Here is a 139,910-nt window from a genome sequence, read left to right as displayed (position 1 = left end):
TAAATCTCAATTCGCACTATAGACATGCAACTACACGTACAACCAATGTACTTTTAAAGGGTGCATTTCCATCACACCAGGAACCTAACTTTTGATACTTTCCCTTTTCCATTGACTTCTGGTTGATTATCAGTACCAAAACGTGCGATATCAGAACTACCAGACGAGCTGCGGTGCGCTTTTTTTTGGTACTTAAGTACTTTGGAGTGGGACTTGTAAACATGTTCACTGTCGACTGGTTATGCAAATAGCCTGGCGCTGAAACACAATACAACTGCCTTCTCACAACAAGCTAAGAACTCAGAACACCACAAAAAACAGAGACCCAAGTTTTAATTGCAATCTGTTTGGAAGAACAAGAACTTTTTATGGCATGAAAGAAACGAAAAGTAGTATTTGCCATAATATACTAGGACTGCATGATATTGGGGGAAAAAAAGTACTATGATGTAATTTTATTGTAATAAATACTGGGATATTTACGAAGCAAAAAAAAATAAAAAATCAAAAAACATACATTTCTCACAGACCTGTCTATAAGTGACTGAGAAAATTGCAGGGATGAAAATGACCGGAAAGTACATGCAGAGCTCATGGAAATTTTTTAAACGTATATTAGATAATCCAGAAAAGGAACAATTATTAAATTTGCAATGCTTACTAAGTTTTATTTCCTACGAGAAAGTAAAATTTTTTCAGTAAAAGAAATCCCCCTGTGCTATAATGTCTGTACAGTATGAAGGTATGTAAAGCCTGATCTCGAATAAGTTGACTCTCTCGGTCCTTGAGATGCGAGTTGTATGTATACAACACGCAATGTGGCAATCAATTGCCCAGCCCTATAATATACTTCAGCCAATTTTCGATTGTGATGTCATTCAGCACCAGTACCAGTTTTTACACCAGTGGAAAACTAAAATTTTGAAGTACTGTATTTCTGGTACTTTTCTGAAGTACCTAAATCATGGTACCTAATGCAGTGGAAAACCGTGACTTAAAAGTAGCAATGTGGTCAAGCACATCACTGGTACATATTTTAACTCTAATAAGTGCTTACAAGCTTTCTTTTAGAGTTCAGGTAAAAAATATTTCTAAGATGGCAAAATGTTCCAAGAGTTCAGTCAGATGGTAGAAGCGCTAGTTTTCAACAACCGTCAGGGGTTGTTCATCCACAATAATGAATTCAAGGATGTTTTCTATTTTGTAGCTTTAACTGTATTACTGGAAAGTCTCTTGCATCTTTGCAAGGCATCATACAAAGTTAACTGCTTCTTCAAATTGTTCCTTTTTTATTTGCTTGAACTCATTGTGTTCTTCGGCATGATGCTTCCGGAGGTGAAGTTAATTCTGTTATAATTCACAGTGCTACCGCATCCCTCGAAACACTAACTGTGCAGATATTGCAAGTAGCCGGAGAACCTGTTAGCATAGTAACTTCAAATGTGAAATACCTCCAAACTGATGATCTTTTTTTAGCTCCCACCATGCTATGTTTCCTCTCTTTCTAGCAAGTCGGCAGAGTGCTGGCACGTGGCAGCACGTGCTATGGACATAATCATACCTGAATTGATCAGTCCCATAGTCCGGCCCCATTTTCATCATCAATATGGCACCAATATCCGATATCAGTCTGTACATTTACATGCATTGTTAAGTTGAGCTAAGGGTCCCAGGATACATGCATAAGAGGGAAATCGATTTATTGTCCGAAGTATGTTTCCAGCTGACCTATTACATCAGACGTTAAAAAATAGTAAAATTAATAATAACGGATGCAAGGACAAATAAAGTGACAAAGTATAAATTGTCATCTGGCAGGAAGAACAGATACAACAAGATCAGGATACCATAACAAGAAATAAAAGTATTTTGTATATCATACTATGACAGCATGGTATTAGAAATTTTTTTAATATTGCAATGTGATTTTTTGTAATAAATACTGAGGCATTTATGAAACGAAAAAAGCAGTTCAACAAATTTCTCACAAACCCATCTACGACTGATTTAAACAGCAATGAAAATGATTATGATTACCTCAGAGAACTCATGCAGCTCTCATGCAAAAGCAGCGGAGGTAAACTTAACTGATTTTTAAACATATACTACATGATCTTTAAAATGAATAATTAAACATTAAAATCATTAAAACTCGTCGTTTTTTTCCCTATGTCAGAGTAAAAATGTTTCAGCAAGACTTAAACTCCCTGCGGTATAATATCCGCACTAACTGAGGGTAAGAAAAAGCCTTAACCTAGCTGTCCTATTATAGGCATTTCTGAAATTCAGTACTAAATACCCGCCTCGCGTTGTGATGTTATTTGGTGCAGACACCCTGAAGTACCGCACTTTTTGTGCCTTCTTGAAGTACCGCACTTTTTGTGCCTTCTTGAAGTACCGCACTTTTTGTGCCTTCTTGAAGTACCGCACTTTTTGTGCCTTCTTGAAGTACCGCACTTTTTGTGCCTTCTTGAAGTACCGCACTTTTTGTGCCTTCTTGAAGTACAGTACCTGGTGCGGTGGAAAAGCGCCCTTTAGTTTTAGCGGTCAATTGGACAGCTTTACAGCGCTGTACATTTTGTACGTCCTCTGCTATGCTCCAAGCTTCTTCTGTGTATAAGCTTCTGTTACTTCTGGGTCAAAGTCAGCAGGAGAAACTGTGGAGTATACGCAGAGCACCTAGGCCAGTTTGAATCCAACTGAAAGTATACATGCAGGAGTAAATCGGCTCCAGAACGCACTATCCGGGTGTCTTGGTCCAACTAAAAGAAATTTGATTTAGTGCGATTTCAGTCAGACTAACATGTTTACATGTACTTTAAAAGTCTGGTTTTAGTGGGACTAACACAATAATGCGATTTCCTTAGTGTGCGTGTAAACATACTGAGTACGAATCCCTATTAAATTAAATTTCATTGTTCAAACTGTCGATTTTCCTCTGGGATAGTAATAAACAGAAGCGTTTAGTCGAACCCATGGCAAGAGTTACAGGGATAAAAAAGGACTAAACTAACCAAGACTTGAGGAAAAATATACACGTTTTTATACTAATTAATTATTTATTGTGGGTCACATGCAATAAAGTTGAAAGATTTAAAAATATTTCTAGTTTTGTGTTCTTGATTTTTGGTTAATTATCTAGGGAAAAATATTTAAGAATCATCAACTCAGAGCAACAAATGGCAATTTTAATATATCTAAAAAGTTCAGGCAATGACAGTTGCTCTAGACAAAAAATTCTATATTTTTTTTTGTTTTAAATTGTCAAGTTCGACAATGACCCTTATTTTAATATTTGTAATACAAGTACAAGCTGAATTTCAATGCTCCAAGATGCACGGTTGGCAATAAGACCAGAGGGGGCATAGTATAAGTATCCCTAGTTAGACGATTTTCTGACCACATGATAGATCTAAAATCTAAAACCTATTTGGCAAACAGCCTGAACACACCTGAAAGGGCACTTAATAACATGAAAGATCTTAAGATTTTAAGGTATGAGCCTACAATAAAAAAAACTGCACATTATTATATTTTTATCCTATTTATGTTTCCATCTAGAAATATTTTAAAAGCTAAATTAACCAGGTAACATCAACTTCTCCAAAGGATGTTTTGATTTTAGCTCTGAATTCTGAGATTCTGTGCAGCATCATGACCTAAACTCTCGCACTACATGATCACCACAAGGCGTTCCTTTACGTCGTCAGTTCATGTCCAGGCTCAGGGTCCATTTCATTTCATCTGACCGACCAGCTGGACCTGAAACCTTAGCCTTCACATGGACCCTCTGTTCCTCCAGCCAAGTCTACTCGTACATACAGTATCCATGGCCATCGCTCACCAAGAAGCACAAGCAAATACATTCTGATGACAAGAAGACGTCTTGCCATTTTCCTGATAGTAACAGCTATTAATAGTAATGGCTGAAATTTTATACCCAGCAACATCAACTTGAAATTCAAGTTTGATAAAATGCCAGTTTTTGCTGGTGAATCACAGGACAAACTATGTGAGCATAAAGATTCCTTAAACCAGAAAAAGCTGAAAGGCAGCAGTGTTCATTTTGTTGATAAAAACTAAGATGAAAATACTCAATGACATTTTTTCTGTGATGAAAACGGAACAAAAACTAAATAATTAATTACCTTTAATTAAAAAAACTAAGGAATGCTTTCTTTTAAAATCATTGATGACCAAAAATAAACAAAATGAAAATGTTAGACAACTGGACAATGAGTGATATGACACGACGCAGTAATTTACAAACCCTTCAGTCTATTTATAAGGTAATACAACTGTAACATACATGTAATGTATGTGCAGATTTATCTTGAATTAAAAATCTCATTTCACCCAGTTCACCAAATTTGACAACTGTGCCGTGATACTGTTTCTTTCTGTTTTGGACTATTAGTCGAATAAAACCCCATTCGTTTCTGCTCCCATGTCCTTAAAAGCGGCATGTTCAAACCTAATGGCATGCTTTAATGACAGCTTTACAGATGTTTCCTTCAGCAATCTTCAGTGGATAGAGGTACACTAATCTGTGGACGCGCATGTGTATATGCATTTTATGCTGCATTCCATTTGAACTTGTAACTCGGAAACTCAACTGGAACGCCTCCTCAAGTTGAAATTCTGACTCGTGAACACATAGGAATCGACACAAACCTGATCTCAGAATCCAAGATGGCAGTGCCCTTTATCAACAGAAGTTAAAGTTGTTCGTTAATACTGTTTATTAGTGCTTACATCTTATTTGTGGTTCATTAAATCGGTCGTACACACAATACTGTCCAAACACTATCTGTGGACATGATACTACGGTGTTTTTTGCACAAAATATCACGTAATGTGTTACTATCCACTGATATTGCTAACAATGGCTAACAATTAACTGGGCTAGAACCGGGTTCACTTTCATTAAACAGGATTTCTTGCTTAAACAGACAACTTGTTGGATTTAAGGTAGTCTGGGCTAAATGTAATTGGACAAAGATAAAGGCCATTTAAACTGGGATAAATTAAATCTGAAGTTATCCGTGTAAGCAAGAAATCTGGCTTTTTAAAACAGATCCCTGGTATTGTTAAATGGCTTTCCAACTTGTTGTAGTTGAATGCTGTTAACTCGGGAGTGACATCATTCCCAGTTCCAAGTTCTGACCCCAAAGATAAATGGAATGCAGCAATAGACTACGACTAAACCTGTTATTTTCATTTGACTGCATACACTATCTACTTTAGATTTAATCAACTAAATATCCTTTAATTTGTTGACTAAAACTAGACTAAAAAATAAATAAATAAATAAATAAATAAAAAAAATCAGATGACAAACTATGCTGCATTTTCGTCAAAGGACTAAGACTAAAACTAAATCAAAATATACTGTCAAAGCTAACAATGATAGGCACGGTAAAACTGCTTTAATACAACGGTTAAGGAGAAAAACATTTTCTCGCAAAAGTTTTAAACATCTTACACCGCAATTGCTGCAAACCTAAAGTACGTCACAATAATTTGAAGGTGGCTGATCGGAAACCGAGGGAAACCACAGTAAGTAAGGGAATATCTACTGCCTTATCCAGGGTAAAGGGGTGTAGGACAGGTGGACTACAAAAGTATCACTGTACGCTAACTGCAACCTAATCAGTCTGGTATGGAATGGCAACCCATAACTCTAACCAAGAAAGCAAAATCGAGAACTCCACTCAGTCATTGAGAAGAACCAATTGAGTTTGAAACAATTTGGTGTCCGGCCACAAACTTATGGCGTTATACTGTCTGCAGGTAAAGCTATTCCTGTCAGAAGTCCCTATCCCTAAAACCTATCTACAGCCTGACCAGACAAAGTCATCAAATCCCAAAGACAGCTGCGGGGCCGGCCAGAACCAGGGCCTGAAACAGACAGAAGACCAAGGTGCTCAGAACTAAGGTTCTAGCCATCAGAAGTACGAGTAACTAAATCCTTGCCTTTACAACAAAATACACTCTTTGAAAGAACCAACCAAAAACACAAGGCTGGATTCCAGAAGTCCAGTGTGAGAAAAACTTACAAATGTTAAACTGCAGAACCCACAGAGCTTTCAATTTGTGAAGTCTGCAGAATGTTAATCCAAATGCCTCAAGGGAGAATATTTAGTCATTTTACTATATACCTTTTATGAATTTCTATACTCAAATATGTACCTAATCGTGTACAACTGTGGCATCCTAATCTGCAGTAATTTTCGAAAAACACCAAATAATTTATTCAGTGCAGTCATTTATTTAAAACTCAACGCTGCCATAGAAATGGAAAACCGTAACAATCAGACTGAGCAGGTTAATTTATACAACCATCTAAAAGCAGCCCCAGTCAGTACTAGTTTGTAATAAAACCCAGGCATGCTGATGCAGGAAAGCAGTTGTGTCCCTTTCTCTTAATCTCCCAGTGTGATCATGATCCATAACCCCGGTTCAAGATCCGTGGGCTCGGAAGTGTTGCGCTAATGGAAGAACTGACAGACGGATGGAAGTTTCCGCTCACGCCGGTTTAGCGGGCGACATTTTCGCCGCTCGTCGCAGCGGTGTCAGGAAGGACAGCGCGCCCGTACTATTCTCAGCACAGCAGGATTAAGGGCTGCCCTGCACTTTCTAAATACAGCCACGGCACTGGACTCCGCAGGCAAAGTGTCCGTAATATCGCTTGACGAAAGTATAACCCCCCCCCGCAAAACAAAAGTTAATTTAGTGTTTTGACTAGAGCTGGTCGTAAGCCGGGAACCGCCGCAGACTGTATAAGTGGCCCAGATCGGCAGCTCGCTTACCTGGCAGCCCGTAGTCGGACTGCATGTGCTCGGCGCTGACGCCCGGCTTCTCCAACACCAAGCATAGGAGTGCGATCCAGAAAATCACGGCGCTGCCCAGATCCATGCTGCGATCTCAAGCCTAAATGGGTAAATGCAGGGACGCGGAGTGGGATAAACAGCGGCTCATTCAGCCCATTGCTGACCACTTCCCGGGGACTATCTGCTGGGCCGAGGAGCACAAGTCCCGTGTAATCAGAGTCATGATGTAACTGGTTTGCAATTCCAAAACATTTTTAAACGCTAAAGCTATTAAGATAACGTGCATATACCACCTTAAAATTGAGAAATCAGGTGGGATTACTACATTACACGTTCTTATGGGTATCCCAGTAGATGGTGCGGGAAATTTTTGAAATATCGTGTAGATTTTGCAGCAATTGCTCTATTTTTCCCATTATAAAGTAATTGTTGTTTTTGGATGGTCAAAATCAAACCAAAGGACGGTTATTTGAGAATATGATCGCGATTTTAAGACTCCAACGCATGGATGTCGGGTCCAGTCATTTTAAACACGGAGGTGAGCATTACTTTCTGTCAGATACAGGTGAAGATCATGGGAAACTACTCACAGAGCAAAGCTATGCGAGGCCGGCGGCCGACGACATTCGCGCCTGTTTATTTACCTCCGGTGGGGGTCTTGGTGCATGGGATGAGCTTCAAACTTCTCCCGGCCGCCTTTATCTAGTCTTTATAGCTCATCAGACACGGCTTCCGCTCGACCAGACTCTTTACAAAAATGTCTACAATCCATCTGAAATAAAGAAACAAAAAATAAGCAAGAACCAGAAAAGGATAAGTTAGCTCCCTGTGAAGAGGCTTCGGCAGACGTGGGCAGTAATAATGAAGAGGACGAAGAGTGTCCACGCCGAAACGCGTCCCGCAGCTGATCGAATCGCCGCTTTGTGCAACTGAGGCCGCCTGCCCTGACTAGTTTAGCGGCATCGGCGTCTGAATCAGGAGATCAGCCCCCAGCAATTAGCTAGTCACCGATACACCTACACCCAAATACTGATCTATAACCGAAATTGAATACGCACATAAATACGGAAGTCCCCAGGTTATCTACAAATCCAGACTGCTTTCAAGAGACCTAGACCGACTTCTTACGTTATATTTCGTCCACTGTCCCCATTGCTCCTGGTGAAATTGCCGAAACTCCCGAAAGGACTGCGCCGCAACCCGGCGCGCTGGACGTATTGTATGTGTGCTGCAAAACCGCAGAGCTCCGGGCTACTTTCTGTCCTAACAGCGCCGCCTATCGGAGCGGAAGAATTTACTTTATTATACAGTTAATTAATTTATTATTATCCGGCGAGCCTGAGGAGGATACGCGGTTTTAAAACAGATGGATGAATTTGTATTATCATTCAGTGTTTTTTTATTGTTTTTCTTACGAGGTAAAGGAGCTGTCCATAAAATAATGTCATGAAAGAAAAAGAAAAGAAAAAAGATCATATATCCATACAACAAATTGAGTATTCACTCAGTATTATTTAACAGTCATTTATATATGAGAATAACATCCCTCATAACTTCTCAGCATTAAGATTTTAAGATATTACGTTTTTTGAAGTAATATCATAAAGATGTTTTATCTGTTTTTATTTTCAGATAATGTGGTTGGGCAGTCATAAACCATAGAAACCATAGAATTATGTATTTGGAATTTCCGAGAAGGAGTTAAAATCTTTATAGCATTAACTGAGGGCAAGCCAGTGCCACAAATGAAGAACGAGACTGTTTGAATTAATCCGTGGAAATCTGAAAGTTTGTGAAGACCATCCAGCTTGAAAGGAAGCTTATTACACTGCAAGGAAAATGTCTACCACACCCCCAGGATTGTTCATGTGGCTGGTAAAAAAAATCAGGAAGTAAGCAGGTGGAGTTAACTGATCTCTACTGGCACTCGTTTTAGACTGCTAGACTTGAAGATCAATCGTTTAAAACACTATTTTGCCCCTTTCGCTATTAAGCTAAAGTTTTGTACTTAGGTAAGGCTTAGTATTAGGAATTTTAGTTTTTATTCATATATTTCTATGTATTGTATCTCGTACTGTTGCTGTAACCAAGTTGCCTTCGGGAAATGAATAAACTTGAACTACGGATATAAAGTCAATTCAGGATGTGTTCATTCAAAACAATTCAAATGATAATAGGAACCAGACTCGTTCTTCATAAACACACACGCACGATCTGCTAGGTGACCAGTTATAAAAAAGTATGATCTGCTTATTATTTTAGCACTTGTCACTGCGTCACTCGAAAACGAAATGAGCGCGCCTTTGCTGCTAGCAGGAAGGAAACAGAGCGTCACTCTCACTACTGATGTGCAATGAACGAATGAACAAATTCTTTAGTACTTCTCGTGATCTCTGAACGAACGTACTGATACAATGACATTGGAGAACGAATGTATTTCGACGAATGCCTGCTTCGTGGCGGATTGCATTCCGCGACAGTCCAGAAATGTTATCTTCACTTTAATGACTTGTTCACTCTGACTTTGACAGTCTCAGTACACTGACGGATTGAACGTAACAGTAGGCCCCTGTTGATCTTAAGTACCACTACAAGTTCGCTCACTGAACAAACGAATGAACTGCACACACACCAGAACAATACACTGAACTGGTCCACCAAAGGCATCAGTGCATTCACTGAACGAATGAATGAGCTGCAGACATAATACATTGGATCTCACTTCACTTTATGGAGCGTGCATTAGAGCGCCATCTACTGGAATTTGTATTTTTACGTAGCGATATTTGTAAACGTACAAATATAAGACGAACAATACAACTTTCTCAATCTACATTTTAACTCAAGCGTATAGAAACAGTGTTGTTGCGTGCTTTTTATATAGTTTATATTGTTTGCTGGCTAAAGTTGTTACAGTGTTAGGAGACTATTCTAGTTTTTTTAACTGGTAGCTTATAACTTGTAAATTCTCGGTAACGGTAGTTCTTCTGTGTGCACGAAACCATGCCATTGTTCCAAAATGCTTCAAAATAAATTAATTTTCCGAAGGTGATATGCCTACTTCTTGACTTCAGAAAAAAATTTAATTTAATTTTAGTGAGATCAAATATTGTGTTTCACAAAAGCTAAAGTACTAACAGATACTGTGGTACGACTTTTATAATGTGATGTTCTCATATGCAGTTAATTATGCAAAGAATTTTTCCTTTCTCCTCTGTTTATCGGTTATTCCAGAGGTGATTAGTCTTATCCACAAAAGCCCAGTGTGTTTGCAGGTTATTGGGGTGATCTTTAGGTCAGCTGTTCAGATCCAAGTGTGAGGACTCTTCAGCCAATCAGTCCTCTAATTAGCAATTGACACACTGTAATCAAGGAGTTGCAGTGAAAACCCGCATAAACAAGAGCCCTTTTTGGATATGATTGGCCACCCCAGGGGTTAATCCATGATCCTTGCTTGGGTTGCTCTACAGTTATATCAACACAAGAGGTGGAAGTTATTTTTTGCTGTTCCTGTTACAGAAGAACTGAGCATTCGTGTTTGAAATAAGTCCATGACCATTGTGAACATAATTTAATCCATCCATCCATCCATCCATCCATTTTCCAAACCGCTTATGGGGGGTCCTACTGGGTCGCGGGGGATCCGGAGCCTATCCCGGAATCAATGGGCACGAGGCAGGGAACAACCCAGGATGGGGGGCCAGCCCATCGCAGGGCACACTCACACACCATTCACTCACGCATGCACACCTACGGGCAATTTAGCAACTCCAATTAGCCTCAGCATGTTTTGGGACCGTGGGGGGAAACCGGAGTACCCGGAGAAAACCCCACGACGACATGGGGAGAACATGCAAACTCCGTACACATGTGACCCAGGTGGAGACTCAAACCCAGGTCCCAGAGGTGTGAGGCAACAGTGCTAACCACTGCACCACCATGCCGCCCCATCATAATTTAATCCATTTTTATTATTTATTTAACTGTTCTTTTTCATTTTAGAGGAGTTTGATAACACTGTAGGGCATTACCTTCCTCCTCCGAGATCCTGTCTGTGTTTTTGCCAGACGTTACAATAAGGAATGTGCCTTGCACTGTTGGGAATGTTATTTTGTGTCACTGTATCCAGTGTACTGCATATGGGTGGTGTAACAGTAAAACAAAACTTGACTTGTTTTATGTAGTATTATGTTGGGATTTTCTCCCGTTTAAGAGTTAAGAATGATGATTTATTATTTTGCACTTCTTTATAAATAAAAATGAAAAAATGAAAGTTACTCAATTGCGCATTTATACACTATCCTGTTTTGTAACTGTAAATTTCCCATAAGTATATCCACTTAGACACAGCTATCAGTAGTGTGTCTGTCTGTGGGGAGAATGTTGACCTCGTCAAGAAGCTCACTGACCTCGGCAGCATCATTCATGTCTCTGGTGACTCTTGGTATCAAGTCAGCAGATGGATTGGAAGAGCATGGGGGTCATGAGGTTGCTGGAAAGGGGTGTGTGGCGCTCCTGATATCTTTGCAAGAGGAAAGAAGTCCAAGTCTTTAGAGTCCTGCTGCTCCCTGTCTTGCTGTATGGCTGTGAGACTTGGACACTATCCAGTGAGCTGAGACGAAGATTGGACTCCTTCGGTACTGTGTCTCTTCGGCGAATCCTTGGGTACCACTGGATTGACTTTGTGTTGAATGAGCGGTTGCTAGAGGAGTCCCGAATGAGTCACATTACCTGCATTGTTAGGGAGCGTCAGTTACGGCACTACGGCCATGTGACGCATTTCTGTGAGGGTGATCCGGCTTGCAGGATCCTCATTGCTGAGGACCCAAGTGGCTAGATCATGCCGAGAGGACGCCCACATAACACCTGGCTGCAGCAGACGGATGGTCATTTCCAGAGGGTGAGACTGGACCCTGTGTCTGCCTGAGGGGTTGCCAGCCAGGATCCCGAGGTGTTTCGTCATGTGAAGGGAGCAGCAACGCACTACATCAGTGCATGCTTCCAACCTGACCTGACTTTATCCAATTAGCCCCGTAGAAGCACCAGGACAAAACTGCTCATCCTGCAGAACATCTATATCCAGCAATGCAGCTCCAAGGCATTAAGCATTAACAGACACTCACCACCCATGCTGTAAACTGTTCCAGTGCCTGTGCTCATGTAGGTGCCTCCTGAGCCTTATGGGCGAGACTGAGAGGCTGAGCAGAAGCTTCTACTCCCAGGCCATTAGCATCATCTAAACCACCAATTAAAAGCTAAAATAAGCCATAACTGCAACATGTACTTCAAAGATTTACTCACACATTTTCTTATAACTTTTTATCTTTACTTTTTCTATGCTTCGTGAATGTTTCTAGTTTTAGCACTTTTGTTTATTTATTATATTCTTAAGTAGCAACAATTTCATTTCACTTCAACTTCATTTCACTTGTATACTGAACAAAAATATAAACGCAACACTCTTGTTTCTGCTCCCATTTTTCATGAGATGGACTTAAAGATCTACAATTCATTCCAGATACACAATATTACCATTTCTCTCAAACATTTCTCACAAATCAGTCTAAATGTGTGATAGTGAGCACTTCTGCTTTGCTGAGATAATCCATCCCACCTCACAGGTGTGCCACATCAAGATGCTGATCTGACATCATGGGTAGTGCACAGGTGTACCTTATACTGCCCACAATAAAAGGCCACCCTGGAATGTGCAGTTTTTTGCTTTATTGGGGGTCTGGGGACTCAGAACCGGTCAGTATCTGGTGTGACCACCATTTGCCTCATGCAATGCAACACATCTTCTTCGCATAGAGTTTATCAGATTGTCAATTGTGGCCTGTGGAATGTTGGTCCACTCCTCTTCAATGGCTGTGCGAAGTTGTTGGATATTAGTGGGAACTGGTACACGCTGTCGTATACGCCGGTCAAGCACATCCCAAACATGCTCAACGGGTGACATGTCCGGTGAGTATGCTGGCCATGCAAGAACTGGGACATTTTCAGCTTCCAAGAACTGTGTACAGATCCTTGCAACATGGGGCCGTGCATTATCTGTCTGAGTGGCTGGTCTCAGACGATCTTGGAGGTGAACCTGCTGGATGTGGAGGTCCTGGGCTGGTGTGGTTACACGTGGTCTGCGGTTGTGAGGCCGGTTGGATGTACTGCCATATTCTCTGAAACGCCTTTAGAGACGGCTTATGGTTGAGAAATGAACATTCAATGCACGAGCAACAGATCTGGTTGACATTCCTGCTGTCCGCATGCCAATTGCACGCTCCCTCAATGCTTGTGGCATCTGTGGCATTTTGCTGTGAGACAAAACTGCACATTCCAGGGTGGTCTTTTATTGTGGGCAGTATAAGGTACACCTGTGCACTACCCATGATGTCAGATCAGCATCTTGATGTGGCACACCTGTGAGGTGGGATGGATTATCTCAGCAAAGCAGAAGTGCTCACTATCACACATTTAGACTGATTTGTGAGAAATGTTTGAGAGAAATGGTAATATTGTGTATCTGGAATGAATTGTAGATCTTTAAGTCCATCTCATGAAAAATGGGAGCAAAAACAAAAGTGTTGCGTTTATATTTTTGTTCAGTGTATGTGCACATTTGTGCACATGAAAAGGATAATCTTGAATCCATTAGAAACTATTTTTAATGTCTATCTATCTATCTATCTATCTATCTATCTATCTATCTAAATGGGTCATTAAAAAGCAAATGAAAGCAGTGAGATGAGAGGGATAAGCTGTTTTTATTTATCTTAGAATCTTAAGAGAGTCTTAAATCTCTCGCAGTGTGCATTAACCCTAACATTTGAATAGATTAAGGTTAATACAAATTACAAAGAACATCTGTTAAACTGGTGGCCGAGATTAACGTTCTGAAAAACATAAAGGTCAGTCACAACCGTGAGACGTCATATTTAGTAATAATAACCTATATACATCCTTTTAAAACTTGCGAAGTGTCAAATATATTTATAATACGGGCATTAAAAAGGAATTCACTCTTAGAGTCAAAGAACGTTAAATTCATAAAACTTATCTGGTAGTTCTCAAACCTTTAGAAAACCATACATTTTCCGATTCACTTTTGGAACCGTGTTTGGCAGTAAGGACCGGTAATTAACGTAAGCATATACGCATGCGCGTGTAAATGGTACGCATGCGCAATGCAAATCTGTCTGTGGACTAGGGGAGGTAGTTCTGTGACACTCCATACCACGAAGAATAGCTTTACGGAAGTTATCCGTGGCCAGGGTCGGATTAACGAGCTTTAAGCCCCGAATATTTCCATGAAACATCAAATTCAGAGCCGCGATGGACATGGAACCTATTTTGAAAGGAATAGACGGACCGAAAAATTTTTTCCTGCCCGAATGAAAATCGACGGGATACTGGGCAGGACTTCCCCTTACCAGTAACAATTGTTCTGCAAAGCAGAGATGCATTTTTGGCAGTTTGTTTATAAATGATTAAAATGTAAAATTTACTAAAATGAGGGTTATTTATGAAAATTTAATTTGCCTTTCTCACAAAGGCTCTTTTGGTTTTATCGAAACTTAGTTGGTGTGGTATATTACCGCCCTTTTCCGGGACCATTGGTTCTCAGGAAATCTGTTTGTGGAGCTGTAGGTGGCACCATTGCTCTATCGAAACCAATCTTTACCAATCATTTCCCTATAAGAACAACTTCTGTGCGTGACATGTTAGGAACGTTATATACAGGATGGAGTGAATCACGCTTTCAGGAAAAAGCATGGAAAGTGGGCATCACATAAGCGGGTGGCGTGTGACTCACTGGGTTAGGATTCCGTGCCTGTATGTGGAAGGTTCATATCCCAGGGTCCGCAGAGCGATGTCACTGTTGGACCCTTGAGTAAAGCCCTTAACCCTCAGTTGCTCCAAGGATCGTCTGACCCTCCTTTCTTAAAAATTTATGTCACTTTAGATAAAAGCCTCTGCTAAATAAAATGTAAAAATATTGTATTGATAGGTCTGTGTGTTTGATTGCTATATTTAGCACCTCAACTGCTAAATGCAAGAGACATCTCCATGGCAGGAATTTTGACCTTGCCAAGTTAGATGTTTAATCAGGAAATCAGCAGTGATCTAAAAAATCTATGATTTGTTTCTAAGAATGACGTGTTAAAACTTTCTCGTTGCTCAAACCTTTTGTAAAAGTGCAAGACCACTGCCACTGCATGAAGACGCATATATGTCCCAGATCCCAGAGAATATGCAAAAGAAAGTATTACTTCTTACATTTGAATCTGTTTTACAATAAAGATGTAACATTTCTGTCATACTCTGTTTGCTAAGTTGTGCTTCCAGTACTAGTCCATTCAGTACGAGTTTTTGCATTGCTTGAAGTGGGCCAAATAAGTGTCAGTACTCTGCCAGTTATTCAGTACCAGCAGAGAATTCCCGTTACTGTGCAGAGCACAATGAAGAGGTGCCAATACTGTGTGCTGTTGAGTACTGGCCCATTTCAAACACTGTTTGAAATAATAGTTATATAGCAGCCTAACTCAGGACACAGAGTGTACAGACAGGATACACCCTAGACCGGATATCAGTTTGCAAAAAGCCTTACGTATTTACTAACTAAAATGGGAAATCAGAGTAAGGAGCAGAAAAGCCATGTTTGCAAAATGTGTAAATCCTGTGTAATACTGTGGTAGTAGCATGCATGGTATTTGTTTGTACCTGGTTAAGAAAATAATCCATAACAATAGTGTGTTTTTAAACATAGTATGAAGAAAAACTCAAAAACTGAACTGATTATGTATTAACTGAAGATGGTAGTTGAGACAAGGGAATTGGCTTGTTGGTCGCACTGTTTCCCCCAAGGCTCTGTCATAGAGGCAAAAGTATGACAAACACAGATGTGAGATATGACCTTTATCAAAATGAGTCAAGAAACAAATCCGTGTCATCTGGATATGTCTACATAGTGGTCACTCTTAAATTAGCAGGTGTGTGGAGGAGGTGTCACTTTGCATTGGACCATGCTAAAATACACACTTAGAAGGAACTCCTCCATGCCACAATTGTTGCGTGTGAGGGGTAGGAGACGTTACATAAGAGCATAAGAGCTCATACCTCACTTTTTCAGGGAGTCAAAGCTGATCCTGAGTCCTGAGCCAACCTTTCTGAACAGTTTCTTCAGTCTCTTGGCATTCCCAGCTTTTGTACTGCTGCCCCAATAATCATCTGGATGTCTTCTAAAGTGTTATCTGATCTTTGTGAATCTTATTTAAAAAAAAAAAAAAACAAACACAGCATTTCGTATTTGTCGTATCTTAATTTAGCAAATGGTTTAAAGTTTAAACCTTAAACAATCCTTGATGACGTCTTGATGGAAAAAGTATGCAAAGCATTATATTTAGTAAGTAGTGAAATTCCTTTTATTGATAATAACATCAAGTTGTTATCTTTCTTTCTGTAGCTGTTGATAAGACCTATACAGCAGTTACGAGGTATTTTTGCCCATTCATCCGTACAAAGCTTTCATTTCATGGGACGTCTTGCTTGAACTGGCTCAGATCACACCGCAGCATTTCAGTGGGATTGAGGTTGGGACTCTGCCAATCTGTAATACACAGTTCCAAAGGGTTCACAACCTTTAATCTGTGCTGCAGATGGAAAAATAAAAAAAAATAACCTTTTGTAGGACTAATGGGTGGTGTATTGCTGCAGTCACATGGCCTTAATGTGAAGGGGGGGGGGGGGAGGCGGGTGCCAAGCAACATTGTCATATATACCAACTGTTTCAGATCAGTTGATGTACTAATGTAAGCCATTCAGAAGCTGTCTTCTTTCTGACTCTCTCCAAATGTACAGGAAGCTACATACATTATACTGCACTTTTGTTTCAAAGATCAGTATGCCAGCCTTCAGGTGTTATCATTGCAGAAGATTCAGAAAGTTCAGTTTATTCTAAATTTGCACCACACAGGCCATTAAACGCCCCAACTGCGTGAAGGCTCATTTCTCTAAAAATGCATGAGTATTTTTGGACCACAAGGCGGACTGGGCTTGACACCTCTTCACATTTGTCACGGCTGCTGTAGAGCTGTTCGGGTTTATGTGCAACTTATGCGATGTGTAGACTGTGGGAGAGGAGATATTTTAGAAGATAACACACTCGCAGCATGCTGAACAGTAGTTGCAAAGTCCAACACGACACATCTCATGGTAGCAATATACCCCAAAACATTATAATTTCTTTATTTGCTTATTTCAAAATTTTATTTACTTAATCATAAATTTCTGTTTTATTCATTAAGTTTTGGTCTATGCCCATTGTATTTTTGAATCTATTAACCTACTGTTAATGGCTTGTTTTTTTTTTGTTTTTTTTTTAAATAACAGCATATTGTTATTCTTCTGGGGGCGGCATGGTGGTGCAGTGGTTAGCACTGTTGCCTCCCAGTGGACCCAGTTTCGAGTTTCCGCCTGGGTCACATGTGTGCGGAGTTTGCATGTTCTCCCCATGTCGTCGTGGGGTTTCCTCCGGGTACTCCGGTTTCCCCCCATAGTCCAAAGATTGGACTTACTAAATTGCCCGTAGGTGTGCATGTGTGAGTGACTGGTGTGTATGTGTGCTCTGCAATGGGCTGGCCCTCCATCCTGGGTTGTTCCCTGCCTCGTGCCCAGGCTCTGGACCCCCCGCGACCCAGTAGGATAAGTGGTTTGGAAAATGGATGGATGGATGTTATTCTTCTTCATAGACCTGGAGAAGTTCCTGCAAAAAAAAACCCCAACATAGACCAGCATAGCTGGTTCCCAGCATGACCAGCAAAATGTATGCTGGTTATACTAGCGTATGTTGTGTTTTGGTGTTGGTGGACCAGCTTCATGTGCAGGTAGACCAGCACATGCAGCTCTGCTGGTCCACCAGCATCAAAACACAATCCTGTCAGGGCTGTTTTTCCAGCTAGTGTACTTCTGTATTCCTATAAGTATTATTTTTATTTTACTGTTGTATTTCTGTATTTGTAATACATATCACAAACTTAGATAAGTTTGCTATAAATGTAAGCCCATAATATTAGCAGGTCATCTAATTTAAAATCAAGCCATGGGCATTTTCTGGTGAGGAGCGGTCACCGGCTAGATGCCTTGCAAATTAACTTCCTCTTACAGCAATTACTTTTTGTGCGTTAGACTTCCTCTTCGAGAATTACATTTCACTTCCTTCACGGTACAACTGCCGCTGGTGAATTGTCGTAAGGCACTTGGAGGGATCTTTAGTCCGTGATCCGAAGGAGAGAAGGAGACTTCTCGCAGGAGAAGTATTATGTTTGGTGAGATTTTCTCTGTTTCTTCTTTCTTACTGACAGAAGTGGTTAAAACTGCTGTCCCGTAACGATTTTATTTGCATCGTATTTCTAGTGACGTAGTAAGAAGTTTTGAACTGCTCCTAGTTTGTGAGTAACGGGTTTCTTTTTATCCATGTATGATTAATAGTAGTGGGAGATAATCTGGACAAGTCCAAGATCCAGTTTTTTGCGAGTCTTATGTTAGTTATTTATACTTGTCGGCATTTAAGATCATTTTCGGAGCAGGTCTTGATGTTCACTTTTAAATTGGAGAAATAGATTTGGGGTCACTCCCAAAATGTACAGGATTTCACTATAGAAATTTACGAAGAACTTAAGTCTTTGCGTTACGTTGACATTACTTAACCAGTTAATCTACATTGATCACAGTGATGCTAACGGGTCTATATGGATTGATGCGAAATGTGTTCATAATCAGGCGAAATAAGTACTGTCGATTTCTGGGCTGTGAGAACTTGACGGTGCAAATTGTTAGTCACTGGACCCTTTGGATGTGTCCGGCCAGGCTCAGTCGCACACAAAGCATCTATATCATTAGATCGTGTCGCTATTTTAACTCACGTTCATTTCAAACCCCGATGAATGAGTGTAATCGGTTGTCATCTTGGGCTCGCAAAATGAAAATGCAGCCGTAGCAAATAGTTCAGCAATCAAACAGTTATAACAAACATTTAAATGTTATAGCCGAAATGTTTCCAATAGGTTCTGTATAATTCTTTTCATCTAATGAATGTTTTTCACATTTAATTATTTAGCACTGTGTATAATTCCATGGAAGTTGAAATAAGTGTTAACGGCCCCGTTTTTATGAACCAGAAATATGTGCTTAAATGAAGGTCCTGTGGATTTGCAATGATTGTTAATGGAGCGAGCCCTGCGAGACATGTCTTTTGGCACAGTACTTAGATATGAATTGTTAATTTCAGAACAACTGCGTGAAGTTACGCCTGGCAGTAATGAAAAAAATCTGATTTTACTAAAAAAAAATTGAAAAAGTTTAACCTTAGAATATTCAGGGAGTTAACAGTGATCACTTTTGTGAAGGGGGTATTTCGTATCTAAGATGAAATTACTACCATCCCAAAGGGAAGCAACTGGTCTGCAAATCTGTTACTGCCAGACTGTACACAGTTAATTACGATCACAAATGCTACCTGATTCCTAAATTTTACGGAATGCTAAGATTGGATTTTATGATTTGTATATAGAGTGTGGATGTCTGATTAAAAGACGATAAATGAATCAAGATTTGTTCATACTGAACCTATGTGTTGATTTATTTTAAACATTTGCGAATACAAGGCAGTTCATTTCACTGAGATTGTAACATAGAGTATTAGTTAGTTAAAGCTTTAAATGGGATATCTGTGATATTAAATAATTATATGGTGTAATACTATTAATCTCGTATTTGAGCTCTATAGAAAAACAACGTTCCATGAGTCTGAAAAGTGTCACAGATTCTTATAAAACGGTCTCTGATTGAAGTAGCTGGCAAAACCATGTAACACTGGGACTGGGCAAGGAAGAGGATTTTCATCTGGGGAAGCAGCGTTATTTTCAGGGGGAACAGGGTGGGGTAGGATTGGGCCTAACGGCACACACTAAGGAAATACTGAAAGAAAGCTGGTGGGGGGGTTCAAGTGAAAACAAAACAGACAAACTGGGAGGGGAATGGCTCAGGCTTGCCATTTGATGCAGACCAGGGTTGGGACGTCTTCCTGGTAGCTAAGAGCAAAAGTGCAGTTTATACAGGTGTGACAGGTGGAATTAATCAGTGCACCAAGCCTGGTCAGCTGCCCCCCCCCCCAAAAAAAATAAAAAAATAAAATGAAATGTCTATCCTGACATCACCAAATGTTATAGTAACATGAATCACACACACTTGGCCAGAGCCATTGAAGCAGTTGTTTTACTCATTCTCTGCAGCCTCTAAAGTTTCTTTTGCAGTAGCAATCGAAAAGTTCAAAGCAAGAGACTCGGCTTGCTTGCTGTGGTGAAACTCAGCTTAAATAAACCGACCTGTATGCATAGTAGTGACTATAGATACCCTAGCGGGCCAATGCTTACTTCTTAGGTGGTTACTGCCAATGACAGCTGCTGTTCAGCTATGGGGGATGTTCAGAAACTTCTGCTTTCACCACTTGTAAGAGAAAGATAGAGAAAACTCCTATGTGTCATAAAAGTGCTATCATGCATTTATGCTTCGAAAACTATTTGCTTACAAGTTTTAGTTCCTTTTGTGGTCCTTTGTGGTTTCAGACTAAGCAATTCGAGTCAGAGCATGTCCATGCTAGAGAGTGTCCAATGCTTTGGATGGCATTGATGATGGCTTGGCTCACTAAGTCTTGACTTAATGTGGAAGACATCTGGCTTATGGATTGGTAACTAATGCTACAGAAACTGTGGGCCTAAGGTTCATGTGCAGGGCAGTCCATGTGCAGGGCAGTCCATGTGCAGGGCAGTCCATGTGCAGGTCAGGCCATGAGCAGAGCAATCCATGTGCAGGGCAGGCCATGTGCAGGGCAGGCCATGTGCAGGGCAGTCCATGTGCAGGGCAGGCAATGTGCAGAGCAGTCCATGTGCAGGGCAGTCCATGTGCAGCCTTTTGCAATATGTCCAAGTGATCCAGGCCACTCAGTTTGTGTGGCTCATTACACACATGAAGGCTGCTTAGCTGTGCTGTGGAGCTGAGCTTGGACGGACTTGGGTTTATGTGTCACTGGAGACTGGGCTGAGCTGGGTAGCCTATGACTCCAGTAATCAAACATCTGCTCTAGACAGATGACTGGGGCAGGTCCAGTGATTCTCTTTTACTCTTAATTTTTTCAGAATTTATTCTCTCCCTCCACCCACGTAGTGAAGGACAGCCGGAGCCCAGTCAGGGTGTAGTGTGAGGAGCTAAAACAGATTCTGTGTGGTTTTATATGTGTTAAACACTCATGTAAAGCAGCTAGTTCAAACTGAGACAGCAACACGCTCAGCACTGAGTTTCCATGCATAGAGCTGCAACAGACTTAATCTGCATTTCAGTGTCATTGTCTAAACTGCTTTGTTTTATGGGAAATGTCAAACAAGAAGTAAAATCAGCGCAGCGGAAGGAGAAGCATCAGAAAACGGAACAGTTGTGAATGTAATTTCCACGGCGTTCTAAAGTGGAGTTACAACTACAGTGACAGCCGTTAAATGTGCAAGCTTTATTTGTAAAGTTGCATTTAGCTACTTTTGTGCAATGCATCAATCTCGCTATATGTTGACTTTTGGTTTATAGCTCAGGAGAAATTTGCACGACTACATTTTTATTTATATGCTATGGCAGTTAGCTATGACTGCTCTGTTGTCAGAGGAAGTTTGACCTGAAATGTTTATCTGCTTGTTAAATTTTTCTAAGGATGGTGTAGCTGTACATGTACAAGGCCTATTGAGCGGTATTTTATGGGCATAGTGTATATAGGTATAAAAATAACATGTCTTGTTTATTTCAGATTGTTGAGGACGCAAAGAGGTCAGGATGCAGAGCATTAAGTGTGTGGTGGTGGGAGACGGTGCTGTAGGGAAGACCTGCCTGCTCATCTCATACACTACAAACGCATTCCCCAGGGAGTACATCCCCACAGTCTTTGACAACTACAGTTCCCAGGTGACTGTGGATGGCCGGACTATCAGCCTGAACTTGTGGGACACGGCAGGGCAGGAGGAGTACGATCGCCTGCGCACGCTGTCCTACCCACAGACCAATGTCTTTGTCATCTGCTTCTCCATCGCCAGCCCACCCTCCTACGAGAATGTCAAGCACAAATGGCACCCCGAAGTGACCCATCACTGCCCCAGCGTCCCCATTCTGCTGGTGGGCACCAAGAGCGATTTACGCTCGGATCCCGACGTTCTGCAAAAGCTGAAGGAGCAGAACCAGACCACCATCACCCACCAGCAGGGCCAGGCCCTGGCACGGCAGATCCGTGCCATTAAGTATCTCGAGTGCTCTGCCCTCCACCAGGACGGCATCAGGGAGGTCTTTGCTGAGGCAGTGAGGGCTTTCCTTAACCCTCAACCCACCACAACCAAAAAGCCGTGCGTGCTCCTGTAAAACCTCACCATCAGGTAGCAGGGTGGTTAGGGCTGTGGGCTTCTAATGTAAAGCTTACAGCCTTTAGTCCCAGATAGACCCACCTCTTTGTACCTTCGTGGATGGACTTGATTTGATCCAATGAAAACATAACGATGTATGAATGGTTATTTTTTATTGCTTTGCATAAAATGCCAACTATGCAACATAATAATAATTATTGCTATGGTGGGAAAATAAAAAAATGAAATTAATTAATTTACTAAATGAAAATAGGGAGATTTATTTTTGTAGTCATGCCTTTTGGTGGCCTATTACACATTTATATTATCATTCTTACACTCTTTGTTACTGCAAGAGTCCAAAGCTAAATTGGTAGTAAATAGATGGGGCACTATCAGGAAAAGGCCCTGGCAGGCAAAGTAATGAATGTAGACGTTGAATAAAAATGCAATTTGTTGCAGTTTTCTTAGATCCACCAACCGTACTGTTCTGTGTTCCAGCTACTTGTTTGCGCTGCATTTAGGGTAGTGTCGACACTGAAAGCTGTTCCTCCATCTGTCCTTGAGTTGTTGACCGCTTCCGCCAGTCTAGTGCTGTGTTGTAATATATGTTGATTTGACGAATGCACCTGCACATTCTCAATAGAATTTTTGCAGTCAAAATCGATTGCTTTTGTTTGGCTGTTATCAGGAACACAGATTTTCTGCTGCTTCACTGTTAATCTGAATCAGCCTTGGCTCGGATCGCGTTTCATTAATGTGGTATTCATTCGTTTGCTGCTTCGTCATTAGACGAGCTTGCAGTGCTTGAAGGGTGGGAGTGGAAGGAGTGTAGTGACAGAAGAGAGATGCCAGAAGAAGCAGCTGTTGTTAGCCTTGCACCTTGTCAATAAGGGCATTGATTCTGATGAGCAGTGAGATATACCATCTATGGATAATGCTTGAGAAAGATTAGGCAAGGACAATGTAATGGCTGCGTCCAGCATCAGAGAATAACCGAGGATTCTGTATCATAGTATATGGATCAGACATGGTTTACATGCTGGATTCCTAATAGCAATCCTGCGATTGTTTACATGTTTTAAGTCAGGCTGATATCCCAGGCTCTGGTTCTGATTATTTGGGACTGTGATGTAATGTTATTTGCTGTTCCTTCATTTGTTCCAAGAAATGTTTTTTGTTCCCCTTTCACATTATGTGCAAGTGGTTAAATGTTTTGTTTGTTTAATATAAAGTGGCAATCACTGTTTAATATATTTCCATCTCCATCATGCTTTTCATGTTATTGGTCAGTGTTTAATGGTAGGATATTGTGGATTGATAGGTACTGGACACACATGGGGGGGGTGACCTTTGGGGTTTATGGCCCACATTCTCCAGCAACCTAGACTAAACTCTTATCAAATTCAAGTGATGCATTGGTGAATTTTCCCAGGAAAGGCCTCCCAGTTGGTGGATTTGATTTGTCAGGATTTCAAAACCTTGCTTCAGCTCCAAACACTGTTGGAAAGCTGTAGCGTGGCGGAATACTGTAGCTGCAGTGTTTATTTCTCTTAGATTTTCTTTCTCCCAGTGCCAGTGAGCAAGCAACCTTCTTCTTAAGGGAAACTTATTTGCTCTGGGTTTGACTGTTTTAGATGTATTTGCTTAACATATTTTCAAATGTGGTTATACCGTTAGTGGGAGGACCCAGAGAACAGCATTTTTTTTTCACACCAGTGGAGAGGAAGGAACAAGAGTGACTGAAATGTTAGAGAATCCTTAGCTAAAAACCTTGTTGGTGCTCACCGCAACATCTGAAAAGAAGGGAAGGAATTTGACCCACTCAGAAACTCAAGATGAAGGTCTCTGTGGTGTTTTTTTCCAGAAATGTTGCCGGGTTCTATCTTTACAACAGATTATGATGGAAAAAATGTGGGAGAGAATACAATCCTGAGAAATATTTGTAATGTCTTATCTCTAATTGACAAGTATTTGGACTGAACTGATACTTCTACAAGATGTGTTAGGAAAAATCCAACATGTTGTTGACTGGCAATATAATATTTGGCAATGCAATAAAATATAGTTATTTTTAAACTGCTGCCTCTCTTTACAGAAGTTATCATAATGTATTCTTCTTAAACCATTTATTGAACGAATACCTAGTTCCTATCAATATATTATTTTATCAGCCTATTAACTTTGTTTAATGCTGTTTGTAATGTAATTCCTGTTAAAACAAGTTAAGATATATAAATTGTGTTAAGATATATAAATTATGTAGTTTAAGTGACATCTATGCTTACATTCTGACTTGAATTAATCTTTTATGACATTTGAACGTTTTTCATAAACATTCAAATTGCAATCTTTGTCTGTGAAGTGAATTTACATTAACATGCTTTTGTTGTCTATATAAAAAAATATGTACGTCATGTTGTGAAAACACATCATCCCGTTTAAAATAACAATGCATGACACAATAAATTTTATTTTGCTATCACCATGCACTGCAGGGTTTTATGCACCACTCATTATAAATTGCTGTGACTTATTTTAAATAATTATAAATATATTTATCCTTGTGACCCTGTGATGGATAATTGGTTGAAAAATGAAACATTAACATGACCCTGGATGACACTTTTGACTGTTTTACAGCTGCAGTCCAGTCATGTTTATCTTTATTTGAGGTGATAACAGAGGCCAGCAAATGAAAAACCACTAGATCAGCAAAAGATCTCTGTCTTGCTCCTTTTGCATGAAATTTCTCTTTTTACAGGACCATTTGCCTAATTTCCCACTATTGGATGTACTCTGTGTACAGATACAGTATGTAATTCTGCCAGTACAGTGCGCACACATGGTGTGATGGAGGAACATGTGGCAATTTCTGAAGCAGTCAATGGTCACGGTTCTTGTTTCCCCTGTTTGACTCTGTCAGCACCTGGCTGTGCTGCTGATGGACACTTTGTAGCATAAAGTGAAAGAGGAAACAGGGAGCATCAGTTTATATAGGAAAGTCAGTCAGCGTGTGAGTCATCAGCGCCATTAGATATTTGCTGAATTAACAGAGAAAGAGGGATAACAGAAAGGGGAAGCTAGTTTCTCTTCCTTCTGACAACCGCACAGCGCGGATTATCGTTTCTCCGTAGCTGTCTTCTTGCCCTTGGCCTTTAATTCTTCTTCACTGTGGAATTTTGCTGAGATGTTTGACTAAGGAATATCCAAAAGGAGGACCACCAGCATTCAAGCAACAGAATGTTGTTAGAAACTTATTGTTTCCTGGGTAATTTTTTTTAACTGACCATCTTATGTTGAAATACCCAGTTGTTCAAATAGTCAAGGGCTTCAGACTGAAAAGATTGTCTATGGTTGTGCAGAAATTAGAAAGGCTGCCCTGCTGTGGCACTGCATCATTGCAGGGAGCTGAATATATGACAATGTGGGACCGGCTGCCATTTCCACTCCCCATACACACCTTTCTCAAATATTCCAAACCTTGAATGTATTTTGGTTCTGTACCTACTCTCAAAATGTTCAGACAAACACATCCTAAGAGTTAAACTACCTGTAAAATTGACTTAAGTTACATTAGAGAAGTTGGTAATACTTTACTTGAGGGCAGAAATAATGTATTAGTACATTCTTACTTAATGTATTAATTAATCAGACACTAAGTGTTAGTTATGTACTAATCCCACATTCATTCATCATTAATCAATCATTAGAGTTCATATATTTCATGCAGTTACTGTATTTGTTTATGTTTGTACTTGAGTTGTAACCGAGTTACTAAATTACTTGTGTGTTACCAAATCCTAAGTTTTCAAACAGGTTTCTCTGGGAACATAAAAGAACCCACACCAATGCAAACATCTAAATCAATGTAGCGTTAATAGAATAGAATGATACTTTATTGATCCCCAAGGGAGAGATATCTTTTTGCCTACCTGATCCTGCTCTCCTACAGTACACAGATGAGACATACACAGATGAGAGCAAGCTGGGGGATTATGGGGAAGGGCAGCCACGTATGGTGCCTGCAGAGCTGGGGCGCAAGGGTCCTCCTCAAGAGCCCATGACATGTGGCTGTTCTGCTGAGGCTGGCCTTCTGAACACAGGCCCCCCCCCCCCCAACCACAGTAAAATGATACATGGAGTCGATTTGTCTATATGAAACAAACAGCTGTGGTTGAATTTTCATTATGTGGGATACCTTCCTTGGTTAGGATTAAAAGTCCTTTTTGTACTTCTTCTCGTTAGTGTTTGTCATTTCTATGTTAAATGTACATAAATAGGGGTGGCATGGTGGTGCAGTGGTTAGCACTGTTGCCTCACGCCTCTGGGACCCAGGTTCGAGTCGCTGCCTGGGTCACATGTGTGTGGAGTTTGCATGTTCTCCCCATGTTGTCGTGGGGTTTCCTTCGGGTACTCCGGTTTCCCCCCACAGTCCAAAAACATGCTGAGGCTGATTGGACTTGCTAAATTGCCCGTAGGAGTGTCTGTGTGTGTGAATGGTGTGTGAGTGTGCCCTGCGATGGGCTGGCCCCCCATCCTGGGTTGTTTCCTGCCTCATGCTCATTGCTTCCGGGATAGGCTCCGGACCCCCCATGACTCAGTAGGATAAGCGGTTTGGAAAATGGATGGATGGATGTACCTAAATATCCAGTACATTATTAATTTATTACTGACTAAGCTGATTGTGGTCATTTTTTGTGTGTGATAGATTATGCATGTTTCTATAGGTCATTAATTCACTGGTTATCTAATAAATTTAAACACCTTTTTAGGGACACCTTTTTTCACCAGTGTGTTAATTTTACAACCAGTGGTGATTCTAGACCATTTCGTCTGGGGGGAGGCGGGGGGGGGGGGGTAGACTGGGGCCACTTGTTCTGTTGGTGGAGGCAGATGATTTTTACCATAATGTCCAAATATGACTTACAATAGATTGCCAGCATTAAAAGGTAAAAGACAATTTTGAAACCTAATAAGCTATTTATTCAACGCTTTGCAGTCATTTATCCTTATATTCTGACTTGTAGTCATCCTATTAACACATTCGCATTAAGAGTCAGGAAAATATGCTTACATTTGTGTTTCTCCTGTTCCCAGCACACAAAATTTTAGGTCACATATATAAATGTAAATAATAATAATAGTAATAATAATAATATTACATTTATTTCAGACCCAAGTAGCATACATATTTAGGGGAGTCACAGGGGGGCCCATGCATTTTGTCACAGGGGCTCTGGCTGACACTGCCCCCTCCCAGAACCGCCCCTGAGAACAATGGTAATGTGCTGACGCAAACTGTGAAAAGACTTGGTGTGTGCAACACCTCAGTTCATCAGATGTGGCTGGAAACTGAGAAAAGCATGGTCCTGTAATTAAGCATTGAAACAAATGATTTGAATGGCCCCACTTGTCAGCAATCCCCCACCAACCTGAGGGTAGATTAATGACAAACATGCTTTTCGCCCCCCCCCCCCCCCCCCAATTTGCCTATAAGTGATTTGGCAGTGAAATGATGTGACGCGGTGGCATCATTCAATTAACTCCTGTTATGTAGATAAAGTTCCACTCCATTCCAAACGCCACAGTGTTCTCACCCGTCAGACCATGAGGGCATTTGACTGTAAAATGTGGCATCAGCACCATGGCTTACCGGAAAAACTGTAAAATAACAGATGCCTCTTTGTCATAGCTGAAAGGAGGAACTTACAGTGTGTGTGTACTCATTCATATGGTTTAAGTACGTGGAATCTGAAGTGTAATTTTTCACAGAAATATGTGAATGTCCCTCAATGGCACCCATTTGTGGGTCCTTATATAGAAGTTTGGGTAATGCTCTACATTAATACATTTATAATGCATTCATAATGCATTCAATATGCATTCATAGAACATTCATAAGAAGCATGTATTTATATCATAATATGTCTTAAAGCATTGCATTTATAATACTTTTAATGAACAAGATATGACAGCTGTAACACATATTAATAACAAACATTATTATTGTATAATGATATAATGTTTGTTGGTCAGTGTATACTGTTATTGTATATTAAAGCTATTAAGATGTGTTAGGATGGTATACTTACATGCTACTTATGAATGTTCAACGAATGCATTACAAAGATGCAGTTAATGTAAAGCATTACCAACATTTGACGTCTTACTGATTGACATGTAGGTGGAATCCTCTGTTTCTCTTCACACTCAGCATTAAGTGGCAGAACACTCCATTTTTTTTTCTGCACTCTCAGAGTACCAGAAACCACCCGATGGTGAACTGTCCAACTATAACCTACCCCTTAGTCAACATGAATACATGTAATAGCATTATTCATTCACCCATTTTTCAGAACGACTTATCAAATGCAGGGCTGTATTGAATCTAGAGCCAGTCCCAGGAAGTATATCATTACTGTGTTCACAAAATCAAGTGTCTTCCCCAGGTCCCCTTTCCTTCCTTCGTTGTACCTAGCACTTCTTCTTCAATTTTGGGGCAATTTGTCTCAAAATTAAATCAAGTGTAGATCTTTCATCCATATAATTTTTTTGTGAAGTAGTAATAAGAGCCATTGAATAGTTTTTCACTTTACAAGGTCAAATGCTGTCTGCTTTCTCCCTTCCCTATGATGCCACTAAGCTGTGTTGCTTCAATTTTGGGGCAATTTGTCTCAAAATTTGATGAGTTCTAGTTCATCCCTATACAAAGTGTCTGCAAAGTTTGAGATCCTTCAAATACTTTTTGAGTTATTGCACTAAACATACCAATTGTCTGAAAATGCCTTTTTATTGCTATTACTACGTGGTGTTTCTTCAGTTTTGGTGCAATCTCTTTCAAAATTTGATCCGTTCATACACTGCCTGGCCAAAAAAGTGTTGCAAACTTTAATATTTTGTTGGACTGTCTTTAGCTTTGATGATGGTGCACATTCATCAGTGCATTGTTTCCATGTGCTTGTACAACATCCCAGCATTTTATTGGTCCAGATTTGCATCCATTTCTCATCAAGATCTTCTACTTCTACGTCAAGACTCTGTGGAGGCCAAATCATGTGTGAAAATGATTCCTCATGCTCACTGAACCACTCTTTGACAATTCGAACCCCGTGAGTCTTGGTATTATCATCCTAGAATATACCCATGCCATTAGGACACATAAGGTGCATTGATGGGATTACATGGTCATTCAGTAGATTCAGGTACTCTGGTGACTTCAATTTATTGCTACATAACATTGCCTAGCTGTAATAATAATCCAATCATTGGCTTTTAGGTACTTGCTGATTTAAATTCAAAACTTTTTTGACCAGGCAGCATACAATGTATCTGCAAAGTTTGAAAAAGATCTGTCAAATACTTTTTGAGCTATCATACTAATGAGAAGTTGCCCGCAGTGGTGGTGAACTGGTCCCAAAATTATATGTATTCACAATCAAATATACATAGACCTGTATCTGAGAGTGACAGGCATCATATCCAAGTACTTTGTACAACTTCCCTTTGCCAGTATAACGGCACAGAGTTTTCTCCTATAACATTTTATAAGGTTGGACAATACCAAGCCAGGCATCTTAGTCCATTGCTCTTTATAGAATCCCTCCAGATCACCCAGGGTCCTAGATCCTCTCTTGTGCCCTCTTCAGCTCAGCCCACAGGTTTTCAATGGGGTCCCAGTCAGGGAACTGAGATGGCTATGGCAGAAGCTTGATTCTGTGATCAGCTAGCCATTTTGTAAAAAGAGCTCCACAACATCACAGAACCTCCACCATATTTTACAGTTGGGATAAGGTTCTTTTCATTATAGTCATCCTTCTTGTTATGCCAAACCCACCTTGAATGTTTATTGCCAAAAAGCTCCATTCTTGTCTTATCCTCCCCATGTTGATGGATGGCTAAGGGAATTTGTGGTCTGTCACCTAATATTTGTATGCTGCCTGGTCAAAAAATGTGAAGTTCGGCATCAGTGATCACCCAATCCCAACGGTGTCTGAGCAACCTGTAAAAAGCCTGGGCAGATGGTACAATTCAAGTTTCGGGGACAAAGACCAAGTGCAACAGTTAAGGCAGGACATGACCAACGGTCTAGAAAACATCAGCAAGACCCTACTGCCAGGTAAGCTCAAGCATTGGTGCCTACAGTTGAGTCTTCCCTCGGGTAATGTGGCCACTTACTATCTACAAGATCCCAATAACAACTGTGGAGAAGATGGAGCGAACCATAACTTCATACGTGAAGAAATGGCTCGGTGTCCCATGCTGTCTGACCAACATCAGCCTTTATGGCAAAGGGGTCCTTGAACAACCCATCACAAGCCTCACCAAAGAGTACTGTACAAGTGTTCTAGTGACTCCAGATGACTCTGAAGGACTCTAGAAATTAGACCATCAGCAATCCTTCACCACTCCTGTTAAATGGATGGAAATGGACACCATCCGACATGGTGCTGCTTGCTATGTCAATTCTGAGGCATAATGACATCGTAGGGCATGTCCAGCGGGGAGGTGGAGTAAGGCCTCAACATCAGAGAGAAGGAAAATGGTGGTCGAGGAGGTACGCCAACAGAAGGAAGCAGAACGATGTGCAAAGGGTGTTGCTCTTGTCAAGCAGGGATGATGGATGAAGTCGGAAGTCCTGAAGAGGAGAAAGCTCAGTTGAGGGAGTTCTGGGAAATGGAGGCAAGCAACATCAGCTTCATCATCAGGGCTACTTATAATGTGCTCCCATCTCCAAAAAATCTCTACCAATGGTATGGAGATCCAACCTGTGCCATCTGCCCAACTCCAGCGACTCTTAAGCATATGTTGACCAGTTGTAAGTCCAGCCTCACACATAGCCGTTACAGCTGGAGGTACAACCAGGTCCTCAAGTGTCTGGCATCAGCTCTTGAGAGCAAGAGAAAACTCTTCGCCTCCGAGAGCAACTAATTCCATCACGGCACCAACATTCATCCGAGAGGGACAAAAAAAATCATCCTCTTACCAAACCAGAGACTGAACAGCTAGCCATGGCCCAGGGCTGGAGGATGTTAGCTGATATTGGACAGCAACTAATCGTTCCACCTGAGATTGCAATAACCACCCTTAGGCCAGACTTGGTACTCTGGTCCCCTTCAATGAAGTCTGTTTACATCACACAACTGAAGTCCCGTGGAAAAATTCAGTTGAAGAGGCTTATGAGCGAAAGAAACAGCCAGTGGATATAGTTCAAGAGGAAGCACCCTTGCTAGGCTCACAGAACATCAACCTGACCCGCTCACTAATCTCCACCCACTTCACCCCCCAGTCGAGAACCCAGATAAGAACCCTCCAGTAGGAGGGGAACAAGGTATGTGGTTAGCTCGAGGCTTGATTCAGGGAAGATGACCCCCCTGCCTTGCATAGTCTGGTGAACTGTGCCGGATAAACAACAAGGCATATTTCATGACTGGGCACAGGACACAAGCTCAGGCCTGATCACCCTGTAGCTGGCCTCCTTTGATGAGGGTGTCTAGTGTTGAAAGGCCGAAACACCCTATGACTCAAAGCCACACTACTGATGATATGTCCCAAAATTTACATCTTCCCCATGTCTGAGATACAGCTCCCATTCCTCTCAACATCAAGGGAGACCTCATGTGTGTACTATCCATTGGTAGTTTAACATCACGCCCCATGTTTCATGATTCTGCACCCCAGTTAATCAGGAAGTCATGGATTACAGCTTGAAGGTTCTTATTCACTCTAATCCACTCAAAGATATACAATTTACAGGGGAAACATGCTTCAGTTACATCGTGTTCACTTGTGCCAATAATTGTGGCATATGTGTTTTTGTTAAAAATAACTATTTCTAGAAGAAGGATTTGTTTTAATAAATAATAAATAATAAAATTATTTCAATGAAAGGTTGGATTTTTCTCATTTTTATCAGTGTGAGATGAAGCTACTTCACTGAAAGGTAGATTTTTTTCTCTTTTTACAGATCTTTACAAGGGGTGCCAATAATTGTGCAGGACACTGTCACTGTATAGTACCATACTTCCCTGAATCAGAGATCCTACCATCATAACCATGTTAGATGGGGTCCATGTCACCACTGTAGGCCATTTTCCATCAATTCTTTCAGGAAGATCAGCTGCTTGGGGTGGATGACTTTTGCTTGTCCCAAATACCTCCCATTACTTGTTATATAGCAGATGTGAATGAATGATTGCTCCCAGTTTCCCATGGGACTCTGTACATAGTTCAATAAAATGACTCTCACGCTAACTCTTGATCCAGGAAGCTGATTGTTTATTATTGAATGCTGACTCACCTAAATGTCTAAAAATGGTATTTCAGAGGATATGGAGACTTAAATTCAAGAAGTGGTAACGCAGAAGGGGGAGGTTAGCAAAATTCCATGTAGACATTGCATCTTCTCTTAGCGCTTTCATTAATACAGCTTCCTGGCATACTGACTTGGCGAGAGCCGCATGGTTTGTGCAGACTGTTACCCATCTTGCATGCAAAGACACAGTAACTCACAAAGAAACACTTGAGGGTTTAAAAAGCATGTTTATTTGTATACAGTGGAACCTTGGAACTCGAAAGCATATCAATTCGACAAACTCGAACATCGAACGGGTCGACTTGTACCTCGACCTAAATCTCGGAACTCGACCATTTCTATTAAAACTTGTACGAATCGAGATGCGCCTCTTATGGGCTGACATAAAAGCAAACGGACCTACTGGGACGCTTACACCTATGAATCGCTCTCAATCGACCCCTCGACCGAGCTCCTGTGTTCGGTGTGAATTTTTTGTGCTTTGTCGACAGTTCATTTAGTGATACAGTCATCATGCCCCTTAAGAAAGTGAGCAGTGATAGCAGCAAACCAAAGAGGAGAGTGGTGAGAGTAACTATAGAACTTAAGAAGGAAATTATAGCAAGGCTTGAAGGTGGTGCACGTGTGGCTGCTCTCGCTACAGGATATGGGATTGTCATTTACTTCATGTTTATTGCTTTTGCATGTGTGCTTTTTCATGAGTGTATTAGTTTTGTATTGATGGTTAATGTTTTTTATCATGAGTTAAGCAGATAAGTTTAAATATGCAATCATTTGGGGGGTCTGGAAAGGATTAAATTCATTTATATTATTTCTTATGGGGAAATTTGACTTGGACCTCAACCAAATTGCAACTCAACCGGCCTTCTGGGAGGAATTAAGTTCGTGTTCCGAGGTACTACTGTAGTGTCATGTGTGTTGACATCTGCAGCCCCTTTCCAAATATCCAGTGGAGCATCCTCAACCCCAATGTTAATGTTTTCTTAAATATCACTCAGATCAAAATTAATAATTCAGAATTTCACCCTGGGATCAATAAAGTTAATCTTAAATGCAAGACCCATGTTTTCATTTTATAAAATTACTTTAACATTGTCAATAATAAAAAAAACCATAAAATTTAAACCATGGGCTTCTGGAATTTTTATGCAGCCATGCGCAATATTTGCTAGAATATTTAATATCAATTCTTTGAAATAGTTCATAGTGACAGCTATTTGAATTTAGCTGGGAAAACTCATCTGTAAACCATGGCTGGTAGCTTTTATTTTATAAAAATGGCGGGAAGTTTTAAACCGTCTCAATTGCACAAGCAGGAAATTGTATGCCACTGCTGCACTAAACCACAGCGTAATTTCCACACGGGTTTCTCAAAGTGATGCAATTCACTTGTTTAGTAAATTTGGAAGAATATTTAAAAAAAAATAATAATCACTTCTCCGTGTATGCAGCCTGTAGAAATAGCAAATAAAGGCTTTGGGTGCTCTTTTATACTGAAGATGTATTAAATCTTCTTTAAATGTCTTTTGGTTTTTTGTAAGTAGGGAAGTCATGAACTCGAGTTCAGTCACGGTAAACTTCTGCTATGGAAGAATTCCTGCCGTTCGCAGGAGGCTGCTCTGCAAAGACCATGTTGATTGCAAAACAGAGCAAAGCAGGTAAGATGGAAAGATGCCTGACTAAAGTAAAGCTTTATCCTTGATAAAGCTCAATGGGAATAAATACTGGCAAATACATACAAAACACAGATAGCCTGTCACTCTATTTTCCTCTCTTTTTATCAGATGCAATTTACCTCTTCAAAATGGCAGGGTATTGTTAAGCAGTGTGACTGTGAAGCACAAACAGATTGTCTTGTGGGCGGCTGCGATGGTTGTCATGCCGCATTAACGCTCTGACTGTATCTGCTAAACAAGTGTCGACTGATTCACAAAACATTTCCATGTGTTTTATTTCAGGAAAAGTGCAAAATCTTGATGAGAAATGTTTATCATTGAAGCAAAATGGGTAATATAATGCTTATTGTAAGCATTATAAGATAAATGCATAAAAATTCACACAATTTTTCTGTTTTTGTCACAGTCTGTAATTTGTACATGGGGGTCTGGCCAAGGTTTCCTACATGGCTGTGGTGTATCTCCAGTGGATCTTAAATATACTGGCAATATAGCAACACAACAATAATAATACTACTACTATTACTAATACTACTGTTACTAATAATAATATATATTTTTTGCCAATTATTTTGTCATTGCATTTATTCCCTGTCTAAATAAAACCCTATGCATACATGCATACATATTCAATACTATATAACAGGGAAATTGATACAGCTGTGCTGCATTGGTACTGCATAGCAGATCTGTCCTTATGTGTTGTGTGCAGATTTCAACATGTGGAAGAGGCTCATTGTAAGTTACATGCATCACAAAAGCGTCTATGTCACATTTATGTCTTTAATTACATATTATACAGAGGCCTTTGCCAGAAATACTGTATTTCACAGGACAGTGCAAATATCTGAAACTGACAAGCATGTTTTTAAAGGGGGGAAAGTCCAACAGTGTGCCAATTAGTTTAAAACGTTACCCAATACTGGAATTTTGCAGTTTCTAAAAAAGATCCAGGATTCAGAGAACACTGTTCCTTCTATTACCTTTAAGAAATGTGTGGTTAGAGTTTTTTGTCAGTTGGTTGGGGCACGTTGCCAGTTAAGTCTGGGAATCACTGGGAAGTAGCTGATTATGAAACAATTAAGTGGACTTGTGCTATTGAACACAGATTAATGCCAGGGCAAAAGAACTCAGCTTATATCTTTATTGTGTGAGGCTGCATTTTGTATAAATGTACTCTGAAGTAGGAATTAGATTCTTGCATATCTTTATAGGCTACAGTCAGTTGTAGAAGTGAGGTTCCTATTCATATATATGAGGTTTGGCACATCCAGCATCCCAAGCCCCACAATCATCAGGCTTTCCATAAAGACCAATCTATCCACCAAAACCCGTTTACCACCACTAATCTGGACCTCAATGAAGACGCTTGCATTGTACCTGCCATTGACACTGTTGTAAAGTGTCATACTTTTTGAGGACTGTGGTGGAAATGTTTGTGTGTTTCTATGAACCCTAGAGTGGTGCCGTCTTCAGCTATAGCTCCCGGTAGGCCCATTCTTGGTGGTAAGGTCTTGGGGGACGTACCAGACTAAGTACGACCGAATCAGTGTGTTGTGGATACATGTAAGGCCTTCAACATCTGAAAAACAGGGAACCCCTCTGCAAACACTCTCTCCTAACAGTATTCTTCAGTCAAAATACTGGAACATGGTGTGTTTCGGCTTTCCATACACTGTTAAACCGGTGGTGTAGTACTTTTAACGCACTTCCAGACCAATATCTCATTTAATTCCATGAACAAAAATAGTCACAGAGTATACTTGGAAATAAAATTTATAAAGTGTACAACCATATCTATCCATTTTATGTAACTGCTCATCCTTTTCAGGGTCAAGTGGTGCCTGGAACCTATCCTAGAGGCTACGGGCACAAGGCCGGAAACAAGCCAGGGTGGGGTGTCAACCCATCACAGGACACAGTCACACCTATGGGTTAATTTAATAACTTCAATTAAGCTCAGCACGTTTTTGGACTGTGTAGGGAAACCGGAGTGCCTGGAAGAAACCCCAAGGACAACACAGGGTCATCCACACACATGGAGGCATGGCGGAGACTGAAACCCTGGTCCCTGAGCTGTAAGGCAACAATGCTAAGCACCGTGCTACCCCATAATAGAACTTGTGCAAAACATGAACATTTCAAGTTAAATAGCATTTGGTATATTCATTTTATACACATTTCATATATTTGATATTCAAATTATATAGAATAAAAAATTATATAAAAATCCATATCTATATTATGCCTACAACATGATGGGTGTGGCCAAGTCTGTGGGGGACGGATACCATACTTCACTGACTTAAAAACGCTAATTTAATTAAGTGAGCTGGAGGTGAAATTTATCAAATACCCTCGAGGTGAGGTTTAGGAACTAAAGCGATGTTCTTTTAGCCTGCCAACTAGACATCCGATCCTAGACATTTCATTTGACTGCCAAAGTCTTCTGCACAGTACTGTAGATGGGGGAGGCATGATCCAGAGGCAGCATTGGGCTGGACTGGCAGGTGTTTTATTGGAGTGGGACATAACAACCACGGGAGTGCAACCCGTACACTTAGGAGTGCAACCACGGGGGTCTAAAATGGTACAGGAAGGACTGAGGCTGGAGTAGAGTGAACAGGAACACAGGGAGCACTACAGGGAAGGGGGACAGTGGAGACACCAAACAACAATGACCTAGGGGAGGAACATAGTGAGCCCAGCACCCTCTGCTGGCCAAAAAGGGACATGACAGTACTCCCTTCCAAAGGCGGGCACTCCGGGCACATGAGGTAATGCCATGACAGGAGCAGCACAAAGAGCTTAGAATCCAGAAAAACAAGACAGACTGGACCGTGTATGTAAGAGTAGGGACCAGGGAGACAGGACACCAGACTGGACCGGGTATGTAAGAGTGGGGACCAGGGAGACAGGACACCAGACTGGACCGGGTATGTAAGAGTGGGGACCAGGGAGACAGGACACCAGACTGGACCGGGTATGTAAGAGTGGGGACCAGGGAGGCAGGACACCAAACTGGACCGGGTATGTAAGAGTGGGGACCAGGGAGGCAGGACACCAGACTGGACTGGGTATGTAAGAGTGGGGACCAGGGAGACAGGACACCAGACTGGACCAGGTATGTAAGAGTGGGGACCAGGGAGGCAGGACACCAGACTGGACTGGGTATGTAAGAGTGGGGACCAGGGAGGCAGGACACCAGACTGGACCGGGTATGTAAGAGTGGGGACCAGGGAGGCAGGACACCAGACCGGACCGGTAAACAGGACTAGAAGGACTCGACCAAAGGCACAGAATGTAGGCCAGAAGTAAGTACTTAGGACATACACCAAATAACGGGCAAAACCTGGTACATGGAACAAAGGACCCTGAAGACAAGACACCGGACTAGACCGTGTGCACAGGACTAGGGGAACAGAAAGGACAAAGACAGAGATTAGGATCAGAAGAGGAACAATACAAACAGGAAAGAAGCAAAACAGAACAAAGCCGACGATACAGGGAACAACAAGAGGAATAGAGCTGTGGGACCAGCACAAAATGAGCTGACAGGACGGGGCACATGAGGGTGGATCACAGAAAAAGTTCTGTAGCCAGACATTAGAGTTGGGGACTGGCTGAGGAAGGGGAAAGCCTGGAATCCAGAGCGAAGGGCTGGCAGGCAAGACGAACATGGGTGAGGGCACTGACAAGATAACAACCAATGAGATATACATTTACACAGATATACACACAACCATCAAGGGACTAACAAAGGCAAGAGTGGGTGATTATCACATTAGACTGAGAATAATTAGGTGGTTACGAGATAACAAGAATCATCCACTGGCCAAACGGGAACATGACAGAGGCGGATCATGACAAAAATTGAATTTCAAATTATTTATTTGTAATCAATGTTATTGATTACATTTTATAATATTAATGCAATATAAATGTATATATTAATATCATTCACAGACAAGCATATGGTATATTCTGTATAACTAACACTAGATGGAGCCAAAAATCAAAGAGGTGTTGACTCTGACTTCCTGTTTAGCTCCTCAACTTTGAAACTTCCTCCCCAGTGACATTCATCTGTCTCAGATTTCAAACATGAGTTAAAAAACTTTTTGTTTGCTCCAGTCTATGACATTCGTTATCCATAATGTGCTTTGTTGTGTTGTTATCTGTTTACTTTATTCTATGTAAGCTTCTTTGAGATTCTGAAAAACATTATATAAATAAAATGTATTATTATTATTATTATTATTATTATTGACTCACACACCTGTGACTCTAAAAACATTCCTAAGGCCCCCCGAGTCCATAGTGTATGTCTGTTGTCTGTATGTGGCTGTAGCATGTCCCAGTCACTTTCATTTAAAATCATATCCTTCCAGATCCTCCTCATGTCTGCCATGTCAGCAATTATCAATTTGCATGCATAAGCCATAAGGGGTTTCTGTGCAAGACATCTGGTAAAAAAATAAGTACAGTGCAGAATACAAATATTGCAAATCCTCAATTGTGGTGGTTCGCTCCACATCTGGAAAGGAAACATAAGACAAGCACATAATGCTGCCAAACCTCAAAATTTTTCAAGAGTCAATGACTGACTGTGTCCAGGCAAATTTGTTTTACAATCTAGTAATAGTTATTCATATAGCTAGCTTAAAGGTATCGCTCAAAGGCCTAATTGTGGTGTGATTTATCTGGATTGGGAATCAAACTAGCAATTTTTCAGACACAAGTAGTCATCTAAATAAATGATTTAAATGTAAAAATTGTAGGTATTTAGTTACCCTTTACTTATAGATTTTGAATACAGATTTATGGTTTAGATTTGAATTTGCTTTTTCCCGGATATGCACTCGGCTACCGACCTCTGATAATGGACTCGGTCTCATCTTGGACTGGATTTGTTAATGGTATGATCTGGACTCGGACTTGGCTTAGGTGGACTAAAACACAACACTGCAATTTTCCTCTTCCCACCTCAGAAGTTTTTAACAGGTTTATAACATTACAAACTGTGAGAGCAGGGACACCCAGGCCTTCACTTTTGGTGATTATAGTTTTTCTCAGTCTCAGAGCCCTTTTGACTTGACCACTGTCATAAAGGAACAGGGAATGAGAGTGAACAGTTTTCCAGTTACACATGCCCCTCAAATGTATACTATATGGCCAAAAATATGCAGATACTCCAATGAATCAGAGTAATTTCCTATTTAATTCACACCCACTGCTGACACAGATGTACAAATAAGCAGACATCACTCATTAATTATCAGCAGAATGGGTGGTTGTTTTACAGGAAAGGTCATTGACTTGCCACTTGGCACCATCACAGGAAGCCATATTTCCAACAAGTCGGTTTGCCACATTTCTGCCCTGCATAGGCTGCCCTGGTCAAACACAAGTAACAAGATCGTGAAGGACAAAAATTGTGGAAAAAAGTTCAGTTGTGAGCTGGTCGGCCACACAAGGTTACAAAAAGAGACCTGATCATCCATCATCAATACCCAACCAGAACGGCAGCAAATCCATCAATGTTCCAACATCTAATGGGAAGCTTTGCCCGAGAAATAGAGTATAGTAAAGCAATAATGGACTGACCAACTACATATTAATACCCTTGGTTTTGTAATGAAATATTATACAAGCTGGTGTCCGCATACTTTTGGCCATATATTATATGTTCCCTTTATTCACTTTTCCCACAAGATATTGAATGTTATATGCCAAAAAACAAGGGTGCCACTACTGTTGACCAGGACTTGTATACACACAGTATTGTGTGTGTATATATATATATATATATATATATATGGAGAAAAAATAACTAAGAACTAGAAGGGTTAATGTAACCTGGATGTCCTGAAACAGTTCATAAACTGTATCTTCATATACAGCAGGGACTGCACCACCAGCAAAGGAGTTACAGCACAATGAATGACCAGACAAAAATTAAATTAGGCCTGGTCCAGCTGGCCTCCCTCCCCAGGGATGGTGATCACAGCCCCCTGGTGCTTTTTGTCCCAGCAGCTGCAGCCTGCCTTACCTTCACTGGACACGGTATCGGTGTGCATGCCTCTCCCTGTGGGGGACAAAGGACTAACCTGCCTCTGCACAGGCCTCTCTATGCCGATTTGAGGTTGAACTACAAAAATACAGGGCTGGAAATTGCATCATGTTGCATTAAAATTAAATATATCCAAAAGATTATCACATACAGGAAATAATACTAGAGTAATACTGAGTAATACACTGCAGTAATCATAATATCTTTTAAGGGATAAGAATGATGATGCAACATAATCTATATCTGCTATATTTAGACAGTTTTACTGGCCCTCCATGGAGACTGACACTCAAGGTGCAGCTATGTTGTTGTTTGTTGTCCTGTGTATTTAACAAGAGAGCAAAATATACCAAAATATAGCAGGTTGTGCTTAACCTCATTAACAATACATATTTGTTTTTTGCAACTTGGAGGAGAAAAGAAAATATTATTAAATATGCTCAGATAAAAAATGCATCTGGAATTTGAAAAAAACAAACAAGTATGCCAATATTTAGTTTTGATAAATATCTGGAAACTATGCAACAATGATGCAACACTGAGGACTAGCCAGAGACATCATTAATGGCATGCTTCATTAGTGAATAGTGAGCAACTTAATAAACAGGAATTGGCTGGTGGCACCCTCAGCCTCAGTGGGTTAATTACAACATGACAATGACAATCATCTATCATTAAAAACCACCCACTTAGGAGTGCATTAACAAGAAGGCACTAGTAACAAGCTGCAAATAATGTAATATGATGCCTGAAAGACTTTCCCAGTAGACTGTTGCCAAAGTATCGGTGAGGTGGCTAACAAAGGCAGCACAGAAAATTAGTGTTTTAATAAACATTAGTTTGGTCACCATTAAGATTATGTTCAGACAGGGCCTACTTGAACAGCACCAATCTTTAAATTCATATTAAGGATACATAATCCTTTGTTATTTAGAGCAAAGATTTTTTAAGGATTTTTATTATTGAGCATATATGGTCACACAACTACAACAAAATAGGCTATTGAGATCTCATTGTGTATGTATTATGTTGATAACCATTACTGGATGGATGGATTGGTTCAATTAACTGAACCACATTCCATAATAAATCAATTTCTATAGAAGCCTCTCAATTCCGTAGTTTAAAAGTGTGTACTACTATGTTTACCTTTATTTTCTACCTTAATGTCTACACAGGGTGAAAACTTTCTTGAAAGTAAACAGAATTTTCAGCACCAACAAACCCATAGTACTTTGAAAAATAATAATAATTCTTTGCACTCTTTTTTTATCTATAGAATCTGCAACATTCAATATTACAACCAAAACATTGTGAGAGTGGAGGGGGCCTCCTTTACTGTGCCTGGAAGGGCTAAGCTTCTGGTCCTGTGGCCAGAAGGTCACTGGGTAAAGCCTGACCTAAGAAGAACAGCCAGATGTCCATGGGCCCTGGAGCACGGTCCTTAAGCCCCGGCATCTATACCAAGAGCAAGATGGGGCAAAGAGAATTTACCCACAGCAATTAATAAAGTATCGCAGTTCTATTTGACACTTCTAAAACTTTTGACAATTCATACATCTCCCACCTGCTCATTCTGGCCAGGCTTCCAGAAGGAGCCATAGATAAGATGCAAATCAATCACATATCACATACACATATACAGTACTGACATACACAAAGTCATGTGTTTTTGGTAATTTAGAGACACCAGTTATCCTAACTGCATGTCTTTGGCTGCACGGCCAGAGGTGGAGGTTTCAGGTCCAGAGAGTACAAATCCAGACCAAGATTTTGTTTCAACCAACCAGTTGAGTATAAAGAGTCATAGTCACAGAGTACTCAACTGGTTGGTTGAAACAAAATCTTGGTCTGGATTTGTACTCTCTGGACCTGAAACTTCCACCTCTGGTAGCAACAGACAATACAACCCCAAAGGTGATGAAGCTTTCCTATCAGAAATATTTCACAGATAATGTAAATGAGAGCTTTGCCTGCTTTTTCATCAGTTAGTGGAGCCAGATGGGTTTGGGTAACAGGTATCTGTAAGCATTATTTATCAGTTGACCCCTAAGATATACTTTCAGTGGGTGCAGTAAACTATGAACTATTAGAAATGCACAAAGCCTGCCTTCCTCACACCTTCATGAGCATAATGCAGAGATGAGTTTCATAACAAACTGGAAAAAGGCACATTTTATACAAAGAATACAAACTCAGTACTGATGAATTGTCCATGTCTCAAAACACCGCCAAGAAAACACTGACATGGAGGCCATTTAAATAAATATGGTGCCAGTGAAAAATTGTTGCTTTTGGAAATGTCATATATACTATATGGACCAGGTGCATGGCCAGAATTTTGTACCTGGGGAGGGGGGCATCTAGGTCCAGGAGTTTTATTGGGGGTGGTACTTGGTAGATTATGATAAAACTGTTTACAGTCTTTCCAGTTTTACAGTAGCCAGTTTAATCAATAATATTGTGTTACTATGTAGGTCATTTAACCTTGTTGGAGTGGGTGCCCTGACTCTAGTGTGTGAGCTAGACAGGCTGCCACTCAGAAGTACAAAATGGGAAGGGGGGCGGGGGTGGGTTGACCTCAGGTCACACCACTGGAAGCCCGAGGTAAAGGGAGCAAGGGAATCTGTCGAACAGCACACCTCTAATCTTGTGTAGTAGCAATGTTTCTGTTTGTCATTGTTACTTCTTTTTGATATTTATGATAACATGTCCCATAGCAATGTGATAAAGATCATAAAGAGAAACAAATTGGCTCTCAGATGGGAGCCATCTCCCATTCTCATGTAAAGGAGCCAGCTCACTGAGCCGACCAGTGCACCACCAACACATCACTGGCAATGTCCTCTGCACCAGGGACTGGTGCTGTAGGCTTCTCTGTACGAGGAACTAGAGATACAGGTTTCTTCAGTCTCCAGGGTTTGGCAGGAGCCAAGGGTGTGGTACCCCCAGACACTCTCTGGGGGTGAGGGACATACCCTGGCAGATGCCTTTGCCAAACCTCACTTCCAGCGGAACACCCCTTGTTTTGTTGACAAGGGGAGCAGGGGCTGGCGATTATAAGATTTGTTGAGTGAGATAGGGGGTGTGGGGCCCCTTCCAGTAATTTTATATGCCTGTGGCAGTGGGTCTGAACCAAAAGAAAATGTTAGGTGGGGGATTGGTCCAATTAGCCTCAGCATGTTTTTTTGACTGTGGGGGGAAACCAGAGTACCCGGAGGAAACCCCATGACAACATGAGGAGAACATGCAAACTCCACACACATGTAACTCAGGCGGAGACTCAAACCCGGGTCCCAGAGGTGTGAGGCAACAGTGCTAACCACTGCACCACCATGCCGCCCCCCTTGCCACTATCCTTTCCAAAAAATGTCATTCCTATCTTCATGTCAAATGATTGCATTTGCCAACCAGGCCAGAACAAATCTTCCAGATATCTCTAAGGTGCTTGTGATGTACCTCAGGATTGGTATTTTTTTGTATGAAGCTGCCTAGAGACCTACACCTGTTCAGCACTATGTGCAGCCTGACAAACACATTTTGGGGTGAGGTAACTGGCTATACACTAACATTTTTAAACTAGTTTAAGACTACAGAGTCTTTTAAGGGAAAGAATAAACTAATTATTGTATCCTAAACAAGGTACTAATCCTAAATTGGTGCAAAAATATGTTTAATAACTCCTAAACTGCATTATTTAGAAATTCAACTTATGCGGTTGCATCCATAGTCTATTTGACTGAAAAGAGGGTCTGCATAAGCTGGCTTCTCAGAAGTTTGAATTATACCTCTTTTTATTCCTAATTGTCCTGTTTTTTGTTTCTGTTTCTGTTGTTTAGGATTTTTTTGTCATTAACATGAGAAATATCTATAAAGCATAATAATATGAACATGAACAACTCACAAATGTGTGACTGAAAGCAGAGATATACAACAATAGAATGGTATACAATTTAAAAACTGGGACCCAAACATAGTCTTTACTGCAAATATTTATTTAATCAAATCAAAACTAAAAACAAAAGATACATCTCAGACAATTTATGTTCTTACTGTCATGACCCGACTATCTGCTCCTTCCATGTGCCACGCCCCTTCGTTCCATGTGCCACGCCCCCTCGGTAAACCTCGCGTGGATTCCCCGTGTTTACCAGCTGTTTCTTGTTCTTGTCATTAGTCTTATGTATTTAAGTCTGCATTAGGTATGTTTTCCCCAGTCTGGTCATTGAAGTCTTACATCTGTTTTGCATCTTACCTCCATAACAAATTCCTTGTTCTCCGCTTCCTCATCTCCCTGCTCCTGCTTCCCCGGTCCGTACGTGATAGAATGACTGGACTCCAAAAGCAGATGCTTAGTCTATTTAAAGAGGAATACCTCAGTGTCACGGACGAGGTAATCTACTGGTTAAATCAGCCTAAGGTCCGGGACGAACCCGTGGCTCAGGCTTTAGCTAACCGGAGCAGGTCCCCAAGTTCCTTACATGGGCAGCACTCTTTACCAAGGCGCAAACCTCAGCTGCACCACCCTCCGTGGTTCCTGACCTGGCGGCTCCTGCACCACCCTCCGATGTTCCTGCTCCACCCTTTCCTCCTGCTCTGCCCCTGGAGGTTTCTGCTCCACCCATTCCTGCTCCTGATCCCCTGGTCCCTGCTCCCATGCCCCCAGCCTCTGTCCCAGAGGAGGTCCCTCATTCCCCAGACCCTGCTCCCATGTCAGCAGCTCCCATGACCCCAGTCCCTGTCCCCGAGGTGGTCCCGGACTATCAGATCACCAATCCTTCCACCTTGATGGAGGAGGAGCTTGAATGGGACCCCTCAGTGATTTCCCTGATGGCTCCACTGGACCCTTCCGGTGGAGTACCCCAGCCACCACCCTAGCGTGGCAGATCTCGGCCAGGTCCACACCTCTTGGTCTCCCGGAAAGGGAAAGGACACCTGCGCCGGGGTCGAGTCCTACTCACCCAACCCTTTGGCTTGCCTTCGGTCCCCCTGGCTGTGGCTCAGGGGTTGCTTTCGGTTCCACCTGCTGCACCTCATCAGCCACCTGCGGTCCCACCTCCGACACCTCGTCAGTTGCCTGCAGGTCCCCCGTCACCGACTCATCGGTCACCTAAGCCTTGCCTGGCACCTTGCTGCACCTTCACCTGCCACAGCTTCTGATCCCTCTTCCCCTCCGCTCGTGTCCCCTTCCTCTTCCTCCTTGATTGGTCCCTCCGCCTTCTTCCTCACCCCCTTTGAGGTTCCCTTAAGCTCCTCCCTCGCTTTCGCCAAGGGTCCCTCCTGCTCTGGCCTCGAGGTTGACTGCTGCCCCTGCGGCTTCCGCTTCTTGCCCACCGAGGTTCCCTCCAGCTCCCTGTTACCCCCCGCCCTTTGCCTCCTTGCCCCCTGCCTTTGTGCTCCCTGTGTTTGTTCCCCGTCCCTCTGTGCCCTCTGTGTTTGCCACCAGTGTAATTGGGACCATAACCTGACCCTCATCTTGTGGGTATACACAGCAGTGGTGCAGGAAACCACTCAGGGCCTCCCACGCCAGCCACTTTCTCAGGAGGGAGCCAGTACACATGGTGTTCAGGCCACCTCAGAGCTGGAGATACCGAAAGAGTCAGGTATGGAGTACTTTTGGTGTCTCTAGGAGAGTCTGAGGAGTGCAAATGAGCTGGCTTAGCAGTACCAAGGCACAGCACCACCTGACAGAAGTACACCTATGATGCATGCCACCACAGGCAGGACTTCAGCATTGAGGACTCAGTTTGGGTGTACAGCCTTATTTGCAGTAGGGACAGTCCCTCAAGCTGGACAGCCACCAAAGGGGACTGGGAGAGATCTTGGAGCGTTTCTCTTACATTGTTTATCACCACCATGGCTGCCTGAGTGACAAAATGCTGTGATCTTGTACCGGGGTTGCCTGGTACTATACCATCCCCTAGCCTGACCTGATTCCCTTGGGAGGGATGAGGACAAGGACACTCCTGAGGTGAAATGTACGCTGGGGACTATGGGGACTGTGATGCACCACTGTGGCTTAAGGACATTGTGGTTCATCTGGGGGTTGCCAGAGACAGCTGACCCCCCAGGTGGGGGCAATGTGACGCTGTGAAACTCATAAGGGTTAATTATTCTGGTTAGCGGCACACTTTAGCCTGTACTGCGAGTATGTGCAGTATTTAAATGCAATGTCATGTGATGTGTGTGTTCATTTATTTATGTTGCAAATATAGCCTTTCAATGGGATTATGTTCCAACAAACCTATTGTAAGGCGAAAATGCATTTTAATACAGTACACCTAATCTAGAAAACATCATAGCCTAGCCTATAGCCTACCTTAAACATGTTTAGAACACTTACATTAGCTTACAGGTGGGCAAAATCATAAACACAAAGTTCCATATCTCACATATTTTGTCGAATAATGTACTGAAAGTGAAAAACATTTACCCATTGTAAAGTCAAAATATCATAACTGGGATCATCGTAACCCAGGGAGCGTCTGTAATAAGTGTTTTACTGTGGAATGTGTGTGTTTCTGCTAGAATTTACCCAAGTGTTAGTGTTATGTCAGTTGTTGACTTCCCTGTCTGTGCTGCTGCTGGTAATTGCTGGTAGCTGATGTCATTAAAGAGGAAAATATTACCTCATTTTCTGTATAAAGATATTTAGAATGCTTCGAATCTGTATATACAAAGTACCGGTACCAACGTTATATGCAAGTGTTTGAATCAGCAATTATGTAAGGGTTACTATAACTTTATGTACCTGCTGGTATGACTGGACTACAAGTGCAATACATCAGTAAATCATTTAGGTATTTATTTTCCACAGCCTGAAGCACTATTGTTGTCTAAGTGACCTGTAGCAATTTCATTACTTTTATACTTTGCGTTATGTTAGAATATGCCTGGTGCATTTAAAATTAATCAGCGCCTTTTAGATCTGAGAATTCCACAGTGCCGTGGTATAAGAAAGAATTCATGCTCCAGATCCTGTGCATTATAGGGTATGTAACTCATGAGCTGGCCTGTCCAGTCTCCAGACATCAACCCCATAGAAAGAGAAAGGTTTATTAAGCTAAGCAACCCACACGCACCCAACATTTTTATGAATGCTGCAAAGACCTGGGAAATTGACTTCCTGCTGACACATGTGACTGAATACATTGTCTCTGTGAAGCAAGGCAGGCTGTGAATGCACATGAGGGCTATTTAATGGTTTTGGGATTTAGAAACAATTTTCAATTTTTCAGAACATTATTTTCTACATTTTAATTTGTTGTCATATATTTATATCTATCCAGGGGCACTGGAGAGATTGTGAATTGGGGGGGGGGGGGCAAACAATGAGCAAAATGTCTGGGCTTGTAAGCTTATCCAGTCATAATTGTTGATGCATTTGGTGTGATTTGAGATAATTGTACAAAATAAACATTGTGAACAAATACATGGGCTGGTGCAGATACACTAAACATTGTGATTCACACTGGTTGACATACATAAACTGTTACTATGTCGGCTGAGGAATTTCCAGTCACCCACAAATGGGTAAGCAACACATAGCCTTCTCTCCAATGTATTTCCAGTTTAAATGTACTGAGCCCCAATATACAGTGATGTTACGCATCATGTGAGGGCATATTCATAGATATATTGCTTTATTTTAACAGACATAATTTCATGTTAGGTCAAACTTAATTGTTGGCTTTGTCGCAATAACATACATTGGCCAAAGATATTAAGGAAAAAATGTTGACAATTGCATTCAATGTAGGCTTGATATAGCTTATATATAATTTAAGTCTACATGCATTGCTTGCTATTTGAAAGACCACTGTGGTAAATCCTTAGTCCATGTGACCAAAAGTGCATTTGGCAGAACTTAGGCAGCACAGGTTTCAGCTTGTTCAGGACCCAAAATCCACAACGACAGAAGACAAGTGTGGGGATGTGCATGCATGTGAATAGGCAACCAAACACAGGCTGCAGGTGGTTTGTAATGGTCGACACAGTTTGAGTAGAAACATTTAGATATTCAACACCATTTAAACACTATTTAGAGGATGCTTCTTATCAAATTTTTCTTTTATTTTTGTTTCAAAAGTGGGGGTGGGGAGGTTCAGGTCCCTATTGTGTTGTGATGCGATGGTCCACAAGGAATCCCAGAAGGTGGCAGCTGGTATTTGGCCCAATCAGGGGTTACGACCATATAATCCTGTAGAGTCTAAGGCCTGTGCTGCAGATAAGGTCGAGGAGTGGTTATTTATTAGTCAGTGGTTATTTATTGTACATGCAGTCCTTGTCTTATGAAAACCTGGAGGATGACTGCCCCCAGTGCCAGAGAACCTACGGCTGCCTCTTTCGGCAAAGTGCTGCTTTCTCCTTAATTGCTGGCCACGCCCCCTTCATCTCCATCACCATTTAGTACATTTTCTCTTATTCCACAAATAAACCTCACCCCTCAAAGAATCTCTGCCTGAACCCTCATCTGCTGCATCTCCTTCCCTGCCACAGTATATCCAGTAACTTTTATATCACAAAATGGGTTTGTGTAATCTTAGGATTTTTTTGTTTCTCCCGACCCAACAAAGTCGGCTTTTTTATGTCATGGCCTTGTTATACCCATCTCACCCCTCCATCTTTGAAAATGGTTTAACCCGTCTCTGTGTCACATGGTTCTGCTCACTGTTCCAGTCTGAGTTGCCCTCAAGTAAAAAAGGTTATTCTACAGAAAGTCAGGTGACATACCAAAGAACAGAAAAAATGACAGCTTAAAGTTTTTATTGTGAAGTGATATTGGCTTATTTTTGTTTATATAACATCAGATTGTACAACTTAGGCAACAGTATTTATTGTTGGTCTCCTACAATAACCGGAAACCTTAGTAGGAAGGAGCTTATTGGCAAAAACCAGTTTTAGGTTCCTTTTGATTTCTTTGGTTTTAACACCATAGATAATTGGATTTATACACGGGGGAATAACAAAAAATGACATTGCCATGAACTTTTGCAAGGAGGGGGGTGTGCTAGGAATCCGGTAGCAAAGGACGATGACAAAACCTGAGAACTCGTAGATAAGGAAGACCAGCAAATGTGTAGCGCAGGTATGCATAGCCTTGCCATTCGACTCCACACTTCTGTTTCTGAAGCATGTGATGAGAATATGGATGTAGGTGAAAAACACAGAGAACAGCCCAATGCTGTGTAAAAGCCCAGTGATGAACAGCCCATAGATGTTGTTCGCTGTGGTTTCCTTGGCGCAGGTCAGCTTCAAGATAGACACATTGTCACAGTAGTAGTTTGAAAGTGCTGTTGTGCAAAAAGGGTACTGCAGAGTCAGTATAAAGAGGACGCCCACCAGCAGTATGTTCACCAGCCATGCTAAAACACTGAGCGTTATCACAGAGCCTTTGGTCATGATGCTGTGATAGCGCAAAGGATGACAGATGGCAATATATCGGTCGAAAGCCATAACAGACAATATTAAAAGTGTGGCTCCACCATAAATGTGGAGGCAAAGAGCCTGAATCACACATGCAAGGAAAGTGATGGCTTTGTCTTGAGAGAGCATGTTGACCATAACCCTGGGAAAAATGGCGCTGATGCCTATGAGGTCGTTGACAGACAGGTTAAAGAGGAACAAATACATGGGCTGGTGCAGATTTGAGTTGGTGGCTATAATCAGGAGCAGAATCAAATTACATCCCAACGCGACAGAGTAAATGAGGGAACTAAATGTCAGCGTAATGTAAAGACCTTCCCAGGACAGGTCAAAGCTGTCCATGGTGAAAATGGTGTCAAGGACATGAACCGTTCTGTTGTACATTTTCCACCAGCTTCACCTGGAAAAAAAAACAAAAATATTATCCTTCATTTTAATGTAAAAATTCTACCTAACAGCCTAACTTGGTATAAATATGCACTTGCTGTAGAATTAGACTTTCACACATCACCTTGCAATTTTCCTTTGCAGATGTCCATAAACAATACATAGTACAAAATTTAAGGATGTGTCTTTGAAACAACAAATCATATTAAAGCAGGTATTTAATTTAGTTTGATTCCAGAATGGTAAACCTTACCTTTCGCTGAGGATTTTGGATGATTAAAACAGCCAGTACAATATAAGCTGTTGGTTGCTCAGCTACATCAATATATAGATGAGAATTAAAAAAAAAAAGTTATCACGTGGTTACTGATTCAGCCCACTGTTGATGGTTGCCTGGATATGAGATACGCAATTGGTCAAAGCTATTGCAGTATGATGTTTTATTCATTCGATACTGCTTTCCTAACAAATTCATGGTATGTCTGCTCTGTACATTTCAGTTTATTTATCAAAGCAATGTACATTTTGAAAAAGCAGTATCAGCCAGTCCCTGGAACAACTGCGGGTTAAAGGCTTTGCTCAAGGGCCCAGCAGTGAAACTACTCTGCCAACTCTGGGATTTGAACCTTCCAAACGCAGGCGCAGTGCCCTAACCCACTGAGCCACACTTTGTCCCCAGTGCACATAAGAATGCATTACCTGCACATGACAGAGAGTGTTTCAGAACAGAAAATGAGGAATAGTGCATATCATAATAGTACATATATAGTACATAGTGAATGAGTTCTGGCTTGTATGGTTCTCAGGGTGAACACCCCCCCCCCCTTTATTAAGCTATTTGTAATGATACAAATAAATTAATTTTTAAACTAAGTAAATATACAAATATATATAAAATAAGATTCACAAATATGAAGAAGTAACAAAGACAGATATAAACAAATTATAGTGTATAAATAAAAAATAAAGAGAATTGAATTAGTACACTATTACCCAACTGTCTAACAAACATGCTAGTACATATTAAAGAAGCCTATTTCTTTGCATGCATAATATTATACTCAGAGATGAAAGCATACCGTTATCTTTTTCACATTACTCCCTCTCCTTCTTTGCTCTTTCTTCTAAATACTGATGACTTAGACCCTTTCTTATTCATTTTCGTTAATTTTCCACTACAGCATATTTGCATTACCCATTTCCCCCAACACTATCAACCAAGAGTCAACACTGAACCAATTCACTTTGGTGGTGAGCAGACTGGCTTAATATTATTCTTATTGATTTTGCATAAATTAAAAAAAAAACATCTATGAAACTATACAGTTACAGTTTTATGAATGAATTGTGGTTTATTTGGTAGCATTTCGTAGTGTGTCTGATTTTACTAATAGCAATAGTACTCTACAAAGCTTTTCAGTGGGGAGACCTGAGGTCAACCTGCCCCTGTACCGCTCCCCATCTTGTACTTCTGAGTGGCACGTCGACTAGCTCACACACTACAGTAAGGGCGCCCACTTCCTCATGGTGATATGTTATCATTGAGTGACAATGCAAATGAGTGCCAGAAAACCCATTCATCCATCTTCACAGGGCACACTCACACACCATTCACTCACACATGCAATTTAGTAACTCCAATTAGCCTCAGCATGTCTTTGGACTGCAGGGGAAACCGGAGTACCCGGAGGAAACCCCACAACGACATGGGGAGAACATGCAAACTCCACACACATGTGACCCAGGCAGAGACCCCGGGTTCCAGAGGAGTCAGGCAACAGCACTAATCACTGCACCATCATGCCGCCCCTGACAGAAAACCAATCATGCAAATGTCACCAGTTTGTTTTTCTTTTTTTTTTGCTGGCTCCCCGTATCACCCCAGTAGTGCATCCTACTCGAATAAGCCAATGGCTAAATACTTCCTTCACCGTCACCACCAAATTTCATTAATATTTTATTCAGGCACAACAGATGCTAGAAACTCCATACTGCCAGCTAGTGAAGCTCTAGAGCCCCCTGGGGATGATTCCATCAAGTCCCATAACTTTTCCTGTGAGGAGTCTCCCAAGGTCCTTCCTCCCCTCGTCGGTAGAGGCAAACAGTCTTGGAGGAGGAGTGTGGAGGCTTTGCACCATCATGTCACCGGCCTCTAATTAAGTGTCCTCATACCGTTCGACAGTTATTTCACGTTACTCTGCTTATCTTTACACTACAGATCATCCTGTGGAGAAGTGCTTCCTCATGGAACCGTTCCTTCAACTCTGCCTGCACTCGTTACAGTTCCTCTGTATCATGAAAGCTGTCTTCTTCATGTCAAGCAGGTCTTTTGTACATGCCTTGTTACTGGGGAAACAGTGTACTGTTTTTGTAGTCAATGTGTTATTCATGCAAAAGATGAACATTTTTTGTTCTAGGATCATTCAAAGTGTCCAGTTTTCCTGATGTTCCCAGAACGTTATCCCACAATACAGCTACAACTACAAATAAGACAAATAAAAATAAGTGAAGTATATGGTAGAGCAGCAGGTAACAGGGTCGCTTTTCCACCTCAAAGGTCATGGGTTTAAGGGTGGATGACATGTTCACAATAAAGCATACAGAGCCTTTTTTTTAAAAAAATCATATTTTACAATGTTAAAAGAATGTACAGTTTATAATGTTATCATCCTGACATTGACAGAACCTTTATTAAAATGTAAACCATGGAAATAATGTTCCATTAATGTTACAGTAAAAATGTTCTCTGTCAACTTTGAGAAGACCTTCGCATAACATTGTCTAAAATTCTGGGAACGGTCCCTGTTAGCTGGGATGCTGTCTGCGATAGGATGACGTTACTACATGACTCATGTCCCACTCTATCTCATCCACAGCTTCCTGCAGAGCCTCCTCCCCCTCCTTTGTCCACTTCCTGACAGGTCTGCTGGTACCAAATTTGTGGTTTTATTCAGGGGCATCGGAGGGGCGTCGATACCCTGGCAGATTCTTGGGCACCCAGAACTTGACAGGGGCCCTTGAATATGTAAAGTTACATGTATAATTGGGTAGGGGGGCAAGATGTCATTTTGTCAGGGGGCCCTAAATTCCTAGGTGCACACCCGGTTATATTCACAAAGTAATATACCAATGCCGTGTTAATTGTAAAATTAATGCGTTTAATGTATATTTACATATATGTAAATATTTGTCTACAATAAGGTCCTTCTGGCAATTTTTAGCAGATGGGTACTAATTCTTAAATAACTAAGTGCAGTGTCACTAAAAGCCTTTCAGTGTTTGGGCTATGGTAAATTAGAAACAAAGCTCAATGTCACCACCTTGTGGCCATTGTCCTTTAATCCCAATAACATATTGTTGGTGTTCATGGCTCTTGAATAATATTAGGTGGCCTAGCAACCACCTAGCAACAGACAATTCTTTTAAAACTACTTTTGTAGAATTGTCTTGGCCTTCACATCTGTTTCTTATTGGAAGAGATACACAAACACAATAATCATAAAGCAATTTTAATAGATAATTATGAGTATACACGCTCAACCATTGGAGAAAGCAATATTTGTATCTGCATGGTTGGAAAAACAAAACGTAAATCAGAATGACATGACATGGTGTACTGCTTTAACTCTCAGCGAGGATTCATCAAGCAGTTCTTCAATGTCAGTCAATTTCTTTGTCCTATTAGTTAACGCCTCGAAAAATTTGAAAATTCCCGTCAAACCATAAACCCACTGCAGGTGGGACGTGGCACAGGCCAGGTCATTTACAAAGAACTGGAAGGTGTGGTGAAGACCTGCATGATTTCCCATGATTGACGGGGCTTGGAACTGGTGGAGCCATGGCTGCCACAGGGATGGGTCAGGGATTTATAGGATATTTGGCACAAGACAATCCTATGTTAACCACCACTGTGTTACCCAAAGGTTGGCCCCAGTTACATTCCAGACAGCAGGTGAATCCCCATATTTGGTTGAATATCAAAGTGTGTTAAGGATATCTAGTTTTTTTTATATGCCATTCATAATTTTTGCGTGTGTCCTGTGCAGAAGATTTTAGATGCCCCTTCCATACTGAAATTTTAACCAGCTTCAGCAAAATACATGTATAAATCATTCACGATTAATGAACTAACCATAAGAAAAATGAGCACCACAATGGCCATTTCTTCCGATATGAAATTTGGAGGACTATTATCGCGGGTTATTTTGTTTATGGAGTCATGTTCATAAAAGTAGCCGTCAATCACTTTGGATGTCCAAAACCCAACAACCCTCTAAAACCCTCCTATGAGAAAAAGGGTATGGAAAAAATGGAATATATTCAGTGTGTTATATTGAACAATATCTGCAGTCCAAATTACTAGCTTGCAAACAACTGAATGTCTTTCTCTGGCCTTAGTCCTAGATCCTCTGTCAAATACTCCTCTATATTCTCCTCTTAGGTTCTCTTGCTGTAAATGTATGAAGCCAACATGCGTCTTTTTGGCTTCATTATTCATGACTGAAATATTTGAACATATAGTACGTAGATTGTAACAAACATTTTATTCAGCCTACAGTATATTTATTTCGTTATAGATGTTATACTGTACATTAATAACCCTGTTTTCCCTGTAAAGAGTATTCCAATTGTCTTTGTCCCGACTGTCCCGTTGCTACGGGCCTGGTTTCCGAAGTGTGTGTTTTTAACAGACATATGCTGAACAAGTTTTCTCATCCATCTTGTCTTTAAAGAGATAAAAAAAAAACATCACGAGACCGCAAACCGGTAACACTATTAAGATGCGATTAGAAGAAAATAATGGTAACAGGAGGACACAGCGTTCTCGTACAGCTTCATGACAGAAGTATACAAACCGGAAGTTGATTTGCCGGTATACGATAACCCGGAACACGTGCGTGCCTAAATACTTTACATAAAATCGTTATTGTGATTCAAATGTCAAAACATCATGATATATTTTTGCAATATCCCCCCCCCAATGCGCGCCAACATTGCGTGATGTGTGAGCCGTTTGACCAGGGTCCGAATTTTGAAAATCGCTTGTATACATACAAGGTGGTTGCTATGCTGCTACTATGTGCCACTCCACACATATGATTGGATAAAGAGAATTGGAATGAATACCACATTTCATTGCTACCAGATTTCCTGAGTATTTAAAAGTCACACGTCGAACTAGTAAGTATCTGCGTTTTTATTTCACATTTTTAACTGTAGTTTAGGGCGGTATGGTGGCGCAGTGGTTAGCGGAGAAGGATCTGGGTTGGATCCCTCGGTCAGCCTTTCTGTCAGCTTTTCTCCCAAAGCCCGAAAGGATGCACTTTAGGTTAACTGGCGACTTTAAATTGGGCCGCAAGGTGTGAGTGTGTGTGCCCCCAGTCTTGGACCTTGCCCTGCTCCCGTAGTTTCCGGAATAAGCTCCGGTCCCCCCGCGACCCCGTTTGAGATTCGGTTCGATAATGAAAGAATGAACTGTACTTTACTAATCATTTGTGCAATGTATCTATTGATAATATTGAGCTGTTATACTCGCCACTGATTTCTTCTCATAAAAAGGATATTTTGTTACAAGAAACATGTATTGCTGAATGTGTAAATATCTTTTTAAAAATGCTTATTGATTTGCATTTGTGTATTGAAGTTTACTGAATGTTAATGCAATTTTGTACCCATGCATTGGTTAATGAATGAACTATTCTATTAAGCATTATTACATTGGTCAGGTAACTAAGTCAGTAATTAATAGCTTGGTGTGCTGTGAGGTTATTGTGATGATGTGGTTGACATCACTCCATAACTGACAGTTTGTGACTGCTTTGCTGGTCTTTTAGTGTCATTCCATAATTAATAAGAATCCAGTATGTTAGCAGAGTATGTTGTGATGACCCCCCATGTGTTGGTTGCAATATACATTGGATGTAAGAAGTCTACACACTGCTCTACAAAGTTATAATAATCTGGTTCCATAATTGTGCACATCCTTAAACTAATACTGTGTCAACACCTTTTAATTTAATTACATGAATTTTTTAAATCAGGTTTTTAATTTGCCTAGGTGTTAATTTGATGAGGTGTCAGTTTGCAGTGCAGTGGTCATTAGAGTTCAGGCTTGCGAGAGGCTTCCACAGAAAATATATAAAAAATAATCCTACACTGCATCACGGCTTGCTAGACATATGGTTTGACCTTTAGCCTTGTGTTGAGATAGTTTCCTACATAAAGTCACATCTCGAGAAGAAAAATTCAGAGCACTATGGATAACACTAGCAGTTGATAATAATGGCTTTTTGAACAGGCTATGTGAAACTAAAGTGTAGGCTATTTCATTCAACTTGATTCTAACCCCCCCAGAAAAGTTCAAACTTTGTTTGCTTAAATCTCCTTTACTACTGATCCAAGACACACCCAGTTTCAGTTTCATGAATTACTCATGTGACCAAATCAGCATGCCAAGTTTTGTTAAAATCCGTGACGATGAGGTCCGAAAGTGTGATGATTTGACATGGAATGAGCCCTTAAGTAATGTTCTACAATACAAATAATACCAATCTATTCTGCTTCTCTTTACAGTTCCTCATTCTGTGAGAGCTGCTGTGGTTCGGAAACCACAAATCATCAAGTACATTGCAGTCAGCACTAACGAAATACCACGAAAAAAAAAAGATTAACACATCCGTTAATGGTCATTTTAAAGAGTTAAATAGTTTAGACAGAAAAGTTCAAAGTTAAGTCTTTTTCCTACTTCTCACATTTTCCCTCTGACTTGATGATCCACCAATTTTCAATGCTAGAAGTTAACGATATCCATCTTTTTTGTCCTATCCAAGTTGCAACAGAGGGGCACATCAAAGCAGCAGAAGACAAAGAAAAGCACAAAGCTATGTCCTTGAACGATTTTCTCGTTGTCCTGATGATCCACCAATGTTCAGTGCTAGAAGTTAACGATATCCATCTTTTTTGTCCTATCCAAGTTGCAACAGAGGGGCACATCAAAGCAGCAGAAGACAAAGAAAAGCACAAAGCTATGTCCTTGAACGATTTTCTCGTTGTCCTGATGATCCACCAATGTTCAATGCTAGAAGTTAACGATATACATCTTTTTTGTCCTATCCAAGTTGCAACAGAGGGGCACATCAAAGCAGCAGAAGACGAAGAAAAGCAAAAAGCTAAGTACTTGAACGATTTTCTCGTCCTGATGATCCACCAATTTTCAATGCTAGAAGTTAACGATATACATCTTTTTTATCCTATCCAAGTTGCAACAGAGGGGCACATCAAAGCAGCAGAAGACAAAGAAAAGCAAAAAGCTAAGTCCTTGAACGATTTTCTCGTTGTCCTGATGATCCACCAATGTTCAGTGCTAGAAGTTTACGATATCCATCTTTTTTGTTCTATCCAAGTTGCAACAGAGGGGCACATCAAAGCAGCAGAAGACAAAGAAAAGCAAAAAGCTAAGTACTTGAACGATTTTCTCGTCCTACTGATCCACCAATTTTCAATGCTAGAAGTTAACGATATCCATCTTTTTTATCCTATCCAAGTTGCAACAGAGGGGCACATCAAAGCAGCAGAAGACAAAGAACAGCACAAAGCTAAGTACTTGAACGATTTTCTCGTTGTCCTGATGATCCACCAATTTTCAATGCTAGAAGTTAACGATATCCATCTTTTTTGTCCTATCCAAGTTGCAACAGAGGGGCACATCAAAGCAGCAGAAGACAAAGAACAGCACAAAGCTAAGTCCTTGAACGATTTTCTCGTTGTCCTGATGATCCACCAATTTTCAATGCTAGAAGTTAACGATATCCATCTTTTTTGTCCTATCCAAGTTGCAACAGAGGGGCACATCAAAGCAACAGAAGACAAAGAACAGCACAAAGCTAAGTCCTTGAACGATTTTCTCGTTGTCCTGATGATCCACCAATTTTCAATGCTAGAAGTTAACGATATCCATCTTTTTTGTCCTATCCAAGTTGCAACAGAGGGGCACATCAAAGCAGCAGAAGACAAAGAAAAGCACAAAGCTATGTCCTTGAACGATTTTCTCGTTGTCCTGATGATCCACCAATGTTCAGTGCTAGAAGTTAACGATATCCATCTTTTTTGTCCTATCCAAGTTGCAACAGAGGGGCACATCAAAGCAGCAGAAGACAAAGAACAGCACAAAGCTAAGTCCTTGAACGATTTTCTCATTGTCCTGATGATCCACCAATTTTCAATGCTAGAAGTTAACGATATCCATCTTTTTTGTCCTATCCAAGTTGCAACAGAGGGGCACATCAAAGCAGCAGAAGACAAAGAACAGCACAAAGCTAAGTCCTTGAACGATTTTCTCGTTGTCCTGATGATCCACCAATCTTCAATGCTAGAAGTTAACGATGTCCATCTTTTTTGTCCTATCCAAGTTGCAACAGAGGGGCACATCAAAGCAGCAGAAGACAAAGAAAAGCACAAAGCTATGTCCTTGAACGATTTTCTCGTTGTCCTGATGATCCACCAATTTTCAATGCTAGAAGTTAACGATATCCATCTTTTTTGTCCTATCCAAGTTGCAACAGAGGGGCACATCAAAGCAACAGAAGACAAAGAACAGCACAAAGCTAAGTCCTTGAACGATTTTCTCGTTGTCCTGATGATCCACCAATTTTCAATGCTAGAAGTTAACGATATCCATCTTTTTTGTCCTATCCAAGTTGCAACAGAGGGGCACATCAAAGCAACAGAAGACAAAGAACAGCACAAAGCTAAGTCCTTGAACGATTTTCTCGTCCTGATGATCCACCAATTTTCAATGCTAGAAGTTAACGATATCCATCTTTTTTGTCCTATCCAAGTTGCAACAGAGGGGCACATCAAAGCAGCAGAAGACAAAGAAAAGCACAAAGCTATGTCCTTGAACGATTTTCTCGTTGTCCTGATGATCCACCAATTTTCAATGCTAGAAGGGAACGATATCCATCTTTTTTGTCCTATCCAAGTTGCAACAGAGGGGCACATCAAAGCAACAGAAGACAAAGAACAGCACAAAGCTAAGTCCTTGAACGATTTTCTCGTTGTCCTGATGATCCACCAATTTTCAATGCTAGAAGTTAACGATATCCATCTTTTTTGTCCTATCCAAGTTGCAACAGAGGGGCACATCAAAGCAACAGAAGACAAAGAACAGCACAAAGCTAAGTCCTTGAACGATTTTCTCGTTGTCCTGATGATCCACCAATTTTCAATGCTAGAAGTTAACGATATCCATCTTTTTTGTCCTATCCAAGTTGCAACAGAGGGGCACATCAAAGCAGCAGAAGACAAAGAAAAGCACAAAGCTATGTCCTTGAACGATTTTCTTGTTGTCCTGATGATCCACCAATGTTCAGTGCTAGAAGTTAACGATATCCATCTTTTTTGTCCTATCCAAGTTGCAACAGAGGGGCACATCAAAGCAGCAGAAGACAAAGAAAAGCAAAAAGCTAAGTACTTGAACGATTTTCTCGTCCTACTGATCCACCAATTTTCAATGCTAGAAGTTAACGATATCCATCTTTTTTATCCTATCCAAGTTGCAACAGAGGGGCACATCAAAGCAGCAGAAGACAAAGAACAGCACAAAGCTATGTCCTTGAACGATTTTCTCGTTGTCCTGATGATCCACCAATTTTCAATGCTAGAAGTTAACGATATACATCTTTTTTATCATATCCAACTTGCAACAGAGGGGCACATCAAAGCAGCAGAAGACAAAGAACAGCACAAAGCTAAGTACTTGAACGATTTTCTCGTTGTCCTGATGATCCACCAATTTTCAATGCTAGAAGTTAACGATATCCATCTTTTTTGTCCTATCCAAGTTGCAACAGAGGGGCACATCAAAGCAGCAGAAGACAAAGAACAGCACAAAGCTAAGTCCTTGAACGATTTTCTCATTGTCCTGATGATCCACCAATTTTCAATGCTAGAAGTTAACAATATCCATCTTTTTTGTCCTATCCAAGTTGCAACAGAGGGGCACATCAAAGCAGCAGAAGACAAAGAAAAGCACAAAGCTATGTCCTTGAACGATTTTCTCGTTGTCCTGATGATCCACCAATTTTCAATGCTAGAAGTTAACGATATACATCTTTTTTGTCCTATCCAAGTTGCAACAGAGGGACACATCAAAGCAGCAGAAGACAAAGAAAAGCACAAAGCTAAGTATTTGAACGATTTTCTCGTTGTCCTGATGATCCACCAATTTTCAATGCTAGAAGTTAACGATATCCATCATTTTTGTCCTATCCAAGTTGCAACAGAGGGGCACATCAAAGCAGCAGAAGACAAAGAAAAGCACAAAGCTATGTCCTTGAACGATTTTCTCGTTGTCCTGATGATCCACCAATTTTCAATGCTAGAAGTTAACGATATCCATCTTTTTTATCATATCCAAGTTGCAACAGAGGGGCACATCAAAGCAGCAGAAGACAAAGAACAGCACAAAGCTAAGTACTTGAATGATTTTCTCGTTGTCCTGATGAGCCACCAATTTTCAATGCTAGAAGTTAACGATATCCATCTTTTTTGTCCTATCCAAGTTGCAACAGAGGGGCACATCAAAGCAGCAGAAGACAAAGAAAAGCAAAAAGCTAAGTATTTGAACGATTTTCTCGTTGTCCTGATGAGCCACCAATTTTCAATGCTAGAAGTTAACGATATCCATCTTTTTTGTCCTATCCAAGTTGCAACAGAGGGGCACATTAAAGCAGCAGAAGACAAAGAAAAGCACAAAGCTATGTCCTTGAACGATTTTCTCGTTGTCCTGATGATCCACCAATTTTCAATGCTAGAAGTTAACGATATCCATCTTTTTTGTCCTATCCAAGTTGCAACAGAGGGGCACATCAAAGCAGCAGAAGACAAAGAAAAGCACAAAGCTATGTCCTTGAACGATTTTCTCGTTGTCCTGATGATCCACCAATTTTCAATGCTAGAAGTTAACGATATCCATCTTTTTTGTCCTATCCAAGTTGCAACAGAGGGGCACATCAAAGCAGCAGAAGACAAAGAACAGCACAAAGCTAAGTCCTTGAACGATTTTCTCGTTGTCCTGATGATCCACCAATTTTCAATGCTAGAAGTTAACAATATCCATCTTTTTTGTCCTATCCAAGTTGCAACAGAGGGGCACATCAAAGCAGCAGAAGACAAAGAAAAGCACAAAGCTATGTCCTTGAACGATTTTCTCGTTGTCCTGATGATCCACCAATGTTCAGTGCTAGAAGTTAACGATATCCATCTTTTTTGTCCTATCCAAGTTGCAACAGAGAGGCACATCAAAGCAGCAGAAGACAAAGAAAAGCAAAAAGCTAAGTACTTGAACGATTTTCTCGTCCTACTGATCCACCAATTTTCAATGCTAGAAGTTAACGATATCCATCTTTTTTATCCTATCCAAGTTGCAACAGAGGGGCACATCAAAGCAGCAGAAGACAAAGAACAGCACAAAGCTAAGTACTTGAACGATTTTCTCGTTGTCCTGATGATCCACCAATTTTCAATGCTAGAAGTTAACGATATCCATCTTTTTTGTCCTATCCAAGTTGCAACAGAGGGGCACATCAAAGCAGCAGAAGACAAAGAAAAGCACAAAGCTATGTCCTTGAACGATTTTCTCGTTGTCCTGATGATCCACCAATGTTCAGTGCTAGAAGTTAACGATATCCATCTTTTTTGTCCTATCCAAGTTGCAACAGAGGGGCACATCAAAGCAGCAGAAGACAAAGAAAAGCACAAACCTATGTCCTTGAACGATTTTCTCGTTGTCCTGATGATCTACCAATTTTCAATGCTAGAAGTTAACGATATCCATCTTTTTTGTCCTATCCAAGTTGCAACAGAGGGGCACATCAAAGCAGCAGAAGACAAAGAACAGCACAAAGCTAAGTCCTTGAACGATTTTCTCGTTGTCCTGATGATCCACCAATCTTCAATGCTAGAAGTTAACGATATCCATCTTTTTTGTCCTATCCAAGTTGCAACAGAGGGGCACATCAAAGCAGCAGAAGACAAAGAAAAGCACAAAGCTATGTCCTTGAACGATTTTCTCATTGTCCTGATCAACCATTTTTGATATAGATATTGTTGGTAATGGTTTGTTTGATGTAAATACTGACTTTTTATGTTTCATTCTGATCCAAGTTGCAGCAGAGCCATATTGAGGACCAATGCAAAGGAGCAGAAGAAAAACTGAACAAAGCTAAGTCCTTTTCCTACTTCTCACATTTTCCCTCTATCCTGATGATCCACCAATTTTCAATGCTAGAAGTTAACGATATCCATCTTTTCCGTCTAGAATTCCAATGGATCCCGGAAGAACAGCAAATCAAAGCAGTATTTCAAGACTCTGTAAATATGTAAAATTTTAAATAAACCTGATCAGTTTGAAACTTAGCATTGTCTTCACTTTTGGGATTCTCCGATATCCCTTGGGTCAAATTGATCCAGAACATATTTGGGGCTTTAAAAACAATGAGAAATTTTAGTTCATAACATATATTATGTTAAGGAATATAGATAACATATGTTTAAGCTCACGGCTTTGCAAAAATAATTGGATGGCGGAGACCAGCGTGGACATTAGGGGAGCTGGAAATTACAGCTTCTCGCCCGGAAACCCAAACAACCCTATCCTATCAGGTTTTGGCTCCCCCCAATCAGCATTGGCCTCGGCCAAGGCCGCTGCTGAACTAACAACTCCCCCAGAAGAACAAAGCAGTGAGACTCGCTTGCATTTCTCTCCCCCAATCCCAAGGACTCACTGCACCCTCCCCCCATCCCACGCTTCATTCCCCCAGCGTGAACAGGTGGGTCTGTTGACCAGAGCCTCCATTGGCTGCAGGACCGGATGGCTGTTTGTCTATGCTGAACTACCTCCACCACCCCTTTTCCCTCACCTGTTGCAAGTTGTGTCATTTTATGTTGTAAGGTGTAGTGACCATGTGCTTATGTTGCTGAGGTGTTTTTTCGGTTCCTACCTGTTTTTTTATTCTCCTCCTCTCTCCTCATGTTATTCTGTTTCTTATCTTCTCTCTGTTTGCCCCTGCCTCCCGACCTGTCTACCCCCTACTGTGATGTTTGTGTATATGTATGGTCGGGTTGATGGCCAGTTTTTTCGCTGGTACTTGTGACTAGTGACATGGTGTATTGCAACAGCAATAAAGGGTTCTCATATCATCATAATGTTTGCAATCAATCTCTACATGATCATATTTAACAATGGAAGTGTGGTTTATTAATTTTCATCGGGTTGTAATTGATGTAAAAATTCCACTGTAGTCAAGACTTGGGTGTTATAAATCATGCTTATCTTGGAAAAAATGATGTAAGACAATGTTTTCTTTAACATTTATTACAGATGCTCCTCTACTTACGAATCAGATACATTCCGAACGGCCGTTGTTAACTTGAAGTATTCGTAAGTTGTTATTTAAGATCATTTTAAGGGTATACGCAAGTACAAAGAACTAGGATGCTGGGAGTAGCAGCCAGAAGTCCTGGGCGGAATTAGCACGCAGGAAAAAAAAATGATGTTGCAGACAGGAAACAGGAGCCCAAATGACCACAATTTGGACTTAGTCCTCTTCATTCGTATGTCTGAAAGTTTTAAGTAGAGGAGCCTCTGTATTTTGAATGCAAACTCATTTATCCTATTGTAATGAAATGATAAAAAATATTACCTGGTACCTTGGGTGGAGCTTAATGCTTCCCCTTCTATGGCGTCATAAGTGGGGGGGGGGGGGGCTATCCTTCATTCTGATTGGTCGAGGAGTTATGTTCATATATGGTGTCATACATGCTTGTGCCATGGTTGCGGATATGGGGATTATGTCCATATATGGCAGGGGTCTCAAACTGCTGTGACTGATATTTCATAGGAGGGCCATTTTACCATTCAAGCACAACATTTCTGGAAATTTACTTTAATTGCTGAGTTGTTAACTTTCTTTTACATTACATTATTAACATATTTCTGTTATCCATCCATCCATCCATTTTCCAAACCGCTTATCCTACTGGGTCGCGGGGGGTCCGGAGCCTATCCCGGAATCAATGGGCACGAGGCAGGGAACAACGCAGGATGGGGGGCCAGCCCATCGCAGGGCACACTCACACACCATTCACACACACATTCACACCTACGGGCAATTTAGCAAGTCCAATTAGCCTCGGCATGTTTCTGGACTGTGGGGGGAAACCGGAGTACCCGGAGGAAACCCCACGACGACATGGGGAGAACATGCAAACTCCACACACATGTAACCCAGGCGGAGACTCGAACCCAGGTTCCAGAGGTGTGAGGCAACAGTGCTCACCACTGCACCACCATGCCCCCTATTTCTGTTATACTTAAAAATATAAACAACAGTGTCTGTGTATTATGTTATATATTTTTTTACTTTTTAATTAACAGCTACCTACTTTATTTTAACTTAAGTTACTTATCAAAACTATTCTGAACAAACAACCTTACACTGAACAAATGCAATACATTTGCAAACTATGCTATTTCTTGCCAGCCACCTGGCAGCGCTTTCGCTCACACAACTGCGCCACATTGGCCCTGATGGTGTTTACAGTTGAAACCCTTAGTACAGCTTCAAGATGAGCATCACTAAGCCTGGACCTGAACTTGCATTTGTTAAAGTTCATAGCTGAGAAAAGCTTCTCACACAGATATGTGCTTCCAAAAAGGCACATTAACCGACTGAACACTGACAGCTCTGGGAAGCGTGGAGGTAATTCTCTCAAAAACTGTGCAGTCTTGTCTGCATTTCCCTGTGCCTCTCTGAATTTAGTTTTTAGCTCACTGTTGCACTGCAAGTCAATAAGTTCCATTTAGAACAAATTTGGGACACTCTCCACATCAACTGAGAAGGGGTCTGCAAACAGCTGGAAAACGCTTATCAAATTCCTGAAGTAGGCTTTCAACAGCAGATGCATATTCATCACCATTGAATGCTATGCCCTCCTCCACAAGAGATCTGCATGTTGTGAAATGACTGAGGTTTTTTGCAGAAAGCTGAGTTTTCCACAATGTTAATTTCCACACTTTCATACGCTGCTGTGATAAGCTGACTAGGGCCCTGGAGCTTCAGGTTAAGGATGTTCAGTTCCTGTGTAATGTCCACTAGGAATGCAAGGTCCATGACCCATTTAGGATCATCAAATTCAGGAACATCCATTCTGCCATCTTCCATGAATCTCTTCACCTCTGTTCTTAGCTCAAAAAATCTCAAGACATTTCCCCTGCTGAGCCAGCGCACCTCAGTGAAGTAAAGTACATCGCCATATGTTGCCTCAATTTCTTCTAAAAAGGCACGAAACTGGTGGTGCTGTAAACTCCTTGACCTGATGTAATTGATGCATTTTAGGACAACAGACATGAAATGTTCATATTTCAAGCATTTGCTGCACAGTGCCTGTTGGTGTATAATGCAGTGCAGAACAACCGCTGGATCTGCATATTCCTCTTCTAACTTTCTTTGCACCAGCGCCACCAGTCCATTTTTTTACCTGTCATAGACGGGGCGCCATCGGTAGTAATGCCTACTAATCTGTTCAAAGGTAAACCAGCACGTTCAATCGCGTCGCCCAACTGCTGAAATATATCTTTGGCTGTTGTCCGGCCGTGCATTGGACACAAACTCAGCAATTCTTCTGTCACCTCAAACTTTTCATTAATACCCCTGAGGAAAATAGCTAGCTGAGCATTGTCAGTTTTGTCTGTGCTTTCGTCAAGTGCCACAGAGTATGCAGTGAAAACCCCCGCTTTCCCGCGTAGCTGATCATAAATGTCACTCGATAATTCAGTAATCCGCTCTGCCACTGTATTTGCCGATAAAGAGAGATTGTTGAACATGTTCTTCTTTTCTGGACATAAAATATCAGCGACCTTCAACATACAGTCCTTCATAAACTGCCCTTCAGTGAATGGCTTTCCTGCTTTAGCGATCATCTCACTCACCACATAATTCGCTTCAACTGCAGCATCAGCATCCTTTTTGGCTTTGTAGAAAAGAGTTTGCTGGGACGTTAGCTCTCTCTGCAACTGGGGGGCTCGTTTTTTTCTTTCGTCTTCCAGGTACTTCTCATACTGGTCTCCATGTTTAGTAGAGTAATGACGCTTGAGATTGTATTCCTTTAGAACGGCAACTTTTTCTTTGCATATTAGACAGGTGGCATTTCCATTAAACTCCACAAAAAAAAAATACTGCAGTGTCCATCTTTCCTGAAACTGTCTGTGTTCATCATCCACTTTCCTTTTCGGTTTGGAATAAGACATTTTCGTTCACGGCCAAACAAAAATAAACTGCTAAAGCCCCGAAACTAGCTCTCTTCTTAGCATGCCTGCTGGCACACGTAGGTTTTTTACGCTATCACCGTATTCATTTTTTTAACCGTGTTTTTGTTTGTGTTGTTTTTGTATATTGAATGAGTAGTTTAAATTGCTATAAAATAACTACAAAAATGATAATTAATATTAAATATTGTTAATTAATATTTTGCGGGCCGGATTGAGTTGTATTTTTAACGTCAGTTGCGGGCCGGAGGGAGGGGGAGGGAGGGCCGTAAATGGTCCGCGGGCCGGCAGTTTGAGACCCCTGATATATGGTATCACACATGCTTATGCAACGTGTTGCCGTTAAACTTTAAGAGAATAAAAAATACATTACAGGCTATTTTTAATTACGTTTTAAGGAATAATAAAATACATAGCAGGATTAATGTAAGCTACCGCGTATGTGGGGGTTCCATCCACAGTAGATACAAGAGCCGCCGCGTATTTTCAAAGAAAGCACCAAAATGTTTTAAAGAAGAAAAACTTTAGCGTTATTTTTTTAAAAGAAAGAAAAGCAGGCGGAATTTAAACTAGGGCTGCAGCTATCGATTATTTTAGTAATCAAGTATTCTATCGATTATTCCATCGAGTAATCGGATAAGAAATACTTTTGTCTTATTAAAGAGCAATCGTAACTACAGTGCAGATCGAAAGTCTGGGCACCCCAAGTAAAAATGTGTATTAATGTGCATAAAGAAGCCAAGGAAAGATGGAAACATCCCAAAAGGCATCAAAATGCAAATGAGACATTCTTATAATATGCCAAAAAAGGTTGCATTATATTTTCATCATTTACACTTTCAAAATAACAGAAAACCAAATAATGGTGTCTGCAAAAGTTTGGTTACCCTGCAGAGTTAATACCTTGTACTGCCCCCTCTGGAAAGTATTACAGCTTGCAAACGCTTTTTGTAGACAGCCAAAAGTCTTTCAATTCTTGTTTGAGGTATCTTCGCCCAGTCTTCCTTACAAAAGTCTTCCAGTTGTTTGAGATTTCTGGGCTGCCTGTTACACACTGCTCTTTTAAGGTCTATCCATAGATTTTCAATTATGTTAAGGTCAGGAGATTGTGAAGGCCATGGCAAAACTTTCTGTTTACGCCTCTTCCTGTAATCCACTGTTGATTTTGAGGTGTGTTTCGGATCATTATCCATTTGTAGAAGCTATCCTCTCTTTAACTTCAACTTTTTCACAGATGGCATCAAGTTCGCATCCAAAATTTGCTGAAATTTTATTGAATCCATTTTTCCTTCGACTCGTGAAATGTTCCCTGTGCCACTGGCTGCAATATAATCCCAAAGCATGATTGATCCACCCCCATGCTTAACAGTTGGACAGAGGTGCTTTTCATTAAACTCTGTGCCCTTTTTTCTCCAAACATACCTTTGCTCATTCTGGCCAAAAAGTTCAATTTTAAGCTCATCGGTTCACAGAACTTGTTTCCAAAATGCGTCGGGCTTGTCTATATGTTCTTTTGCAAACTTCAAATGCTGATTTTTGTGGTGTGGATGTAGAAGAGGTTTTTTTCAAATGACTCTTCCATGTAGGCCATATTTGTACAAGTACAGTATCCCTTTATAGTGGAGTGGTGTACCACAACTCCAGTGTCTGCCAGATCTTTCTGGAGGGATCGTGCAGTCAGACGTGGTTCTTGATTTGCTTTTCTCACAATCCTGCGAGCTGTTCTGTCTGATATTTTTCTTGGTCTTCCAGTTCTTGTTTTAACTTCCACTCTTCCTGATGACTGCCATTTCTTAATTACATTCCGAACAGAGGATATTGACATTTGAAAACGCTTTGCTATCTTCTTACAGCCTTCTCCTGCTTTGTGAGCGTCAACTATTTTCAGTTTCAGTGTTCTAGACAACTGCTTATAAGAACCCATGGGCCAGATGAGTCTGGGCATTTAAAACCTTTGAGATTGACGACACCTGGTCTTTCCACACAATGATTGTGAACAGTCCCTGACACTGTCAGGTCTCAGCTTTCCAGAGGGTGCAGTACAAGGTATTAACTCTGCAGGGGGCCCAAACGTTTGCAGACACCATTATTTGGTTTTCTGTTATTTTGAAAGTATAAATGATGAAAATAAAATGCAACCTTTTTTGACATATTATAAGAATGTCTCATTTACATTTTGATGCCTTTTGGGGATGTTTCCATCTTTCCTTGGCTTCTTTATGCACATTAATACACATTTTTACTTGGGGTGCCCAAACTTTCGATCTCCACTGTATTCTTAAAATGAATAATTCATGATTTTCCGTTTTAGGAGCATTTAGGAACTCCATACAACAACTGACAAAAGAACTAAACCCTTTTAGTGCATTTATGTACATATTTGTTTTGCTTTTTAAAAGAAAACACTTTCTTAAATGCAAAAATAAATCTGCATCATCATGCAGCTCTGTGGACTGGATGCATAGACTGAGTGCATTCTGCTGAGATGTCCAATCATTAACGTTGCGCTATTGTGATAAGCTAATTCGGATTTACAATGGACACACCGTACAGTATTTTCGCGTATTCTTTTGTTTGAAATGGTCCCAAACTTTTTTTTTTACGTCTTTTTCATTGACTTCCCTCGCTATTTCCCATGTCTTCCTCCATTGCACCATAAAATAAAACCTGCTACACGGAATGCAGCGTAAGCACATTGTACGACAGTAATAATCCTCTGAGTGAAACACAGTGATCACTAAGCAGTACACAGTCGTGCGGATTACACGAAGCATCGAAGCAAAGAATTTGCATCGAGGATTTTTTATAATCGAGTTACTCGATGAATTGTTGCAGTTTTAATTTAAACAAGTACCAACTTGCCTGAACGAAACACTGTCAGAAAAGCAAATGCTGAGTTTAAACAAGCACAAGCGAAACGAATTAGCATATAGCACGTCGATTTACGTGTGTGAATTCTGACTTTGATGTGATGCCTTTTAAACTGAAATTTGAAGCCTGTCAGGGAACATCTCATGGGCTTCAACCTTCAGCTTAAAAACTGTCATCTTTGGCGGACACCAATCATCTTCCAATTCCTCCTCCTTTATTTGTTTGCATTTACTCTTAAGAACACATACCATGTTTTCAGTACCATGTTTTTGTACGCACAATGTTTTGTCCAGGACCTGCGCCTACCTCATTACCTCTTCGCTCTCATACATGCATGCCCTTTTCACATTCCAGCACCTTCTGATTTAGAAAATAAGCTCTGGGTCACCAGCAGGTTTTGTGTTCCTAAGTATATTTAGAACTCCTAAATTTAAGCAAAAACAGAACATGACACATGTTGTTCCTATATTAGAGAGGATGAGGAAGGAATTCTTTGCCTGTCTCTTGACTGGAATGCATATCACTGATTAAGATGAATATATTACCTTCATTATTGTATCCTATCCAAATGATTCCTGTTATATTCTTAAATAGGGTTATAAAAGGCAGATTAGGTTCCTACATATGGGTTAAGCACAGACTATAGCTAAATATGGTAGCTCTGCAGCTGCCATGTGGAAGGTCTAGACTTACATATTTAGAACATATCAACTGAGTGCTTATGTGAGATATACAAATGCTCCTCTACTTACAAACTTTCAGACATACGAACAAAGAGGACTGTAAGTCTAAATTGTGTTCATTGGGCTCCCGTTTCCTGTCCGCAACATCAAATTTTTTTTTCTGCACGCCAATTCCGCCTACTACCACTTAGAATAGAATAAACCTTTGTTATCCCACGAAGGAGAAATTTAAGTGTTACAGAGCTCTTATACAAAAGGAATATAGATGAACAGAACAGGTAGGTCAGTTGTCTATATACAAAATTAAAAATATAAAAAATTTACAAGAAAAAAATTAACAGAGATATGTACAAATGTACAGAGATATGTACACAAGTGTGTAGGGGGGGTGGGGTGTGAATGATCCTGGTGAAATATACAGTGTATAAATTTTACCTTTCAACATGACAATGACCCCAAGCATACAACCAAATCAAGAAAAGAATGGCTTCATCAGAAGAAAATGAAAGTTTTGGAATAGCCCAGTCAGACCCCAGACATAAATCCAATTGAAAATCTGTGGGGTTTCCTGAAGAAGGCCGTGACAGGAGATGCCCTCACAATCTGATAGATTGGAACATTTTTGCAAGGAGGACTGGGCAAATATTGCCAAGTCAAGATGTGTGATGCTGATAGACTCCTACCCAAGAAGAGTGAAGTCAAGCTGTAATTAAATCAAAAGGTGTTTCAACAAAGTATTAGTTTAAGGGGGTGCATACTTACAGATATTTTTGTTTTTCAATTGAATTATACATGTTATAGGTCACATTAAAGGTGAAAAAGTTATTAAATGATTCATCGTGGTCTCAATTTATCACAAAAACTTGGTGCTTCAACAGGGGATGTGTACTTTCTACAGGCACTGTATGTGGCATCACAAAACAAGAGATAATACTGCATTCTTACTTATGCTGCAAGGAGGAGCAGTTTGTTTATTTGCTGATTAATGACGTAAATAAATAAAGTACCAACTGCTAAAGGCTGGCAGAGACTGCTTTTGGATTTAGTTCCATTAAAGTACCTTACTGTACATGAACAGTATATTACATTCAAACAGACCAACTGTACAGTATAATGTCTGGTAACCCCATCTGCAATGTGTAGAGCCTGGTGTCTCTGTCATCTTACTGTTATTATGAATGTTATTATTGCACATCACCATTGTACCCTTTTATGTTGTGTGTATAAATCTGTGCTGCTAGCACTAGTGCGCCTCCTCTTGTTCCCTGTAATCGCCCTCTGTAACCGGGTCCAAACTCTTAGCACAGCCTCAAAATACTTGTTTTACACTAATACACTTTGCTTATATTTGCCAAGCAGCATTTGTACCAAAGTTGGCTCCTCAACAACTATGTACTTATTATACGCCTCACAAAGGCCTCTGCAAAGAAAATGTAAATAAATCCTACGGTTAAATAGATGCTACTCCTACTTCTACCACTAGATGTCAGGAAACGTTCAATATTTACCAATGCACTTTTTATACACAAATACATACTGCAGCCCAATACTGAATACAAGATGTAGTCCTGAAGGAAATGTTGGTAGTTGAAAAAAAAGAAACACTGATATTTTTATTTAATGACACCGAAATATCCATAAAATAAAGACGTTAAGATAATTAGTATCTCTAAATGGCCGAAGTGTGTGTAGATTAGTCTCTTAGGTGCCCTATGATGGAATGGCATGCCACACAGACTGTAAGGCAGCCTTGTAGTTCCTGATGCCTGATAGGGTTCAGGTCCTCCGGCAACCCTGAACAGGTTAAGTGGTTATAGATAATTTCATTTAACTGGAATGTTACATAGTCACAAGGATAAGGTCAGAATATCAATATGTTTTTCCCAACCAAGGCTGAAGCAGTTAAACAGCAATATTGATGTACCTAATGAACAACTGCATTTTTGTACTACATAAGACATAGAGACATTTTTCCTGAAGAGTTTTCATATTTTCTCTGTGTCCACACTGCTTTCCTCTGAATACTCTAAAACGGTATGTAAAATATGTAGATGGATGAATAAGACATTTTTCATAGTATATTTCTCAAAAATATACTTTTCATATTTATGGACAGCATTTTTGCTTAAAGAACACACAAAAATCATACTCAGACCAGTGTTTTAAAACCATTTTATTTTTCTACAAGCTAATCTGTGTTAATTTTTAGACCTACCAAAAAACGTGTGTCACAATTTAAAGAATAGTTAAAAGCTATGACATTTGTTATAACATTCATTTAACAAATTTACATACATTTTGAAATCTCTTTCTAAAATCCACCTTTACAGAAATTGTTAATAATGTATGACAAAAATCTAGAAAAAAAGTAAGCCAACACAGTTATTAATGATATATAGATTTATTAATATCTAAAACCAGTCAGTTGACTAATTATTTGTTCCAGTTACTGTGTTTTTGTATTTTTTTCTTCTGAAACTTCTTTTTACAAAGTCCTTTATCTCAGCAGTGTTCAGAGAATACACAATGGGGTTCAGCATGGCAGGAATGGCATATGAAAGCGATATATTAATGATCCTTGCATTTCGTTGGACAGAACCGGCCATTGCACCTATGTAAATGCCCAATATTGGAAAATAAAATGCTGATACTAAAATTAGGTGGGAAAAACAGGTCTTTAAGGCTTTTAGACGTCCTTCCCATGATGCAATTTTAAACAGCGCCAACAAAATACATACATAAGATAAACAAATCAGAGACAATGGTAGAAAAAAATGTAACACTGTGAATAACATTACCATTATATAGTTTGGCATATTGTCATTGCAGGCCAGTCTGTATAGAGGCCCATGGTCACAGAAATAGCTGTCAATCACTATGGATTTACAGAAAGACAGCCTAGTAACCAATAGCACTGCACTCATTACAAACACAACATTAAATATGCATCCCACAGTGAGAATAATGCCCATTGTTGTGTTTGTGACAATGCTGTGGTATCTCAGTGGGAAGCAAATTGCTACAAACCGGTCATATGCTAGAACAGTAAGCATGACAGATTGCACTGAACTAAAAAAATATATAAAAATCATGTTAGACATGCAGGCTTCATACGTTATTTGATGTATATTTAACAGGCAGACATTAATCACATTAGGAAAAACAGCAGTACTCTCTCCCAAGTCAGCTACAGCTAATGTAAAAATAGCCATATATTTTGGGGTGTGAAGAGAACGGTCTACATAAATAATGAGTGTGACAAAGGAGTTCCCCAAGACAGTGACCACATAAATCAAACACAAGAATATGAAGTAGTACTGAGCATGAGGTATGTTAGAAAAACCAGTGATGAAAAAATACTGAGGACGCACGAAAGAGTTTGCAGTTGCATTTTGGTTTAATGTGTCGCCCATGTTTTCTCAAGGTTGTTGGTTTCAGTCTTGTTTAACCTGAAAAAGGAAAACATGTTTACCTTCTTAAACTTGCGGGTTGCTCTACAGATAATCCATCCATCTGTATCCCAGCCGCTTATCCAGTGCAGGGTCACTAGGGGCTTGGAGCCTATCGCCGGCAGCTCAGGGCATAAGGCATGGGAGCACTTGGGATGGCCCTCGGTGCATTACCAGGCACACACACACACAGAATACACATCACCATATACTATGGGCAATTTACAGATATTAAATATCGTCCTGGAGTGCGGTAGCAGACTGGAATAGCAGAAGAAAATCATGCAACACGAGGAGAGCATGAAATTGTCCCACCTTGGAACTGTGAGGGAAGCGAGCCAATGTGCCTCCCCAGCGAAAATTCCTGTTTTTTCAAATACAAAAACAATATTAACTGTCATAGTAATTATCTGGATTTGTCAACCTGACAATCTGCTTGTCGACATTAATGTGCCTTTAATTTCTAGAATAATACAGATTTTAAAATGACAAATTTCAGCTAAATATCCAATACCTGTATTACAGCAGACACATACTTGACCCACTGCCCACTGCTAGAAATGCTGTCCTGGAAAATAAATAAATAAATAAATGTATGCATTCAAAACAAACATTTATATCATATTCCATCCATGTCGAAGACCACATGCAATCGTTTTTAAAATTCAGTGAATTATTATAATGAAAAGGGAAACAATTTGCATCAGAAGGTCAGCAAGATACTTCCTGACAGATCTCTTTAAGAATAAACTTACCTTTCTGTGTGAATGGTATCTGTAGGGTTTTTACAAAAGAAAATGTGACTGTCGTAATGCTTTCTGTATTTCTGTCCAAACAGACTGAGGATTTAGGAAATCGTTCTGCTCTTTATAGGTCCTCTGACTATTAAGTCACCTGACTTTCATCTCTGGCCCATAGAAACCGTCAGCTGCTTGTAACAGATTGTTATGACTTGCACGTCCAGTCCTCATGTGTGCCGCACCCCCTGATCATCCACGTGGGTTTCCCCAATTGTGCCCAGTCATTTCCTGTTATTTCGGCTTGTCTTGTGTATTTAGTCCGCGTCTAAGTCCGTATTCCCCAGATCCGTCAATGATGTTCGTCGCCGTCTGCCCTGTCTAAAAAACCCTTGTATCCTGTAATCCTGCCTACCTGCCTCATCCTTCCCTGCTTCCTGCCTGCCCATCTACCCGCAATCACAACACAGATAAGTCATCCTATCTTTAAATATATATTTGTTACTCATGGTTTTGGGATACATAGCTTTTATTCTTGCAGAAGCGTCATACAAATATTTTCTTGGAAATTTTTTAAGGATATTTTTTAACTAAACTTTTACAGAAGTTTAATGTCCATGCAAGTGCACTTTTCATATAAAGAATATACTGAGATGGCTGACAGTATGTAACACTTATGACCTGGAAGTGAACAGATCTTGAGAAAAATTGAAGCAGAGCCGCATAGGAATAAAGTGTGGTAGTTTTAGACATTTTGTGCCATTAGTACGATAACGCAAAAAGTATTTGCCAGATCTTTGTCAACCTTCACAGACATGTTGTAGGGGTGAAGATCTTAACATGATCAAATTTTGAGATAAACTGCACCAGAATTCAAACAGTGATATATAGGGAAGGATGAGATGATTGGAGGCTTATCACTCTATTTCTTATTACTACTGACAGCCAAAGGTGCCCTCTTGTGAACACAGTTATCTACCTCTGATGGCTAGATGACTGAATCGGGGTATTTCCAAAATGACACGTCTTGTTGGATGTTCCTGTTATGCAGTAGTCAGTACCTTCCAAAAGTGGTCCAAGGCCCCCTCAGTTCTTTGGAAGTTCATTTTTTATTGCATTGATAATTAATTAATATCACAGTATTGCATTATACTATATGCTACAAGTCAGCCTAACCCATTGCCATGAAAATGAGTTTGTAAGAGTTTTTCTGAATTGCTAAAATACTAACCCCCATTTAAAAAACCATCAGAACTCCTTTATCCAATCCAATAAACCAATCCCACAGTTGGCAAAACCTTGTACACTGTTTGCAAATCTGAATCTTCGGTTTAGTAAAACTATAAACACACTTGGAGCCAGAATGGCACACACAGAGTCCAAAATGACACACAACTAACACCCTGTTTTCATCATTAACACACTACCACTCAAAACTGAGCACATGTGTCCAATCTGTGATATATGGAACCCAATCAATAAACAGGATATAAGACAAGTCAAAAGCAAGTGGCATGAGTGAAGTAAGCAATAGACCCTTACAACAGAAGAGGAAGAGGGTTGCGTGTCAGAGGGGGTGGACAATGAGGAAGACCATGATGAAGAGCTGTAATTTTGAATGAAATTAGGGCAACAATCATAGATCATGTTCTAGGTCATGGCATGACTATCAGGGAAGCAGGGCAACATAAGATACAATAGATCTTTATTGTCACTATTACAGAAATAGTGAAAAACAGTTTAGCAGCTCTCTGTTTACAGCATAAGAGTAATAAATAAAAGAAATAAGAACATACAAAAAGAGAGACAGTCATCCTATTATAGAATGAGTATCTTAGTGCAATGAGTGCAGTATGTTAGTCTGTATAGAAGACAGTCATTCAGGGGGTGGGGGATGGGCACATTTGACTGCCTGTGGGTAAAAGATTTTCATAAGTCTTTTTGTTCCTGCTCTGATTGACCTGTAGCGTCTGCCAGAGGGGAGGGAGGAGAAAAGATATTGTCCAGGATGTGAGGAGTCTTCGATGATTTTACTGGCTCTCCGGTGGAGTCTGCCAGAGTAAATGTCCTTGAGGGGAGGTAGTGCCATTCCGATTACCCGCTCTGCCGCCCTTACCACCCACTACAGGTTCTTCCTGTCTTCGTCAGTGCAGCTTCTGAACCACACTGTGCAGCAGTACATCAGGAGGCTGTTGATGGTCAAGCGGTAAAAACTGGTTAGCAGCTTTTTGGAGAGGTGGGCCTGACGCATCTTCCTGAGGAAGTACATTCTTTGTTGTGCCTTCCCCACCTGGTGAGAGTTGTTTGTGGACCAGGTAAGGTCGGCAGAGATGTGGACCCCTAGGAACTTGAAGCTCTCCACCCTCTCTACCTCTCAATTAATGTAGAGGGCAGAGTGCTCAACCTGCTTGTCACATCATTCTGTTACAAGTTGCTGTCACATCATTGCTTCAGCTGCTGGACCTCCTCCCTGTAGGCTGATTCGTCGTTGTTGTCAATTGTCCTACAATGGTGGTGTCGTCAGCAAATATGATAATGGTGTTGCTGGTGTGAATGGGAGAACAGTTGAAAGTGAAAAGGGAATAGAGGAGGGGACTAAGGACATACCCCTGTGGCGTGCCTGAGTTCTGGATGAGAGTGCCTGCAAAGGTTTCTTAATAAAAGTGTTTAATGCCCTAGATTTGGTGCAAAAATCGATTGGCAGATTTGATTCTTTTCAGATTTTATGGGTTGTTTTTTTTTTTTACTGAAAGTTTTTTTGACCATGAGGATATGTATTTTTTTCAGTTTTGCACTTTATGTCTTATTCAGTTGTTGCTTCGGTTGGCATGTTGCTTGACCTGTTGAATGTGTCAAGGCTTATTGTTTTTAAATTGAGAATTTAAGGTTATTTAGTATAAGTATTAGTTTTGCACTTCATTTTTTACAACTGACATAATGCTGGAACTATTTAAATGATTCTAAGTGTGTTTTTGATATTTACACAATTTTACAGCTGGTGCTGCTACCTGTTTGTGAAGTGTGACATAAATAAATTCCTTTGGGATGTCTTTAAGTTCAATGTAGTTCTGTTTGCTGTTCTAATATGTACATAGTCGTTTATTTATTCTGTGATATAACCTTACTGACAAACAACACAATTCCAACCAAAATTATGCTAATAATAAAGTAAAAACATGTATTATACCGGAATCTGTATCAGTATCGACAGTTGTCATCAGGGCCCTGTGAGGAGGCGAGGTGAAGAGGGAGGAGAAGCCGCCGAACTGACCGGCGAAGGCAACCGACGAGTCGGGGCCGGGGGAACCACAGGCGACCGACGAGGCATCGGACGAGAAACTGCAGCCGGCCGACGAGGTACTGGAGGTGGACCTGTAGGTGATTAGCGAGCAGGAGCCAGGGGGACCCCAGATGACCACCGAGCAGGAGCTGGAGGACTCAAAGCTAGGGGGACCGAAGGCAAGCCAGGGGCAGCGCGGGTGGGACCCGACCCCAGCGCAGGTGTCCTCTCCCTTTTCCGGGAGACCAAGAGGCGGGGATCTGCCATGCTGGGGTGAAGGAGTCACTCCAGAGGGAGTCACAGGGGAAGTCTCCAAGGGGTCCCATTTGAGCTCCTCCTCCATCTCCACTAAGGACATACAGTCAGCACCTCCTCGGGGAAAGGGACTGGGGCCATGGGAGCCGGGGGCACAGGAACAGGGTCCTGGGATCTGGGACCTCCTGGGGGACAAGCACTGGGGCATGGGTGCAGGGTCTGGGGGATCAGGGACCTCCTCGGGGATGGGAGCCGGGGGCATGAGGGCTAGAGCAGGAACTGGGGGGGCTGGAGCTGAAGGGTTAGAAACCTTGGGGGGCGGAGTAGGAACTGCCGGAGTAGCAGCTTCGGGGGGTGGAGCAGGAACATCAGGGGGCACAGTAGGAACCTCGGGGGATGCAGCAGGAACCGTCAGCGCAGGAACCTTGGAGGTGGAGCCAGGGTTTATACCTCAGCAGTGAGCTTTTGGGAAGTTGGGGACCCGCGGGATGGCATCTCCAATAGACCTGGTCCCTTTAATAGCCAGACGCATCCTGAGAAAGGGGCGAGCTGCCGGCGCTGGAAGCCAAACAGCGGCAGTGATGTCAGGTGCGAACACCGCCGGATTAAGAATCGGGAGGGGCTACTCCTGACTTGCTGCAGGGGAGGCAGCAGAAACCATGATGGATCCCAGGAGGACGTCCGGTGCGTCCTTCCATCTACAGCTTTTCCGCTTCTTCTGTCTTGCTGCTTCTGGCGGAGTCTCAGGCATTTCTGGTAACTCAGACAGGGGACCATAGGGTAGTCCGCTGTCGATGGCCACCCGCCACATCATGGACTCTGTGGCGGAGGAGCTCCCCTCTTCCACCATATATAATCGCGCACCTCTTTGTCAAGGTGCTCGTCCTAGGATGGAAACATCTCCAGAATGTCCCCCGAGTGAGTAGCCAGGGCGAGAGCCGCAGGGTCCTACTGGACCATGGGCTGTTGCAGCCAATAAATTCAGTATTCAGGGTATTCAGCCTCAGTCAAATGAGGTATCTTTTCTTGGCGGAGTCCAGTCATTCTGTCCTGGTTCGCTCAGGTAGGGAGCGGGGAAGCAGCACATGAGCCGGGAAAGAGAAACACGATACATCAAAGGACAAAGTTTATGACCGGAAGCGGGAACACATACCAAATGCAGACTTAAATACGTTGGACTAATGCCATCAACAAGAAATATGGCGATTCCACATGAGGTAGATGAGGGGACATGGCACACAGAAGGAGCAGAGGAACGAGGCATGACAATAACTTTCGTTTACATCAAAGTTATAGCCAACATGACAGCTTATGTTAACTGCTATTTGAGCAAAGTTAGGTCTCTGACCTGTAACATCATTTTTATACTACAATATAGTACATAATTTTTGCCTGACCCATTTTGCAAGGCATTGGGAGGAGCAGATATCAGATGATATAGGTCTATTTACTGAGATTTGTAATATTTCATTAAGAAATATCTGCCTATAAGGTTCTGAAATTCATTGCAAATAAAACTTTGAAACAAAATATTATATTTTTGTATTTTACATAAACAGGGATGACATAACTGGCTGTGTGTTATTGAAGACCAATACTCTAAATTGTGGTGTATAACTTAAGCATTTTGCTTATTTTGCTGAAAGGGATCTTGATATGCATTATTATTATTTCTTCCACACAACAGAACCAAGGCAACACACAATGCATAGATTTCCCTGTTGAGAAACAAAGCTTTTAAGGAGACTGTGGTTGCTGGTGTTCCACAATCCATCCCATTGAAGAAAAGAAGATTTCAAGAAAGCTTCGGCAATCAAACTTCATCCTTACCAGTCCAGAGCAGACCACCACTGGACCATGCATGAAGTTCTTATTAGGGACCAATCAGGGAGTTCAGCTGCTTCTGCTAAATAGGTTTATGATTTTTTGAGTCGGGATTAAACTGGATATAACCATATCTGCTCCTTTCTTATTGTCGTCCGTTCATCAAGTCTTTATTATTTTAAGTCTATTAAAATTCAGATTCTGATCAACAAGACTGCACCCCCACAACATGACACACCGGCTTGACCAAACCATCAGACAAAAGTGGAAACATCAAATAATTAAACAAATCACAAAACTATAAATAAACTAAATGTTAGAAAAAATATAAAAAATGAACCTAAACATTAAGGAATCCAATATCCTATTTCTCAGATGACTCAATATTTACCCTAATGACAAATTTTACACCCCCCAACCAGGCCTTTCCCAGGCAGCAAACAAAAGGTAACTAAAACAAAATAAACCATAACTTAATGTGTACACCATAAATGATACTGCAAAGAATATTTTGTAAAATCTAAATCTTCATCAAGAAACTTATTAGAAAAAATAGAAAAAATTAGAATAAATTCTAACAACAAATGACAAAATGCATTTATTAGTAATTAGTGAAAATAATAACCAAACAATAAAGAAATTACAATACATTGGGGAAAAGCCATCACAGCTTGCAAGTAGTATTTTTGTTGTAAATGAATAATCTGTACATCATAATTTTTAATGCAACCATTAAACAGATATTAAAGTATAGGTCATTCTCGTGATCCTGAGAATTGTTCAAATAAAAAAAAAGTTATAGTGAAATACATAACATGTTTTTTTGTGTAGAGGAATTGACATCACCATAAATTTTAGGTATATTGAAATAGCCTTTTGTTGCTCTGATGTAATGCTATTTTTTAACCATTTTCCCCAAATATGTAGCCAAAACTCAGTAACAAAAACACAAACAGCTTTTAAATGCTTCAAGTTTATTGCATGTAATAAAACACTAAACAGTTAATTTGATGCCAATTTTTGCTCAGTTTTTATTAGTTTTGTCATTTTTTTCACATCTCAGAAAACTCTTCGATTAATTGGTTATATTTTTTAACGCATTCACAGCCCTGAAGTATATATACACACAGTAATTTATTGTTTAACAATAACATTCTTTAAACAATTTAACATTCATTTTGAAGTCTCCAACGCAGGAATAACTAACCTATCTTTCTAGACTGTACATAACAAATAAACCTGAATTAATTTCATGTTAATGTCTCTGAACCACTTGTTGATTAGTTGATTATTTGTCACTTATTGTTTGCCGTAGTTACTATCATGCTCTTGTATTTTTTTCTAATTTTTTTTCTATAACATTCATTTAGAAATCTCTTACTAAAAGCCACCTTTACAGAAATTGTTAATAATGTATGACAAAAATCTAGAAAAAAAGTAAGCCAAGACAGTTATTAATGATATATAGATTTATTAATATCTAAAACCAGTCAGTTGACTAATTATTTGTTCCAGTTACTGTGTTTTTGTATTTTTTTCTTCTGAAACTTCTTTTTACAAAGTCCTTGATCTCCGCAGTATTCAGAGAATACACAATGGGGTTCAGCATGGCAGGAATGGCATATGAAAGCGATATATTAATGATCCTTGCATTGCGGTGGACAGAACCGGCCATTGCACCTATGTAAATGCCCAATATTGGAAAATAATATGCTGATACTAATATTAGGTGGGAAAAACAGGTCTTTAAGGCTTTTAGACGTCCTTCCCATGATGCAATTTTAAACAGCGCCAACAAAATACATACATAAGATAAACAAATCAGAGACAATGGTAGAAGAAAATATAATATTGTGAATAATTTTGCCATTGTATAATTCGGCAGGTTATCATTGCAAGCCATTCTGTATAGAGGCCCATGGTCACAGAAATAGCTGTCAATCACTATGGATTTACAGAAAGACAGCCTAGTAACCAATAGCACTGCACTCATTACAAACACAACATTAAATATGCATCCCACAGTGAGAATAATGCCCATTGTTGTGTTTGTGACAATGCTGTGGTATCTCAGTGGGAAGCAAATTGCTACAAACCTGTCATATGCCAGAACAGTAAGCATGACAGATTGCACTGAACTAAAAAAATATATAAAAAACATGTTAGACACACAGGCCTCATATGTTATTTGATGTATATTTAAAAGACAGACATTAATCACATTGGGAAGAACAGCAGTACTCTCTCCCAAGTCAGCTACAGCTAATGTAAAAATAGCCATATATTTTGGGGTGTGAAGAGAACGGTCTACATAAATAATGAGTGTGACACAGGAGTTCCCCAAGACAGTGACCACATAAACCAAACACAAGAATATGAAGTAGTACTGAGCATGAGGTATGTTAGAAAAACCAGTGATGAAAAAATACTGAGGACGCACGAAAGAGTTTGCAGTTGCATTTTGGTTTAATGTGTCTCCCATGTTTTCTCAAAGTTGTTGGTTTCAGTCTTGTTTAACCTGAAAAAGGAAAACATGTTTACCTTCTTAAACTTGCGGGTTGCTCTACAGATAATCCATCCACCTGTATCCCAGCCGCTTATCCAGTGCAGGGTCACTAGGGGCTTGGAGCCTATCGCCGGCAGCTCAGGGCATAAGGCATGGGAGCACTTGGGATGGCCCTCGGTGCATTACCAGGCACACACACACACAGAATACACATCACCATATACTATGGGCAATTTACAGATATCAAATATCCTCCTGGAGTGCGGTAGCAGACTGGAATAGCAGAAGAAAATCATGCAACACGAGGAGAGCATGGAAATTGTCCCACCTTGGAAGTGTGAGGGAAGCGAGCCAATGTGCCTCCCCAGCGAAAATTCCTGTTTTTTCAAATATAAAAACAATATTAACTGTCATAGTATTTATCTGGATTTGTCAACCTGACAATCTGCCTGTCAACATTGTGTCTTTAATTTCTAGAATAATACAGATTTAAAAATTACAAATTTCAGCTAAAATATCTGTATTACAGCAGACACATACTTCAAGTGTCCACTGCTAGAAATAATTAAATAAATAAATGTATGCATTCAAAATAATATATCAAAGACCACATGAAATCGTTTTTTAAATTCAGTGAATTATTATAATGAAAAGGGAAACATTTTCTATCAGAAGGTCTGCAAGATACTTGCTGACAGATCTCTTTAAGAACAAACTTACCTTTCTGTGTGAATGGTATCTGTAGGGTTTTTACAAAAGAAAATGTGACTGTCGTAATGCTTTCTGTATTTCTGTCCAAACAGACTGAGGATCTAGGAAATCGTTCTGCTCTTTATAGGTCCTCTGACTATTAAGTCACCTGACTTTCATCTCTGGCCCATAGAAACCGTCAGCTGCTTGTAACAGATTGTTATGACCTGCACGTCCAGTCCTCATGTGTGCCACACCCCCTGATCATCCACGTGGGTTTCCCCAATTGTGCCCAGTCATTTCCTGTTATTTCGGCTTGTCTTGTGTATTTAGTCCGCGTCTAAGTCCATATTCCCCAGATCCGTTCAACGCCGTTTGCCCTGTCTAATAAACCCTCGTATCCCGCACTCCTGCCTACCTGCCTCATCCTTCCCCGCTTCCTGCCTGCCCATCTACCCACAATCACAACACAGATAAGTCATCTTATGTTTAAATATATATTTGTTACTCATGGTTTTGGGATACATAGGTTTTATTCTTGCAGGAGCGTCACAGAAATATTTTCTTTGAAATTTTTTAAGGATATTTTTTAACTAAACTTTACAGAAGTTTAATGTCCATGCAAGTGCACTTTTCATAGTGAAAGAATATACTGAGATGGCTGACAGTATGTAACACTTATGACCTGGAAGTGAACAGATTTTGAGAAAAATTGAAGCAGAGCCGCATAGCAATAAAGTGTGGTAGTTTTAGACATTTCATGCCATTTGTAGGATAACTCAAAAAGTATTTGCCAGATCTTTGTCAACCTTCACAGACATGTTGTAGGGGTGAAGATCTTGACATGATCAAATTTTGAGATAAACTGCACCAGAATTGAAACAGTGATATATAGGGGCAGCAAGGAGAAGGATGAGATGATTAGAGGCTTATCACTCAATTTCTTATTACTATTGACAGCCAAGGGTGCCCTCTTGTGAACACAGTTATCTACCTCTGATGGCTAGATGACTGAATCAGAGTATTTCCAAAATGACACGTCTTGTTGGATGTTCCTGTTATGCAGTAGTCAGTACCTTCCAGAACTGGTACAAGGCCCCCTCAGTTCTTTGGAAGTTCATTTTTTTAAATTGTATCGATAATTAATTTATATCACAGTATTGCATTACACTATATGCTTCAAGTCAGCCTAACCCATTGCTATGAAAATGAGTTTGATACAGTTTTTCTGAGTTGATATAACACTAAACCCCATCTTTAGAATCAGAATCATAATGGGAAAAACTTTATTGATACTTCGAGGGAAATTATTTTGTTGTATTTGCTCAACAACCAGTTAAGTGATTAAGGTAAAAATGTAATTACAATAAACAATAAGAAAACAGTAAAACACAATAAACCAATAAGTGTAGTAAATTACCAAATGTGCAGTAATGTAGCTAAAAACAAATTAAAACTGTACAGGTATGTGTCCTTCAAAAAAAAAAAAAAACTGGAGATGATATTGATGAGCTGTATTATGTTATGCAAAACATACTATACACTATTATATACAGTAAGGTATTATACAGTATACCCTACACATATTATATATTCAGATGTACAATTGGAAAATTATATACAGAATATGCAAAAAACTAGGACTGTACAATGTATGTCATCCACCATATTATACGATGTGCAAGTGGTATGAATATAAATGATATGAAAAGAACTATATCTCAGTGTTCAGCAGAAAGGAGAGGAGTTGTACAGTTCGACGGCCACTGGGAGGAAGTATTGTCACTGGTGGTGTTCAGTAGTACACTTACAGTAATCATTCTGAGTCTCTGGCTGAAGGTGCTCTTGTGTTCAACCACGACACTGTGCAATGGGTGGGAGATGGAAAGGAATTTGGAAAATGTCCTCCTCTATGCCACCATCTGGAAAGAGTCTAACTGCACTCCCAGGACAGCTTCGGCCTTTTTTATTTCATGGATCACTTAATGGATGAAGCTAGATTCAATCTGGCAAAAAGGAGAAGGAGAGGTTGCAACATAATTATAGAACATTATAGAAGTGCCTGGCCAGCGTGGTGAATATGTGGCCATATGTGCTGCCATCAGTAGCTATGGGGTTATTCACCACCTGCTGCAGACCTGCCTGGGGGAACCCCAGTGACATCACATGGACACTCCACGTAATTATGACCACACCTCATTGGAAAATCAGTGAAACCCCATTCTGTCTGTGGCGTAACTCGCTGGTGGTTCTTTTTTGGGGCCATACCCCCTCCCAGCTGTGACTGAGAATCGCTTATTGATTTTTATATTACATTAGCCAGACGTGAGATCTACTTGGGTTTTCCTTGAGTTTGAGTGCTTTCTTGGTAAATTATGACCTGTCTGTCTGCCCATTTTTTTCTGACTCTGTTTCTGCCATCAGACTATGAGACCTGTCTAGTCCCCTTCCCTGTCCATCGACTACACTCTAAAAAATAAAACTAATCAATAGTCGAAAGAGTGCAATAAAATGCCAACTTGTATGTTACATTTTTTTCTTTTGTGTTCTTTTGTCCTCCGTACATTTTGTCTTTGAATGTGAAAACCTTCATTCTGCGAAAGAAAGCAATGCGACGGATATTTCTTTGCGCATGTGCCAAAGTATTTTCCATTACCAAGTTTTACCAACTTACTCCTCCATTTTGACAGCGGTTGTGCATGAGGTGCTTGGACATTCAATGGTTCCAGATTTGTTAAAAAGGAAAAACAAGTTTGCTGCTAAATCCTATTTATTATAAATGTTGTGTAAGCTCATTAGAGAGAGAACATGGTAACTTTAACCTGAGCAGTTTCTTAAGTAAAAGATGTTGTTAGACTTACGGAAAACCAAGTGTTTAAAAAAGAATTTTCAAAATGGTTATGGAACAGGACTTGATGTTTAAATTAAAGTTAAGAAATTGTCAATGTCGGCTGTGCATTTTAATGAATATTGTTTTTGTACCCTATGCCTGGCAGTATAACTTTATACGTCTGTATTGCCAAAACTGTTGTAATATGCTTTTAAGGTTCACATTATTTTTGGATTTGTATTATTAGAATTACCTCTGCTATCAAAGTAACTACAGTGGTTAGTCCCTATTATGGCGACAAAACCGCGCCTAGGTTAAAAAAAATATACATGGAATACACTGTTACAGCTCTGTAAGGTAAGATTTATCTAACTTAACTTAAATAGCAATGGCTAATTGCTGGCTTATCAAAAGGACTACATTTTGTCGTCTTGTAATGTGTGTGTATAAATATACACACCTTTTAAAAGCCCTGATTCAGATTTTCAGGGAAAAGGGTGGCAAGGCTACACAGGAATTGAAGACTCTTCTGGAACACTTAGACACAGGTACAGTAGGGTGGGTCACAATACATTACCAAAAAACTTGGACACGATAAAATTAGAAGAGGACAAATTGTTTCTGGCATATCAGCGTGGTGAAAGGAAAATGTGTATGGGAAAAGTTGAGGAAGAACTTGCAGCCCTAGAAGATTATCAAGAATTGAAAAAGAATTAAATAGAGAGAAAAAGAAAAATTGAGACAAGAAGAAGAAAATATTGCAGGTACCTCTGGGTCTTGTAGTGCTGACCCTAGCAGGTACATGTCACTTCCAACCAAGCCAAACATTGATCAGTCTGATTTCATGGCTTGCAGTGATGTTGCGCTACCAAGGCGCAGACCCCAGCTCTGTTATCCCCACGTGGCAGACCCCGGCCAGGACCTTAGCTATCCATATTCAGGAGGGGGAGAGGTCACTTGCGCAGAGGTTGGTTCCTGCCCACCTTACCCACTGTCTCGCCCTTGGTCTCTGTGGCTGGGGCTTGACGGTCACCTGTAGTTCCCCGGACTCCTGCTCGGCGGTCGCCTGCGGGTCCTCCTCCGATGATTCTTCCCCCACTTCGACTAATCGGTTGTCTGCAGGTTCCCCCGCTCCGACTCGTCAGTCACCTATGCCTGGGCCGGCTGTGGCTGCGCCTTTACCTGCCGCAGCTGCTGTTCCCTTCTCTCCTCTGCCAGTGTCCCCTTCGCCTTCCTCCTTGCCTCCTCTGGTGCCTCCTTCGTCTACCTCCTCGCCTCCTTCGACTGCCCATCCGTCTGCCTCCTCACCCCCTTCATCGTCCCTTCCTGCTCCTGCCTTGCCATCGCCGAGGGTCCCTTCGACTCCAACCTCGTGGTTGCCTGCTGCCCCTGTAGCCTCTGCCTCTCACCCACTGGGGTTCCCTCTGGCTCCCCATTTCCCCCATCCTTTGCCTTCCTGCTTCCTGTTTTTGTGCCCCCTGTGTCTGCTCCTCGTCCTCCTGTTTCTCCTTCATTTGCGCCTGGCCCTTTCGTTCCTCCCATTGCTGTTCCCCCTTTGTCTCCGTTTTTGTTGCCTCTGTGCCTGTTTGCTTTCCCTGTTGTTTGTCGACTGTTGTCTAGGTTGCTGCCTTTGTGTCTGTTCTGCGTGCCTGTCTTGTTTCTGGTGCCCCGTTGATGTTTTGCTCTTGTTTTCTAGGTCCCGCGTCCCCAGTCTCTTTCCTCGCTTCCCATAGGCACGCCCGGTGTTTGCGCCTTTGGGGGGGGTTCTGTCATGACCCGCTTGTCCAAACCTCCCGTATGCCATGCCCCCACATCTACCCTGTGTGGACTCCTCGTGTTTATCAGCTGTTATTCCCAAGTCCTGTCATTAGCATTACGTGTGTTCTAGAGTTTCTTCCCCCGCAAATAAAGCCTTCTTTGTGTCCACGGCTTCCTTACCTGCTTCCCTGTGCCGATCATAACATTCGCCTCCTGATTTGGATTCTCTCTGGATTACTCTAGCATTGACCCTGACTGTTGACTCACAGTTTTACTTTGCTCCTAATAAACCGGATTCGGGAGCCTGACTCTGCAAATGTGTCTTGCTTACCGTGCCTTTCCTCACACCACCTTGTTACTCCTGGGCCATACAACACTGAACTTCTACTAACATTCCAGTATGGTGAACGGGATGCTCTTGCTGTGACATGAACAGAGAGGTCACGAGCAGGTAGAGCATCCCATTTAATCTTATCGTTTGTGACAATGTGAGCTTTCACCGTGGTCCAAGAAGATGTGATGGGTTGAACATTAACAAGCACCTTGCACCTTACACCACCCGACTTAAACCAGTACATTCATGTTACCCAGCACTTGAATTTTTGCCTAGTTGCATGAATTCTGATACAATAAGCTCACAGTGAAAATGAACTGCTATTTATTTATTTGACCTTCACCTGTCACTCATGTTCACCATTTTGAAAAGCTTTGAGTAATGAAGCATCTTTCAGCACATTTGAAGATGTAGTTTCGGCGCCTCAGAAAGCCTCTGTGCCCAGCCTCCCTCATACTCAAAGCATGGTTAAGACCATAGTCAATCAATGTGACCTAGATCTCATCTGAGACAACTGTCCTCTTACTCACACTTCTTCACTTCTAGCTCTTGTCTTATCATTGAGCTCCATTTTTCTCCAAAACAGGAGTGCTCATCTATGGCATTTTTATTTAGTCTAAAACCTCTGATTTCTAAGTGAACAATATTAAGCAACTAGTGTCTACACCTGAGAGGAGTGGGTGCAACCAACTGGTAAATAAAGCTTGGAAATTTGGGTGTCGTTGCTTTACAAAGGAACACAAGATTTTCATTTTGAATGGGGTGCCTAATGTAGAGAATTGTGGGTAATGTTTTGCAAAATGTGTGGTTTACAATTGAAAATTTATTGTAAATCAGAAAAAGTGCTTTTGCAGACTTTGTTTTGGAATTCGGTACATGGGTTTGATGTTTCAGTGATTAAGTTCCAAGTTCCAATTTTATTGTGTAAAGTATTGTGGAAACAAAATCCAATAACGTGTTAATACACGTTTGAAGAACACCCCCTTGTAATAATCAGGGAGGCGTGGCACACATGAGGATCGTACGAGCTGGGCATGACAGAACCCCCCCCCAAAGGCGCGCTCTCCGGGCATGCCTCAGGGGAGGCGACGGACGAGACGAGGGATACGGGACCTGGAACAGAAGAACAAAACCATTAATGGGGCACAGGGAACAGGACTGAAACACAGAACTGGCACAGAGACAGGAAATAGGACAGGACCTGACACAGGACGGGAAAGGCGGACATGCAGATCAGGAAGGGAGACACAGAGGGAACAGGCAGAACAAAAGGACCAGGAGTGACTGGAGGGAACACCGGGGGACGAGGAGCAGAGACGGGCGGAACAAGGGAACGAGGAGCAGACGAAGGAGGGACAAAGACGGGAGACCAGGGAGAGAAGGAGGGGGAACAAAGGGGAGCCCGAGGGAGGCCCAGCGGGCGACGGGCAGCCGTCGGAGGGGCCGCAGACGGCCGGGACGCCGGAGCAGGAGGGGACCTCTCAGCGGCAGAGGAGGCAGGGCGAGGGACTGACGGAGGGGTTGAGGAGGGAGTTGGTGGGAGAACCAGGGAAGGGGACGAGGGAGCTGGAGGGGACCCTGGCGAGGGCAAGGAGAGGGGGGGAGCCGCTGTAGGCAGCGACGTCCTCCGACGCGCCGGAGTGGGGGGACCCGCAGGCGACTGAGGAGCCACAGTCGGGGAGCCCGCAGGCGACTGACAAGGAGGGCCAGGACCCGCAGGCGACGACCGAGCCCCAGCGCAGGCTTGGGAGGGCGAGCCAGGCGGCCGGGTGGGTGGGTGGGTGGGACCCCAGTCCTGCGTCTGTATCCTCTCCTCTTACGGGACACAGACAAACGGACCCCTGGTGGGGGTCGAGCTCGCCGGGGCGAGGGCAGAGGAGTCACTAAGAGGGTCCCTGAGGGGTCCCATTCCAACTCCTCTACCTCCAAGGAGGGAGGAGCGGTGGTCGAACAGTCCGGGACCTCCTCGGGGACTAGGGCAGGAAGGACAGGAGTGGGGCGAGGAACAGGAGCCCCAGGGCGCACAGTCACTGGAGGCGGAGGGAGCACCTCTGGCGTGGGCGTGGGAGCTGCAGGCAGAGGGAGCGCCTGCTCGAGCTGCACAGGATATGTGGGCAGCGGAGGCGGCTGCTCGGGCTGTGCAGGAGATGCGGGCAGCGGAGGCGGTTGCTTGGGATGCGCAGGCAGAGGGAGCGCCTTCTCAGGATGCGCAGGCGGCTGCTCAGGTGTAGCGCCTGCAGGGACTGCAGCAGGTGACAAAGGCGGAGGGAGCGCCTCGGGAGGCACTGTATCTGCTGCTGAGGAAGCCTGCCACCTCCTCCATTGGAGCAGTCTCCTCAGGCTCTCCTCTGCGACGACCAAGCTCTGGAGTGGAGACTCCGGGGTGACAGCGGCAAACTCCCTCTGCAGCTGTTCTAGAAGCTCAGCCGCCTCTGAGGAGTCTCTGAAGGCTGCTTCCCCTCTCACATTCCAAAACAGATCCTGGAGGGCAAAAAAACACTTGGCCAGGATCATAGCCGCGGAGGGAGCCGGAGCAGGTATCCCAGCGGATGCAGCAGGCAGATGTGGGGGGAGCGCCTCGGGCCAAGAAGCTGCAGCAAGCAGAGGCAGCTGCTCAGGCTGCGCAGGAGCTTCCGGCAAAAGCGGAGGGAGCTCCTTGGATGGGGCAACTGCAGCAGGCAGCGGAGGCGGCTGCTCAGGCTGCGCGGCGGCCCAGCATGGCCTCCGCACGGGGAAAGCTGCCCGGGGAGGCAGCTTAGCAGCGAAGGTGACGTCGGTAACAGCCAGCGAGTCCTCTTTGCTCCCCATCTGGGAGGGAAGCGGGGACGAACGCGCAGGCCCCCAGAACGATCGTCGGGGCGATCGCGTGCTTCTTCCTCTTCCTCCGTTTTCGGGTCACGGTCGGGGAGAGAGGCTACGTGTTGTCCGCAAAGGCGGACGGCGGGAGAATAGTCCCTGGTTCGCGCGACGTATTGCTCCTTCCGGAGCTCATCCAGCTGTTGAAAGTTCTCGCGCACCTCCAGCTGGGTACGATCAGGGAAGCACATGTGGATAATCAGGGGGGCGTGGCACACACGAGGCTCGTACGAGCTGGGCGTGACATTGGTAGCTGACGGAGAATAAAATATGGGTCGTTTTCCAATTGTAAAAATAAACAGAAAACTGCAGTTAGTTTTCACAAGTTATGGGTATGTGCTCTGGAAATCAAGCCAAACACTTGAAAGAGGACCCTCTGGCGTTGTTGTATGTTGGTATGCAGTGACCATTTTTCACCCAGTGACTTGATCCACGTTAAACTTATCTAACGCCTACTGCCGTCCCATCCACTGGCCATACTAGGGATCTCACCGCTGATGGAAACGTTAACAAGACTCTGTTACCGGTAAGTCTTTCATAGATAGTTAGCAGAATAGGTAGCCTATAATTTTCGTTTACATCGAAATTATAGGCAGCATGACAGCTTATGTTAACTGCCATTTGGGTAAAGTTAGGTCTCTGACCTGTAACATAATGTTTATACTACAATACAATACATAATTTTTGCCTGAGCCAGTTTGCAAGGTATTGGGAGGAGCAGATGCCAGATGACATAGGTCTATATATAAAACTTTGAAACAAAATATTATGCTTATTATATTATATTATACTGTGCGTTATTGAAGACCACTGCTCTAAATTGTGGTGTCATGCCCGGCTCGTACGATCCTCGTGTGTGCCACGCCCCCCTGATTATCCACATGTGCTTCCCTAACCATGCCCAGCTGTATCCTGTTGTTTTGCCCTGTCTTTGTTCTATATCAGTCCAAGTCTTACCCTGCTTTTTGTCCATCATTGATGTTAGTACAACGTTATGTTTCCTCGTCATAGTGTACCCGGTCTCCCCGCTGTCACGCCCATGCAGGCGGAACCCACCAGCTGTGCAACGTCACAAGCAATTAACAAACAGTCAAAAGGAACTGAGAGGCCTGAACACAGTGTGAAGTATTGAGCCAAATGTATTTGAGCCATACCGAGCGATTCTCTGTCTTGCGTCTCCCTGCTTTCCCTTACCGAGTCTGTCTGCCCAGTTTGTGTTCCTTACCTGCTCCATTTCCTCTCCCTAGACCCGCTCCCGTACCTGACCAGCCGTCCCTGCTGAGACCAGCACGTCCTGTTCCCTCTACCCCTCGTGTTCGTGTCCTGTGCTTACTTGTAGGACGGATCCTCTGGCTACTGACCCCTGCTTACGTCTACCGACCACGATCATCGCTACTCCTTGTCTATACCTTTGCTCAGATCTGCCCATTAAAGCCAGCAGTTACCTGCATATCTGGATCCGCGCTTTCTTGTCCAGCCCGCACCACACCCGCTAATAAACCCCCAGTTTTCCCCGTATTCCGCCTGCCTGCCTCGTCCTTCCCTGCCTCCTTCCTGCCAGCCTGCCAGTCCGGCACACGTGTACCCTGACAGTGGTGTATAACTTAATCATTTTGCTTAATCTGCTGAAAGGGATCTTGATATGCATTATTATTATTTCTTCCACACAACAGAACCAAGGCAACACACAATGCATAGATTTCCCTGCTGAGAAACAAGATTTTCAGGGGACTGTGGTTGCTGGTGTTCCACAATCCATCCCATTGAAGAAAAGAAGATTTCAAGAAAGCTTCGGCAATCAAACTTCATCCTTAACAGTTCAGAGCAGACCACCACTGGACCATGCATGAAGTTCTTATTAGGGACCAATCAGGGAGTTCAGCTGCTTCTGCTAAATAGGTTTATGATTTTTTGAGACGGGATTAAACTGGATATAACCATATCTGCTCCTTTCTTATTGTCGTCCGTTCATCAAGTCTTTATTATTTTAAGTCTATTAAAATTCAAATTCTGATCAACAAGACTGCACCCCCACAACATGACACACCGGCTTGACCAAACCATCAGACAAAAGTGGAAACTTCAAATAATTAAACAAATCACAAAACTATAAATAAACTAAATGTTTGAAAAAAATATATAAAAAATTATAAATTAAAACTTATACAAGCAAAAAAATAGAATAAATTTAAAGAACAAATGACAAAATGCATTTATTAGTAATTAGTGAAAATAATAACCAAACAAAGAAATTACAATACATTGGGGAAAATTGGGGGGCGGCATGGTGGTGCAGTGGTTAGCACTGTCGCCTCACACCTCTGGGACCCGGGTTCGAGTCTCCGCCTGGGTCACATGTGTGCGGAGTTTGCATGTTCTCCCCGTGTCGTCGTGGGGTTTCCTCCGGGTACTCCGGTTTCCCCCCACAGTCCAAAAACATGCTGAGGCTAATTGGAGTTGCTGAATTGCCCGTAGGTGTGCATGTGTGAGTGAATGGTGTGTGAGTGTGCCCTGCGATGGGCTGGCCCCCCATCCTGGGTTGTTCCCTGCCTCGTGCCCATTGATTCCGGGATAGGCTCCGGACCCCCCGCGACCCAATAGGATAAGCGGTTTGGAAAATGGATGGATGGATGGATGGATGGGGAAAATTGAGAGCATAAGCTTTAATACTGAGTGCTTGGTAGAGCAGCTATTCCAGCTTGCAAGTAGTGTTTTTGTTGTTAATGAATAATCTGTACATCATAATTTTTAAAGCAACCATTAAACAGATATTAAAGTATAGGTCATTCTCGTGATCCTGAGAATTTTTCGGAAAAAAAAGTTATAGTGAAATACATAACATGTTTTTTTGTGTAGAGGAATTGACATCACCATAAATTTTAGGTATATTGAAATAGCCTTTTGTTGCTCTGATGTAATGCTATTTTTTAACCATTTTCCCCAAATATGTAGCCAAAACTCAGTAACAAAAACACAAACAGCTTTTAAATGCTTCAAGTTTATTGCATGTAATCCACACTAAAGTTAATTTGATAAAAATTTTTGCTCAGTTTTTGTTAGTTTTGCCTTTTTTCACATCTCTGTAACTCACAAAAAACTCTGATTAATTGCTTATATTTTTTAATGCATTCACAGCCCTGAAGTATATATACACACAGTAATTTATTGTTTAACAATAACATTCTTTAAACAATTTAACATTCATTTTGAAGTCTTTTCCTAAGTCTCCAATGCAGGAATAACTAACCTATCTTTCTAGACTGTACATAACAAATAAACCTGAATTAATTTCATGTTAATGTCTCTGAACCACTTGTTGATTAGTTGATTATTTGTCACTTATTGTTTGCCGTAGTTACTATTGTGCTCTTGTATTTTTTTCTTCTGAACATTTTTTTTACAAAGTCCTTGATCTCAGCAGTGTTCAGAGAATACACAATGGGGTTCAGCATGGCAGGAATGGCATATGAAAGCGATATATTAATGATCCTTGCATTGCGGTGGACAGAGCCGGCCATTGCACCTATGTAAATGCCCAATATTGGAAAATAATATGCTGATACTAATATTAGGTGGGAAAAACAGGTCTTTAAGGCTTTTAGACGTCCTTCCCATGATGCAATTTTAAACAGCGCCAACAAAATACATACATAAGATAAAAAAATCAGAGACAATGGTAGAAGAAAATGTAGTATTGTGAATAATATTGCCATTATATAATTCGGCAGGTTATCATTGCAAGCTAGTCTGTATAGAGGCCCGTGGTCACAGAAATAGCTGTCAATCACTATGGATTTACAGAAAGACAGCCTAGTGACCAATAGCACTGCACTCATTACAAACACAACATTAAATATGCATCCCACAGTGAGAATAATGCCCATTGTTGTGTTTGTGACAATGCTGTTGTATCTCAGTGGGAAGCAAATTGCTACAAACCTGTCATATGCCAGAACAGTAAGCATGACAGATAGCACTGAACAAAAAAAATATATAAAAAACATGTTAGATACACAGGCCTCATATGTTATTTGATGTATATTTAGCAGACAGACATTAATCACATTAGGAAAAACAGCAGTACTCTCACCCAAGTCAGCTACAGCTAATGTAAAAATAGCCATATATTTTGGGGTGTGAAGAGAACGGTCTACATAAATAATGAGTGTGACAAAGGAGTTCCCCAAGACAGTGACCACATAAACCAAACACAAGAATATGAAGTAGTACTGAGCATGAGGTATGTTAGAAAAACCAGTGATGAAAAAATACTGAGGACGCACGAAAGAGTTTGCAGTTGCATTTTGGTTTAATGTGTCGCCCATGTTTTCTCAGGGTTCTTGGTTTCAGTCTTGTTTAACCTGAAAAAGGAAAACATGTTTACCTTCTTAAACTTGCGGGTTGCTTTACAGATAATCCATCCACCTGTATCCTAGCCGCTTATCCAGTGCAGGGTCACTAGGGGCTTGGAGCCTATCGCCGGCAGCTCAGGGCATAAGGCATGGGAGCATTTGGGATGGCCCTCGGTGCATTACCAGGCACACACACACACAGAATACACATCACCATATACTATGGGCAATTTACAGATATCAAATATCCTCCTGGAGTGCGGTAGCAGACTGGAATAGCAGAAGAAAATCATGCAACACGAGGAGAGCATGGAAATTGTCCCACCTTGGAAGTGTGAGGGAAGCGAGCCAATGTGCCTCCCCAGCGAAAATTCCTGTTTTTTCAAAAATACAAACAATATTAACTGTCATAATAATTATCTGGATTTGTCAACCTGACAATCTGCTTGTCGACATTAATGTGCCTTTAATTTCTAGAATAATACAGATTTAAAAATGACAAATTTCAGCTAAATATCCAATACCTGTATTACAGCAGACACATACTTCAAGTGCCCACTGCTAGAAATGCTGTCCTGGAAAATAATAAAATAAATAAATGTATGCATTCAGAACAAACATTTATATCATATTCCATCCATATCAAAGACCACATGCAATCATTTTTAAAATTCAGTGAATTATTATAATGAAAAGGGAAACATTTTCTATCAGAAGGTCTGCAAGATACTTGCTGACAGATCTCTTTAAGAACAAACTTACCTTTCTGTGTGAATGGTATCTGTAGGGTTTTTACAAAAGAAAATGTGACTGTCGTAATGCTTTCTGTATTTCTGTCCAAACAGACTGAGGATCTAGGAAATCGTTCTGCTCTTTATAGGTCCTCTGACTATTAAGTCACCTGACTTTCATCTCTGGCCCATAGAAACCGTCAGCTGCTTGTAACAGATTGTTATGACCTGAACGTCCAGTCCTCATGTGTGCCACACCCCCTGATCATCCACGTGAGCTTCCCCAATTGTGCCCAGTCAATTCCTGTTATTTCGGCTTGTCTTGTGTATTTAGTCCGCGTCTAAGTCCGTATTCCCCAGATCCGTTCAACGCCGTTTGCCCTGTCTAATAAACCCTCGTATCCCGCACTCCTGCCTACCTGCCTCATCCTTCCCCGCTTCCTGCCTGCCCATCTACCCACAATCACAACACAGATAAGTCATCTTATGTGTAAATATATATTTGTTACTCATGGTTTTGGGATACATAGGTTTTATTCTTGCAGGAGCGTCACACAAATATTTTCCTTGAAATTTTTTAAGGATATTTTTTAACTAAACTTTACAGAAGTTTAATGTCCATGCAAGTGCATTTTTCATAGTGAAAGAATATACTGAGATGGCTGACAGTATGTAACACTTATGACCTGGAAGTGAACAGATTTTGAGAAAAATTGGAGCAGAGCCGCATAGCAATAAAGTGTGGTAGTTTTAGACATTTCATGCCATTAGTATGATAACTCAAAAAGTATTTGCCAGACCTTTGTCAACCTTCACAGACATGTTGTAGGGGTGAAGATCTTGACATGATCAAATTTTGAGATAAACTGCACCAGAATTGAAACAGTGATATATATAGGGACAGCAAGGAGAAGCATGAGATGATTAGAGGCGTATCACTTAATTTCTTATTACTATTGACAGCCAAGGGTGCCCTCTTGTGAACACAGTTATCTACCTCTGATGGCTAGATGACTGAATCAGAGTATTTCCAAAATGACACGTCTTGTTGGATGTTCCTGTTATGCAGTAGTCAGTACCTTCCAAAACTGGTACAAGGCCCCCTCAGTTCTTTGGAAGTTCATTTTTTTTATTGTATTGATAATTAATTTATATCACAGTATTGCATTACACTATATGCTTCAAGTCAGCCTAACCCATTGCTATGAAAATGAGTTTGATACAGTTTTTCTGAGTTGATATAACACTAAACCCCATCTTTAGAATCAGAATCATAATGGGAAAAACTTTATTGATACTTGGAGGGAAATTATTTTGTTGTATTTGCTCAACAACCAGGTAAGTGATTAAGGTAAAAATGTAATTACAATAAACAATAAGAAAACAGCAAAACACAATAAACCAATAAGTGTAGTAAATTACCAAATGTGCAGTAATGTAGCTAAAAACAAATTAAAACTGTACAGGTATGTGTCCTTCAAAAAAAAAAAACTGGAGATGATATTGATGAGCTGTATTATGTTATGCAAAACATACTATACACTATATTGTATACAGTTAGGAATTATATAGTATACCCTACACATATTATACATTCAGATGTATAATTGGAAAATTATATACAGAATATGCAAAAAACTAGGACTGTATAATGTATATCATCCACCATATTATACGATGTGCAAGTGGTATGAATATAAATGATATGAAAAGAACTATATCTCAGTGTTCAGCAGAAAGGAGAGGAGTTGTACAGTTCGACGGCCACTGGGAGGAAGTATTGTCACTGGTGGTGTTCAGTAGTACACTTACAGTAATCATTCTGAGTCTCTGGCTGAAGGTGCTCTTGTGTTCAACCACGACACTGTGCAATGGGTGGGAGATGGAAAGGAATTTGGAAAATGTCCTCCTCTATGCCACCATCTGGAAAGAGGCTAACTGCACTCCCAGGACAGCTTCGGCCTTTTTTATTTCATGGATCACTTAATGGATGAAGCTAGATTCAATCTGGCAAAAAGGAGAAGGAGAGGTTGCAACATAATTATAGAACATTATAGAAGTGCCTGGCCAGCGTGGTGAATATGTGGCCATATGTGCTGCCATCAGTAGCTATGGGGTTATTCACCACCTGCTGCAGACCTGCCTGGGGGAACCCCAGTGACATCACATGGACACTCCACGTAATTATGACCACACCTCATTGGAAAATCAGTGAAACCCCATTCTGTCTGTGGCGTAACTCGCTGGTGGTTCTTGTTTGGGGCCATACCCCCTCCCAGCTGTGACCTGAGAATCGCTTATTGATTTTTATATTACATTAGCCAGACATGAGATCTACTTGGGTTTTCCTTGAGTTTGAGCGCTTTCTTGGTAAATTATGACCTGTCTGTCTGCCCATTTTTTTCTGACTCTGTTTCTGCCATCAGACTATGAGACCTGTCTAGTCCCCTTCCCTGTCCATCGACTACACTCTAAAAAATAAAACTAATAGTCGAAAGAGTGCAATAAAATGCCAACTTGTATGTTACATTTTTTTCTTTTGTGTTCTTTTGTCCTCCGTACATTTTGTCGTTGAATGTGAAAACCTTCATTCTGCGAAAGAAGAAAGCAATGTGACGGATATTTCTTTGCGCATGTGCCAAAGTATTTTCCATTACCAAGTTTTACCAACTTAGTCCTCCATTTTGACAGCGGTTGTGCATGAGGTGCTTGGACATTCAATGGTTCCAGATTTGTTAAAAAGGAAAAACAAGTTTGCTGCTGTCATGACCTGCTCGTCGGCTCCTCCTGTGTGCCACGCCCCCTGCTTACCCACGTGTGTTTCCCGGATTGTACCCAGCTGTGTCTGCTTATTTTCAATCAGTCCTGTGTATTTCAGTCCGTGTCTTACCCGAGTCCTTTGTCCGTCATTGATGTTACCTAGTGTACGTCTACGAGCGATGCCTGTGTCCCGTCCCGCTGTCCTAGCTCCGTTTTCCTCAATTAAACCCCCGTTTGCCCCGTATTCTGCCTTCCTGCTTCCTGATTCCCCGCTTGCCCGCACGATCGCCGCTCTGCCCGCGATCGCCCGTGACAGAATGACAGACCGTAAGAAAAGGAGGAAGCAGAGGAGAGGAAAGCCCCTGCCTGAGCCCATCTGACTGGGTACATGCTCCCTCGCCTACTCCTGGTCTCTCGCTGAGGAAGAGAGAGAGGGGCTCGTCCAGGGCTCCGTCCCTGACCCGCTCCATAAGGGAGCCCACTTCCTGGCGAGGGTCGGGGCTTCCAGCAGCGACGACGAGGACATTCCCTTCTCGTTTCCCGAGCTGGAGCAGTTCGCTCCGGATGAACTACCGCCCCTGCACCGGTGTAATCACTGGCCCGAACACCTGGCTAATTGGGGAGGTATTAGGGCCGTAAGGGACTCGATCCCCCGAGTGCCCCGGGTCCCGAAGAGGACCGCGCCCGTCTCCCCCTCCCAGGACGTGCCAGTTCTGCCTGCGCTATTAGCGCAGCTCCAGCCTCTGCAACCTGCGCAGCTGGAGCAGCCATCACCGCTGTCCGTTATGTCTGCGCAGCTTCCTCCACCTGCGGCTTGCGCTCCCGTGCGGCTGCCGCTGCCCGCGGACCCCGCTCCTGTGCGGCCGCCGTCGTCCGCGGACCCCACCGCCCGCAGACCCCGCTCCCGTGCAGCCGCCACCACCCGCGGACCCTGCTCCCGTGCAGCCGCCTGCGCTGCCTGCGCAGTCGCCGCTGACACCGGCGCAGCCGCCCCCGCAGCCTGCGCAGCTGCTTCCTCAGCAGCCACCTGCAGCTCCCGGGCAGGCGCCCCCACTGCAGCCACCTGCAGCTCCCGGGCAGGCGCCCCCACTGCAGCCACACTCCTGACCACGCTCCTGTTCCTGACCGTGCTCCTGTTCCTCCAGAGGCGCCCCCTCAACAGCTGCCTCCAGTCCCTTCTCCCCCTGTGACTTTGGTGCCCTCACCCCGGCAAGCTCGGTCCCGGCCGCGGGGCTTTCTGTCTGTGTCCCTTAAGGGGAGGGGACACAAACGCCGGGCTAGGGTCCCTCCCGCCCTGCCCCCTGGCTCGCCCTCCGTCGCCTGCGCTGGGGCTCGGGGCGCCTGCGGGTCCTGGCCCTCCGGGTCGGACGTCGCCTGCGGGTCCCCCTCCGAGGCCTCGTCGCCCTGCCTCGCTCCCCTCTCCAGGGCCTGGTCGGTCGCCTGCGGGCTCCCTGACGGCGGCTCCTCGGTCGCCTGCGAGGCCCCCACCTCCGGCCCTTCCCCGGACGTCGCCGCCTGCGGTGGCTCCCCCCTCCTTGGGACCTTCGCCGAGGGCCCCTCCTGCTTCCTCGTCCCCTTCCCCGGCGGCCCCTCCTGCTCCCTCCTCGGCCCCTGCCTCGGTCCCCCGCCCGGTCTCCTCGGCTCCTCCGGGGTCCCCTCCGGCTCCGGCCTCCCGGCAGCCCCTCTGGCTGCCTCCCGTCGCCCGCTGGGTCTCCCTCGGGCTCCCCTCTGTTCCCCCTCCTTGTCTCCCTTCGCTCCTCCCTTTGTCCCTTCGGTCCTCTCTCCTCCTTCCGCCTTTGTCCCGCCTCTCTCTGCTCCCTCTGGCTCTGTTCCTCCTCTCTTTGCTGCCCGTCCTCCTCTGTTCCCTCCGTTCACTCCTGGCCCTTGTGTCCCGCCTGTTCCCTCTGTGTCCCCTTTCCTTCGCTGTCTGTCCGCGTTCCCTGTCCTGTGTCAGGTCCTGTCCCATTTCCTGTCCTTGTGCCTGTTCTGTCTGACTGTCTTGTTCCCGGTCCCTTGATGCTTTTTGGTTTTGTTTTTTAGGTCCTGCTTCCCCGGTCTTGTCCCGTTCGTCGCCTATCCAAGGGTAAGATGTGCTGATGACAAGAATATGTCATATAATGTCTGTATAAAGGGTATTATCTGTTGAGGTACAACCTAAACCACCTGTACCATATACTGGTGTGAGTAATGGAACATAACATAATGACATAATATAAGTAATCATTAATTAATCATTACAGATGGTATTCGGTGTGAACCGCTAGGCTGGTATGGCATGTTTGGTATCAAACCGAAGGAAAATCACTCCAGTTTCCAAATCTGGTCAGTGGTTACCACAAAAGTGGATATATCAAAAGTTACACCAGCCTAATGAAAATCATCATTACCAGAGAAGTCAGTCTGGTCATAAATCCCAAAAGGACTGATACCGACCCCCTTCCGAAAGCCCGCCAAATGGATGGTCAGCCATTGGTCCAGGACTCGAATTCCTGGTCACTCCTAATCACGAACCTTACACTATAAAACCTGGCACCTCAAAACAAAGCCAGGAGAGAGAAAGGTGTAGAACATCAGCGGAGCAGAGAAGAGCGGAGGAGAGGAAACAAAGACCATCAGCCTAGGAGAAAAGAAGCTCCTGAAGCCAATCAGTGAAGAATCAACTGGACAAAGAACTGAAACTCAGCCCAAGCTTCACCAGGAGAGAGAATCAGAGGGCTCCACTCCAACAACCACTGCAAACACCGCGCCTCCCTGAGTGCCATCATCCGCAACCAACTGCCAAGACCCCCCCTTTTCCTGCAGCCAAGTAAACCAACTTCCTTTCCTTTCTAACAACCTAAACTGTCCTATTCACCTGCTATATTACTTTAGGGTCGTATTTCCGTAGTTCTTGCTTTGCAGAACAGTTTTTCCCTTTTTAGGTTAATCATTTTAAATCTGGTCATTGCATTTTCATGATTACATCGTTTGTGTCTATTCCGTTATTTCATGTTTATTGTTTGTTAGGTGTAATGTCTGTCTTATGTTAGTTGTAGGAATAAATGCATGTCTTTTACACAACTCCAGCCTCCGTTCATTGAGTGCTCACAATAGTCCCTGCCTCTGTGCGATCTGGCTACTACGCTCTGAAACCTCAAACTCGCCTGAAATATTGCGAGACTCTCTCTTATCGGCCGTGAGGGGAGCTTCGCTACCGATCGTTTACATTACCTGGTGACGCAGCTCGCTGGACGAGCCTACTAACCCAGGTTATTAAGCGATACTGGTTATTAATGAATCCCATTTAAGTCTCACATTAACAGATATCGGGGATTCGCAATTGAGTTTGGAGGAGCCGACCATTCGGCATAACAACTGGTTAATAATCAGCATTAAATAATTAATTAATAGTTAATTAATTTCAAAACATATTGGTGGAGATATTAAAATTTACCTGAGCTAATAATTCCTACAACTGTTACAGCTCTGTAAGGTAAGATTTATCTAACTTAACTTAAATAGCAATGGCTAATTGCTGGCTTATCAAAAGGACTACATTTTGTCGTCTTGTAATGTGTGTGTATGAATATACACACCTTTTAATAGCCCTGATTCAGATTTTCAGGGAAAAGGGTGGCAAGGCTACACAGGAATTGAAGACTCTTCTGGAACACTTAGACACAGGTACAGTAGGGTGGGTCACAATACATTACCAAAAAACTTGGACACGATAAAATTAGAAGAGGACAAATTGTTTCTGGCATATCAGCGTGGTGAAAGGAAAATGTGTATGGGAAAAGTTGAGGAAGAACTTGCAGCCCTAGACGATCGGAGGGTATCAAGAATTGAAAAAGAATTAAATAGACAGAAAAAAGAAAAATTTAGACAAGAAGAAAATATTGCAGGTACCTCTGGGTCTTGTAGTGCTGACTCTACAGATAAAGGCAGACTTCCAGCTTTGTCTGCATTTTCTGACCAATCGAGTGCTGATGAGTTTTTGGCCGAGTCAAACACAGCAAGATATAGCTGCACGTAAGCAGGCACATGTCACTTCCAACCAAGCCAAACATTGATCAGTCTGATTTCATGGCTTGCAGTGATGTTGCGCTACCAAGGCGCAGACCCCAGCTCTGTTATCCTCACGTGGCAGACCCCGGCCAGGACCTTGGCTCTCCATATGCAGGAGGGGGAGAGGTCACTTGCGCAGAGGTTGGTTCCTGCCCACCTTACCCACTGTCTCGCCCTTGGTCTCTGTGGCTGGGGCTTGACGGTCACCTGTAGTTCCCCGGACTCCTGCTCGGCGGTCGCCTGCAGGTCCTCCTCCGATGACTCTTCCCCCACTTCGACTGATCGGTTGTCTGCAGGTTCCCCCGCTCCGACTCATCAGTCACCTATGCCTGGGCCGACTGTGGCTGCGCCTTTGCCTGCCTCAGCTGTTGTTCCCTTCTCTCCTCTGCCAGTGTCCCCTTCGCCTTCCTCCTTGCCTCCTCTGGTGCCTCCTTCGTCTACCTCCTCACCCCCTTCATCGTCCCTTCCTGCTCCTGCCTTGCCATCGCCGAGGGTCCCTTCGGCTCCAACCTCGCGGTTGTCTGCTGCCCCTGCGGCCTCTGCCTCTCACCCACTGGGGTTCCCTCTGGCTCCCCATTTCCACCATCCTTTGCCTTCCTGCTTCCTGTTTTTGTGCCCCCTGTGTCTGCTCCTTGTCCTCCTGTTTCTCCTTCATTTGCGCCTGGCCCTTTCATTCCTCCCATTGCTGTTCCCCCTTTGTCTCCGTTTTTGTTGCCTCTGTGCCTGTTTGCTTTCCCTGTTGTTTGTTGACTGTTGTCTAGGTTGCTGCCTTTGTGTCTGTTCTGCGTGCCTGTCTTGTTTCTGGTGCCCCGTTGATGTTTTGCTTTTGTTTTCTAGGTCCCGCCTCCCCAGTCTCTTTCCTCGCTTCCCATAGGCACGCCCGGTGTTTGCGACTTTGGGGGCGTTCTGTCATGACCCGCTTGTCCAAACCTCCTGTATGCCACGCCCCCACATCTACCCTGTGTGGATTCCCCGTGTTTACCAGCTGTTATTCCCAAGTCCTGTCATTAGCATTACGTGTGTTCTAGAATGTCTTCCCCCGCAAATAAAACCCTTCTTCATGTCCACGGCTTCCTTACCTGCTTCCCTGTGCCGATCATAACATTCGCCTCCTGATTTGGATTCTGTCTGGATTACTCTAGCATTGACCCTGACTGTTGACTCACAGTTATGCTTTGCTCCTAATAAACCGGCTTCGGGAGCCTGACTCTGCAAATGTATCTTCCTTACTGTGCTTTTCCTCACACCACATTAAATGTTACTCCTGGGCCATACAACACTGAACTTCTACTAACATTCCAGTATGGTGAACGGGATGCTCTTGCTGTGACATGAACAGAGAGGTCACGAGCAGGTAGAGCATCCCATTTAATCTTATCGTTTGTGACAATGTGAGCTTTCACCGTGGTCCAAGAAGATGTGATGGGTTGAACATTAACAAGCATTTTATGAACACTGGCCTTCAAAAAATGTGACGCTCATTTAACTACGTAGTCTCACTCATATAGCACCTGTGCAAAATCAATAGTCAGTTCAGCTGAACGTTGCCTTACAGTTACAAATAAATATTTGTTACTTTTTTGTTTCTGTACACTAATTTTCTTTACAAAGAAAAGGGTTTCTCACTGTACTTACATTACATAGGTGAAATTACTGGGTTTTGCTGCATATTAAGTAAAATAAGTAACATTTGTGTTGCATATACATATAGTATTGCAAATGCTACTTCGAGACAAACCCTACACTTCACCAAAACGAGAAAAGAAACTTATTTCCACACACTTGTACGCATTTGAATATGCAACATGGCCTCACGAGGCCAAAACATACATGAACACTATTGATGGTAGTGTTTTAGATTTACAACTTCTTTGATGTTCTGTAAGACATAAACATATAATAGCTGCTTGTATTGTTATGGTGGAAGAAATCAGTTTTGAGAAGAGAAGATTTTGAGTGCGGGGTTTCATTTGCAAATATCCTGAATAAAGAATGAGGGAAAAAATGTAAATGTAAATGCCAGAAAAGGAATAAATACGAACCTAGATATTTGTTCCTTGTTTTATTTCGTTGAATACATTTTGAGTATAATAAACTGTGAGCCCTGAATCGTTTATGAAACCAGATTGTGAGTAGATTATATTGTTACACTTCCCAGTCAATTCAAAGAATGCCCAGTCCACAAGGACTTGCACCACCCGACTTAAACCAGTACATTCATGTTACCCAGCACTTGAATTTTTGCCTAGTTGCATGAATTCTGATATAATAAGCTCACAGTGAAAATGAACTGCTATTTATTTATTTGACCTTCACCTGTCACTCATGTTCACCATTTTGAAAAGCTTTGAGTAATGAAGCATCTTTCAGCACATTTGAAGATGTAGCTTCAGCGCCTCAGAAAGCCTCTGTGCCCAGCCTCCCTCATACTCAAAGCATGGTTAAGACCATAGTCAATCAATGACCCAGATCTCATCTGAGACAACTGTCCTCTTACTCACACTTCTTCACTTCTAGCTCTTGTCTTATCATTGAGCTCCATTTTTCTCCAAAACAGGAGTGCTCATCTATGGCATTTTTATTTAGTCTAAAACCTCTGATTTCTAAGTGAACAATATTAAGCAACTAGTGTCTACACCTGAGAGGAGTGGGTGCAACCAATTGGTAAATAAAGCTTGGAAATTTGGGTGTCGTTGCTTTACAAAGGAACACAAGATTTTCATTTTGAATGGGGTGCCTAATGTAGAGAATTGTGGGTAATGTTTTGCAAAATGTGTGGTTTACAATTGAAAATTGATTGTAAATCAGAAAAAGTGCTTTTGCAGACTTTGTTTTGGAATTTGGTACATGGGTTTGATGTTTCAGTGATTACGTTCCAAGTTCCAATTTTATTGTGTAAAGTATTGTGGAAACAAAATTCCAATAACGTGTTAATACACATTTGAAGAACACCCCCTTGTAATAAGTAGATTCATGTAGGAACTATTTTCTTTCCACCAAACACCACATGCCCACCGTATCAGTGCGCAGAAAATCGCTCTGGGGCACTCGTGTTTGTGACGACACCAAGGGCGTCCTCCTTGGCTGAACACTACGAAGTTATTATTACTGTTACCTAAGACAGCATTGTTGCTATTTGTTGTTGTTGGTTGTCACGATTGGCCGGTGAGACGGGTGATCACTCAGGCAGGAGAGCGAGCAAGGAACAGGCAGGCAGGCAGACTTCGGGGTAAACGGGGATTTAGTAATAGCAAGGGCAGGACGGAACACAGGCATCGCCGAACATCAATGACGGACACCGGACACAGGCAAGACACGGACTGAAATACACAGGACTGATCAAAGTAACTAGACACAGCTGGGTACGATCAGGGAAGCATACGTGGATAATCAGGGGGGCGTGGCACACACGAGGATCGTACGAGCTGGGCGTGACATTGGTAGCTGACGGAGAATAAAATATGGGTCGATGCTGTTCGTTTTCCAATTGTAAAAATAAACAGAAAATTGCAGTTAGTTTTCACAAGTTATGGATATGTGCTCTGGAAATCAAGCCAAACACTTGAAAGAGGACCCTCTGGCGTTGTTGTATGTTGGTATGCAGCGACCATTTTTCACCGTGACTTGATCCACGTTAAACTTATCTAACGCTTACTGCCGTTCCATCCACTGGCCATACTAGGGATCTCACCGCTGATGGAAGCGCTAACAAGACTGCGTTACCGGTAAGTTTTTCATAGATAGTTAGCCTATAATATAGGTAGCCTATAATTTTCGTTTACATCGAAATTATAGCCAGCATGACAGCTTATGTTAACTGCCATTTGGGTAAAGTTAGGTCTCTGACCTGTAACATAATGTTTATACTACAATACAATACATAATTTTTGCCTGAGCCAGTTTGCAAGGTATTGGGAGGAGCAGATGCCAGATGACATAGGTCTATATATAAAACTTTGAAACAAAATATTATGCTTATTATATTATATTATACTGTGCGTTATTGAAGACCACTGCTCTAAATTGTGGTGTCATGCCCGGCTCGTACGATCCTCGTGTGTGCCACGCCCCCCTAATTATCCACATGTGCTTCCCTAACCATGCCCAGCTGTATCCTGTTGTTTTGCCCTGTCTTTGTTCTATATCAGTCCAAGTCTTGCCCTGCTTTTTGTCCGTCATTGATGTTAGTACAACGTTATGTTTCCTCGTCATAGTGTACCTGGTCTCCCCGCTGTCACGCCCATGCAGGCGGAACTCACCAGGTGTGCAACGTCACAAGCAATTAACAAATAGTCAAAAGGAACCGAGAGGCCTGAACACAGTGCGAAGTATTGAGCCAAATGTATTTGAGCCATACCGAGCGATTCTCTGTCTTGCGTCTCCCTGCTTTCCCTTACCGAGTCTGTCTGCCCAGTTTGTGTTCCTTACCTGCTCCATTTCCTCTCCCTAGACCCGCTCCCGTACCTGACCAGCCGTCCCTGCCGAGACCAGCACGTCCTGTTCCCTCTACCCCTTGTGTTCGTGTCCTGTGCTTACCTGTAGAACGGACCCTCTGGCTACTGACCCCTGCTTACGTCTACCGACCACGATCATCGCTACTCCTTGTCTGTACCTTTGCTCAGATCTGCCCATTAAAGCCGGCAGTTACCTGCATATCTGGATCCGCGCTTCCTTGTCCAGCCCGCACCACACCCGCTAATAAACCCCCAGTTTTCCCCGTATTCCTCCTGCCCGCCTCGTCCTTCCCTGCCTCCTTCCTGCCAGCCTGCCAGTCCGGCACACGTGTACCCTGACAGTGGTGTATAACTTAATCATTTTGCTTAATCTGCTGAAAGGGATCTTGATATGCATTATTATTTCTTCCACACAACAGAACCAAGGCAACACACAATGCATAGATTTCCCTGTTGAGAAACAAGCTTTTCAGGAGTCTGTGGTTGCTGGTGTTCCACAGTCCATCCCATTGAAGAAAAGAAGATTTCAAGAAAGCATCGGCAATCAAGCTTCATCCTTACCGGTCTAGAGCAGACCACCACTAGGCCATGCATGAAGTTCTTATTAGGGACCAATCAGGGAGTTCAGCTGCTTCTGATAAATAGGTTTATGATTTTTTGAGTCGGGATTAAACTGGATATAACCATATCTGCTCCTTTCTTATTGTCGTCTGTTCATCAAGTCTTTATTATTCTAAGTCTATTAAAATTCAGATTCTGATCAACAAGACTGCACCCCCACAACATGACACACCGGCTTGACCAAAACATCAGACAAAAGTGGAAACTTCAAATAATTAAACAAATCACAAAACTATAAATAAACTAAATGTTAGAAAAAATATAAAAAATGAACCTAAACATTAAGGAATCCAATTTCTTATTTCTCAGATGACTCAATATTTACCCTACGACACATTTTACACCCCCCAACCAGGCCTTTCACAGGCAGCAAACAAAAGGTAACTAAAATTAAATAAACCATAACTTAATGTGGACAACATAAATGACACTGCAAAAAATATTTTGTTAAATCTAAATCTTCATCAAGAAACTTATACAAGCAAAAAAATTAATAAATTCTAAGAACAAATAACAAAATGCATTTATTAGTAATTAGTGAAAATAATAACCAAACAAAGAAATTGCAATACATTGGGGAAAATTGAGAGCATAAGCTTTAATACTGAATGCTTGGAAGTAGTGTTTTTGTTGTTAATGAATAATCTGTACATCATAATTTTTAATGCAACCATTAAACAGATATTAAAGTCCCGTGATCCTGAGAATTTTTCGGAAAAAAAAATGTTATAGTGAAATACATAACATGTTTTTTTGTGTAGAGGAATTGACATCACCATAAATTTCTAGGTATATTAAAATAGCCTTTTGTTGCTCTGATGTAATGCTATTTTTTAACCATTTTCCCCAAATATGTAGCCAAAACTCAGTAACAAAAACACAATCAGCTTTTAAATGCTTCAAGTTTATTCCATGTAATAAACACTAAAGTTAATTTGAGTTTTTGTTGTCTTTTTTCACATCTCAGTAACTCACAAAAAACTCCGATTAATTGCTTATATTTTTTAATGCATTCACAGCCCTGAAGTATATATACACACAGTAATTTATTGTTTAACAATAACCCTCTTTAAACAATTTAACATTCATTTTGAAGTCTTTTTCTAAGTCTCCAGTGCAGGAATAACTAACCTATCTTTCTAGACTGTACATAAATAAACCTGAATTAATTTCATGTTAATGTCTCTGAACCACTTGTTGATTAGTTGATTATTTGTCACTTATTGTTTGCCGTAGTTACTGTTGTGCTCTTGTATTTTTTTCTTCTGAACATTTTTTTTACAAAGTCCTTGATCTCAGCAGTGTTCAGAGAATACACAATGGGGTTCAGCATGGCAGGAATGGCATATGAAAGCGATATATTAATGATCCTTGTATTGCGGTGGACAGAGCCGGCCATTGCACCTATGTAAATGCCCAATATTGGAAAATAATATGCTGATACTAATATTAGGTGGGAAAAACAGGTCTTTAAGGCTTTTAGACGTCCTTCCCATGATGCAATTTTAAACAGCGCCAACAAAATACATACATAAGATAAACAAATCAGAGACAATGGTAGAAGAAAATGTAGTGTTGTGAATAATATTGCCATTATATAATTCGGCAGGTTATCATTGCAAGCTAGTCTGTATAGAGGCCCGTGGTCACAGAAATAGCTGTCAATCACTATGGATTTACAGAAAGACAGCCTAGTGACCAATAGCATTGAAGTCATCATAAACAGAAAGTTATATATGCATCCCACAGTGAGAATAATGCCCATTGTTGTGTTTGTGACAATGCTGTGGTATCTCAGTGGGAAGCAAATTGCTACAAACCTGTCATATGCTAGAACAGTAAGCATGACAGATTGCACTGAACAAAAAAAAAATATAAAAAACATGTTAGACACACAGGCCTCATATGTTATTTGATGTATATTTAACAGGCAGACATTAATCACATTAGGAAAAACAGCAGTACTCTCACCCAAGTCAGCTACAGCTAAAATAAAAATAGCCATATATTTTGGGGTGTGAAGAGAACGGTCTACATAAATAATGAGTGTGACAAAGGAGTTCCCCAAGACAGTGACCACATAAACCAAACACAAGAATATGAAGTAGTACTGAGCATGAGGTATGTTAGAAAAACCAGTGATGAAAAAATACTGAGGACGCACGAAAGAGTTTGCAGTTGCATTTTGGTTTAATGCGTCGCCCATGTTTTCTCAGGGTTCTTGGTTTCAGTCTTGTTTAACCTGAAAAAGGAAAACATGTTTACCTTCTTAAACTTGCAGGTTGCTCTACAGATAATCCATCCACCTGTATCCCAGCTGCTTATCCAGTGCAGGGTCACTAGGGGCTTGGAGCCTATCGCCGGCAGCTCAGGGCATAAGGCATGGGAGCACTTGGGATGGCCCTCGGTGCATTACCAGGCACACACACACACAGAATACACATCACCATATACTATGGGCAATTTACAGATATCAAATATCCTCCTGGAGTGCGGTAGCAGACTGGAATAGCAGAAGAAAATCATGCAACACGAGGAGAGCATGGAAATTGTCCCACCTTGGAAGTGTGAGGGAAGCGAGCCAATGTGCCTCCCCAGCGAAAATTCCTGTTTTTTCAAATATAAAAACAATATTAACTGTCATAGTAATTATCTGGATTTGTCAACCTGACAATCTGCCTGTCAACATTAATGTGCCTTTAATTTCTAGAATAATACAGATTTTAAAATGACAAATTTCAGCTAAATATCCAATACTTGTATTACAGCAGACACATACTTCAAGTGCCCACTGCTAGAAATGCTGTCCTGGAAAATAATTAAATTAATGTATGCATTCAAAACAAACATTTATATCATATTCCATCCATGTCGAAGACCACATGCAATCGTTTTTAAAATTCAGTGAATTATTATAATGAAAAGGGAAACAATTTGCATCAGAAGGTCTGCAAGATACTTGCTGACAGATCTCTTTAAGAACAAACTTACCTTTCTGTGTGAATGGTATCTGTAGGGTTTTTACAAAAGAAAATGTGACTGTCGTAATTCTTTCTGTATTTCTGTCCAAACAGACTGAGGATCTAGGAAATCTTTCTGCTCTTTATAGGTCCTCTGACTATTAAGTCACCTGACTTTCATCTCTGGCCAATAGAGATAAGTCATCTTATCTTTAAATATATATTTGTTACACATGGTTATGGGATACATAGCTTTTATTCTTGCAGGAGCGTCACACGAATATTTTCTTGGAAATTTTTTAAGGATATTTTTTAACTAAACTTTACAGAAGTTTAATGTCCATGCAAGTGCATTTTTCATAGTGAAAGAATATACTGAGATGACTGACAGTATGTAACACTTATGACCTGGAAGTGAACATATTTTGAAAAAAATTGAAGCAGAGCCACATAGGAATAAAGTACGGTAGTTTTAGACATTTCATGCCATTAGTATGATAACTCAAAAAGTATTTGCCAGATCTTTGTCAACCTTTACAGACATGTTGTAGGGGTGAAGATCTTGACCTGATCAAATTTAGAGATAAACTGCATGAGAACTGAAACAGTGATATACAGTATAGGGACAGCAAGGAGAAGGATGAGATGATGAGAGGCTTATCATTCTATTTCTTATTACTACTGACCGAGGGCAGCCAAGGGTGAAAATGGAGCTTGCAGCCACCATCTTGTGAACACAGTTATCTGCCTCTGATGACTAGATGACTGAATCAGAGTATTTCCAAAATGAGACGTCTTGTTGGATGTTCCTGTTATGCAGTAGTCAGTACCTTCCAAAAGTGGCCCAAGGCCCCCTCAGTTTTTTGGAAGTTAATTTTTTTAATTGTATTGATAATTAATTTATATCACAGTATTGCATTATACTATATGCTACAAGTCAGGCTAACCCACTGCTATGAAAATGAGTTTGATACAGTTTTTCTGAATTGCTAAAACACTAAACCCCATCTATAGAATCAGAATCATAATGGAAAAAACTTTATTGATTCCTGGAGGGAAATTATTTTGTTGTACCGTTGGCGTTTACTACCAGTTATGGGAGTAAAGTAAAAATGTAACTACAATAAATAATAAGATAACAGTAAAACACAATAAACCAGTAAGTGTAGTAAATTACCTAATCTGGAGTAATGTAGCTAAAAACAAATTAAAACTGTACAAGTATGTGTCCTTCAAAAAAAAGAAACTGGAGATGATATTGATGAGCTGTATTATGTTATGCAAAACATACTATACACTATATTGTATACAGTTAGGAATTATATAGTATACCCTACACATATTATACATTCAGATGTATAATTGGAAAATTATATACAGAATATGCAAAAAACTAGGACTGTATAATGTATATCATCCACCATATTATACGATGTGCAAGTGGAATGAATATAAATGATAGGAAAAGAACTATATCTCAGTGTTCAGCAGAAAGGAGAGGAGTTGTACAGTTCGACGGCCACTGGGAGGAAGTATTGTCACTGGTGGTGTTCAGTAGTACACTTACAGTAATCATTCTGAGTCTCTGGCTGAAGGTGCTCTTGTGTTCAACCACGACACTGTGCAATGGGTGGGAGATGGAAAGGAATTTGGAAAATGTCCTCCTCTATGCCACCATCTGGAAAGAGTCTAACTGCACTCCCAGGACAGCTTCGGCCTTTTTTATTTCATGGATCACTTAATGGATGAAGCTAGATTCAATCTGGCAAAAAGGAGGAGAGGTTGCAACATAATTATAGAACATTATAGAAGTGCCTGGCCAGCGTGGTGAATATGTGAGCATATATGCTGCCAGCAGCAGCTATGGGGTTATTCACCACCTGCTGCAGACCTGCCTGGGGGAACCCCAGTGACATCACATGGACACTCCACGTAATTATGACCACACCTCATTGGAAAATCAGTGAAACCCCATTCTGTCTGTGGCGTAACTCGCTGGTGGTTCTTGTTTAGGGCCATACCCCCTCCCAGCTGTGACCTGAGAATCGCTTATTGATTTTTATATTACATTAGCCAGACATGAGATCTACTTGGGTTTTCCTTGAGTTCGAGTGCTTTCTTGGTAAATTATGACCTGTCTGTCTGCCCAGTTTTTCTGACTCTGTTTCTGCCATCAGACTATGAGACCTGTCTAGTCCCCTTCTGTTATGCCCGGCTCGTCCGATCCTCGTGTGTGCCACGCCCCCTGATTACCCACATGTGCTTCCCTGATCGTCTCAAGCTTTGTCCACTTACTTTGATTAGTCCCGTCCTATTTAAGTCCTGGTCTTACCTGTTTCCCTTGTCTGTCATTGATGTTAGTCGATGTTCGTGCTTCTTTCCCCGAATAAACCCCTAGTTTGCCTGGTCCTTGCCTGCCTGCCTGTCCGTGTGCTTACCCGCAATTCGCGATCGTGACACCTTCCCTGTCCATCGACTACACTCTAAAAAATAAAACTAATCAATATTCGAAAGAGTGCAATAAAATGCCAACTTGTATGTTAAATTTTTTTCTTTTGTGTTCTTTTGTCCTCCGTACATTTTGTCTTTGAATGTGAAAACCTTCATTCTGCGAAAGAAAGCAATGCGACGGATATTTCTTTGCGCATGTGCCAAAGTATTTTCCATTACCAAGTTTTACCAACTTAGTCCTCCATTTTACAGCGGTTGTGCATGAGGTGCTTGGACATTCAATGGTTCCAGATTTGTTAAAAAGGAAAAACAAGTTTGCTGCTAAATCCTATTTATTATAAATGTTGTGTAAGCTCATTAGAGAGAGAACATGGTAACTTTAACCTGAGCAGTTTCTTAAGTAAAAGATGTTGTTAGACTTACGGAAAACCAAGTGTTTAAAAAAGAATTTTCAAAATGGTTATGGAACAGGACTTGATGTTTAAATTAAAGTTAAGAAATTGTCAATGTCGGCTGTGCATTTTAATGAATATTGTTTTTGTACCCTATGCCTGGCAGTATAACTTTATACGTCTGTATTGCCAAAACTGTTGTAATATGCTTTTAAGGTTCACATTATTTTTGGATTTGTATTATTAGAATTACCTCTGTTATCAAAGTAACTACAGTGGTTAGTCCCTAGTCCCTAACATGGCAGTAAAACTGCACCTAGGCAAAAAAGTATATGCATGTAATACATTGTTACTGCTCCATAAGTTAAGGTTTATCTAACTTAACTTAAATAGCAATGGTTAATTGCTGGCTTATCAAGAGGACTACATTTTGTCGTTTTCTAATGTGTGTGTATAAATATACACACCTTTTAATAGCCCTGATTCAGATTTTCAGGGAAAAGGGTGGCATGGCTACACAGGAATTGAATACTCTTCTGGAACACTTAGACACAGGTACAGTAGGGTGGGTCACAATACATTACCAAAAAACTTGGACATGATAAAATTAGAAGAGGACAAATTGTTTCTGTCATATCAGCATGGTGAAAGGAAAATGTGTATGGGAAAAGTTGAGGAAGAACTTGCAGCCCTAGAAGATCGGAGGGTATCAAGAATTGAAAAAGAATTAAATAGACAGAAAAAAGAAAAACAGACAAGAAGAAAATATTGCAGGTACCTCTGGGTCTTGTAGTGCTGACTCTACAGATAAAGGCAGACTTCCAGCTTTGTCTGCATTTTCTGACCAATCGAGTGCTGATGAGTTTTTGGCTGAGTCAAACACAGCAAGATATAGCTGCACGTAAGCAGGCACATGTCACTTCCAACCAAGCTATTACACCAGCAATTGCAGGTGCATTAGATCGCACTAATGTCAGTAACAGGAAGGTTGCCTTCATACTCCAGGCTGCGATACATTCTTATGCTAAACAAGTGTCCGACATGTCCCTGTCTGCCAGCAGTATCAAAAGATCCAGGCAACAATATCGCTGTACGGCTGCTGGTGAATATAAGGCTGCAACTGTGTCTGAAGGCTCTCTTGTTATCCATTTTGATGGAAAACTTCTGCCAGCAATTGCAGGTGGTCCAATAAAAGAAGACCGTGTGGCAGTATTGGTGACTGGCTTTGAAGTTGAGAAAATTCTTGCCGTTCCGAAGGTTGCAAAAAGAACAGGAGAATTAGTTGCAAAGGCAGCATCAGAGAGCCTCCATGAATGGAAACTAGTTAATAATACAATTAGCATGTCCTTTGACACAACAGCATCCAATACTGGACATTTGAATGGCGCTTGTGTTTTGCTGGAAAATAAGTTGGGCAAACATTTGTTATGGTTGGCATGTAGGCATCATGTGCTCGAAGTGGTATGCGGTGATGTATTCAAAAAGCTGTCTGGTGTTTCGTCAGGTCCCAGTGTGCCACTATTTTGACGTTTTCAGGAACAATGGCCAAACATTGATCAGCCTGATTTCATGGCTTGCAGTGATGTTGCGCTACCAAGGCGCAGACCCCAGCTCTGTTATCCCCACGTGGCAGACCCCGGCCAGGACCTTGGCTCTCCATATGCAGGAGGGGGAGAGGTCACTTGCGCAGAGGTTGGTTCCTGCCCGCCTTACCCACTGTCTCGCCCTTGGTCTCTGTGGCTGGGGCTTGACGGTCGCCTGTAGTTCCCCGGACTCCTGCTCGGCGGTCGCCTGCGGGTCCTCCCCCGGTGACTCTTCCCCCACTTCGACTGATCGGTTGTCTGCAGGTTCCCCCGCTCCAACTCGTCAGTCACCTATGCCTGGGCCGGCTGTGCCTTTGCCTGCCGCAGCTGCTGTTCCCTCCTCCCCTCTGCCAGTGTCCCCTTCGCCTTCCTCTGGTGCCTCCTTCGTCTACCTCCTCGCCTCCTTCGACTGCCCATCCGTCTGCCTCCTCGCCCCCTTCATCGTCCCTTCCTGCTCCTGCCTTGCCATCGCCGAGGGTCCCTTCGACTCCAACCTTGTGGTTGCCTGCTGCCCCTGCAGCCTCTGCCTCTCACCCACTGGGGTTCCCTCTGGCTCCCCATTTCCCCCATCCTTTGCCTTCCTGCTTCCTGTTTTTGTGCCCCCTGTGTCTGCTCCTCGTCCTCCTGTTTCTCTTTCATTTGCTCCTGGCCCTTTCGTTCCTCCCATTGCTGTTCCCCCTGTGTCTCCGTTTTTGCTGCCTCTGTGCCTGTTTGCTTTCCCTGTTGTTTGATGACTGTTGTCTGGGTTGCTGCTTTGTGTCTGTTCTGCGTGTCTGTCTTGTTTCTGGTGCCCCGTTGATGTTTTGCTTTTGTTTTCTAGATCCCGTGTCCCCAGTCTCTTTCCTCGCTTCACTTAGGCACGCCCGTTGTTTGCGCCTTTGGGGGGGGTTCTGTCATGACCCGCTTGTCCAAACCTCCCGTATGCCACGCCCCCACATTTACCCTGTGTGGATTCTCCGTGTTTACCAGCTGTTGTTCCCAAGTCATGTCATTAGCATTACGTGTGTTCTAGAGTTTTTTCCCCCGCAAATAAAACCCTTCTTCGTGTCCACGGCTTCCTTTACCTACTTCCCTGTGCCGATCATAACATTCGCCTCCTGATTTGGATTCTCTCTGGATTACTCTAGCATTGACCCTGACTGTTAACTCACAGTTTTGCTTTGCTCCTAATAAACCAGCTTCGAGAGCCTGACTCTGCAAATGTGTCTTCCTTACTGTGCCTTTCCTCACACCACCTTGTTACTCCTGGGCCATACAATACTGAACTTCTACTAAAATTCCAATATGGTGAACGGGATGCTCTTGCTGTGACATGAACAGAGAGGTCACGAGCAGGTAGAGCATCCCATTTAATCTTATCGTTTGTGACAATGTGAGCTTTCACCGTGGTCCAAGAAGATGTGATGGGTTGAACATTAACAAGCATTTTATGAACACTGGCCTTCAAAAAATGTGACGCTCATTTAACTACGTAGTCTCACTCATATAGCACCTGTGCAAAATCAATAGTCAGTTCAGCTGAACGTTGCCTTACAGTTACAAATAAATATTTACCTTTTTGTTTCCGTACACTAATTTTCTTTACAAAGAAAAGGGTTTCTCATTGTACTTACTGTGGTAGAAAAATTTTAAATATAATACTTAGAATAAAAGTCGGACCTCTCAGTTTGATGAGGTAAAGAAAATCTCTTTTATTCTAGCAACTCAGCAAAGCGCTCTCATCACACTCTGGCATTCGGTACCAAATCCTCCGGAGTTCCCCGAGCTACCAGTTGATAAACCATAACTCCCACTCCACAGTAAGGGTGTCTAAATCCTGATTGGTCACAAAACACCAATGAACCGAGCTCAAACGTATAACAAACACAATTCTCGAATTCTATTGGTTCACCTTGGTGGCAAGGTAAAGTCCACCCATTCTGCTCAGTTTACCAGAACATGTCTCGACTGCTAGGCTCCTACTGGAGATATGAATATAGATATTGATTACATGACATTGAATCACTGTAAATACTTGGTTGTCCTTTGATTAATGATTAACGTATTGACGTATTGTCATTGAATCACTGCCAACACATGGTTAACATATGATTAATATGATTAACATGATTACTTATACATTTGCACTGCCGCATAGCTTGCTATATATTGTCTGCCACAACTATTCTATAAAGCTATAACTCGCTGTGCACCAGTTGGGGCAGCTTCGAATCTCTTCCTGCAAGTGGTTTCTCCCCCCCTTTGTTCCGCTGTCTGCTTCTCCAAGGCCCGAGCTTTCCTCAGGGTCTGCGGAACTTACTGCAGGCAGCTATCTTGAAGTGAGGTCGCACAGTATTCAAAACAATCTCTTCTTGCCTAAGGCCTAAGACACACACAGACCCAATATGCCAACCTCCCGGGCCTACCGATGTCCAATTTTAATTCCACACTTACATTACATAGGTGAAATTACTGAGTTTTGCTGCATATTACGTAAAATAAGTAACATTTGTGTTGCATATACATATAGTATTGCAAATGCTACTTCGAGACAAACCCTACACTTCACCAAAACGAGAAAAGAAACTTATTTCCACACACTTGTACGCATTTGAATATGCAACATGGCCTCACGAGGCCAAAACATACATGAACACTTTTGATGGTAGTGTTTTAGATTTATAACATCAGTGCTTATTTGATGTTCTGTAAGACATAAACATATAATAGCTGCTTGTATTTGTGGCCCGGGAAACAACACGCAGGAACACAAATACTCTTTTTGGGTCTAATTTATTCCATAGGCCAAATTAATTAGACGTTTTTGTTGGAAAATAAAAGGATTTACAATAAACAGTTTCTTGAACCTCACACTTTTCCCTTACAGAGGATTCTCTTACAGAAAAGAAATAAAACTCCACACTCAGGTGGGACTGGTACAGTATAAAAGTAAAATAAAACACTCAGAAAACCATGTGAGGCAGACCTCACATAACCGAGTACACCGAAATAAAAGGAAAAACACCATGTTCAAGCATAAGGGTGTCCATATGTGCACTTGGCACCAGGACACCCTAGGCCGCAGTTCGATGATCGACTTTGTAGTCGTGTCGTCGGACTTGCGGCCGCATGTTTTGGACACTCGGGTGAAGAGAGGGGCGGAGCTGTCAACCGATCACTACCTGGTGGTGGGTTGGCTCCGCTGGTGGGAGAGGAAGCCGGCCAGGCCTGGCAGGCCCAAGCGTATAGTGAGGGTCTGCTGGGAACGTCTGGCGGAATCCCCTGTCAGGGAGAGTTTCAACTCCTACCTCCAGCAGAACTTCTCCCATATCCCGGGGGAGGCGGGGGACATTGAGTCCAAATGGGCCATGTTCCGTGCCTCCATTGTGGAGGCGGCTGACCGGAGCTGCGGCCGTAAGGTGGTCGGTGCCTGTCGCAGTGGCAATCCCCGAACCTGCTGGTGGACACCGGTGGTAAGGGATGCCGTCAAGCTGAAGAAGGAGTCTTATCGGGCCTTTCTGGCCTGTGGGACTCCAGACGCAGCTGACAGCTACCGGCAGGCCAAGCGGGATGCGGCTTTGGCGGTCGCTGAGGCAAAAACTCGGGTGTGGGAGGAGTTTGGTGAGGCCATGGAGAACGACTTCCGGATGGCTTCGAGGAGATTCTGGTCCACCATCCGGCAGCTCCGGGCGGGAAAGCGGTGCAGCATCAACACTATTTATGGTGGGGATGGTGCGCTGCTGACCTCAGCTCGGGACGTTTTGGGTCGGTGGAGGGAGTACTTCGAAGACCTCCTCAATCCGACCGACACGCCTTCCGATATGGAAGCAGAGTGTGGGGACTTGGGGGTGGACTCGCCTATCTCTGGGGCGGAGGTCGCTGAGGTGGTCAAAAAGCTCCTCGGTGGCCGGGCCCCGGGGGTGGACGAGATTCGCCCAGAGTTCCTCAAGGCTCTGGATGCTGCGGGGCTGTCCTGGTTGACACGCATCTGCAGCATCGCGTGGACATCGGGGACAGTGCCTCTGGATTGGCAGACCGGGGTCGTGGTCCCCCTCTTTAAGAAAGGGGACCGGAGGGTGTGCTCCAACTACAGGGGGATCACACTCCTCAGCCTCCCTGGCAAGGTCTATTCGAGGGTCCTGGAAAGGAGGGTCCGCCGGATTGTCGAACCTCGGATTCAGGAGGAGCAGTGTGGTTTTCGCCCTGGCCGTGGAACAGTGGACCAGCTCTATACTCTCAGCAGGGATCTGGAGGGTTCATGGGAGTTTTCCCGACCAGTCTACATGTGTTTTGTGGACTTGGAGAAGGCATTCGACCGTGTCCCTCGGGGGGTCCTGTGGGGAGTGCTCCGGGAGTATGGGGTACCGGGCTCCCTTTTAAGGGCGGTTCGGTCCCTGTATGACCGGTGCCAGAGTTTGGTCCGCATGGGCGGCAATAAGTCGGACTCGTTTCCGGTGAGGGTTGGACTCCGTCAGGGCTGCCCTTTGTCACCGATTCTGTTCATAGCTTTTATGGAAAGAATTTCTAGGCGCAGCCAGGGTGTTGAGGGCGTCCGGTTCGGTGACCTCAGGATTAGGTCTCTGCTTTTTGCGGATGATGTGGTTCTGTTGGCCTCATCGAACCGTGACCTTCAGCTCTCATTGGAGCAGTTCGCAGCCGAGTGCGAAGCGGCTGGGATGAGAATCAGCACCTCCAAATCCGAGACCATGGTTCTCAGCCGGAAAAGGGTAGAATGCTCTCTCCGGGTTGGGGATGGGGTCCTCCCCCAAGTGGAGGAGTTTAAGTATCTCGGGATCTTGTTCACGAGTGGGGGAACGATGGAGCGGGAGATCGACAGGCGGATCGGTGCGGCGTCAGCAGTCATGCGGGCGCTGCATCGGTCTGTCATGGTGAAGAGAGAGCTGAGCCAAAAGGCGAAGCTCTCGATTTACCAGTCGATCTACGTTCCTACCCTCACCTATGGTCATGAGCTATAGGTAGTGACCGAAAGAACGAGATCGCGGGTGCAAGCGGCCGAAATGAGTTTCCTCCGCAGGGTGGCTGGGCTCTCCCTTAGAGATAGGGTGAGGAGCTCAGTCATTCGGGAGGGACTCAGAGTAGAGCCGCTGCTCCTCCGCATCGAGAGGAGCCAGATGAGGTGGCTCGGGCATCTGATCAGGATGCCTCCGGGACGCCTCCCTGGGGAGGTATTCCGGGCATGTCCCACTGGGAGGAGACCCCAGGGAAGACCCAGGACACGCTGGAGAGACTATGTCTCTCAGCTGGCCTGGGAACGCCTCGGGATCCCCCTAGAGGAGCTGGACGAAGTGGCCGGGGAGAGGGAAGTCTGGGTCTCCCTGCTGAGGCTGCTGCCCCCGCGACCCGATCCCGGATTAAGCGGGAGATGATGGATGGATGGATGGATGGATGCTCTAAATTGTGGTGTCATGCCCGGCTCGTACGATCCTCGTGTGTGCCACGCCCCCCTAATTACCCACGTGTCCTTCCCCGATTGTACCCAGTTGTGTCTAGTTACTTTGATCAGTCCTGTGTATTTCAGTCCGTGTCTTACCTGAGTCCTTTGTCTGTCATTGATGTTACCTAATGTTCGTCAATGCCTGTGTCTCGCCCCGCTCTACCCCGCTCCGTTTTCCCCAATTAAAGACCCGTTTTCCCCATATCCCGCTGGTCTGCCTGCTCCTTGCTCGCTCGTCTGCCTGACGATCGCCCGCTTCCAGCGTGATCGTGACAGAATGACAGACCCACGGAATAAGGCACCTGCCGTAACTGAGGAGGAGTACTGCAGTTACGGCGAACAGGTGCTCGTCTGGATTTCCCGGCCTGGCATCCAGGAGGACTCCCCAGCATGGAACCTCGTATGCCGGAACCGGGATATCCTGGAACGGTTATCCCTGGAGGAGGACACGCACCTAGCGAGGGAGGTGCGCGAGAACTTCCGGAGGGTAGCCGAGCTCCGGAGAGAGCGATACGTCGGCCCCAGCGAACCGGGGACTATCCTCGCGCCGTCCGTCTTTGCGGGCATAGCGCCGCCTCCCGCCACCACCGAGCGCCGGAGGAGGAAAAGGAGACCAGCGATTGCCCCAACGATCGCCCTGGGGGCGTGCTCCATCGTCCCCGTTTCTCTTCCTGGAGATGATTGGGAGTGTATCCCAATCACCCCGGAAGTCCCCAGCGCTGCTAAGCTGTCTCCTACGGCAGCTTTCCCTTTCCGGAGAACACGCCGGGCCGCTGAGCCGCTTGAGCAGCCGCCTCCGCTGCTCGCTGCAACCGCCGGACCAGAGGGGCTCCCTCCGCTCTTGCCGCCTGCGCATCCCGCGCAGCCGCAGCTGCCAGCGCAGACGACTCTGCCTGTGCTGCCTGCCGCTCCCAAGCGGGCACCCCCTCAGCTTGTGGATCCGGCTCCCGTGCAGCCGCCTCTGCCTGCGGACCCCGCTCCCGTGGAGCCGCCTGCACAGCCCCTACAGCAGCCTGCAGCTCCCGGGTTGGCACCCCCTCTGCAGCAGCCTGCAGCTCCCGGGCTGGCGCCACCTCTGCATCAGCCTGCAGCTCCTGGGCTGGCGCCCCTTCCGCTGCCTGCCCTTGTGACTTTACGCCCAGTAACTCTGCCCTCGCCCCAGCGACCTCGACCCCGATCGAGGGTCGTTATGTCTGTGTCCCACAAGGGGTGGGGACACAGACGTAGGACTGGGGTCCCTCCCGCCCCGCCCCCTGGCTCGCCCTCCCTCGCCTGCGTTCTGGCTTGGTCGGCGCCTGCTGGTCCTGGCCCTCCGGGTCGGACATCGCCTGAAGGTCCCCGTCCGCGGCCTCGTCGCCCTGCCTCGCTCCCTCCTCCGGCTCCTCGTCGGTCGCCTGCGGGTGCCCCTGAGGCGGCTCCTCGGTCACCTGCTGGTCCCCCACCTCCTGCGCGTAGGAGGACGTCGCCACCTATGGCGGCTCCCCCCTCTCCTTGCCCAAGTCCCTTCCAGCTCCCTCGTCCCCTTCCCTGGTTCCCCCTTCGACTTCCTCCTCGTCCCCTCCATCGGTCCCCCGCCCTGTTTCTTCGGCCGCTCCGAGGTCCACTCCAGCCTCCCGGCCGCCTGCGGCCCCTCCAGCTGCCTCCCGTCGCCCGCAGGGGCTCCCTTGGGTGACCCTTTACTCCCCCTCCTTCTCGCCCTGTGTCCCTGCCTTTGTCCCTCCTGTCTTCGCCCCGCCTGCTTTTGTTCCTCGCCCGTCTGTTCCGCCCTTTCCTGCTCCTTGTTTCCTGATGTTCCCTCCTTGCAGTCCCGCTCCTAGTGTCCCGCCTGTCCCTCCTGTTTCTCCCTTCCTGGTCTGTCTCTCCGCTTTTCCTGTCTTGTGTCACGTCTTGTCCTGGTTCCTTCCCCTGTGCCAGTTCTGTCTGTCCGTCCTGTTCCCTGTCCCTCGTTGATGGGTTTTGGTGATGGGTTGATGGGTCCATCATAGACTCCCGTCGGCGTAACGGGCAGCTGCAATACTTGGCAGACTGGGAAGGCTGCGAGCCCGAGGAACGCAGCTGGGTTCCGGCCAGTATGATATCGGATCCTGACCTCAAGGCAGCTTTTCACCTGGCACACCCTACGCGACCTGCTCCCCGGCCATGAGGGCGGCCCCGCAAGCGATCTCGGCCTCCAGGAGGCGGCCGTCGGGCGGGGGTACTGTCACACCCATGCAGGCATAACCCACCAGCTGTGCAACGTCACAAGCAATTAAAAAACAGTCAAAAGGAACCGAGAGGCCTGAACACAGTGCAAAGTATTGAGCCAAATGTATTTGAGCAATTCTCTGTCTTGCGTCTCCCTGCTTTCCCTTACCGAGTCTGTCTGCCCAGTGTGTGTTCCTTACCTGCTCCCTTTCCTCTCCTTAGACCCGCTCCCGTACCTGACCAGCCTTCCCTGCCGAGACCAGCAAGTCCTGTTCCCTCTACCCCTCGTGTTCGTGTCCTGTGCTTACCTGTAGGACGGACCCTCTGGCTACTGACCCCTGCTTACGTCTACCGACCACGATCATCGCTACTCCTTGTCTGTACCTTTGCTCAGATCTGCCCATTAAAGCCAGCAGTTACCTGCATATCTGGATCCGCGCTTTCCTTGTCCAGCCCGCACCACACCCGCTAATAAACCCCCAGTTTTCCCCGTATTCCGCCTGCCTGCCTCGTCCTTCCCTGCCTCCTTCCTGCCAGCCTGCCAGTCCGCACCCGTGTACCCTGACAGTGGTGTATAACTTAATCATTTTGCTTAATCTGCTGAAAGGGATCTTGATATGCATTATTAATTCTTCCACACAACAGAACCAAGGCAACACACAATGCATAGATTTCCCTGTTGAGAAACAAGCTTTTCAGGGGACTGTGGTTGCTGGTGTTCCACAATCCATCCCATTGAAGAAAAGAAGATTTCAAGAAAGCTTCGGCAATCAAACTTCATCCTTACCAGTCCAGAGCAGACCACCACTGGACCATGCATGAAGTTCTTATTAGAGACCAATCAGGGAGTTCAACTGCTTCTACTAAATAGGTTTATGATTTTTTGATCGATCGTAGAGTCAGGATTAAACTGGATATAACCATATCTGCTCTTTTCTTATTGCCATCTGTTCATCAAGTCTTTATTATTTTAAGTCTATTTTAATTCAGATTCTGATCAACAAGACTGCACCCCCACAACATGACACACCGGCTTGACCAAACCATCAGACAAAAGTGGAAACTTCAATAATTAAACAAATCACAAAACTATAAATAAACTAAATGTTAGAAAAAATATAAAAAATGAACCAAAATATTAAGGAATCCAATTTCTTATTTCTCAGATGACTCAATATTTACCCTAATGACATATTTTACACCCCCCAACCAGGCCTTTCCCAGGCAGCAAACAAAAGGTAACTAAAATTAAAAAAACCATAACTTAATGTGTACAACATAAATGACACTGCAAAGAATATTTTGTTAAATCTAAATCTTCATCAAGAAACTTATACAAGCAAAAAAATAGAATAAATTCTAAAAACAAATGACAAAATGCATTTATTAGTAATTAGTGAAAATAATAACCAAACAATAAAGAAATTACAATACATTGGGGAAAATTGAGAGCATAAGCTTTAATACTGAGTACTTGGTAGAGCAGCCATTCCAGCTTGCAAGTAGTATTTTTGTTGCAAATGAATAATCTGTACATCATAATTTTTAATACAACCATTAAACAGATATTAAAGTATAGGTCATTCTCGTGATCCTGAGAATTTTTCGGAAAAAAAAAATGTTATGGTGAAAAACATAGAATGTTTTTTGTGTAGAGAAATTGACATCACCATAAACTTCTAGGTATATTAAAATAGCCTTTTGTTGCTCTGATGTAATGCTATTTTTTAACCATTTTCCCCAAATATGTAGCCAAAACTCAGTAACAAAAACACAAATCGCTTTTAAATGCTTCAAGTTTATTGCATGTAATCCACATTAAAGTTAATTTGATATAAATTTTTGCTCAGTTTTTGTTAGTTTTGCCTTTTTTCACATCTCAGTAACTCACAAAAAACTCTTCGATTAATTGGTTATATTTTTTAATGCATTCACAGCCCTGAAGTATATATACACACAGTAATTTATTGTTTAATAATTACATTCTTTAAACAATTTAACATTCATTTTGAAGTCTTGTTCTAAATTTCCAATGCAGGAATAACTAACCTATCTTTCTAGACTGTACATAACAAATAAACCTGAATTAATTTCATGTTAATGTCTCTGAACCACTTGTTGATTAGTTGATTATTTGTCACTTATTGTTTGCCGTAGTTACTGTTGTGCTCTTGTATTGTTTTCTTCTGAAAATTTTTTTTACAAAGTCCTTGATCTCAGCAGTGTTCAGGGAATACACAATGGGGTTCAGCATGGCAGGAATGGCATATGAAAGCGATATATTAATGATCCTTGCATTGCGGTGGACAGAGCCAGCCATTGCACCTATGTAAATGCCCAGTATTGGAAAATAATATGCTGATACTAATATTAGGTGGAAGAAACAGGTCTTTAAGGCTTTTAGACGTCCTTCCCATGATGCAATTTTAAACAGCGCCAACAAAATACATACATAAGATAAAAAAATCAGAGACAATGGTAGAAAAAAATGTAACACTGTGAATAACATTACCATGATATAGTTTGGCATATTGTCATTGCAGGCCAATCTGTATAGAGGCCCGTGGTCACAGAAATAGCTGTCAATCACTACGGATTTACAGAAAGACAGCCTAGTAACCAATAGCATTGAAGTCATCATAAACAGAAAATTAAATATGCATCCCACAGTGAGAATAATGCCCATTGTTGTGTTTGTGACAATGCTGTGGTATCTCAGTGGGAAGCAAATTGCTACAAACCGGTCATATGCCAGAACAGTAAGCATGACAGATTGCACTGAACTAAAAAAATATATAAAAAACATGTTAGACACGCAGGCTTCATACGTTATTTTATGTATATTTAGCAGACAGACATTAATCACATTAGGAAAAACAGCAGTACTCTCACCCAAGTCAGCTACAGCTAAAATAAAAATAGCCATATATTTTGGGGTGTGAAGAGAACGGTCTACATAAATAATGAGTGTGACAAAGGAGTTCCCCAAGACAGTGACCACATAAACCAAACACAAGAATATGAAGTAGTACTGAGCATGAGGTATGTTAGAAAAACCAGTGATGAAAAAATACTGAGGACGCACGAAAGAGTTTGCAGTTGCATTTTGGTTTAATGTGTCGCCCATGTTTTCTCAGGGTTCTTGGTTTCAGTCTTGTTTAACCTGAAAAAGGAAAACATGTTTACCTTCTTAAACTTGCGGGTTGCTTTACAGATAATCCATCCACCTGTATCCCAGCCGCTTATCCAGTGCAGGGTCACTAGGGGCTTGGAGCCTATCGCCGGCAGCTCAGGGCATAAGGCATGGAAGCACTTGGGATGGCCCTCGGTGCATTACCAGGCACACACACACAGAATACACATCACCATATACTATGGGCAATTTACAGATATCAAATATCCTCCTGGAGTGCGGTAGAAGACTGGAATAGCAGAAGAAAATCATGCAACATGAGGAGAGCATGGAAATTGTGTGAGCCAACATGCCACCCCAGCGAAAATTTCTCTGTTTTTTCAAATGTAAAAACATTATTTAACTGTCCTAGTAATTATCTCTATTTGTCAATCTGACAATCTGCTTGTCAAAATTAATTTGCGATTAATTTCTAGAATAATACAGATTTAAAAATGATAATTAAGTGTCATGCAGCTAAATATCCAATACATGTAAGAACAGCAGACACATACTTCAAGTGCTCACTACTAGAAATGCTGTCCTGTTCTGGAAAAGTATTCAAATGAAACATTAACATCAAATTTTATCCATATCGAAGACCACATGCAGTCATTTTTATTATTTAGTGAAGTTCTATCATCTATATGGAAAAAATGTACATACATTTATGGACAGACTTACCTATCTGTGCAAATGTTACCTGTGGAGTATCTATAAAAGAAAATGTGAGTGTTGTAATGCCTTCTGTAGTCCCGTCCAAAAAGACAAAGGATCTAGGAAATCGTTCCGCTCTTTATAGGTCCTCTGACTTATAAGTCACCTGACTTTCATCTCTGATCCTTAGAAACCATCAGCTACTGGTATCAGATATTAAATTAAAATGATTTGTCTTTTTGAATGTTTGCTAGTGAGTATTGAAATACCTCACAAAACATAATGACTATTAGTTTTTGATAAGTTGAGTATTGGTGGAGATATTACAGGACGTCTTGAGATCATCACTGTACAGTATTGTTTACTGTACATTAAGTGATATACAGTATCATCTTTCATTAATTTAGAATAATAATATAACATACAGCAACATGTGGTTTACGTAATATTCAGTATGTAATTTATTTGACACATTATATGTAACATTGATAAAATGGAATAAGTTTTAGCAGGGTGAGGAATTAGATTTGCTTACACCTATTTACCCAGTTATATACATGTATAAAATTGTAGAATTCTGAATTCATTTAGCCATCCACCACCACCGCCATATTATTAATAAAATCAGCATTTTTCTCTAAAGTTAAATGGAAGCACATATCCAGTGAAAATTAAGCTCATTAGTTGAAGTGAACTTTATTTCACATATAGGTATTTAATAGGGGTGTAATAGGGGATATTACAACATCAGATTTCTCGTCGGAGTGAAAAGCGGTCTCGCGAAGGCACTGCAAATCAACTGCTGTAATCATGTTGGCGTCTTACAAAATTACCATAGTAGATGCCCCAGATACATTTAAATCATTTGTGTGGCAGCACTTTGGGAACCCGGCGGAAAATATTAACGGCGAAAGGGTGACAGACAAAACACCAACCATCTGTATGCATTGTAGGAAGATAATGCCGTACACTGCGTCTAATGCTACTACTGTGCAAAGCCATTTGCAGCACCATCAAAGCTCTTTACTTAAATCCACTTCACCAGTGAAGAAAACATTAAAAATAAGTTTTATGTTTGTTATTTATATTGTTTTATTTATATTCTATTTTATGTTCAATTGAAAAGTCAAATAGGAGAGAAGCCTGCCATCTGAGTTTGTGGTGAAATATTTTATGGTGCTAGATATTTGTTATGCTCTTTACTGCATATGATGATAGTGATTATTTAAAACATATCACGCATCATCAGAATTTGTGTGATTCTCAAAAAGACTGGAAGCTCATGCTGTATCTCATGACAAACAATAAAACTGATTCGATATTCTGCACCATCAATTTTAACTCAATTAGTGCAACAGATGGGGCGGCATGGTGGTGCACTGTTGCCTCACACCTCTGGGACCCGGGTTCGAGTCTCCGCCTGGGTCACATGTGTGTGGAGTTTGCATGTTCTCCCCATGTCGTCGTGGGGTTTCCTCTGGGTACTCCGATTTCCCCCCACAGTCCAAAAACATGCTGAGGCTAATTGGAGTCGCTAAATTGCCCATAGGTGTGCATGTGTGAGTGAATGGTGTGTGAGTGTGCCCTGCGATGGGCTGGCCCCCCATCCTGGGTTGTTCCCTGCCTCGTGCCCATTGCTTCCGGGATAGGCTCCGGACCCCCTGCGACCCAATAGGATAAGCGGTTTGGAAAATGGATGGATGGATAGTGCAACAAACATTTTCATGCTGTGGAAATGAAAGAGACCTAACCAATTCATTAACAACACCAGACTCTTCAAAACAGTACAAAGACACTGGGCCATATTCTTTGTGCTGGAATGTCAATGTGTCCCAATGATACCCAATAGCCATCTGGTGTTTTTTGGCTAAAGACTTGTGATGTTTTTAAAGTTTTTAAAAAGCTTATGCTTTGCATCAAATGTCATACTCCAAGTGTGCAAAAGAGGACCAATTTTCCTAATGCATGAAAGGTAATGTATCATGAAATGATGTTTGGGTATTAAATTTCAGTTTGGATACAATAGCTTAAAAAGTTGGTGGTGTTCATGAATTAAGTTCTTAAGTATTACAGTCATCCCATAAGTAATGCTTGGTAAAAAAAAAAAAATGTTCATTATTTGTAACAATAGAAGCAGCAAGTTCCAGTTTTGATTTGAAAGTGAAGCAACATCTCCAAACAACAAGGGGGTGTTCCTTATAAGGCATAGAGTTTGAATTGAATTCAAGCCCAAACTGTTTCCAGTGTGGTCCATGTTCACATTTAGGCAAACAACAACTTGAGCTCATACTGAGCCACTCCTTCAAGGACATTATGCATGATATCAAAGGAAAAGTTGCTGCACACATGAAAAAACTGTAAAGTGTTTAGTGCGGAATTTCTCTTGACCCCATAAACATTGCTAAACTGTGGGTCTGATTGGAAACTTTGCTCATCACGCATTATGACCCTGTGATCATCCTCGCAAAATACATCTGAGCATCCCATTTAATTATCAAACACAATCGACAAAATTAGTGGCTACTGAAGCCAAGAATTGAGTGAAGTCCTAAGTTATCGCCTGTAATTTGACATATTGTTCCATATGTTCTTTCAGATGATATAGGCAAATGCACTACTTCACACCCAAGAGTTTTAAGGTCCAAAAACAGCCACCGAGAGTGAGCCAGTATCCACCCGAGCATCCAGACCCGGACATTGAGAACCATCAACGCACCAGAGGCCGGGGGCGTCATCCACCAGCAGGGAGTGTGACGGGGGGGGGGATAGAGCCCAAGAAGTTATTTCAGTTGGAATCTAAGACCCAAGGGCCAGGGCGGCCCACCGGACCCCACCACAGAGGAAACTACACCCACCCCAACATTCAGTCAACTCCCAGACTACAAAAGACACCCAGGTTGAGTTCATTCTCCTCCTCTATTGGATCCCCCCCCCACAGAGTGGACACCCCAAAAACAGGGACCACATGTGGACAAATGGTAACAACCTCCCCGCCAACTAAAGAGGACCCCAGCTACACCAGTGTGCCAAAGGGCCCCACGCCGGAGCCGGGCCCCAGTGCATGCACCAACCCACACCCCGGCAACACACCCACAAGGACCTGATGTATCAGGACCGCCCCTACCCCGGCCTCAGAAGCATCCACCTCTACCTCAAAAGGGAGGTCGGGTTGAGGTTGGACGAGGACTGGAGCTGAACAGAAAGCCCCCTTTAACCTCACGAAGGCGGCCTCTGCCTCAGGCGACCAAGACAGTCGTGCGGGCGTACCCCGGGTTAGGGACGTTATAGGAGCTGCTACTTGGCTGAAGTTACATATGAAACGGCGATAGAAATTCGCAAACCCCAGGAACTGTTGCAGCTCCTTGAGAGTGCGTGGTCTTAACCAGTCACGGATAGCTGCTACCTTCCTCTCCTCCATGGCCACGGTTCCCTGGCCGATGATATAGCCGAGGAACTGGACCCGGAGTTGATGAAATTTGGACTTCTCCCCCTTGGCAAACAGGTGGTGCTCCCGTAATCGTTGCAGTACCTGGCGGACATGCTGGACGTGGGATTCCATATCTGGCGAGTAGATCAGGATATCGTCAATATAGACAATCACACAGCAGTGAATGAGGTCCCCGAACACCTGATTCATGTATGCCTGAAATATAGAGGAGCTGTTAGCTAACCCATAAGGCATCATGCAGTACTCATACTTCCCCTTACTGGTGACAAAAGAGGTTTTCCACTCGTCCCCCCTCTTAATCCGAATCAAATTATAAGCACTGCGAAGGTCGAGCTTGGTGAAGACCCAAGCCTCTCGCAGCTGTTCGAGGGAGGAGGGGATTAAGGGCAGGGGTTCTCTCCTTTTTACGATGATGGAATTCAGGCCCCGGTAATCTATACATGTTCGGAGTCCACCATCTTTTTTCTTTACAAAGAAAAAACCCGAGGTCATTGGTGAGGTGGATAGACGAATGATCCCCTGCTTGAGACCCTCCTGGATATAATCTTCTAGCGATTGCTCCTCCTGCAGGGAGATTGGGTATAATCGTCCCTTGGTAGGTGTGGCCCCCTCCAGGATCTCGATGGAACAGTCGCAGTCTCTGTGTGGTGGAAGCGTGAAGGCCCGTGCCTTGCTGAACACATCCCCGTAGTCCCGATACTCCTCCGGAATTCGGCTGGGATCCTCCGGTTCAGGGCTCTCCACACTGGAAGTCCGACAAGGCACAGAAATGCAGGAGGACATACATGCAGGAGACCACGCGGTAAGCTCACCCGTTCTCCAGTTGAGCGTGGGATTATGGCATCTGTTATTATGAACAAACATGTCTTCACTCGAAAGAAATATTAATCTTCATTATACTGAGACGGCACCAGAAAAGAAAATGCAAATCGCGGAGATGGTACATTCCATCAATTAAAAGACCTTGTCAGCAAAATGGGGAATTCTTTTCTCTGGTTTTGTCATTGAGAGACATTGACGAGGAAAAACACTGGGAATATTTCAAATACCTCCTAAAGTGTTTGACAAATTTCTTCCTCCGAATTCGCCCTCATATTGAACACAGACTCACAGTGACCCAATAGGCAGTGTTCAGCAACTGGCTGTCACTCTTAGGTTTCTCGCAACTGGGAAGAGCTATAGAGCCCTTGCAGCTAACTTTTTCCGCGCTCGAACATACCCGTCTCGCACTTGTTTTTACAAATTTCCGAATTAATATTCAGGATGTTTGAAATTGTCACGGTTTGCCGAGATCTCTGGGGAGCGGGTGATCGCTCGGGCAGGAAGACGGACAGGAAACAGTCAAGGCAGGCGGAATTCGGGGAAAAACGGGGATTTAATGGTGTAGTGCAGACTGGGAAACATCTGACGCAGACGACCATCAAACATCAATGACAGACAAGGGATAAAGGCAAGACTTGGACTTAAATACACAAGACAAAGCAAAATAACTAGACACAGCTGAGTACGATCAGTGAAGCACACATGGATAATCAGGGGGGCGTGGTACACACGAGGATCATACGAGCTGGGTGTGACAGAACCCCCCACCAAAGGTGCGCACTCCGGGCGCGCCTCAGGGGAGGCGACGGACGAGACGAGGGAAAACAAGAAAAAAAACCGTCAACGAGACATTGGAAACAGGACTGAGACACAGAACAGGCACAAAGACAGGAAGTAAGACAAAATCTGATAGAGGATTGGGAAGGCAGACAGACAGACCACGAAAGGGGACACAGTGGGAACTGGCAGGACAAAAGGACCGGGAGTGAACAAAGGGGACACCGGGGAATGAGGAGCAGAAACAGGAGGAACAAGGGACAAAGAAAGGAGGAGGAGCAAACGAAGGAGGGAGACAGGCAGGGGAGCAGGGAGAGAAGGAGGGGGAATAAAGGGGAGCCCGAGGTAGCCCCAGCGGGCAACGGGAGGCAGCTGGAGGGGCCGCAGGCGGCCGGGAGTCCGGAGCCGGAGGGGACCTCAGAGAGGCAGAGGAGGCAGGGCGAGGGCCCGACGGAGGCTGAGGAGGGAGCAGGAGGGAGCACCTGGGAACGGGATGAGGGAGCTGGAGGGGACCCTGGCGAGGGCAAGGAGAGGGGGGGAGCCGCAGCAGGCGGCGACGTCCTCCGACGCGCCAGAGTGAGGGGAACCGCAGGCGACAGAGGAGCCGCGTCCGGGGAGCCCGCAGGCGACCGATGAGGAGTTGGAGGAGGGAGCGAGGCAGGCCGACGAGGCCTCGGAGGGGGACCCGCAGGCACCGACCGAGCCCCAGCGCAGGTGAGGGAGGGCGAGCCAGGGGGCAGGGCGGGTGGGACCCCAGCTCTGCGTCTGTGCCCTCTCCCCTTACGGGACACAGACATAAGGACCCTTGGCCGTGGTCGGGCTCGCCGGGGTGAGGGCAAAGGAGGTACAAGAAGGGTCCCCGAGGAGTCCCACTCAAGCTCCACCAACTCCGAAGAGGGAGGAGCGATGATGGAGTCCTCTGGGACCTCCTCGGGAACTGGGGCAGAAGGGACTGTAGAAGGGTCAGGAATGGGAGTGGGGCCAGGAACAAGGGCCCCAGGGGCCACAGTCACAGGAGGCGGAAGGAGCGCCTCGGGCATGGGCGCGGGAGCTGCAGGCAGAGGGAGCGCCTCGGGTGTGGGTCCGGGAGCTGCAGGCAGAGGGAGTGCCTCGGGCATGGGCACGGGAGCTGCAGGCAGGGGGAGCGCCTCGGGCGTAGGCGTGGGAGCGCCTCAGGCGTAGGGATTGCCTGCTCGGGCAACGCAGGCGGCTGCTCCGGCGCAGGGTCCGCAGGCAGAGGCGGCTGCGTGGGAGCGGGGTCCGCAGGCAGAGGTGGCTGTGCGGGAGTGGGGTCAGCAGGCGGCAGGAGCGGAGGGAGCTCCTCAGTCCAGGCAGTTGCAGCGAGCAGCGGAGGCGGCTGCTCAGGCTGCGCAGCGGGCCGGCGTGTTCTCCGGACTGGGGAAGCTGCCCGCGAAGGCAGCTTCGCCACGCTGGTGATCTCAGGAACGGCCGGGGAGTCCTCTGGCTCACCGGCTGAGAGGAAAGTGGGGGAGAGCGCGCACGCTCCCAGGACGATCGTCCGGGCGACCGTCGGCTTCCTCCTCCTCCTTCTTTGCGTCACCGTCGGGGAGGTAGGCTGCGCGCTGTCCGCGAAGGCGGACAGCGGGAGGATGGTCCCCGGTTCACGCAGCTCGGCCACCCGCTGGAAGTTATTGCGCACCTCCTCCGCGAGGTGCGCGGCCTCTTCCAGGGGCAGCCGGTCCAGGATGTCCCAGCTCCGGCTGATGAGATCCCATGCCGGGAGATCTTCCCGGATGCCGGGCTGGGTGATCCAAAACGGCACCTGGTCAACGAGGCTGAGGTAATCCTCCTCGGCCACGGAAGATGTTTTTCCTTACGGTCTGTCATTCTGTCACGGTTTGCTGCGATCTCTGGGGAGCAGGTGATCGCTCGGGCAGGAAGACGTGCAGGAAACAGGCAAGGCAGGCGGAATTCGGGGAAAAACAGGGATTTAATGGTGTAGCGCGGACTGGGAAACATCTGACGCAGACGACCATCAAACATGAATGACAGACAAGGGATACAGGCAAGATTTGGACTTAAATACACAAGACGAAGCAAAATAACTAGACACAGCTGAGTACGATCAGGGAAGCACACATGGATAATCAGGGGGGCGTGGCACACACGAGGATCGTACGAGCTGGGCGTGACAGAAATCTCTTGCCAACTATTTTTACATGCTATTTTGTCACTGTGAAGAGGTTTTGTCACGTCATATAAATGAGGATAATTGCGGACTTCCTCAATCAACAGGTCCTCAAACGTGAACATCTTGACTGTTGAGTGCAAATCTCGCAACACTGCCCCGTATAAATTACGCAGGTATTGCATCTCCGTAAACGTTCCATTAATTTTTGAGTACGTTCACAAAACCCGGTGCAAAGAACGCAGGATACGGACCGCGGATGTACATATATACATACGTACATACTGTAGTTAACAGCAAGTATATTTCTGCCTTAAAGGGCACATAATATGAACGTATGGCAGAATATGACAATGCTAACAAACAGAGCAAGACAGTGCCATTTATGATTTGATTACAAAAAATGCAAATGCAATTGCAATGCAGAAATAAAATTAAAAAATCTCTTTAGCGACAGTTGCTGAATCTTCTAACTTTTTAGACCTCTTAGTCGGACGCTCTGGTGGTCTACAGTAGGTCACTTGATGAATGGCTAGATATGGACAAAGTATCAGTGCAGGAGCTGCTTCCTGGACGTAACATCTCCAATTCTGGAAGGAAAAATAAGCATTCTAAGAGATGAGGATATGAAAAAATGAAAGAGAAGACGACCAAACCTACCAGTACTGTTGTCTCTGACTCTTAACATCATGTCAGGTTTTGCTTGAAGTAATTCCTCAATCTCAGTGTCATCATAAATACAAGGAGCTGTCCCTGAAGGCAGTCCAAATTTATTGTGAACTAAAAATGAAGCATGAAAAAAGCAGTACAGCAAAGAACTCAAATCAGATATGAAACTTACCTTCATTTATGAAGTCCACATATGTCAATCCATCTTGAAGGTTGATGAATCTTTTGGAGTTCCAAAACTGAACTTTACCAAGTATGTCTTACAGTACACCTGAATGAGAAGCAGTAAAAATCGCACAAAAGGAGCACAACTTGCAATTAAAATAATGTGTATGCACAACATAAAAAAATCTCTTTAGAGCTGGATTCCTTTTGTGAAAAAGGCGAGGCTCATCTTGCCAAAAACGCGCCTTTTAGGAGCCTGCACAAAGAAAAGCGGATAATGGCGCCGTTATCTACATTAATGAATCGCGCTGACCACGATTCTCACGGACAGTCCTGTTTAATAATGTAGTATTTTTATCGCGTCATATGATGATTGCAGTCTAATTTATCAGCATTTGGAATAAACAATGAACAATGGTATCGAAGTTTTATGTTTTAACTTGTGTTAAGTTATATAAACTTAATGCAAATTTCACAACAAATTGTACATACTTATTTGTAAAACCATAAATTAAAGCAAAAACCAATGGACATATAAATTATTTCTTTACCCCTATAATTTCACCTTGCCTCAGAACGTCTTAATTTGTCTTGTCTGTGCTTGCCTTATGAATGGGAGTAGTTTCAGTTAACTTCTAGCCAGTGTTTTCTTATTCGAACACTATAAAACAACTCACTTACTGGTGACTTTTCAACTATGTTGGTGTGAATAACATTCTAATGAACACCGGAATCAACTCCAGGCAACTCTGACATAGGTAACACTGGAAATTCAACACTGGAAATTTTGCTGTGCGTCTTTGTTGATGAAGCAGGATTTCATTTTGCCAAACAGAGGAGAAGGGGGTGAAACATCATTGGCCACCTGGCTATTGTGAATGTTCCTTGCCAGTGAGGAGGGAATGTGACCATGTGTGCTGCCATATGCTACCAAGGGGTCCTCCACTGCCATGCAGACCCTTAGTCCATATAACATCATGCTTCTGCTGGCTTTCCTCATTGGTCTGCAAGATCAAGTGTACCAGCTCAACCAGAGGTAGACAGCGTTGTCGTTTGGGACAATTTCAGTTTCGACCGGGCTGCTGCAGTTCCTGACTGGTACATGAACAACCCTAGATTCAGCAACATCTTTCTACCTGCATAATCTCCTTTCCTATACTCCATAGAGGAGTTGCTTTCGGTATGATAGTGGAAGGTCTATGACCGAGTCCCCTACACCTTATTTATATTAATAAATACATGACAATTATTTCACTCTATGTTCTATCAATTGCATGTTTTTACAGTCCATTTACTTTTACATTTAATTTGAACTTATTTTAGTACAGTACACTGAGAAATTTAAAATATAGATTTTTCTTTATGTTTTAAATCTATAGGAGGTTGTGTTTATGCGTGTCTCCTCTCACAGCCTAAAGATATGCTTAGGAGATCTGCTAGCTCTAAATGGCTTTTGTGTGCTTGCGAGTCAGGTACCTCGTATATATACGCTCGTATTAAAATGTGGGGACTTGTGGGAAATGTGATAAAAATATGTTACTCTGACATTGTGAGGACCATTTTTTCAGGGGAAACTCAATTTTCTAAAAATCTGTGACTGCATTCAAAAAACTAAAAATGCAAAAACTCTATTTTATTTGATTACTTATGATTATGAGGTAATGGATTTGTAAGGGTTCAGGTTGTCACAGTTAGCATTTTTCCCATAGAAATGAATGAGCACAATGATATGATTACAGGTCTCTCTCTCTCTCTCTCTCTCTCTCTCTCTGTGTGTGTGTGTGTGTGTGTGTGTGTGTGTGTGTGTGGTACCCCCCACAGACTGTAAGTCAGCCTTGTAGTCTATGCTGCCTGATACTGTATAGGTTTCAGGCCCTCCTGCAACCCTGAACAGGATAAATTGTTGATGATGTAATATAATTGGCATGTGACACAACTATGCATGGATAAAGTAATAATATCAATATTTTTCTGCTAATGCTAAAACAGCAATATTGATGATGCATAAATGTTATTGAGTAAAGCAATAAACATTTGTTATATTTACAATGAAACTGCAATGAAATCCAAGTATTGTAATTTGTCAAATGCTAAGATTTTATTCTGAGACAAACTTGACAGTGGGAATTAACAGGAAGTTAAATAAATTAATTAAATTTATAATAAAATTCCCAAAATTTAGTTATGCAGGTTGAGTTTACAAGTGATAAAGTTATCATACTGCCAAATTTATTTTTAGAGGTTTTCTAAATGTATAGACATTATACCAAACAAATAAGTTACATTGTCACAGTGGTTATCACTGTAAGCTACTACCCTGACTCTGTGTGACTTATAGTTTTCATGTTCCCTGTAGTGTTCACATTAGTTTCCTCTGAATACTCTAAATGGTGTGTAACATGGATGGATGGGTGAATTATATATTTTTTTTGTAATATACATTTTATAATTAAACAGCATTTTCAAAATATACAAGCATATATACAGTATTAGCAGTATTGTTTAAAGACCCCACAAGAATTTCAACTTCTGACCCTTATGCTGAAACCATTTTTATTTTTCTATAACATAATCCAAGTTACACAATTTCTTTTTCTTCTTGCTTATACATTTCTATTTAAAAAGCATTTCTTACTGGAGCTATAACAAAATCAAATAATCTAAGCTACAACAGTCACTGAAGATAAACCTGGATTAATTTCTTGATAATGTCTCTCAGTCTAGCCTAATCATTTGCCGAAGTTACTATTGTTCTCTTATGTTTGTTTCTTCTGAACATTCTTTTTAGAAAGTCCTTGATCTCGACAGTATTCAGAGAATACACAATGGGGTTTAACATAGCAGGAACACCATATGAGAGTGATATACTGATTATTCTTGCATTGCGGTGGACAGAACCGGCCATTGCACCTATGTAAATGCCCAATATTGGAAAATAATATGCTGATACTAATATTAGGTGGGAAAAACAGGTCTTTAAGGCTTTCAGACGTCCTTCCCATGACGTAATTTTAAACAGTGCCAACAAAATACATGCGTAAGATAAACCAATCAGAATCAATGGTAAAAAATAATGTAACACTGTGAATAACATCACTATAATATAACTTGGCAGATTATCATTGCAGGCCAGTTTGTACAGGGGCCCGTGGTCACAGAAGTAGCTATCGACCACTATATATTTACAGAACGATAGCCTAGTTACCAATGATACTCCAACCACTACAAACACAACATTACAAATGCATCCCACAGTGAGAAAAATGCCCATTGTTGTGTTTGTGACAATGCTGTGGTATCTCAGTGGGAAGCAAATTGCAATAAATCTGTCATATGCCAGAACAGTAAGTGTGAGAGACTGTACTGAACTAAAAAAATATATAAAAAACATGTTAGACAAGCAGGCTTCATATGTTACTTGTTGTATATTTAACAGACAGACTTTAATCACATTAGGAAAAACAGCAGTACTCTCACCCAAGTCAGCTACAGCTAAAGTAAAAACAGCCATATATTTTGGAGTATGAAGACTACGATCTATGTATATAATAAACATGACAAAGGAGTTCCCCAAGACAGTAACGATATAAGCAAAACACAAGAACATGAAGTAGTACTGAGCATGAGGTATGTTGGAAAAACCAGTGATGAAAAAATACTGAGGACGCACGAAAGAGTTTGCAGTTGCATTTTGGTTTAACGTGTCGCCCATGTTTTCTCAGGGTTGTTGGTTTCAGTCTTCTCTGATCTGGAAAAATAAAAGATGTTTACCTTCTTAAATTTGCTGGTACGGATAACACTCCTGTTTTCTGAAATAGATTAAACTATGTAATTTCATTGTACTGTAATAATCTTGATTTGCCAATCTGAGGTGTGATATAGTGTCTTAAATGATAAAAAAAATAAAACTAAAAAAAAACAAAGCATGGAAAATTATGCCCAACATAACTGGTTACTGAGTCAGTTTTTATGTTCTTATCTTAAAATGTCTTAAAACCAGTCATCATGGTAAAACATGTTCAGCACGAAGATATTGACATTCAGCGTCACTGTTACTAAATACACCAGTAATGACTAAAACACCAATTGGCAATGCATCACAATACTGAAAATGATACAATACTACATTCAACACAATTCTGACTGCAAGTCCAGTGTCCACTGCATCACAGGGCTGTACTGATTAAAAATTGGCCCTGGACATGGGGAGGCAGCAGGAAAATGCCTGGTATGTCAGATGGCCAGTCCAGGCCTGGTACGGACTATAACACCAGTACTTACTACAACACCAATACTCAAAGCATAACAATGATGAAAATGACTCATCACTGAATACAAAACGATGCTGAAATCAGCATCCTTCTGAAAGCTAAACAATGCTGAATATACTGAAAATGACAAAATGCTGAAAAAAACTGCTGGTGAAAAAATGCTGAAAAAAACTAATGCTCAATCATACATGCACAATGTTATACCTTTTCCTCGTACTGGAATTCAGTATTTTCTAAGTAAATATTTTAATACCAAATGGGTTTTTCAGCACAAGCAATATGGGGTGGTGTAACAACATGGCATCCTGATAGAAATTGGCAGTGGACACTTCCGCATGAAAGCCTTGGCCGCCTATGCCTATTGAATTAATACATCCAGCTGCAGCCCCTTTCAGACCCTCAACCTGCCCTTAGGCAGAAGAAGAAGATAAGGAATTGCTAAGCAACAAAATTCTGCCTTGTTTTTGAGCTCATCCTTGCATTTTCTTTTGTTATCAATAAAGGGTCTTGCATCTGATGTTAAACCTCCAGCCATAGACTGAACTCCTGTCTGGTTAACGCCACTGGTTAAACGTTGTACTGAAGCTCTCTGCAGAATGGCAAAAATGTAAAATCTATCTGATATGTAGACTGCATTTTTATTATTAAAACAAAAAAATTAACAAATAAAATGTTGTTAAGTCAGACATATGAAGCTTACATGACCCAAATTAGTATTAATATTTCATTGTTTGATTGTTTACTTGTCAATACTGTTGTGTATTTTTGTCAAAGATAAGTGACAAATAAATGTTCCCCAAGGCAGGTAAATGTCCAGTACCTGCTACTACAGTGTCCACTGCTAGGAAAAAACTGTATTTGGAATAAACATTAGTTATACTCATTATTGAAATTTACTCATTCATTTTTAACATCCCAGAAAATATCAATGTTACCTGAATGAGTCTCGTAGATCACTCCTCCTTTCGGTCTAAACAGACAAATGATCTACGAAACAGTTCTGCTCTTTATATATCCTCATCTGAGATGTTCTATGATCATCTGATCACCTGACCTCATGCCCTAAGCTGTGTTTTCAAAATCTCTAATATTATCTTTAAAGATGTAGCTGTTACCATTAACTTCTGTGTTTATACGTTTTTTTCTCTTGCAGGACAATTTCACTAATATTTCATTTAAAAAGTCCAGGTATCACTGTAATGTTATGGATCTGTAATATACTTGTGATTATTTGTAATAATTTTTTATTATTAAGTGAAATGGCTGACAAAATGTAATG

At 42.5% G+C, this 139,910-nt stretch overlaps 8 protein-coding genes across 41 annotated transcripts in view; 1 reads left to right on the top strand and 7 right to left on the bottom strand.

The window, feature by feature from the left end:
- stim1a (stromal interaction molecule 1a) overlaps positions 1 to 8,101 on the bottom strand; it is a 46,888-nt gene extending 38,787 nt beyond the window's left edge. For 6 of the 7 annotated variants that reach the window (XM_048981607.1, XM_048981612.1, XM_048981610.1 and 3 more), the window contains exons 1-3: positions 7,962 to 8,101; positions 7,478 to 7,605; positions 6,813 to 6,933 (exon numbers count right to left, since the gene is read on the bottom strand). In XM_048981607.1, coding sequence (XP_048837564.1) covers positions 6,813 to 6,918 — 106 coding nt within the window. In that variant the 5' untranslated portion in view covers positions 6,919 to 6,933; positions 7,478 to 7,605; positions 7,962 to 8,101. Of the gene's footprint in view, positions 1 to 6,812; positions 6,934 to 7,477; positions 7,606 to 7,891 lie in introns of all 7 variants that reach the window. The other variant, XM_048981609.1, reaches the window with a different exon arrangement.
- A 9,896-nt stretch (positions 8,102 to 17,997) lies between these two features.
- LOC125712042 (rho-related GTP-binding protein RhoG-like) lies at positions 17,998 to 24,743 on the top strand. Its single transcript, XM_048981668.1, has 2 exons — positions 17,998 to 18,151; positions 21,673 to 24,743. Exon 2 carries the CDS (start codon positions 21,699 to 21,701, stop codon positions 22,272 to 22,274), a length of 576 nt encoding a protein of 191 aa, XP_048837625.1. The 5' UTR covers positions 17,998 to 18,151; positions 21,673 to 21,698; the 3' UTR covers positions 22,275 to 24,743.
- A 24,331-nt stretch (positions 24,744 to 49,074) lies between these two features.
- On the bottom strand, positions 49,075 to 50,433 carry LOC125712027 (olfactory receptor 2K2-like). The gene is made up of 2 exons (XM_048981629.1): positions 50,386 to 50,433; positions 49,075 to 50,145 (listed from the first exon to the last, which is right to left on the bottom strand). Exon 2 carries the CDS (start codon positions 50,127 to 50,129, stop codon positions 49,140 to 49,142), a length of 990 nt encoding a protein of 329 aa, XP_048837586.1. The 5' UTR covers positions 50,130 to 50,145; positions 50,386 to 50,433; the 3' UTR covers positions 49,075 to 49,139.
- Positions 50,434 to 72,188: 21,755 nt separating this feature from the next.
- On the bottom strand, positions 72,189 to 110,515 carry LOC125712030 (olfactory receptor 1-like). 14 transcript variants are annotated; one of them, XM_048981645.1, is made up of 4 exons: positions 95,647 to 95,732; positions 95,409 to 95,459; positions 73,778 to 73,826; positions 72,190 to 73,462 (listed from the first exon to the last, which is right to left on the bottom strand). In XM_048981645.1, exon 4 carries the CDS (start codon positions 73,424 to 73,426, stop codon positions 72,443 to 72,445), a length of 984 nt encoding a protein of 327 aa, XP_048837602.1. In that variant the 5' UTR covers positions 73,427 to 73,462; positions 73,778 to 73,826; positions 95,409 to 95,459; positions 95,647 to 95,732; the 3' UTR covers positions 72,190 to 72,442. The 14 variants fall into 14 exon arrangements, with proteins under 14 accessions (XP_048837609.1, XP_048837608.1, XP_048837606.1 ...); XM_048981643.1 differs by lacking the exon at positions 95,409 to 95,459 and adding an exon at positions 73,977 to 74,030 and having other exon boundaries at positions 95,647 to 95,720; XM_048981640.1 differs by lacking the exons at positions 95,409 to 95,459; positions 95,647 to 95,732 and adding exons at positions 73,977 to 74,030; positions 82,785 to 82,870.
- Positions 80,483 to 125,658, bottom strand: LOC125712023 (olfactory receptor 1-like). 4 transcript variants are annotated; one of them, XR_007383179.1, is made up of 4 exons: positions 110,489 to 110,574; positions 110,056 to 110,104; positions 108,658 to 109,739; positions 80,483 to 80,797 (listed from the first exon to the last, which is right to left on the bottom strand). XR_007383179.1 is itself a non-coding variant. In XM_048981617.1 (3 exons), the coding sequence occupies exon 3, from the start codon at positions 109,701 to 109,703 to the stop codon at positions 108,714 to 108,716; it is 990 nt and encodes a 329-aa protein (XP_048837574.1). In that variant the 5' UTR covers positions 109,704 to 109,739; positions 110,056 to 110,104; positions 110,489 to 110,574; the 3' UTR covers positions 108,512 to 108,713. The 4 variants fall into 4 exon arrangements, 2 of the variants coding, with proteins under 2 accessions (XP_048837574.1, XP_048837576.1); XR_007383180.1 differs by lacking the exon at positions 80,483 to 80,797 and adding an exon at positions 93,772 to 93,811; XM_048981617.1 differs by lacking the exon at positions 80,483 to 80,797 and having other exon boundaries at positions 108,512 to 109,739.
- On the bottom strand, positions 80,923 to 126,429 carry LOC125712028 (olfactory receptor 1-like). Of its 8 annotated transcripts, XM_048981633.1 has the most exons (4): positions 95,647 to 95,732; positions 95,409 to 95,459; positions 82,393 to 82,441; positions 80,923 to 82,076 (listed from the first exon to the last, which is right to left on the bottom strand). In XM_048981633.1, the coding sequence occupies exon 4, from the start codon at positions 82,038 to 82,040 to the stop codon at positions 81,057 to 81,059; it is 984 nt and encodes a 327-aa protein (XP_048837590.1). In that variant the 5' UTR covers positions 82,041 to 82,076; positions 82,393 to 82,441; positions 95,409 to 95,459; positions 95,647 to 95,732; the 3' UTR covers positions 80,923 to 81,056. The 8 variants fall into 8 exon arrangements, with proteins under 8 accessions (XP_048837590.1, XP_048837594.1, XP_048837592.1 ...); XM_048981637.1 differs by lacking the exons at positions 82,393 to 82,441; positions 95,409 to 95,459; positions 95,647 to 95,732 and adding exons at positions 110,056 to 110,104; positions 110,489 to 110,555; XM_048981635.1 differs by lacking the exons at positions 82,393 to 82,441; positions 95,409 to 95,459; positions 95,647 to 95,732 and adding exons at positions 95,210 to 95,258; positions 110,489 to 110,551.
- LOC125712024 (olfactory receptor 1-like) lies at positions 93,802 to 110,071 on the bottom strand. Of its 3 annotated transcripts, none has more exons than XM_048981621.1 (3): positions 95,647 to 95,729; positions 95,210 to 95,258; positions 93,802 to 94,893 (listed from the first exon to the last, which is right to left on the bottom strand). In XM_048981621.1, the coding sequence occupies exon 3, from the start codon at positions 94,855 to 94,857 to the stop codon at positions 93,868 to 93,870; it is 990 nt and encodes a 329-aa protein (XP_048837578.1). In that variant the 5' UTR covers positions 94,858 to 94,893; positions 95,210 to 95,258; positions 95,647 to 95,729; the 3' UTR covers positions 93,802 to 93,867. The 3 variants fall into 3 exon arrangements, with proteins under 3 accessions (XP_048837578.1, XP_048837577.1, XP_048837579.1); XM_048981620.1 differs by lacking the exon at positions 95,647 to 95,729 and adding an exon at positions 95,409 to 95,459; XM_048981622.1 differs by lacking the exons at positions 95,210 to 95,258; positions 95,647 to 95,729 and adding an exon at positions 110,056 to 110,071.
- Positions 124,433 to 139,704, bottom strand: LOC125712026 (olfactory receptor 52E4-like). Of its 3 annotated transcripts, XM_048981625.1 has the most exons (4): positions 139,567 to 139,619; positions 139,452 to 139,483; positions 137,271 to 138,108; positions 124,433 to 124,826 (listed from the first exon to the last, which is right to left on the bottom strand). In XM_048981625.1, exons 3-4 carry the CDS (start codon positions 138,070 to 138,072, stop codon positions 124,639 to 124,641), a joined length of 990 nt encoding a protein of 329 aa, XP_048837582.1. In that variant the 5' UTR covers positions 138,073 to 138,108; positions 139,452 to 139,483; positions 139,567 to 139,619; the 3' UTR covers positions 124,433 to 124,638. The 3 variants fall into 3 exon arrangements, with proteins under 3 accessions (XP_048837582.1, XP_048837583.1, XP_048837584.1); XM_048981626.1 differs by lacking the exon at positions 139,452 to 139,483 and having other exon boundaries at positions 139,567 to 139,704; XM_048981627.1 differs by lacking the exon at positions 124,433 to 124,826 and having other exon boundaries at positions 136,928 to 138,108.
- Between the last annotated feature and the right edge of the window lie 206 nt (positions 139,705 to 139,910).

This window comes from Brienomyrus brachyistius, chromosome 17 (genome assembly GCF_023856365.1).
Source record: "Brienomyrus brachyistius isolate T26 chromosome 17, BBRACH_0.4, whole genome shotgun sequence".
Classification (NCBI taxonomy): domain Eukaryota; kingdom Metazoa; phylum Chordata; class Actinopteri; order Osteoglossiformes; family Mormyridae; genus Brienomyrus; species Brienomyrus brachyistius.
Note: the sequence above shows the minus strand (reverse complement) of the source record. Positions and strands in the feature narration are given on the sequence as shown.

Bases quoted from the DNA above. Each gene is read 5' to 3' on its own strand.
- LOC125712026 (XM_048981626.1), bottom strand. From the start codon at position 138,072: ATGGGCGACACGTTAAACCAAAATGCAACTGCAAACTCTTTCGTGCGT. The intron at 124,827-137,270 runs GTGCAATGGCCG...GCATTTACATAG, and splicing joins AATATTGGGCATTTACATAG to GTGCAATGGCTGGCTCTGTC.
- LOC125712028 (XM_048981636.1), bottom strand. From the start codon at position 82,040: ATGGGAGACACATTAAACCAAAATGCAACTGCAAACTCTTTCGTGCGT.
- LOC125712024 (XM_048981622.1), bottom strand. From the start codon at position 94,857: ATGGGCGACACATTAAACCAAAATGCAACTGCAAACTCTTTCGTGCGT.
- LOC125712027 (XM_048981629.1), bottom strand. From the start codon at position 50,129: ATGTACAACAGAACGGTTCATGTCCTTGACACCATTTTCACCATGGAC.
- LOC125712030 (XM_048981648.1), bottom strand. From the start codon at position 73,426: ATGGGCGACACATTAAACCAAAATGCAACTGCAAACTCTTTCGTGCGT.
- LOC125712042 (XM_048981668.1), top strand. From the start codon at position 21,699: ATGCAGAGCATTAAGTGTGTGGTGGTGGGAGACGGTGCTGTAGGGAAG.
- LOC125712023 (XM_048981619.1), bottom strand. From the start codon at position 125,628: ATGGGCGACACATTAAACCAAAATGCAACTGCAAACTCTTTCGTGCGT. The intron at 109,189-125,113 runs GCTGTCTTTCTG...ATTGGTCACTAG, and splicing joins TCAATGCTATTGGTTACTAG to GCTGTCTTTCTGTAAATCCA.